This window comes from Primulina tabacum, chromosome 3 (assembly GCF_025594145.1).
Source record: "Primulina tabacum isolate GXHZ01 chromosome 3, ASM2559414v2, whole genome shotgun sequence".
NCBI lineage: Eukaryota > Viridiplantae > Streptophyta > Magnoliopsida > Lamiales > Gesneriaceae > Primulina > Primulina tabacum.
Genome location: NC_134552.1, coordinates 10,652,888 through 10,785,411, shown reverse-complemented (window position 1 = coordinate 10,785,411; position 132,524 = coordinate 10,652,888). Strand labels below are relative to the sequence as shown.

The following is a 132,524-nucleotide window of genomic DNA, read 5'->3' as shown; positions in this document are numbered from 1 at the left end:
ATTTCATATTTCATCTCATTTTTCCCTTTAATTCAATTTTATTTTCGTTTTTAATTTTATTTCCTCCTATTACATCACTTTTCTATTAATTAATCTGAGTTGATATATAGTCTACATGAATTTGTGATACACTTTAACACAAAACATGATACATTATAAGCTAGATTGTAGTACAATGAACACGAACATATGATACACCTTAACATATACAACGACAATATCATCTCATGTATATCATTTGTCGCAAACGTACGATACAATAACACTTATATTAAAAAAAGTTCAAACTAATTTGTACACAACTTCTATTGTATTCATTGGGGAAAAAAATTGATGATAAAAATATTGTACACTTATATTAAAAAAAGTTCAAACTAATTTGTACACAACTTCTATTGTTTTCATTGGGGAAAAAAATTGATGATAAAAATATTTGAATCGTGACAAAAAGATATCAAAAATGATAAAATAGTTACAGAATGTTCGATAATTTAAGATAAGTGATGAAACTAAAACTTATTTTTATATCTTATTTCATATCATTACATTAAGTTTGTATATAATACATGATATAGTTAATGTTTTTTTTAAGAGATATAGTTAATGTTATTTGATAGAATAATTGTATTAGTTAAATCTAAGTTGGTATATAGTTTGCATGAATTTGTAGTACTAGAGCTTCGATAATGTGGTACACTTTGACACAAAACATATACTTTATATAAATAGTGGTACGAAATTTGATTTTTGGTTTAAAATTTTTATTTTTAAAATAAAAAATAGTATTAATTTAGGGAGGTGAAAATAAGATATTATATCATTAGATAATGCAAAATTAAAATATAATTATCAGGGATTAAATTTTAAAAAAAAATTTAACTTTTGGAATTTTTCTCAATTTATCGTAGTTTTACGTACATATAAATACAATAATAATAATAATAAAAAATACTAAGATATACATGCCAACCAGATAAATTTCGTTACATAGTCAGCTACGTGTGTACGGGAAACAGATGACGCAACGTGGCGCTAGAATCGAAGGTATTTGGAACGGGCCCACTCCAAAAATATCCATTTCGCTCCATTTTTCTAACGTTGCCGCTCTCTTTATGTAACCAACCAAACGCCAAAAACCCTAATTACTTCTTTATCCCTTTCAACTTTGTCCCTCCTTACCCTGAATCGACTCTAGATCTGTTTGTGTGCTTTTGAGTCGGTAAGTACGTTTGAAAATGGAAGGTCTGTACACCGAATGATTCTCGTGATTAGATCTGATGGCGTATTTTTGGAAGCATGTGATGGTTTTAATTTGGATTCGAGGTATATTTGATTGACTTTATTAGATTTTGTTGTGTTTTTGGTTTTATTTTTGGTTTGGGTTTGGAATTTGGAGTTTTGGAAATGCTCCGGGGATTTATAGATTATCAAGTGTGTGGACCTTTCGTTTTTCTACCGGGTCTTGTTTCGATTAGCACAACCGCTTTCCATCGGTTTGACACGGTAAAACTGAGATTCTTATGTTTTTCCTTGCCATGTATTTTTAATTCATAAGATCGGAGTGGAGCTGCATGACATTTATTTGAACACTCACGAGCATGTTTTTCCCAATGTGGTATTGTTTAGATTTGATTTCCTTGGGTGAAATATGCCATGTGTCTGATTATTGATTTTTTGATAGTTGTCGCGGGTACTTGTTAATGGACGGAGTGGGAGGCCTGGACTGCGTGACTGGCAACGCAATGGAAATGAACGATCAATTGAGGCTTGTGCCTGTGGATGCTTTTGAAATAGAGTCATGTAGAAAGAATATGGCTGAAGTTCTCGTTGATTCTAAAATGGAACATGTTGCATGCCAAGAGATGGACGTTTGCAATGATTTTGAGCTAGGAACATCTACTGGGAGGGATGAAAGGAACGTGGTTGTGAATATAACTAAAACAGACTGTTCTGTTGCTGGTGAGACAAAACAAATATCAAATAACACTGAATTGTTGCAGTCTTCAGTAATGATTAATGATAGGGATGTTGCAGTTTTGGCCAAATCTAAACCTTGTTCTGAAACACAAGTGCAGGGAGCTATAGGCTGCACTGGTGTTCCGATTAGTAGTCTTCCGGAGCCATGTTATGAAAATCAAAGTATTGAAGGGTCTGATTGCGTGAAAAGTCCAATTGAAGAAGCTTTGAATGGTGAAATATCGGTCCCTGATGAAGTATTGAATGACAGTGCAATGGAGCCCGGTGGTGAGAATCATGCGATTGGAGTACTGGACAGTGGCGACTTGGAGCACTGTCGTGTTACCGTTGAGGTGAAAGAAGCAGCTAATGACTCCATGTCAAATCATCGCCCCAGTGATAAAGCGGAAGAAACCTCCAATGATGATGTATATTCTGAGGTTTTGAATCCAAATCCCTCCCTGAAGCACTTGACTTCGAGTTTAACCTCAAGCAGCCAACCACTTGATGTACTTGCTATTGATCCTGGTGGTTGTGGAGAGATTACATCTGCTTGTTCCCAAACTTCAAGTGATGATGGAAACTCTTGCAAGGAAAAGCATGCTCAGAATTACACATCGGAATCAGTTTCCACATCTTGTGTTGCGATTGAGATTCCCAAAAATATTGACACAACTGTTATTAGAAAGCTCACATTCAAGTTTAGCAAACACAAGGAAGATTATGATAGTAAAATATCTTTTCCTGCCGACCCTCACAAGTGGTCATGGAATACTCATGAAACCATAAACGGGAATGAATATGCAGACACTCCCGGTCCATTGTCATGTGTCCCAAACAGGGAAATGAAGATGTCTAAAAAAATAATCCCAGAAAATTACCCAACAAATGTTAAAAAGCTTTTGTCTACTAAAATTCTGGAAGGAGCCAGGGTGAAGTATTTGTCCATATCCGGGAAGGTGTGTCACATCTCATTATTTTACTTAGTTACAAATCAAATTTGATTATTGGAGGCTTAAGACTATGGCTCTGAACTTTGGTTTTTTTATGGTGATCAGAAAGAGATTCCTGGTATAATTAAAGACTGTGGGTACTTATGTGGTTGTTGTCTTTGCAATTTTTCCAAAGTAAGTTCAACCTAAAAGGTAAATTATTTGTGTCGGCCACTGTATTGTAATTCATTATGATGAATACATGAATCATACTGACAGGTGGTTAGTGCCTATGAGTTTGAACTTCATGCTGGCACCAAGACTCGACACCCCAATAATCAGATTTATTTGGAGAATGGGAAGCCCATTTATAGCATAATTGAGGAAGCTGAGAACCGCCTCTCTTACTTCACTAGATGATGTGCTAAAGGCTGTGGCTGGTTCTTCTGTCAATGTGGAGTACTTCCAGGTCTGGAAAGGTAAATCGGATGCCTATGTTTATCCATTCAGTCATTTTTCTGTTCGAGTTACTCTGAGAATGATTGTAATGAGCATCAGGATCTGTTACATACAACTGGAATTATGATTTATTTGTTACTTCAGTGGTACCAAGGCAGTTACTCTACCATTTGATTTAGCAAATGTTTGGGTTCCCTGGATTGAGGCCAAGAATTGTCCTCTGCTTTTTCTTGAGGAGCTTAGGGCACCCTAGTTACTTGTCTGGACTTTGATTGTACCACTCTCTTGATTTGGATAGTGATTGATCTCAGATTTAATAATCATTTATTCTTTAGAGATTCTGAGTTTTAAATGATATTTTAACAGTGAACTATTTCTTTGGTAAATGCCTAAACCCAGTAGAGTTTTACTTTTCATTGAAATTTACATACATTTAGGTGGACTTCATTTTCATGTTTTTAAAATAATTTTCTTGGAGAGGAAGGTCATTTGGAAACTTAAGGATTGTAGCCTGCTACCTCTATTTGTGCTGCTGCCAAAGTACCTGTAGTGTAAGTTTGAGTTTTTTGGGCGTGATCTATGTTTGTATGGAGCACACAAACGTTATAGCTCTGACATTTTTCTTGAATCATGACAGCAAATCTCCAATATGAAAATACAGTATCTTGTGGAGATGGTCCTTATCTGAGCAAGCCTTTTTACCAGAATGGCTTCATCAATAGGTACAGTATTTTTAGAGATTAATCTTTTCCCGCAATCTCCTTCCCACCACCCATTAAGAGTGCTCCTTTACATGATAGAGTTTTGTAGAAAAATCATAAAACTGGAAGTAATAGAAGATGGTGCATACACTTCAATATGTTCTGCTTGCGCAAGCGGAAAGAACATGTTTCTGTTGACTAATTCTTTGTGAATTGAAGCTGGTGACTTTTGATTGTCCTGTGTCAACTATTAAATTAAGGTGGAATTGAACTTTCTACTCATTTTCTAAATTTTTTTACTGTAACAGTCGGTCAATTGAAGATGGGCCCTGTTCTGATTCAGGCAATTTCCATCATGAAGTTCCCGTAAATCAGCAAAGCTACACAGAGGCACCAGTGGAGCAGAAACGCCTGATTAAAAAGTTTGCTCTCTCTGTTGCTCTATCTTATTCTCTAGTTAATCATTTTTACTTATGCTCATTTGTTTCTTGTGCAGACCAAGAAACAATCAATATTTCTCAGTTTGGGAAAAGAAGAAAGCCACCAAAGGTGGCTCTAAAAAAAGGTTTTCTTCTTTTTCATTATTAAACTTTCTTCTCAGTCTTTTAGCAAGTATTCTTTTTTTAAATTTTTGGTGTTTTTATGGTAATCTACCTTTATGTATCTGTGTGTACACACACACACACAGAGAGAGAGACATATATATGTAATGTGAATAATTGGTGCATCATTTACTTTTTATACCTAATGAACCCCTTATTGGAGTACCTTTGATGTTGTGTGTCTAATGTATGATAGGGACAATGATTTACATAAATTACTTTTCATGCCTAATGGACTGCCTGATGGGACTGATTTGGCTTATTATGCTAAAGGAAAGGTTGGTTTTACTGGTGATGTCCGATTTTCCCAGTTGTTTATTATCTGCCTCTGTTGATAACTATTTAAAGCCTTTTACTTTATAGCGCATTCTCGGGGGCTACAAACAGGGGAATGGTATCATCTGTAGTTGTTGCAACACAGAGGTAATAATTTCCACGTACAAATCTGTTTTTACTTTATTGTTGATGCTTTGCATCTAGTGAAAATACTCATTTTTCTGCCACCTGAATGCATCTTCTATATTTGTTAAGTTCCCATTATTGACAAATTTCCATTTTTTTGCTCAGCTCAGTCCTTCCCAGTTTGAGGCTCATGCTGGATGGTCTGCAAAACGTCAACCGTAAGTAACTACAGAAAGCAAGTTAGCAATTTTTCTGTTTTACGTTTAACTGTTGCTGACATTGTTTTTTGTACATTGCAGCTATCGTCATATTTACACATCCAGTGGCTTGACACTTCATGATATTGCCTTAATGTTGGCAAATGGCCAAAGCCTTGTCACCGGTGGCAGTGATGATATGTGTGCTGTATGCGGAGATGGTGGCAAACTTATTATATGCAATGGATGTCCTCGAGCCTTTCACGCAGGTGATTTTTTGCCCCTCCTACATCTGTTAAATTCTATGCTGGTCATTACAATCTGAATTTTGTTTCTCATACACTTGCAGCTTGTTTGGGTTTGCAGTCCCTTCCTGGCGATGACTGGCACTGTAATTACTGTATCCACAAAGTTGGCCCTGGTAGCAAAACTTCTAGGGAGTCAAAACCTATTATCCTCCGGCTAACAAGAGTCGTCAAAGCACCGGAATTCGAGACTGGTGGTTGTGTTGTCTGCAGGTCTGTTGCAGTAGTTGCATATGATTTATACTGATTCCTGTTCTTATGTGTAAATTTTGTTTGTGAATTCCCTGTTGACTTATTTCTGTTTCTATTTATTGGTTTATTTTTCTTTATTCTCCAGGTCCCAGGACTTGAGTGCTGTTGAGTTTGATGATCTGACAGTCATCCTTTGTGATCAAGTATTACTTGCCTATATTTTTGTATCTATGTCATTCACCCTTATCATGTTGAATTTAATTTAGGTTTTGTGATGTTTTGAGTCTGTTATTTTTGTCAGTTGACATTCTTTTTGGTTCCATTATCTAGTGCGAGAAGGAATACCATGTTGGTTGTCTCCGTGAGCGTGGAATGTGTGATCTGAAAGTAAGTTATTCTTTATATTTAAAAAAATTGATTTTTTTAGCTGCTCTGCTATTCACTGGTGTTACTTGTTGCAGGAACTACCAAAGGGTAAATGGTTTTGTTGTGATGACTGTGACAAGATCTTTAGCACACTTCAGTTGCTGACTTCCAGCAGAGCTGAAGTAATACCAACATCAGTCTCTGCTGCAATATTTAGAAAGCATGCGGCTGTAGGCCTAAACAACATTGCATTGCAATGGCACATTTTGAGCGGAAAAAGTCGCCAACCTGAGCATTTGTTGCTGCTTTCCCAAGCTGCAGCTATCTTTCGTGTAAGTGTGTTCTTTGGATAAGGTGTTGGACGTGGATTGTACATAGTCCTGCGACAGGTGTAATTTCAAACTAAAGGATATTATATAAAAAATACGTGAATGATGTACTGTTAATCATAATTTAAGTGCTTTTGTTGGGTTAAAGTGTTAGACATAGATCGTATTTAGTCTTACAATAATTGCAGTTTCAACTTAGGAATATTAATTATTAGATATGAAATATGTTAATGATCCGCTGTTGATCATAATTTTTTATACTTATACGTTTACTTAATCGAAGAGCTCTTCAATTGTGTCTGCAAGAATCATCACACGTGAAGCCAAGCTGTTGAATCACTTGTGTGCTACTATTTAGTTGTGAATAGTATTCTGTTGTTAGCACTTGTACCAAGTTCTTTAGGAAGATATCTTTGTGCACTTTGTTTATTTAAGAAGGTATTCTTTGTGCACTTTGTTGCTGGGCATTTTTTAATTTTCTATGAATTATTTATTCAGGAATGCTTTGATCCCATTGTTGCCAAATCTGGTCGTGATCTCATCCCTGTCATGGTCTACGGGTGAGTTGTCTCTTCTCCATTATTTTGTTGCCAACAGCCGATTAACTCTGCATGTTAAAAAGTTGGGGGTTTCTTAAAACTTTGTAAAGTATGCTTTATTATTTTTTCGATGAATTGATTTGGTGCACTTGGATATTGATCTTGTAGTTTACTTTCTGATGCCATTGAACACAGAATAATTGGATCGCATTAGTGAAGATTTAAGAGTGTTGCATGTCAAATAGCTAATTATTGAATTTTACGTAAAATCCTTAGAAGTAACCATCTTTTGAATTTTTATGATTATGACTGACATCAGTATCTTTCTTGTGTAGATAGTCCTAAATGACTTTTGATCCATCAGCTGGTAGTTCTGCTTACTAGTTTTGTTATTGAACACTTGCGCGACCATATGTACTTGATTGTTCTAATCCATGAGTGGAGAATACTTATAAGAGAATAATTGCATAAAATGAGATGTCAATTTGTTCATTTTGTGCTTCTTGGGATTATAACAGATGAATCATCTTTACTGTTTTTCTCACTCAATGAAAAAAAATTATTTGTGATGCAGGAGGAATATAGCTGGCCAAGAATTTAGTGGAATGTATTGTGTGGTTTTAATTGTGAAGTAAGTCACACTTTTTTAATCATCATGGTTGATTGCTTTTTGCTTTGTGAATAGGAGGCTACTTATTATATGTTACAAATGAATATTTGAGCTTCCATTTGTGTGCAGTTCTGTTGTCATATCTGCTGCTCTTCTCAGAATATTTGGACGAGAAGCTGCGGAACTGCCTTTAGTGGCTACCAGTAAAAACAATCAAGGAAAGGTAAGGCCATGTTTGGTTTTGGAAAAATGAATATATTTCCCAGATGCAAAAACAAACCATTTTATTTTCATCTCCATTTACTTTCGCAAAATGCTATTACATTCTGTTGGCGGTGCAATTGTTTTTTGAATTAGACTTTGGGTCTACCTAGAATCAATTTACTGATTATTATATTTTATTCAAGCTCGATTAGAATTCGACTTTTCATCTACGTAGAATCAATTTACTGATTATTATATTTTATTCAAACTCAATCAAGTATATTTTCATATTTTTTTATAGGTAACTGAAACAATTAAATTTAAATTATGCAACACATTCTTACATGATGTCCGGTGACATATCTAAGGCAGAAATATAGCTTTCATAAAATATAATCGAGCACTTACTACATTCTACATTTCATTTTCTGAAAATGTTTCATAAAAACTCTCCTTTACCCAAGTCTCTTATCTATTGAAAGTTAATTATTTCCCTCAACCCTTGGTGAGATTTTAGGCCATGTTTGATGTGAAGAATGACCATTATTGAAAGGCTGCTGTTATGGCTTGCACCTTGCCGGAATTTTACAATGATGAATGTTTTTTGTTGAACCATAAAACTTGAGTTGAGATCCTTGTTCTGTATCTTATTTTCCTTTGTTTTGTTTACTGAGTGCAATTGCTGGAAATATTCCTTATTATCAAAATGTCTTTATCTCTAAATCGTTGTTGGGTTTCTTGGTTATCTAAGGAGGTGATTTCCGTTGACCTGCACTGACAACTTATATGTGTAGGGTTTTTTTCTGGCATTATTTTCGTGCATTGAAGGGTTTTTGTATTCAATGAATGTGAAACACATTGTACTCCCTGCTGCTGAGGAGGCTGAACCCATGTGGATGAAGAAGCTCGGCTTCACAAGGACGAGCCAAGAGCAAGTATGCACATTTTGTATTTTTCTTTACTTTTTCGTGGGCCTCACTTTTTCTGTTTGCTCATTTGACATTGAAGCTTTGTAGAAATAGAAGTCAAGTGGTAGTACTAGAAATTGTTCGCTGGCCTTTTATCAATTTGAATTTTGAAATGAAAATGGTTATTTAGTGATTGTTTTTTTATATGCATTTCCTTGTGCTTTTGCCTATCTAACTGTGTGGAACTTTTTTCCTGAGGGACATGTTAACTGGAATTATATTTAAAGAAATCACGTTTCTACAATATTTCAAAGTTTTACTCGTTAATTTACCTGTGTCATTTAAACATGCGCTGTTGGTTGTTCTTAGAATGATCTTTGTTTATGTGTAGTTCCCTGCTTTTTTTGGTATATGTTATTCCCCCTGGTTTGCTTTTAAGCTATGAGCCAGCCTGTGTCAGCTTGTTTGGTTTGATTGACTGATCTCAACTTTTTTTTACATTGTTCTGTTGAGCAGATGCTCAGGTACACGAGGGACCTTCAGCTGACAATCTTCAAGGGGACATCGCTCCTAGAGAAGGAGGTGAAAGTGCAAAGGGGCTAATTGATGTCCGTTGGATTATGAAGGACCTTCTCTTTCTGAAAATAACATTTGATACTAAGAAAGGCGCCCGCCCCTTGATGTCTGTTTTATCATGAAGGACCTTCATACTGGAGACTTGAACAGAGCAGATTACAGAGCATCAGTCTTGTCTCTCAAAAATACATACCGGCTGCAGTTGCTGTTCTTTATAGAATTTCAAAATCAATCATCTGCCAATAATTTTTGGAGAATCAAATCCGAGCAGATCGGATTTCCAGACTCTGAAACGGAAGCAAAACATTCCATTTTCTCAGTTGCTGAAGCACAGAGCTTAGTTTCTTGCGTTTATTTCGAGGGGTTTGCTAGATACGGACGCCTTCAATGGTGTCGGCTTTTGGGCTTACACTGAGTTTGATGTATAGACGAAATGTGGATGTGAATATGGTCTAGAGTAATCCTATAGGCATGCTATTATCCTATTTTTTAGCTTGCACGTTAAGATTTTCTTTCTTCCCCTGTGTCGCTTTATCAGCTGTGTTTTCAGTTATTTTTAATGGGACGTCATTTTCATGAAACATATGAATAAAGCATATCTGCTGGCTTGAGTTTGTTACGCTCGTGGTAATTTTTGTTATGCTTATGGGTTTCATATAAGAAATTAAGTTTGGTGACTATGATCGGGAGAGTCTCATTGGATGATCGAATCGGGACAGTCTCATTGGATGATCGAATGTGTTTCTTGACATGTAATGTGTTCAAATGCTGAGAGTGTTTTTTTACTTTTCTTTTCCTTTTTTCGTAGGAGCATATACTGTTAATGTAATTATTTTTGAGCTAGTTGGCTTATTGTGGCACCTACTCTAACACCCGCTATCACCGTAAGTACTGTTTGGCTGCGAGCAAACAGATGGTTGGGATCTTTTTGTGTGTTTTTGTTGGTGAAGATTTGTGCGAGTATATCAGCGGCTTAAAGATTTCGTGCGTTGGAAGAGGCATTTTGGGATGCCTTGGGAATAAGGTAATTAGATTGTCACTTTTTCACCTATATATCGAGTACCAAACTAAACAAAATAATAATGAAATAAATAATTAATCTTCATAAACATCAAGATATATATACATTTTCTTGTATTTGTTGCTTTCAATTAGCATGACACCTTGCATGGGACGACATTTTGCTTCGCGTGCGCTCACTTGGCATCGGGAGTGAGTATTAGTGTTTCTCTCTTTAGTCCTCAAATGCTTTTCCAGTCACGAGTGACAAAAACAAAAATAGACTTAATTTGGTCAATTTTACGCAATTGAATTTGCCTATTTGATGTGATGTAGCAATATAATTTGGCTAGGGGACTTGAACTATCGTCTTGCATCAATTAGTGAGGATGCATATGAGCTACTCCTAAGGAAAGATTGGCATGCACTGCTTGAGAAAGATCAGGTGTGTTAACTGTCTATCATCAACTTCAATTGTTTTTTTTTTTGCCTTCCGGTTTTTTAAAGTCAATATCACAAAATATCATTTTAAATAAATCAATTCAAAGTGAATATTTCATTTAATTATTTTAATAAATTGCAGTTTATAGAACAAAAGGCTGGTCGAATATTCAATGGACGGAAAGAAGGACAAATATCTTTTGCTCCGACTTACAAATACCTCGTCAACTCCGTCTATTACAACGTGCAAACCGCGTTGTCTAAGCACAAATGTATCTGTTTAACGAACCGATATCGAGTGAGACTCATAAAACATTATAAACCTACATATGAAAAACCAAACTCAAGGTATTCACGGACTGAGCTTGAACTAGATATTGTTTGGTTAGATTTAGTTCGTTTACGTCTTTTTATGTTCTATAAATACCTTTCCACTAACTAAAAAATGTAAATTTAACTCGACTTATAAAATCTGACACTATCAGTCCCATCAAATCCCGAGTGGCCTAAAGACCATAAACCAGCCAATAAGAATCCACCACGTTCCCGGGCCCACGACATCACATTCCCCACCTCCAACAGAGAATCTTCTCATATTCCATAAATTTATTCGTAAGCAAGATTTTTCTCGGCCAAATTCCACTTTCCTTCTTTAGATGGGGACAGAGGGAACGCGTAATGCACCGCTATCTGCGACTCTCCTTTACTCAACTGCTCTCTCTCTCTCTGTGTTTTCCATTTGTTTTTCCTCCATAAATATCTGTATTCGCCTTCCTGCTTTATATTCTGTTCTCTCTTCAAGTTTCTCTTTCAGTTCTGCTCAGCATCCGCTGCTCGTTTTAGGTAAGGTTTATATTTGGATCTATTCATATCATTGTTGTGTATTTTCGGCGGATTTAGGATCATGCGTGTGATGATTTGTGCTCGATTTCTATCCTCGTACGCTTATATATCTTTTCCAATCCATTTCAACCGTTTTTATTCTTACTAATTTTGCGCTATCAGAATATGCACATTTTTTTAAGTGTCTAATGAAAGCTTTGATTTATAATGTTTTTTGGAGCTATTTTTGTTTACATGCTCATTTTGGTTTGTTAGAATTGTTTATGGACTCCTTTGGAACGAGAACGTACTGACGGCATCGAATTCTTAGACATGCATGAAGTTGAGCACTCTCTCTCTGATCCATCCGAAGATTTGAGGCTGATTCTGTTTACAGTTAGGCCTTGTTTTGAGTTTTTTCTCTTTTACCTCAATACCTTGTAGTTGGCGGTAACTTCTGTGCTATTGAGGTATTTATAAAAGTCATATGAAACCAATGCTATTTTGAAATGTTCGAGTATTCATTCAAAATGTTTTGGTTCCTGTCTGTCCAGTTTCTTTACTGTTGAAGTTCGTCTTTGTTTTTAAATTTTACTCTTGATTTCTTATTTACGGTTTCACCCAGTCAAATAAGACGATGGCTAGTGGTTGATACATGATTATTAATGTTCCCTTTTTATTTCGTTCCTCAAACAGCAATATTATGAATGTTCCATGAATTTTGCAACTGCTAATAATTCGTCATTTACATCTGCTTTTTCCCATATATGTTCTCACCACATTATGGTTTGGTTAGGAGCTTATCTTTAACAATGTTCTTTGCAGTCTGCTGCTATGGCTCCACCTATTGAGAAGTCAATCAAATCTGATGCTCAAAAATCATCACGTTCACCCCTTAATGAAAGAATTCTGTCTTCCATATCGAGGAAAGCTGTTGCTGCTCATCCTTGGCATGATCTTGAGATAGGTATGTAAACTTAATGTCTATCCTCATAAAAAAGCATGAAGTTAAATAAATTTGACATTTTTCTTTCTTTTTTCTTATGCAGGACCTGGAGCACCAATTGTTTTCAATTGTGTATGGCCATTGAACTGATATTTTTTCCTGCATTTTCTTACTTGGCCTGATAATTTAGAGCGGAAACCATGTGAAACAGATAGGGTTGCTCCTTTTTTCTTGAATTTTTATGCAAATTGAGTATTCAAGTTTAAAAAGTGTCCTTCACGTTGCGCCTCAAGCATATGTGAACTTCACGTACGTGCAAGAAAGTTGTAAGATTTTAGCATATTGTGGATGTGATTTGAAGATCACAGCTTACAATGTATTTCAACTTTTGATTTTGGGAAATTGGAAATTTCAACTTTTCAATGGTTGAAAAATGGATTACCTTTTTCTGACTGCACCAACCTTGAACACTTCTTACCTTTAGCTTTGTCAACACTTTCCTTTTAGTAGTCCACTTTTCATGGAGAATGGGTCGGTCTTAGTTCACTAGACTTTTCATATTTTTGAAGTTATTATTTTTTGATCCCGGACTTCTATTCATATACTCTCTTTCTCATCTCTTATTTAGAGGGTAGTTTTTTCTCCCATGTTCTCACACTTGCTCTGTTCATGTTCATCTTTTACAACTATACTGCTTTAGATGCCCAATGATCAACATATCACTTTCATTTTTTCAAACTAGGTTTGTATGCACTCTTTTGTCTCCTGCACGACGAATTTGATAAATCGAGGCATTAAGTTTTAGAGTTATTTCAAAGTTCATGTATCTGGATTGAAATCACGCGGAATCGACATCCACCGGTTAAATTGCCGTGGAGTCCATACATTTTTATTTGAATCAGCACTCACTTGGTTAAATTGGATATGAATTTATTTTAACCGTTTTTAAGTTTCAGTAGCTATGCAATATTATTGAGATTGATTCTTAACTTGTGGATCGGTCATTCTATGTGTTTATTGCATATTGTATCAATAATCTGCACTCAAAATCAGCTCAGCTTTATGTTGGAAAATCTTGATTCACATTGCATCACATATGCATGAAACTACCGTGCTTAATCCATGTAGGTGGTTGAGATAAGTAAGGGTAGTAAGGTGAAGTATGAACTCGACAAGAACACAGGTCTTATCAAGGTACTAGGCCTATCTGCATGTACCTCGATTTATGTTGGGTTATTGTTATATATGTTAAGACTCGTTGGCATCTGCAGGTTGATCGTGTTCTTTACTCATCAGTTGTGTACCCCCATAACTATGGCTTTATCCCCCGCACTCTTTGTGAAGATAATGACCCGATGGATGTTTTGGTCATAATGCAGGTATGCAGTTCTCTCCCAAACCTTCAGATACTTTTTGAACGTGTGGATTGTTTGTAATTTTCTAGGAAATATGGGACTTTGTGGCTTAAAAAATGCGCTACCATGAAAGTTGAGTGGTTGTTCGTAAAACAAGTTCCATGATTTGGCTTCTTGCTATCACATGCAACTTGGACGCTCAAGTGTGTGCTTTTGTATATATCAGCGGCAAGCACAGTGATCATATGATTTTCGATATGAGTAGATTTTATCTTGCAATGGTTGCACATGTAGCTCCTCAAATCCCATAGCTTGGACCTTTAAACACTAAGAACGCAGTGGCACGTTTTAAGAAAATTATGCACAAGCACCTTCATTTCCTTTCAAGGATTACATACGAAACAATGTAAATCAAGCGCCTTTGAGCATTTCGAGGTAGAAATGAAGATTAAGACCTATGTTATGTGAAATGGGATTGCACAGGCGTATTTTTTAAAAAAATTCACTGGTTAATTTACTTGCACAGGTTTCACTGGATAATGTACATCTTCTGAGTTTTGCCATCAGCTTTTATAACGTTGAATCTTCAACATGATAATAGAGATGGAAGACAGAATTTCTATTTCCATTTTGGAAGTTGGAATTAATATTTTATCTTTTAATTGTTCTGCAAACATAAAACAGGAACCAGTTCTTCCAGGGTGCTTTCTCAGGGCAAAAGCAATAGGTCTTATGCCCATGATTGATCAGGTACACTAACCAAACTTTTGACAATAATCATACTATTATCTTGAAACAAAAAGGATTAAAACTTGTTCTTGGAAACAGGGGGAGAAAGATGATAAGATAATTGCTGTCTGTGCTGATGATCCTGAATATCGGCATTATACAGACATCAAAGAACTTCCACCGCATCGCTTAGCTGAGATCCGCCGTTTTTTTGAGGATTGTATCCTTCATGATAATCGATATCTGTTGAAGATTTTTCTATTGACCGAATGATTTCTGGTTTTTCACTATATGACTGCAAGATGTGTTCTGTATATTGATGAATACTGGACTCTAGTGCATTTTCTTGTTATCTTAACTATCAATCAGACAAGAAGAACGAGAACAAGGATGTCGCAGTCGATGAATTTCTTCCAGCCTCAAATGCTTACGAAGCTATCCAGGGTTCCATGTAAGTGATCGCGAATGTCTTGTACTGATAATAAAGCAAGATGGTGGAATAGTAATCCATTTTTTGATAAAGCACTTTTCTTAATTCCTAAACTAATCCATCAACTAATTAATACATATTTACTTTTTTCATATTATGCTTAACTTTTAATATTTTAAAATTGTTAAAAAAAAACATTTTAATTTTGTTGGTTAAATATATATATATATATATATATATATATAGTGTTACATGTACATCGTATGCGTTGGCCGCTTGTATCTATTATAACATATATATATATATATATAGTGTTACATGTACATCGTATGCGTTGGCCGCTTGTATCTATTATAATATTATATGTAACACCATATATATTACTATGTGTGTTGGCCACCTGTATCTATAGAGCGCCATCGCAACATATGTGCTAACCCCAATTATTTCCTCAGTTTCTGTGCAATATTTAATTTTTCTTCAAGGTCATGTATTTGGTAAATCATTCAACTCCCTAAAAACTTTTCACCTCCAGGGACTTATACGCAGAGTATATCGTGGAGAACCTACGACGGTAAATTACTTACCACTTCAAAGGGAAGAGTTGTGGATCGTTATATCGAGAACTGATTATTTCAGCGTCTTTCTTTGGTAAGAAAAATCTGTATAAGGCTATTTGTTTTTCAGGTATTATATGATGGCGAAAATTCATCACTTGACAGATTGTTTTAGTAAAATTCTCCATGAAGATGTCACTGTAAACCCTATAAACATAATATTTTTATTTGCTATGCGAGATTTGGATTGACAAATCCATTTTTTTTCTTTCAATTTATGCAATCCGCTGTCTTTAATTAGTCCTGATATCTTACTTTATTTGGTCTTAAAACGTACTATTCCGTAAATTCATTTGAATAACAGAGTTGAATGTCATTTGGGCATTTGCACAACCAAAAATAAATGTGTTTTGGCGTGTGCGCATTTAGTGAACCAGTGTATGTCAAACTTAAGAGTCCCAGATTTGACTATTGTCTTTTTGTAGTGTTTTCGTCCGCAGTTACACGCATCTTGAGAAAACATTCACACACATCTCGTGAAATTTTCAAGAGCCATTCATCTCATAATTGCCTACAATCAAGTATCTTTAATTTCAAAATTCTTATGTGATTTTTTATACGAGTTATATATATAAATTTTTTTAAATATTCGTCAATTGTAGACAATAATAACAATTGGTTATAATAAAGTGATTAATGTAATTTAAATACACATTAAGCCCTTCTAAGCTTCTCCTCTCCAGTGATGTGCATATAATTGGTCTGGTTTGGGTTTTTTTTTTAATCTTTAGTCTCTCAAACCAAAGAGAAGATATCATTATTACTGTATCATGGCCGTTAGTCTTTTGGTGAGATCATATTATATGAATGTGCTAGACCATTGTGGATTTAGTTAAACTTTCCTGTTTCCTCCCTAATTCCACCGAGAACTTTGCGGGAAGTGGCGGTGGAAATTCATGGTTGATTGCTATTAGGTAATGGCTGATTGATTCAACTATAATTAAGGTACGTTGTTTTATGATCATCGACACGATGAAAATGAATATCGTGGTGGCACTTTTCATCCCCATCGACTACTCTTTAGTATAAATGAACATACCTTAATTCTAGTCTTAATTGTAGTAGAGTATCAATCAAGCATTTTCTAATAGTAGAAAATTCCTTAATTGTAGTTGAATATCAATCAATCATTACCTAATGGTAAGCACTTCGCATCTGCCATTCGGTTAATAACACGCTACTCTAATTTTAGAGTATTACACCGGTTGAGTTCGACCTACGAGGAGGATATTATTACGAGATCGACCCAAAACAGTGTAGGTCATGTTGAGGTAATACCTCCAAGGCCTAGGTGGGCATCGGGTCAGGCCTCTAGGTGAATCTTCCGGAAAATGGTGGTGATTATCATTCCTGTGGCAAAAACTCCCCCAAAAATTGGAATTGATGATGACTGGTTGGAGTCTATATTTGCGGCTCTCGGTACAAGTTTTCCGGTTGAAATAATACTTTCATTTATCGTATCTCTGAAGGATAGTTTAGGGCCGTTCGAGGATCTTTTTTCTTTTGCCACCACTTATTGAAATCCACCAGATTCTTGGTTACTCCGGGTGTCCCCTCGAGCTCTCGAAAGTAATCTAGTGAAAATTATGTTTGTCTCCGTTTGCAGGAATTGAGTTCCCAAATTCTGCAAAGAATCTAGAAATACTCAATGTTGTGCTGCTAAACGCAGTCCGGCCAAGAGACGGAACGATCAAACGGTCTAAATGGCTCAAGATTCTATAACTCGGTTGATGAATGGACATGCTCACAATACTTTCACCACCATGTAGGCTCTGATGAATGGACATGATCACAAACCTGCGCGTTATTCGAGTAATTCCACCTACTTGTTGTTCATTTTTGACACATGATTTGAGATTGAATTGAAGAAATCGATGGAGAAATTTGGTTGTACATAATGGAATCTGTTCTTCAAAACAGTATTCTATCTTACAGGATGTTACATTATTCATATAACGTGGAGATAAAAGATCACAACATCTTACCATCTCGATTGTCAAGTCTTGTGGGATCTGCTAATCACCAAAGATTTGCTCATATAGTATCGTCTCCTCCCACTCATCCCAGCTGCTATTGTAATGAAACTCCGGACTTCCCTGGTAGTGAAAATCTTCACCATCATCTTCAAAATCAAAATCACCATACCCAAACCATTGGTTTTCACTGTAATCCTGCTCCATATCATCATTGTTACGGCTGGAAATACCATCCTTCTGTTCTTGATACGAGCTGTCTTCTTGATACCATCCATCCAAATAGGCTTCACCTCCTCCCCAACAGACACCAAAGTAAGATTCATATTCTCCAAACCAATTCCCACTGCCAATTTCAGCATTTCCCATACTTCTAAAATCTTGGTCTGTCGATCTGTCAGCATACAATGATCTTGAAGAGTAATCCTCAGTTTCTTCAAAGTTGGAACCATCATATACTCCTTGAGATGATAAAAGTTGCTCTCCATAGCGAATGGAGTCATACTCACTGTCATACCAAGTGAGGTAATAAGCGAAATCTAGCTTACTGTTCGGTACAAGGCCTAATTCTTGCATTATAGATTGAAGTAACAAAACCTTAAACCTTCCTGATCGTAACTATATCTGCAGCAAACTTCCGAGGACACTGCTTCTTATTCTGAAAAGCTTGACAATGATATTTGCATAGAGTATATGAAATACAACTTCGTAAGAATTCTAATTGTTTTTGGATAAATATTCTCTCTCCCGTTTTAGCACTGCATTGGGAAAAGATGAGTAGTTTAATTTTTATCTATTCCGGAGTTGAATATCTACAAGAGAGAAAAGGTAGAAAGATGTCTGAAAAAGGAGAAGAACAAGAGTATATGCGTCTTCTTCCAATAAAGTTTCACTGCCTGAAGCATCTTATGCCTTTGGGATAAGAAAGCTTCATTGATTCTCAGTACCATGCCTCCGCAAGTCGATCACCTCCAGGAGCCAATTTTACTCATGATCGTGGTGTTAAGAATTTAGTTGGTACTCAGTTAATTGAACTCAATTTGAAATTTCAAACTTAAAAAAATGTTATAAAACTTAACTTGATTTTCTTGTCAACTATGAACATGAAATAAAATAGAATGGTTTCTGTCACAAATATAATTTCTAACATAAATACAAAAAAAAAAATTCTTATCTCATATTTATAAGAATCTGGAGCTCATATTTTTCAGGGAAGACAGTATTATATAATTTTATAAAAAAAATGAATTTGAACATGTATGGTAAAATCATCGTTTTAATTGAAAAATACTCTTTTAATTTTAACAAGAACGTAATTGTATGATTCAGAATCCCATTAAGCTATCCAACTATTTAAATCTAATTAGTCAGGCATGAACTCTGATTTCCGTTCAGGAAAGAAAAAAAGCCATGAACACATTGCTAATTACAAAGTGTGTTTTAGTTGTTTTATGTTCACGATTTAAACTTTACCACGGTCGGGTTCAATTGGCCCCTTCAAATGGGATAATTCTTGCTAAAAAATTAAACGACCCCCAGCACAAGTCATAACACAAACATGCACCGTGTTTGTCAGTTTGGATAAGATAGAGATTGATAAATATTCATCTTTATCTCACGTTTGATATCTTTTTAGAAAGTCTATGATCGTGATAAATAATTTTATACAACGATAAAATATCCCTTTTATGAGATGTGATAATTTTAATCTAATGATAAAAAAACACCACAAATGACTTAATTGCTCTCAATATATAAAAATCCTAAACCCTATCAAATATTTTTATTTATTTTTATATATTATCAAATTAATGGTGTTTTGAACTCGAAATAATTATATTTTTCTTTCAACTTTAATGTAAAATTAAAATCAAATAAATACTTTTATTTATTTTTATATATTATATAATATGATAATTATATAAATGAACTCGAAATAATTATATAAATGATTTTTATAATCTCAATAAAATTATTAGTATCACTTGATTAACCTTAAAAATTGATATTTGACTTGACTCACAAAATCAATGGCTCAATTATCATATTTATATGATATATAAAACTAGGTAAAAATAAATAAATCATACAAGCACTGTCGACGCATAAACAGATAAGATATATGAACTCAAGCAACAACTTTGAAATTATAAAATTTATTCTGATAAGATTAATTTTGTCATTACAATCTAATATATAAATTTAATCACTCTTATTAAAATAATATCAAACATTAAATATAATATCATACATCTTATTTATCATTAACTTATTATTATATTATATATCACATGTTTTTCTTATCATGTGTAACAAACTATGTCTAAAAGTATGTTTTCAGAAATAATTTTCAAACTACCGTAAATAAAATCTAATCGCTCCCTAAAATTTTGATAATATAGATACTAACTTCAGAGGTAGGTCTCATATCGGGGTTCTCGGGTTCGGGTTTTACGTGTCATGTTCAGGTTGGTGTCAGTCAGCGTTCTGGATACCCGTTTGAGTTCGGGTGCAAGCTTCAACCCTTTTCTTCCCTTGAGTTTTATCAAAGCTTCTTCAACTTGGAGTCTGATGATTTTACGGAGGGTCCATTCCAGCTATATTAGGTCAATTTTCAAGGTACATCTCAACAGCCTATTTTCACTTTTTCGTTGAAATGATTTTAGTTTACTTTTATGATCTTTGATGTAACAAATAGTACAACCATGGTTTGCGAGCTGGAATTTTCGAAGCAAGCAAGCTTGTCCGACTTGAATCACTGTGAAGTAGACCACATCATTTTGTTTTTTGTTTCTGGTAAAAAATCAGATTCTTTGAAGGAGTACTCTGAATTTTGTTCTTTATTTATTGTAAATATTTTTTTAACAATTTTACATTAGAGAATAATGTGTGATGCGTGCTTATTGTTCTTTTCATCATTATGTTGATATAGCAAACATGGTAATATCAGTAAATTATTGTTTTGATTGTTATTGAAGTATACTCCAATCGGCAGCCTCTTAGTCAAAGATGTGATGAAAAAGAAAAAGATCCGATTAAGTGTTTATTTGATCTACAGGGCTAGAGAAAAAGAGACTTTTGTTAATGTCCCGGTGGACTAAATGATCTACACTAGAGTTTGACTGATATTTTAGAATAAATACCAAGAAATATAACATTTTTCCCGTTTATTCTGCAGGATATCTTTGTCTTTGCAGGTCATGTAAAAATATTCACTTAACCGAATCTCCACCAATCATTTGAATGAATCAGACAAGTAAATTGTCTGCTGCCGCAAACAGTTTCACCCGCCAAGCCATTCAAGCCCTCCTCCAAAACAATGACAATCCCATTAACTTCACACTTTACGGCCACCTCATCCAACGTTGTACAGACCGCTTCCTGCTTTGCCAAGCTAAGCAGCTGCAAGCCCGCCTCGTTCTCTTGTCTGCCACCGCCGACAACTTCCTCGCTTCTAAATTCATCGCATTCTACTCTAAAACAAATAACCTCTCGCGTGCCCGTCGAGTGTTCGACCTTATTCCTTCAAAAAACACGTTCGCGTTTAACGCCCTCCTCATCGCGTACTGCGCGCACAATCATCATGTTGAAACATTGACACAGTTTTTCTCACTTTTGTCAGAGAAAAATGTTTGTCAAGGTCTGGCCCATGTCGAACCTGATGCCTTTACAATGAGTTGTGTGCTGAAGGCAATGTCGGAAGTGGTAGCGGATGAACCCCTTTTGGCTAGGATGATTCACTGTTATGTCATGAAGAAAGGGTTTTGCTCGGATTTTTTTGTAGGTAATGGGTTGATGACTTATTATTCTAAATCTGATGATCTGTTGTCAGCAAAGGGATTGTTTGATGAAATGCCAGAGAAGGATTTAGTGTCTTGGAATGCAATGATTGCAGGATATTCTCGAGGTGGGTTTTACAAGGAATGCAAGGATTTGTATAAAGTAATGTTGGATTCGGAAGAGTTGAAGCCCGATGCTATTACAGTTATTAGCACTTTGCATGCCTGTGCGCAGTCTAATGATCTCATTTTTGGGATGGAAGTGCATCAATATGTGATTGATAATCGGATTGAAATGGATCTCTCAATTTGTAATGCAATTATAGCAGTGTATGCTAAATGTGGTAGCTTGGACTACGCCAAGGAACTTTTTGGGGAGATGAGTGAAAAGGATGAAATAAGTTATTCCACTATTATATCTGGGTACATGGTTCATGGTCATGTCAACGAAGCTATGATGATTTTTATGAAAATTAGGAACCCAGCTCTGAGTACTTGGAATGCTGTAATTTCAGGTCAAGTTCAGAACAATAAATATGACGAGGTTATGGACCTATTTCGTCAAATGCAAGTTCTCGGTTGTAAGCCTAACAGTGTGACAGTTTCGAGTTTACTTCCAGCTATCCCTTGTGTCTCGCACCTGAAAGGAGGAAAAGAGATACATGCTTACGCTATCAAAATCAGTTGTGATGATAACATATATGTGGTAACTGCCCTCATCGATACATATGCCAAACTGGGTTTTCTCTGTGGAGCACAAAGGGTATTTGATCTTAGTAAAATTAGGAGTGTTATTGTTTGGACATCGATAATCTCTGCATATGCAACCCATGGAGATGCTAACTTGTCACTTAGTCTATTTGATAAGATGTTGATGGGCAACACAAAACCAGACGAGGTCACATTTACTGCTGTATTGGCAGCTTGTGCTCGTGGTGGGCTACTTGATAAAGCTCAGGAAATATTTGATTCATTGCTGCCAAAATATGGGATTCAACCTTTGGTTAACCATTATGCTTGTGTGGTTGTATGTATGAGCCGAGCAGGGAGGCTCTGTCAAGCATTAGAATTTGTCGAGAAGATGCCGATTGAACCTAGTGCCAAGGTATATGGTGCACTGTTTAGTGGTGCTTCAGAATTTGGAGATGTTGAACTCGGAAAGTTTGTGTATGATCATTTAATTGAACTGGAGCCTGATAATCCGAGTAATTACATTATCATGGCAAATTTATATTCAGAAGCTGGTAGGTGGGAAGAGGCTGAGAAGGTCAGAGAGACTTTGAAGAACTTGGGGTTGAAAAAAGTTGCTGGTAGTAGCCGGGTGTAATATATGATGCTTTACAAACTCTCGTTTGAAAATGACTCACTTGGAACCAACTCATCGCAGTCCTCCATTAATGTCCACTAGAATCCTCACACACTCTCTCTCTCATAATCAATTCCTCCAACGGTATGTTGTTGTATTGTACGTCGGATTTCGTTTTTCTTCTTTTTCTACGTATTTTTTAACTATTGAAAGATATGCTCGAGGGGACTAATTTTTTTATTTTTATTTTTGCTGCAGGTGTTTAAATTGAGCTAAGGAGAAGCCAGGTTGCAATGGCGGAGGATTTCGAGGTGCTGTGGAAATCTGGTTTTTGCATTTTCTGTCATGCTTCCCGGAAGCTTCGGCTTTGTTATTTGAAAGGAAAAGGCTTTTTCATTATAAAATTATTTAGATTTTTGTTTCTCTCGCTGTCTGGTTTTTGCTGGAAAGTTTGAAAGGAAAATGGAGAGAGATCGACACAGGAAGTCCAAAAGTACTTCTGGCATAGATGGTATTGTTTCATTCCTTTGCTATTATTCGTTTGAATTTTCCGATCCATTCGCTACCCACTGTGCGATTCATAAGTTTTGCTTTTGGGTCTTTATCTAAAGTTTTAGCTTTCGTGTATGATTTAGGAGGAGGACGAAGTTGAACGGTTTCTCCTTCTTTGTTCTGTTTCGCCCGAAGAAAAACTTGAAAAAAAAAAACGAAAATTTTACTCTCAGTATCCTGATGAAATCAGATGTTGAACATATCCAGGCGTGAATTTAGTGTATGAGATTGGGCTGAAAATTTGTTTTGTCCGTCTAAAACATATTTGGTCTGCGAGAGTTTTGTAGTGGAATCGTCACTCTCGTTTTATCAGCATTTTTTGTTCCCCCATGGAATTCTTTACTAAAAAATAAGTTATAATTGGTGTGCTATGTCTTTCCTCCAGGGAAACTGTACTAAATCTATCGATTGAAGTAAAAAAATAATTCTATCAGGAATTGGTATCTGAACATACAAAAGTCCAACCGAGCAGCTACAATCTAGGGATGTTTATGAGGTCTGGAAGCATCACATGTCGTTAATCAGCGTCGTTCATCAAGTTGGAGTACCCTTGTGAAACCTGAGAAGGTACTCAGCCAGCAGACGTTTGTGGATGCAAAACATCTTTCTGCTGACGAAAAGTTTCAGCATTTGATGGAACCTTAGGTTTGCTAGATTCCAGCAAGACCATGTTACTGAAATTTCTCGAAAAACCAGATTCTTTAGTTGTGAAGAATTTGCATGATCTGCAAGTTGACCATTCCAGTTCTTTTCATGGTCATGTGGCTGTTTTGAAGCCGTCGGGTTATGCACACTATGACAAATGTCAAAGCATGGAAATCAGCCAGAGATATTTCAACTAAATATGACATCTATTATCGTCCAAACCGCAAAGACTGTCTTCTTCTCGACCCACACACTCGCCATACAGCTCATATCTCTTGCAAGTTATCAAAGGTTCGACCAGAGGACAACAATGCGAAAAGGATTCTTCCAACGAGGATTATTGTTCTGAAACCCAATCTCGGGAAGTTGCAGAATGCAGCTGCACCTCTTTCGCCACCTGATCACTTGCATGATCATCTCCCCCATTTTTCAGTAAAATGAACGGATATTCAAGTTTTAATTGTACTGAGCAGTACCATTTGGTAGGAAAGATTCATCTTATATTATGGGATTCCCCAAGATCATGTCAAATGAAGCTTGAGAAAAAGCCTGGGAAATTACAAGACGAATGAATAATGCTTGTGATGCGACTATGGATTTGATGTCTTTTGGGTTCATAGGATATGCAGGAGATGAGAGTTCATACGATTCTTTTGAAAGTGTCTGATAGTGATTCAGAGATGTTTAAGCTGTCGTCTAGAAATTCTTTTGATAGCAGGTGTGGATACCAATCTTCTAATTCTGTTGTGTCCCATTTCAATATAGAGACAAAAAAGAAACTATCTGAGAGGTGGAAGATGGCTCAAAATTATCAAGATGCAGAAATTGTTGCTAAGGAGAGGTGATTAGATGAAATGCTTGCCAAGCGTGATAAAGAAATTAAACCTAAATTTTTGTATGCTAAGACAAGTCTCAACAGTACAAGCTAAGAACTTGGTAGCAATAATGGAATTGCTCAGTTGAATGGACCTCTAGGCATCAGCTCTAGGGATGGTCGAAAGGTTGACATACAAAAGCCAGAGAAGAAGCACATGTCGTGATGCTTTGTCTGCAGCCAAAAATCTGGTACACGTGATCCTGTTAGTAATGGTAGTAGTAAGTTTGTGAAAGCAAATCTACATTTGAAAGAAGGTACTTCGTCCAAAGATTCAAAATCTAGGACTAATAAGCCTCTTCCTTGTCTGAACACACCTATTAACTATCTAGATTCTTCATTAGACAAATTGGAGAACCTAAGGGTGGCGAAGATTGTTAACTCATCCAAAAAACAACCCATGTTTCAGACCTCGTTGGTAGATGAAATCCATGCGATTCAGAAATCTGATGTAACAAAGACTGCAGAAAACGGAAGGTTAAATTTACATCGGAGACATTCTAAGTTGCTTCCAGAGCTAGAATCCTCGTCTGTGGATAAAAACTCTGCTGCCTGAAACCAAGAGGAAACCCTTTTCCAGGTTGGATCTTCGCTTTTCGAACAATATTCATTCTACTTAATTCGTGATTGGAAAATTGTACGAGCATGTCAGCTTGTGTGGCTTGTCTCTGTTGTTCTCTTATCCTCCCGAATTTTTATTGGTGTTGTCCTCTTGAAATTCTTATTTCTTTCTTAATTGCCTTTCACCTAATATGTAGGCGATATAAGTTTTCATTGGATAGAAACATAATCTTGTTGATATGATAGGCAATGAAATTGAAGCGCTACTCGTAGATGAATATATTAGAAGTTTTCTTGTAACTAATGTTAACATTCTTGTGTAGTTTAGTTTGTACAATAGGCAGATGAACGGCTTGGTTGAAGCCTGAAGGGAGACAGAATCACAAATTTGAACTTTATTCATATAAGCTATTTTTTACGCTGACATTCTAAAACAGAAATTGGCGTGTTCAGATTCAATATTTTTCTAAGGAATCCATATTTAGATCAATGCAAATTGTCGTTCAAATGAATTTTTTTTATGAATATTTTCAAATATTCAATAATTAAGGAATGAGTTTTAAACTTGACTTGTGTTTGATGTGTTTGAAATTTACAACAATCACTATTAAAATTACATGACTTGATAATTCATTTTAAATTTGTCCATATTATCAAATCAATAAATCCAAGCACTACTTGAATGTGGATTTTGTATCATTTAATAATTTTTTTTTATAAAAAAAATTACCTTCTACTATGGCAATTGGGGCCGTATTTAGGGATGTAATCGAGTCGAGCCGAACTCTTGAATGTTTGAGCTTGGCTTGTTTATAATCGAGCCGAGCTCGAGTTTTATTTAATAAATATATTCATGACTCACGAGCTTATTCAAGCTTTTATCGAACTTAAACGAGCTAAAATATGAATTATACATTTAAATATTAATTAAATTAAATAAAATATAAATTATATATTTAAAAAAAATATAATATTCTTATTAAAATTTTTCAATTTATTATAATAAATAAATTTAATAGATTTTTCTATATACTTCATAATTAATTTGTTAAATCAATAAATTAAATATCAAAATTATTATTTTTCATCTAAGATATTAGATATGAATTTACTAACGAACATGTTCACAAGTTAACGAACCGTGATACCCCATGGATGGGCCCATTACCCTTGGCCCATCCCTAGCTCAAAAGGAAGACAAGCCCATCAAGGGCCCATGTATTCTCCTATAAATACCAGGTTTGAGTGTTCAGTTATTGGATTCACTATATTATTTTCAGCAGCGCCCTTAGCTGCTCCCCAATATATCCTCAGTCTCTGACTTGAGCGTCGGAGGGGCTACGCCAGGATACCCTCCTGGCCCCCTCCTAACGGTCTTATTTGTGATTTCAGGCCCAGGGTAATTTTGGAGCCCGTGTCTGGATTAGTGACGCTTGCGTGGATCGGACCCTAAATTTCCCGTAAGTATCACTTGGCGCCGTCTGTGGGAACTTTTGAGTTAAGACGTAGAGATGGTAGGGAGGAGAGGGAGTGGAAGAGCCACCTCAGCATCATCGCGTCCTCAGAGGGGACCCGAACCATCTCGCGCTGAGGCGGGACAGGAACAACCGCATCTTGAGACGAGACAAGAACAACCTCGTCAAGAGGCCAGAACTGAGCAGCCCATCCACGAGACGAGGGCCGAGCAAACCCGTCCCAATGAGAATGTGGGAAACTTGACCTTGGAACAGCTGGGCCAATTTATCACCCGAACAGTGGATGAGGCCATGAAGAGGAATCAAGAGTCTATGTTTGTAGAGGAACAAGCCGCCCATCAGGAGCGGGAGGAAAATGTTGAGGTCCATCATAGCAGGGTTGAAGAGACGCAACCCCTCCAGAGTGGGGAGATTAGTGAGATGGGAGAGATGTGGAAAGAGATAAGGAGGTTGAGGGAGCAGGTGGGAAGCAGGGCGCCGGTACCCAAGAGAGGAAGCCCTTTTTCACTAGCCATCTTGGAGGAAGGGCTTCCTCCGAATTTCCGACAATCAAACGTTGGAGAGTATGACGGACATACAGACCCTGAGGAACACTTGGGGAGATTTGAGAATGTGGCTCTGTTGCACCAATATTCGGACGGAGTCAGGTGCAGGGTGTTTCTGGGCACGTTGGTGAGGTCAGCCCAGCAATGGTTTAATACCCTGCAGCCCAACTCCATACAATCGTTCGAGGATTTCTCTGCAGCCTTCTTGCACCGATTTGCCAGCAGCAAGAGGCATCAAAAGAACTATTTGAGTTTGTTTGTGATGAAACAGCAAGAGGCTGAAACGTTGCGGGAGTTTGTCCAGCGCTTCAACACTGCAGCACTATCGGCTACCCCTGACATCATGATAAGTGCCTTTACACAAGGACTAAGGGGAGGAGAGTTTTTTAAGTCGTTGGTCAAGAAGCCTCCGTTGAGCTATGATGATCTGTTGGCTCGAGCTGAGAAATATGTAAACTTGGAAGATGCCCAACGGTACAGAAGGATGGAGAGCCGGCCCGGAGGAAGTAGAGTTGAGGGAGCGGAGAAAGGAGGAAGGAAGAGGGGTGCGGGGGAAAGAGAGGAAGACAGAACTAGTAGTAGAAGACAATTCTCATCCCATGTTCCCCTAGATAGGAGTCGGGACGAGGTGATGGAGGTGAGGGAGCCCGCGGGGAGGTGGAAGAAGTCGCGAAGGGTTGGGTACAGTGCTAGATTATCTTCACGGGATAGACGAGAAGGATCCTCATTAAGGAGTCGACAAAGGTCTCGCTCGCCCCCTAGGCGTGGTCAAGGCCCTCCATGGATAAATCAGAGGATGAGTGAGCAGAGAGGGGAAGGTGGATGTCAAGATGTCCCTCAGGAGCTCGTGGAACCGAGGAGGGGAATGAATGAGGATAACCACCCTACGAGAGGAATGATTCATATGATCTCGGGGGGTGCTACTGATGGAGACTCTGGGCGAGCTCGGAAAGCACATGGGAGAAAATTGGAGAACTTTGAGATATATAGTGGTGCAGACTTACCACAAGACCCCGTCATCAGCTTTGGGCCTGAAGACCTCCGGGGCGTTGTGACTCCACATAACGATGCCTTGGTGGTGATGGCCACCATTGCCAATTATGATGTGGCAAGGATATTTATTGATAATGGAAGCTCCGTGAACGTCTTGTTCAAGAGCACGTTGGATCAAATGAAGATGAGAGGATTTGAGTTTGAGCCGGTATCCACCCCGCTGTATGGGTTTGCAGAACACGTCATCTTGCCTTTGGGTCAGATTGTTCTTCCCCTATCCTTGGGGACTGATCCTCGGCGGGTAACAAAGGTGATAGCCTTCACTGTAGTAGATACCCAGTCAGCGTATAGTGGAATTCTAGGACGACCAGCCCTGAAGGATTTTAGAGCAGTAGCTTCCAGTTATCATCAGAAGCTTAAGTTTCCTGTGGGAAGAGGAGTTGGAGTCCTGTGCGGGGACCAAAAAGTCGCACGTCGTTGTTATGAAAGAATCGTGAAGGAAGAAGAAAAGAGAAGTCACGAGCATTCGCATGGAAGCTTGAGCTCAGTCTTGCAGTTGTAGAGTCATTCGGAGAAGCTTCAAAATGGGTAACTTTGTCCTGTGGAGGTACAAGAGGAGCTGAGAGGAAAGTTGGAGAATGCGCTGGGTAAGGCTCTAAAGAGGCATGGGAACGCTTACCACCTTAGAGAACATCTTTACTTCATTTTGATGTATTTCGTTCCTGAATTTGTCTTACGTTATCAGTTGATATTTAATAAAGCCAAGTTCTTATATTAAGTTCGTGGTTGTTCTTGTATTATGAGGATTATATGAATTTTATTTTACCTGCTTAGGCTGCGCCTAGTAGAGGAGAAGAGTGGGGGGGGAGAAAAGTTAAATTTTTCCTGCTAAGGCATCGCCTAGCAGAGGACTAGAGGCTGAGGTGGAGAATATTTATTTTCCTGCTAAGGCATCGCCTAGCAGAGGAGCAGAGTCGGCGATGAGAGGAGCAGAGTGGAAGAGAAGAATTTTTATTTTCCTGCTAAGGTATCTCCTAGCAGAGGAGTTAGAGGGTGGGGGCGTTGACTTTATTTTCCTGCTAAGGCATCGCCTAGCAGAGGAGTTAGAGGGTGGAGGTGTTGATTATATTTTCCTGCTAAGGCCCGGTTTAGCAGAGGAGTTAGGAGATGATGAGGTGAGAGTTTGATTTTTCCTGCTAAGGCCCGGCTTAGCAGAGGAGTTAGAGGGTGGAGGTGTTGACTTTATTTTCCTGCTAAGGCATCGCCTAGCAGAGGAGTTAGAGGGTGGAGGTGTTGATTCTATTTTCCTGCTAAGGCCCGGTTTAGCAGAGGAGTTAGAAGATGATGAGGTGAGAGTTTGATTTTTCCTGCTAAGGCCCGGCTTAGCAGAGGAGTTAGAGGGTGGAGGTGTTGACTTTATTTTCCTGCTAAGGCATCGCCTAGCAGAGGAGTTAGAGGGTGGAGGTGTTGATTCTATTTTCCTGCTAAGGCCCGGCTTAGCAGAGGAGTTAGGAGATGATGAGGTGAGAGTTTGATTTTTCCTGCTAAGGCCCGGCTTAGCAGAGGAGTTAGAGGGTGGAGGTGTTGACTTTATTTTCCTGCTAAGGCATCGCCTAGCAGAGGAGTTAGAGGGTGGAGGTGTTGATTCTATTTTCCTGCTAAGGCCCGGCTTAGCAGAGGAGTTAGGAGATGATGAGGTGAGAGTTTGATTTTTCCTGCTAAGGCCCGGCTTAGCAGAGGAGTTAGAGGGTGGAGGTGTTGACTTTATTTTCCTGCTAAGGCATCGCCTAGCAGAGGAGTTAGAGGATGGAGGTGTTGATTTTATTTTCCTGATAAGGCCCGGCTTAGCTGGCTTAGCAGAGGAGTTAGAGGATGGAGGTGTTGATTTTATTTTCCTGCTAAGGTATCACCTAGCAGAGGAATTAGATGGAGGAGTTGAATTTTATTTTCCTGCTAGGGCCCGGCCTAGCAGAGGAGTTAGAGGGTGGAGGTGTTGAATTTAAATTTTCCTGCTAAGGTATCACCTAGCAGAGGAGTTAGATGGAGGAGTTGAATTTTATTTTCCTTCTAAGACCCGGCTTAGCAGAGAAGCTAGAGGGTGGGGGTAGTGAATTTTTATTTTCCTGCTAAGGCATCACCTAGCAGAGGAGCGGAGTTTGAGAGGAGAAAAATGTTATTTTCCTGCTAAGGCATCGCCTAGCAGAGGAGAAGAGTGGATGAGGAGAATTAAATTTATTTTTCCTGCTAAGGTGTCACCTAGCAGAGGAGTTAGAGGGTGGAGATGTTGAGTTTTTATTTTCCTGCTAAGACATCGCCTAGCAGAGGAGCAAAGTTTGGGAAGAGAAAAATTTATTTGGTTAGTCGATAACAAAAGATGTTTGCGGGGAGCAGAGTTTACGGGGATCGACCTGCCCGGTCAGAAATCACACAACCATTCGCAAGGGAATATATCAAAATTCTCAACGTACTGGACGAGCGCTCGATGCGTTGGGCGAGCGTGAAGAGGCGAGCGAGTGGCGGCGGGCTGAGCGGGTGTGCGAGGCGAGATGGGGGGCGCTGGACGAGCAGGCGCACTTGGGCGAGGGTGGAGCGGCGTGAGGCGTGCTAGGGGCGCCGGGCGAGCGCTTGGCTGGGCGAGCGTGGCGCTTTGCGGGGGCGAGCGTGGCGCTCGGAGGGGACGAGCGCTTGGCTGGGTGAGCAGGCGTGCTGGGGGCGCCGGGCGAGAGCTTGGCTGGGCGAGCAGGCATGCTGGGGGCGCCGGGCGAGAGCTTGGCTGGGCGAGCGTGGCGCTCGACGAGGGCGAGTGCTTGGCTAGGCGAGCGTGGGCACTCGGCTGGGCGAGCTTAGGCGAGGGGGCGAGGTGGCGAGGGCGAAGCTTGGGCGAGGTGCTGGCAGGAGAGGGGGCGAGGGGCGAGCGTGGCGAGGAGCTGGCGCGTGGGCTTGGGCGAGCTCGGCTGGGCAGGGAGACGGCGAGGCAGGCGAGGCGGGCGTGTGGGCCTGGGCGAGGGGCGAGCGTGGCACCCAGCAGGGCGAGCGGGAGGATGGCGAGGCGCGACGCGCGGGGCTGGGTGCCTGGGCGAGCGAGGGGCTCGGATGGGCGCTCGGCAGGAGACGAGGGGCAGGGGGCTCGGCTGGGCGAGCGGGAGGATGGCGAAGCGCGGCGCACGGGGCTGGGCGCTTGGATGCGTGGGGCTGGGCGAGCTTGAATGGGGTTTCGGCGAGGGTAGCGAGGCGAGGACTCGGGCATGGGGGGGAGAGCTGGTGAACGAATTGAAGAGAAAACTATAACAAGATTGCGATATGATTTAATTTGTTTCCAAATCTTTGGAGACTGACAAACGACCGGAAGAAAATACACAACTCGTACCCGGTGACCCGAGGACAACACATCTAATCGAACTTTGAACCTACGATTCAGTTCGACTCGGGAGGGGAGACTGGTGATACCCCATGGATGGGCCCATTACCCTTGGCCCATCCCTAGCTCAAAAGGAAGACAAGCCCATCAAGGGCCCATGTATTCTCCTATAAATACCAGGTTTGAGTGTTCAGTTATTGGATTCACTATATTATTTTCAGCAGCGCCCTTAGCTGCTCCCCAATATATCCTCAGTCTCTGACTTGAGCGTCGGAGGGGCTACGCCAGGATACCCTCCTGGCCCCCTCCTAACGGTCTTATTTGTGATTTCAGGCCCAGGGTAATTTTGGAGCCCGTGTCTGGATTAGTGACGCTTGCGTGGATCGGACCCTAAATTTCCCGTAAGTATCAAACCGAATATTGTAGAGCTTGAACTTGGTTCGTTTATCTTAACGAGCTCAAACGAATCGAACTTCAAAAAGTTAAAAAACAATTTAATTCATTTATATCTCTGGCTGCATCTGATAAATTGGAGACTCCGGGGTTTTGAAGTTCAATGAAAAATTGTCGACCACGATCACAGAGCGGTAGTCGAACTCACGACCTTTTGATCTGAAATCAGAGGCGTTTAATCCACTGCGCCATGCGGTATTTTAGAAATGTTGTATTAAATATAATACAAATTAATAGGCAGTCGAGCTACACATTATGCATGGAACTTTTTATCTTGTAAATTTTTTAAAAAAAATTGTCCTCCTCCGCCGTTCGCCGCCGCTGCCTCGGGCTTTTCTTTGTTCTCCAGTGAATTAAAACAAATAATTCATTAACTAATAATAATACAGAAAAGAAAAGACGTTTTCGTTCTTGATCATGGGTGGCCTCAACGAAGAAGGTACGCGATTGATTATCTTTTACGCTTATAAAATTTTTTTTGGGCTCCTTATTTTGATTGCCTGATTGTCAATATATTGATTTTCTTAATGCTGTCCTGCTGGGAAGTATGTTTTTTTTTTGTCTTCAAGGATTTTTTTTAATCAATCGTCGCTGTATATTGATGGGAGTTTTTATGGGATGCTGGGTTTCTCGGTGATAAACAAACAGATCCATCTACGATTTGGTCTTGCGTTGAGACTTATTCGTGAATTGATGTTTCTCTTAATCCCGAATGCTCTGCAGCAGAATTTTTACGCAGGTGTCTTGATTATAATCTGATTGTGGTAATTGATAACAGGTGAGAAGGATCTGGAAATGGGTTTAATTCTTGAAACCCAAACGCCTTCGCCTTCCCCACGTTCCCCGGCGATAGTAGTGTCAAACTCCAGCAAATATTTCACGGCGTCGAACTCTGGCAAAGCGCTGGCAGTCTCAAATTCGGGCAAATCTTTGATTGTTTCCAATTCCGGTAAAGCATTGGTTCTTTCAAATTCGGGCAAAAGAATTGACCAATCTGGCAAAAAGAAGTACGTGAAACAAGTCACGGGTCGACACAATGACACAGAGCTTCATCTGGCAGCACAGAAGGGTGACATTGTGGCGGTGAGGGAGATATTAGGCGAGATCAATGAGCAGATGCTTAAAACGTTGAGTGCAGCTGAGTTTGATGCTGAGGTTGCTGAGATAAGGGCTGCTGTTGTTAACGAGGTTAATGAATTGGGGGAAACCGCGCTTTTCAAAGCTGCAGAAAAGGGTTCCATTGATGTGGTGAAAGAATTGCTGCCTTATTCTACTAAAGAAGGAATCAGGATCAAGAATAAGTCGGGTTTTGATACATTGCATGTTGCAGCGAATCAAGGCCATCATGGTGGTTGAATATAAGAATACATGTCTATTAGCTTTTATATTATGTTTTTTTTTAAAATCGTATACGTCTATTCCTTTTGGTTTACATGTTTTTTTTTGGTTGTAAAATCGAGGATGACTTAGAGGATCAAATTTAAAGCTTTACATTCGAAAATAATCTAATACTGCATTGTTGCTTCTATATGTTTACAGATATTGTTCGGATACTGCTGGACCATGATGTAGAGTTAAGCAAAACAGTTGGTCAATCGAATGCAACTCCTCTCATATCTGCTGCTACAAAAGGGCATCTAGCAGTGGTCCAAGAATTGCTTTTAAAGGATTCTAGCTTGCTGGAGATATCGAGATCTAATGGCAAAAATGCATTACACTTTGCCGCCCGACAGGAACATGTAGATATTGTTCAAACTTTACTTGAGAAGGACCCTCAATTGGCTAGAAGAACCGACAAGAAAGGCCAGACTGCCCTGCACATGGCTGTTAAAGGCGTTAACTGTGCAGTCGTGAAGTTGCTTCTGCATGCGGATGCGGCCATTGTGATGCTCCCAGATAAGTCCGGTAACACAGCACTGCATATAGCCACTCGGAAAAAACGAGCTGAGGTTAGTTATCATTCCAAGATTGAATATGCACACTCTTGTCATTTGTTGTCAGGACTTTCGATTTATAGGTGTTGTTTGAACCAAGATATTATTCTGAGTTTACAGTATTGTTGATGCTGTGTATTTGTAGATTGTGAATGAGCTCTTAATGCTCCGTGACACAAATGTAAATGCCTTGACAAGAGACCACAAAACAGCTCTTGACATAGCCGAAGGGCTCCCTCTATCAGAGGAAACGGTGGTAATAAAAGAGTGCTTGACTCAATACGGTGCAGTCAGAGCCAATGAACTAAATCAACCACGTGATGAGCTTCGTGAAACCGTCTCAGAAATCAAGAAAGACGTCCATACTCAGCTTGAACAAGCCCGTAAAACAAACAAAAACGTGAATGGTATAGCAAAGGAACTTAGGAAACTCCATAGAGAAGGAATCAACAATGCTACAAATTCGGTCACCGTCGTGGCTGTTCTCTTTGCCACTGTGGCCTTTGCTGCCATTTTCTCCGTTCCAGGAGGAGATAATGATAATGGCGCGGCAGTGACAGTAAGCAACCCATCGTTCAAAGTCTTCTTTATTTCTAATGCAATTGCCCTTTTTACGTCATTGGCTGTTGTTGTTGTACAAATTACTGTGGTTAGAGGAGAAATAAAATCCGAGAGACGGGTTGTGGGGGTGATAAATAAGTTGATGTGGTTGGCCTCGGTCTGCACGACAGTGGCTTTCATTGCTTCATCTTATATAGTTGTGGGTAGGCATAATAGGTGGGCTGCGATTCTTGTTACCATCACAGGGGGCGTTACGATGGCAGGGGTTCTAAGTGCTATGACTTATTATGTGTTGAAATCAAGAAGGATAAGACGAGTGAGGAAGAAGGAGAAGTATTCGAGGAGTGGAACTAATTCATGGCGACACTCAGATACTGATACAGAAGTCAACCCGATATATGCTATTTGATGCTATGCATGGTTTTTGCAATGGATAATTGTGTTCAATCGACATCAATGAAGGTTTAAAATGATTTAAATGGAACTCATATGAGTTGACACCGGTTGGTTCACCAAGACTCGGATTACACGAGGTTCGCTTCTATATAAAAGAAAGCGCCTAGAGAGCAATGTATTTATTTATTTACTTCGTATGTTTTGTAAAGATGTATAAACCTGGAAGATGTTCTTGGAATTGATCCATTTTGGGTCAAGAATCGAGACCATTCACAATTTATATCAAGGTTTGAACTTAAACATCTTCAAGAGATATATGAACCTTTTTGCCCCATCGTTCCGTATCATAATTTTCCTCAAGAATTACTTTGTGCAATTTGTCTTGATGTTTTGTCATTGTAGCATTGGCTTACTTGAATCTGTGACGTGTGAAAGATTCTGAATTCTTGTTGATTCGAGCTACGTGTACCTCTTCAAGAAGTATGTTCTTTTGTTTGTATATGGAGTTATTGACTATTCCACCCATTTTCAAAACCTCCATAATGCTGAAAATAAAGATGATATTTGCTCAAATTTTTTCAGGGCATATATTTTCTAGAAAATGAAAATGACATCAACCAAAGGGATTATTGAGACTGTTTTGGTCAATACTCAACTTTTGAATGAATCGGGCACTTGCTAATGCATTGAACCGTCTTCGAATCCAACAAAATGTTTCACTCCAACTTTTAATTAGACTATATTCCTTCCTTCCTTCTTGAAAGTATAATATAAACTGTACATTTACTTTTTTTTCTATCTATTATCTTCATTAAAAAACCGCACCATCCATGTTAAGGTAAATAATGGGGAGTTCACAATCCCTTTATTCGAAGATTTTCTTTGTTGCTTTAGTTTGCAATAACTAGTAAACCATAATGCGGTCCCAAAAAAAAATAAAAAATTTGATGGAAAACAACCATTTTATTTACCATGGATTCTGAATTATTAAGAAAAATTATTGAACAAAAAGATTAAATACTGCAAATCCCAGAATCCCTCGTTAGGTTTCTTGAATCTTTGGCCTTTTGAGACCTCTTGCAATGTTCAATAGCTGCCTCAATTGAACTTTCAACTTCGTTGACACTGCTACTCCTCCCAAACAACTGGAACTCGTGAAACCCATTCGAATTCAAAGACGATGAAGACGAACCAGTGGAGGAAGAATTTGATGAAGATAAGGACAAACACTTGGCCGAAGAATTACGCCGTTTAATTAACCCGGAAAACGATTTCCTATTCACATAATCCTCGTTAGTCACTTCCTTATCCAAGTTCTTGATTATATTAGCTATTGTTGGATATGAAGCTCTTACATCCTGTACTCCAACCGACTTTTTCTTGGAAATTTTTAGGTACTGGTTCGAAGTCTCATCAACTTTTGACAGATTATCAGCTTCTTTAGCAGAAGATTGATCGTCGGAGCAAGCAGATTTAGAGAACAAAGATTTCAAATAAGTTGTCGAAGCTTTGAGCTTCTGCCCAAGAACGGAATAACGCTTAATCAGCTTAAATTTCTTGGACCATGAATTTTTTCTCGAGTGATTGCCATTAATGAAACTGCTTAACTCAGCAGACCATTCAAAGAAATAATCATCAGGGTCCATTTCACAGCTTACCCTGCAAGATTCCGATGGAGAAATGTTGCAAGAGCCTAGAAGGGTGTTTGAGTTTGTACAAGATGCCGTGGAGCAAGCAGGCAGGAATGGCATCGTGTAGTAAAAGTCGTCTTCTCCAAAAGCTTCACCGGTATGGAGGAGGTTTTGGACCATCTGCAGCCGCGGAGGGAGGTGGAGAGGGAGGAGCTTGCCCCTTGTAGAAGAGCTCATCAGCTGGAAAAATGGCGGATTCATTCTCGCAGCAGGACGAAGACATTTGGAATTCGAACTCTTTGCTGTGTAGAGACGATTTTGCGGAGCAATGCGGCATAGAATTGAGTTCCATGTCGATGTAATCTTCATCTGTTGCAAAATTCTTGGCCATTTAATTTCATGAAAGTGAAATGAATGGATGGATTCTAATACTATGTGCTGTGTGTTTCAGAGTAGCGATGATGATAATAAGCTTAGCGACAAATTATGGGGGAGAATGGGCAGAGCATCCTCTGGTGGATACTACACGAAGTCAGAAGAAAAGCTTTGAAACTTCAAGTAGAAATATACATTTTGTATTTCTTGGAGAGGAGAAATATGTACTTTTAATTTAGCAATTACCTTTTGTTACTTTGCCCCTCCCATCTATCCACTTTCATGTCTATGAATCAGACGATATTGATCCACTCGATGTATAATTTGGATATTTTTCATCACATCTGATATATAAGTTACACCACATGCGGAGTTAATTTTTGGAATGGATACATTTGCAAAAAATAGTCTACCAAAGAAATAAGGCATCACTTTTGTATTTCTAAAAAATGGCAAATTCCTTAAATGTAGCCAGATTTATCGTTTACCGTCGGACGAAATTGTAATTATTCAAAATTTGAAGTTTTTTTTGCATATAACGTAAAATAGTTTAAATTATTACATCAACATTCATTGGATTTTCAAATTTTAGATTGAATTTCCTTTCCAAACTGTTAATTTGGTTTTCATAGTAAACCATTTACAACAATGTTTTTATCCTCATTTCAAAAAAAAAAAAAACAATGTTTTTATCCTATGGTTCTGTGTGAGTTCACTCAATATAATTAAATTTGAAATTATGGGCCCATTCTTTTTTGAAACCTGGTATGTCATTTAATGGAAATAATTGATTTCTCATAGAATCAATCACACGTTGACTCGATCAGGACATGGGCGTCTTCACACCCTCTTTTTTGTTTTCACGGAGTAGGTCTATTGTGAGACTGTCTTGCAAATTTTTATCCGTAAAACGGGTGATCCTACCGATATTTACAATAAAAAGTAGAAATCTTAGCATAAAAAATGATACTTTTTCATAGATGACTCAAATAAGATATCTCTCTCACAAAATACGACCGTAAGACCGTCTCACACAAATTTTTGACTTTCCAATATTAACCCAAACACTGTAAAATGGAAACTTATTTTTACCCTGAGATCGAAATTTTGTTTGCATAATTACGCGTACATTTATTATCTGCAAATACGTAATTATTTGTTTATTCGCTATGTATGATAAGGAATCTCATGTTTACTGTGTGATTTTAATTAATGTTATTTCTAAATTATAAAATTTACATTAATATCTTTTACTTCTCAATACATGATATATTAAAAACTCATTAAAAAATATAAAACGTGATAAAATAAAATAAAATAATTCAAGATACATTATTTAATGTGATTTATCGTATATCATCAACTTATCATAATTCATTGATTTTTTTACTCAATTTATTATTTTTTAAAAAATATAAAATATTTATATCCAATAGTTTCGTTGAATAAAAATAACTTTCATGTGAAAAATAATAATTTACATTCTTGAATAAAAATCACAAATCTGATTTTACAAAAAAAATAATAATAATAAAAAAATAACTAAAAAAAAGATTATTTATCATGCACAATGGACAAAGTTACAACTAGTTACTTGACCGTAATTTCAATCACAAAATTGATCGGTTCCATCATAATTCAACATCTTATAAAATTATCTTAATAATTCTGATTTGATTTGTTCACGTATAATCTTATGACGCTAAGTAAACGCATCTTATACATGTGAGTTAGTTAAAAGGTGAGATAAAATTTAAGTATTATTTGATTAATGTATGGATATATAGATACTATAAAAAGTTTTTTTTATTTTTTATTTTTTATGCTACACTTGAAATGATTTCTCACCGTATATTATATTGAAATTCGATTTTTAAATCAACAACATATGATGTCAGATTTTATTCATTGGTAAGGAGTTCAATTTTTCTTGTCAACAACTTCTTGGACGAGCCTGTTCAGTTTACCTGGCTAGCGTATTTTGTTAATTCTTGCGTTAATTCGAGATTTATCCATTGCACATCAAAAAATAGTAGAACGTCGTAAAAACACATGAAAGATGAAGGAACACAAAAACAAGTCAATGGAAAACAATAAATGTGTTACATAATGTTGTAATTTCAAATTGTTACTACTTTTTTATATATATAAATTCTGTGTTGTATATAGTGTCGATGATAACTAAATCTTGCTTATAGAGAATATTTTCCTGTATAAAATAATTATTTAATTTATTTTTATTATAACTGTTGCATTAGACCATTTTGCTCGATAATTTAAAAAATATTTGTGAGTCAATTGCGATATTTTTGTTCACAAACAAAACAAGTAAAGGAGGCCTACGCCAGATAACTCACATGACATCTGACAAACTTAAAAAAGTTCATGTTTGCGAGCCTTTTACCGTCCGACGTGGCAAGATCGCATTGGTGCGTTGTATTGTGCAATAAATAAATACTGATTCCTACCTAGCGGATAGACAAACACGCTTTCTGAGGTTTGTCCGGTTTGTTTGCCTGCACGCGCAATGAACGGTCCGGATCACTCCAACCTTCCCTGTAAAAAAAAAAAAAAAAATTGGCTCGAAAAAATCCGAGCCGTTGGATCGACCCCTGCAGACAGTGCCCGCAGGGGTAGGGTCGACCGAACCGGTTTGTCCCGTATGTCAGCATTTCCAAAATCAAGAGGCATTTATCATTCATGGCCATTGCAAGTTTTTGAGTGGATGGTAAATGAGCTTTGCGCCATAATTAAATTATAAAAAATGATTCTTGATATTGACACCAAATTAATGGAACTCCATTTTATACATTTTGAAGAGATTCATATAACTTTAGAACTGCATAGTTCCCCACGAAGAGAAAATATAATAATAATAATTAAAAAAAAAACACCACACATCCCTTTCTAAATTGTACAAACTTACATGTCAATTGTCAGCCACATTCAGTTAATTTAATCAAAACTACTAATTTCATGTTCCTGGAAAATTGATAGAACATATTCTTTCAAGAAACCTCAATGGCGCAGTAGAATCGACAAATAGATTAATGGTGACGTCGTCGGGTTGTTCATCCCTCTTTTAAGGACTTAGGGCTTCTCCAACCCGCAGGATTTCCCCTCCCAGCGCCAAAAATGGCGCTGGGTTTGGGCCTTCTTTTTTTATTTTTTTTAAATTTTTATTGTTTTTTAATCAATATAAATATGTATTAAATATTTTTAATAATATTATTATATAATTGATGAGTAAAATTAAATCGTGTTGATATAAAATATAATTCATAATAAAAATTAAAACACAAAAATATTAATTATAATTATAATAGAAAATTTATAAAAATATTTCTAGTTTTTTTTTTTATTTTTGACATTTTTAACTTTCGTAAATATATAATTGATAAAATATCAGAAAAACCAACAGCAAAATTTTGAAATTAAAATTACAATACCCAATTGAAATACAAATACAAAGATAAATATTAGAGTTAATATATATAAAAATCAAATAAATAAATTTAAGTATTAATAAAAATAAAATTATAATTATAATACTAATATTAACATTAATTATAATTATATTGTTAAATTTATAAATAAATAGTAAACAAAAAGAATATTCTAAGAATATACTTTTTAGTGTAAGATTTGAAGTAAATGAGTTGGAGATGAATGTTATATTTGGTGCAGAAATTGCACCAAAATAGATTTATGGGTTGGAGATGGCCTTAGGATTAAGCGGCAATCATAATATTTATTATATATATTGGCTAAAACATCATGACATACAAATAACCACACGAAATAATCATTGATTTTGGGTGAAACCACACGAAATAACTCTTCGATATATCATTAATATATAAAAACCCATTGGTTGTTTGGTCAAAATTCTCAAGGAGACCAAAATGGCAACATCCTCCTCAATCTAATATCGATCCTTTAACTTGAAACTAGTCCAGTTCGATTACTAAAAGTACTTTAGCATCCGGTGTGGTTCAAATGCTTGCGGACCATCACAGGATGAGAGCTTTGCTGAATTGACATCTCTGGGATGCCCGGGAAGGTGAAATCTTGGCTGTTCTTGGAGCCAGCGGGTGGGAGAAATCAACATTGATTGACTCGTTAGCTAACCGCATATCCCGAGAGAGTCTCAAAGAGACCATATCTTTGAATGGTGAAGTTCTGGAGTCAGACTTCTCAAAGTAATATTAGCTCACGTCATGCAAGATGACCCATTGTTAACAATATTGAGTACGGTAGAAGAAACCCTCGTGTTTTCAGTAGAATTCAGGCTGCCAGAAACCCTGCCCAGGTTTCACAAACGACCCCGAGTTCAAGTCGTGATTGATCAGCTAGGCCTACGCAATGCTGCGAAGACTATAATCGGAGATGAAGGCCACAGGGGAGTTTATGGAGGCGAGCTAGAGACGTCGTGTTTCCATTGGTACTGACATAATTCATGACCCTATTTTGCTGTTTCTTGATGAGCCCACATCAGGACTCAATTATACGAGTGCTACATGGTAGTGAAAGTCTTGCAACGAATAGCACAAAGTGGAAGGATTGTGATAATGTCCATTCATCAACCGAGTTATAGAATCTTGAGCTTCTTAGACCGTTTGATCGAACTGTGTTTAGCGGCTCATCAGGGAGTATTCCTAGATGCATTGCAGAATTTGGGAACCCGACATTTCCAGAATCATAAGTCTTTCTCCTTTCCCTTGCCTTTGTGCTATGGACAATCCTTTTTAAAATGTCCTTTTTTGTTACATTGTTCGCATTTGAATGTTCTGGGTCTGAATTTAGGTTTAGACCTAGATTTGCTCCTTCCACGATCCTTTATTTCTTGTTTCCATTCAGTTTCTTGCAAACAAACTTTCTGTCGAGCCATCATTTTTATTTTTCAATATTTTTCCTTTAATTAATTAAAAAAAACAACTTTTACATCTTTCATATTAAAAGTTTCACTTCCGTACATCATAACATCGATGAAGTTTTCATCAGAGTTCGACAAAGAGCATAGCGAAATAATGGCTTGGCCTTCGTCCTCAATTTTAACATCTATAATTTTTAGATCAAGTATAATTTTGTTAAAATCACCGAGATATTCTTCGATGAACATTTCTCCATGCATTCGAAGAGTGTATAATATCTAACATACATATAAATATACCACTTCAATTGTGAATTTCTTTATATGTCCTTGTTCATTTAAGTTGGCCAATTAAATTATTAGGTTATCTTAAGATGAATTTTGACATTAATACACATTCCTCTTTATTTCTTAAATTTTATGCCAAAAAAATTATTTTTTTACATTTCCTTGTTCATTTAAGTTAGCAAATTAAATCAATATGTCTTTTAAGGGTTTTTTTGTGATTCATTGTCCATCTTAGATAGATTTGGATATTAATTCACATTCTTCTTTATTTTCTAAATTTTATTTAAAAAATTATTTATTTACATTTCTTAGTCAATTTTTGTGATTCATTGTTCATCTTGGATATATTTGGACATTAATACACATTCTTTTTTTTCTAAATTTTAAACTAAATTTATGATATAATCTTTAAAAAAAATTTAATCAATATAATCCTTATAATAAATATGAATTATATTGATAGTTTATTATCATTTGTTATATATTACAATTTTACATATGAAATTTTTTAACTGGTTATTACATATTATTTTATTTATATATGTTTTTTACTATATATATTTCAGTGGTATTATGTTAAAATTTTATTTCTCTTAAATTATTAATCACCAATATTAATTTATAAATGATTGATTCTGATATAAAATTAATTATCTATAATATGTATTCTAAAAAAACATAGAAATTAAATAAAATCCGGAATGTGTTAAAAGTTAGAAAAAGCAAAAGTGATATTTATCTTAATAACAAGTTTAATGATTTTATTTTAACATTATTATGATAATTTAGTAAATTAAGAGAATTTTATTTGACGTTTGTCTATGTGTACTCTATTTAAGTAAATTTTAGTTTTGATTTGGTAAAATTCACTATTCTTTTAATTTTATTTTTATTGTTTTTTTCATTTTGAATGATATTTGAATGAAAAATAATTTTGCTGATTTATCATTTAAGAGAGCTGTATTATGTCGCGGATTGAAAAATATCATATAAATAAGTGAATATATATGATTTATTGTCATGATGTATTTTTATGTATTGTGTTTTGATATATTTAGATTGATAAATACTTAAAAACATGATGTTATTCAAACGACTTTAAACATTATCTAATTCTCGTGATTATATTTTTCATTATTAGTCATCTACGTGCATCGCACGTGTACATTCCTAGTTTTCTTCAAATACATCAATTGGTGAGCGACTTCGTCATATACAAGCTCTCCCTTTTCGACCATAAATTTGCTTATGTATCTTCTTCGGCTGCTTCTCCTAGAACCTCATCATCCAAGTACAACAATATTGCACTATTTATTTATCCACGATCTCATCCTTCTCAAATGCGGAGAGCGATTCCGCCAGCTTTTCTCTACATTCCAAGGGTTTCGCTAAACCTAAATGAACTAGTAGAGCTTTCATTTTCACTCACTCAGATATTTTTCTTATCACACTTTCACTAGAAAATACGAAATAATGTCTTCACTCTATACAAACTATTTTATACACATTAGACCTCTAAAGTCACCATTCAATAGGGGATAAAGACATTACAAATAATCCTTTAAAATCTAAGTTTCTATTATTTTTTAAATAAAGCAATCACCCAAAATTTTCATTATACAGCTTTGATTTTTTTATTTCTTATAAATTTCCTATTCTCCACAAAAACATATATTATCTGTACAAAAGATCACATTATAAATTCATTTTATTGAACAAAAAATCACAATACATTAATTAAATTTATTGTTTGGGTCGATGAGATATATATACACACCTTACAATGGGGGGTTTTAGGTCATTGAACAAATCCGGCCCATATAACTTTGATTCCGGACCCTTGATTTCAGCCAACGCATCCAAACCGTCAACTTACATTAAAAGGCCATGAAATTTCCACAGATGTGGTCGTTACTCGTTAAGTCGACCCTTCCAAAAATTAGGGTTGCATTCGCGGCATTTGGGAATCTCACCTTATAGGTAATCGCGCTCTCTTTTGGGATATTTATTTGTATTCTCGCACTTGTGTGATATATGCACACTCTTTTAAACGTTCATGTGGTGGCAATTTTAGTGATTTTGTTGTCGTGAATCTTTTTGAGACTGCAGATTTGGACTATGATGTTGTAGTATCATGATTGCGTTCTGATAAATTGGTTTCGCGGCTCTTTTTAGTGTAAATGATTTGATTATGATTAGTCTTCTTGTTTTCCAATCGGTGTTTCCTGCTTTGGTGTTTTTGCCCCGAAATTATCCTTAAAAATTTTGCGCTTTTTGTTTATTGTATCATAACTTTTTGGGTTTGTTTGACGGATATGCTAGACCAATTACTATGATATAGTTAAACTTCTCTGTTTCCTCCCTAATTCCACCGATAAATTGGCGGGAAATGGCGGTGAAAAATTTATGGCTGAGATGGAGGTATTTTATCTGAGTGTCAGGGTTCCTGTCCCAATTCTTGTCTGAAGGATGGTTGAATTTTCCATTTTCATACTCGTGTTTATGCATTGCCTTCTTTTGCTCTGTGATAATATTGTTGGCCTTCATTTCATTTTTCATACTTCTAAATTTACAAATATTGATTGGCTTCAGATTGCAATGCCTCGTCGTGATGATCGTGATCGTTATGGCAGCAATGCTCGCCTTTATGTTGGTCACTTGTCTTCAAGGACCCGTTCTCGAGATTTGGAGCATATTTTCAGCAAATATGGAAGGTAATTAATGGGTTTTTACCTCTCACTGGCTTTACACAATGATTTTGGTTCCTTTAAATTTGAAATTCTTATGAATTTCCTGCTTATACTTTCAACTGGTGGCTGCATGAGTTGTTATTGTTCACTATTGTCCTATTAAAGGGAAATCTATATATATTTCCGGTATACATTACCATTGATTCTCTAACTTGTCTCCCCTCTCATTCTTTGCCACCATGATTCAGCTGGGTGTCCTCGAGGTGTACTTCTCTATGGACTATGTAGTTTTACTTTTTAGCTTTCAACATACATTACTCTTGATTCTCTAACTTGTCTCCCTCTCATTCTTCGCCACCCTGGTTCAGCAGGGTGTCCTCGAGGTGTACTTCTCTATGGACTATGAAATTTTAATTTTTAGCTTCTTTTTTAGAATAATGATGATAGTGTTCCCCCAAACACTGCTTCTGTTATGGTTCTTCTGCAGCTTTTCACAATGAATAACTGTTGAACAGAAGGCATAAGATAGCTTGAAAGTTTATGCGAAACTGGACTAGAAACTAGATTATGATGATGTGAAATTATCTTCTACTTTCCACCAAACCTTAATTCAGCTATTAAAAATTGGTTTGTGTAGATATATGAGTAATAATGAGTTTTTTACTTTGTACCCCGTATCTAGCGTAGTTTTTACCTCTATTTGCTTCTATATCCGAGGTTAGCTACCTATGGTTATGGTTTGCTTCTTATCTCAAAGTAAGAAAGCAGTTGTTTCCCACAAGCATTGTTCATACTGGGGAATTTTACGATCATGTTTTTTGATGCAACTATGGGCCCGTAGGTGTCTTTGAATTTAACTTGAGTGATTCTGTTGAAGGTTTCTGAGCGTGTATGCCTCATCTGGTGGTCATTGTTGGGTGGGTGAACTTTACCTGACCTGGTGGTCAATGGTGAGATGGTGGACATGGTGGAATTCACTCATTGTTAGAAGCTTTTGGCGAGTCTTTCTATGTTGTGTTTTGATGTTTTTATGGAATTTGCAACAATCAAATTGGTGTTTAGTTCAAATTGAGGGCCAAGTGTCATGCACCCCAGTCCTTAAGTAAGTTTTGATGGCCTTACTGTTTCTGGCAACCATTTCCGCAGAGTATGCGACGTGGACTTGAAGCGAGACTATGCCTTTGTTGTATGTACCACCACTCTCTTTCTTACTTTTAAATTAAATTTGTTAACCTATATGTTTTTTCATTTCATGCCTGGCTTGATTGGGCATTTTTCAACGGTGCGATATTGGTGTCCTACATTGGTTTTGTGTCCATGCCATATTAAAAGGAATATAGTAATCCTCGGGATGCTGATGATGCAAAGTATCAGTTAGATGGTAGAGATGTTGATGGACGACGGATCACTGTTGAATTTGCTAAGGGGGTAAGAAACCTTTTGCTCTCTTTCGGTTAAGCTCTGATGACTTATTAGACTTTTGCATTCAAACAGCAATGACTGCCTTTTAAAATTTATCAACAGATTCATGAAGCAGATCTTTAATTTTTCGCTGACGCATGTCGAATGTATGAAATTAATTCAATATTTTCATTTGCTATTTCTGTTTATGAAAATTTTAGCTGTGAATTTCAATTTTGGTGGTGCAGGTGCCTCGGGGACCTGGAAGAGTTAGAGAATCTGCTGGCAGGGGTCCCACCCCTGGGTCTGGACGCTGCTTCAACTGTGGTCTCGATGGCCATTGGGCCCAAGATTGCACAGCTGGAGATTGGAAAAATAAGTGTTATCGCTGTGGTGACAGAGGTCATATAGAAAGAAACTGCCAGAACAGTCCCAAAAAGCCGAGGTACTTCTGTTCCTTGGGCTCTAGTTACTCGTTTTATTTTTTGCATTTAATGTTGCTTGCATTAGTTATTTTCACCGCCTCTCTGCTAGTTGTACTTACATTCGACGAGCCGATTGTCTTGCTAATCATTGGTTCCTCAGAAACCGAGCTTGCTAACCGTTGGTTTGTTCCTAATGTGATTTTTGCTCTAGGCGGGAGCATAGTTATTCACGTTCACCCAGGAGGTCACGTTCTCCACGCCGTGGCAGGAGTCGGAGTTTCAGTAAAAGTCGTAGTTACAGGTATAGGTGGTTTCATTAATTTCATTTTGGGAACATATGTCATGGAATATGAAGGAAAACTTCAGCTTAGATTGGATTTTTTTATTGTAACATGCCCAGAAAAATTCTCTAGTGTATGTTATCACTATCTCACTTGAAAAAAAAAAATTGACAGCCGTTCAAGGTCCCCCCATAAAAGAGGTCGTGATGTTGAGTATGATGAAAGGAGATTGACGAGTCCAATTGGCGTTAGCCCTGAACCAAAGAGGCGTGCTTCTCCATCCAAATCTAGGAAACACAGCTCAACCCCTGTTAGAGACAGCCCAAGAGAAAGAGGAAGTCGTTCTCTAAAGAAAGGAGAAGATGAAACTGGTCAAGATGGCTACACTAACAGTCCCGGGGAAAGCCCTTCGCCCAGGAGAGGCAGAAGGGAAAGGGAGGAGGATGGTTATAGTGACAGTCCCAAGGAGACTAGTGGAAGCCCTCTAAGCCCAGCAACTACAAGGTACAGAGCTGTGAATAGTAATAACCGCAGCCCTAGCCAAATTGTGAGGGATGATGGGAGTCCCGTCAATGATGATGACGACGACGATGCACGCCACACTCCTAGAGGTAGCAGGTCTCCTTAAACAAGTGGTGTAAAAGCTGTGAAACTTTGTTTGGTTGTGGTAGGTTCTTGAGACGTTGGTTTTGCCCTCATTTTTCTGCTTCAGGTTAATTGGTACTATTAAATGACAATGTTAAACTGTTTTTATTCAATGGATGCCAACGGGAGAAGTTTATGGTACTTCATGCCGCTAATGCTTTCCAAAAAGAAACTATGACTATTTATTTTTGAGGAGACAGTGATATGCTTGTGGGGTTGAGTTCAACCCACTCTGGCAGTGTTTGCAAGATCTGTGCTTTCAAGCTTCTAGTTAATGAATATTTTGAAATTGTATATGGAAGATGAAAACACTTAAAATAAGATTTCGTTAACATTGTCTTGTGACATCCTTGGGTAATATGCTATACTAAAGTTTGCGTGGCATCTTATTAACAGACTTGTAAATGCGAAGTGATTGCTATTAGGTAAATGGTTGAATGATTCGACAATCAAAATAAGAGATGTTTCTATAGTCATAGACTGGGATGAAAACGAATATTGTGGCAACACTTTTCATCCCCATCAATGACTCTTTAGTATAAATGAACATACCTTATTTGTAGTCTTAATTGTAGTAGAATATTAATCACTATTTATGATATTGTTCCGAAACAGTGTAGGTGATGTAATACATCCAAGCCCTCTGAAGGTACAACTTATATTATCAAAACTTTACGCAGCGTTTGGATTTTATTTATGGTAGTTTGAAATATTATTTCTTGAAACATACTTCAAGGAAATGAACTGAAAAATTCGGTTGTCATTTGTTTAATTTTTTATTTCTTGAAACATACTTCAAGTATGGATTCCAGATTCTTCTAAATATGATATAAAAGTTTCTTATTTAGTATTTTATGTTAGAAACTATCTTTATGTGAAAAAACCATGGTATTTTATTTTTTGTTCATAGTTGACAAGAACATCAAGTTAAAAAGAATAAAGTACTTGTATCGGATGAAGATTTTCAAGTTTTATAACATTTTTTAAAGTAAAATATAAATTTCAAATTGAGTTCGATTAACTGAGCACCAGCTAAATTCATGACACCAAAACTATGAGTAAAATTGGCTGCTGAAGGTGATTTGACTTGCGGAGGAATGGTACCAAGAATCTGGCAGTGGGAATTGTTTTGGAGAATATAAATCTTACTTTGGTGTCTGTTGGGGAGGAGGTGAAGCTTATTTGGATGGATGGTATCAAGAAGACAGCTCGTATCAAGAACAGAAGGATGGTATTTCTAGCAGTAACCATGATGATATGGAGCAGGATTACAGTGAATCTTTTCCCCAATGCATTACTGCACTATTATATCTCGGTACATGGTTCATGGTCGTGTCAACGAAGCTATGATGCTTTTATGAAATAATTTGCTTTGGAAAAGATTTTTACAAGGGATTTGAAATAAAACTCAATATAAGTGTCATTTCAAATCAATCATAATTAACATTGTATCTACATATATTTGCAATGTATTAACATTGTGTCTACATAATTAACAAGCCCAGTCACAAAAAGTCGTCTACTTTAAGGCATCTCAAAAAAATTATGAGCCTATTGAGGATCGAGAACTAGTTTTGGAGTTTTTTGGTTAGCCCAATCACAAAAAATCCTTCAGATATTGAAATTTCGTATGTCTGATAAGAACATGGAAATTCAAGCATCTCTATGCTACAAGTATCAAAATGCCGTATTTGGTTAAGCTGAACTTGAAATAGTTTCCAAAGCAACCTTGAAAATCCCGGTTAGTATGAGAAGCCAGCTTTGAAAGAATTGAATTGAACAAATCTGGTGGTTTTTTGCTTGAACTTGTGACTCGCAATGGCCCGACCTGTTTGTGCCTTGGCATGCTAATGCGATGTGGCGCAAGCGTAACATGAAAATAAATTAAGTAAAAAATTCGAAGTATTTGTGTATGTTGTTATCGTCTGTCATACAAATAACTATTTAGATCGAAAAAACTGAAAAAGAATGAGACAATTGTTCTATGAGCTCTCACCTCTTTTGCGACTATTTCTGCTATCTCTATTACGAATAGCTCGTGACTTATGTCTGTACTTTCTACCATCGGGCGAGCTAAAAATTTGATTAACTTTGAGATGCCACTATTGTTTTCTGTAAGAAGCTAAATCATTTTGCAGTCGTCATTCGATCAAATTCTTGAAAAAAAAAAAAACATAACAAGCACTCTTTTCTTTCTGCATATTGTATGTTAACTTTCTAAAACCAACATGATTAACAAAAAAAAAAGGTAATGATGGCTAGACTTCCTTGGGTATCAAAGAAAACATTGATAGATAAATGTCGATCACTAGTTATTTATTGAGCATTTATCCTCGTCTCATACTATTCTATCCACCAAGTTGTTCGAAGGGGCTAAATTCAGTGTCACTCTTTATTGTGAAAATTGATGATTATTTACAAGTTGGCGGGACCAATCAAGTGAATTTGCAGCTAATAATTAACTTTTTTAGGGTTGTGGGAATTATTAAATGGTGGTAAAATTCACAACGCAAGGCTTAGGTCTGCAGTAAAGTCCAGTATTTTAATATAAATTTTTATATTAAAAAAAATATAATCTCATATTAACTTTTTACAAGGGGAAAATAATATAGAAGAGATCAAGATAACATGATTTTTTTAAAAAAATTTCTAATGCCGGACAGATCAATGATTTAAAATAAAATTGAAGAAAGCTCAGCCAAAACTTTGAATTATCCAAGCTAGTTTAAGGGGGTGTATTGGTTATAGACTTTTAATGACTTTTATGGAGTTTAAAAGTCTAGAGGTATTCAAACTAGACTTTTATATACTCCATAAAAGTTTAGTGTTATTCAAGGTAAACTTTTGTAGAATTTTAAAAAGTCACGTGGTATTCAAACTTAACTTTTAAAAACTCTACAATATTCAAAATATCAATAGACTTTTAATGACTCTATGGAATTCTATTAAGTACAAGAATTATAGCCTAAGGTACAACAATAAAATGTCAACAAAAGTCTTTGATTCAACCTAAAGATTTGGATGTACATTTAATTGAGAAATCTCCAAATTCAATACAAATTTTCATTTTTTTCTCATCTATTTATTTTTCTTTTTATTTGTACTTTTTAAAAACATAATTAAAATTTAATTTTTTTATTAATTATTATATAACATTTTATTTTTAATTATTTTCTTTAATTTTAGTTCATCTATATATTAAATTATTGTATAAGCAAATTCATACCGATACTATACCAAAATTTTCAGTATACCGAACCAAAAAAACATTACATTTTAAAAAAAATTATAATTTATTGTTTTAAAATATTATATATTTTAAAATTTTTGTATATTTTTTCGGTATTTCGGTATATACCAAAATTTTCAAATATCGTTACCGCACCGAAAAATTCGGTATTGTTATCGTACCGTATCGAAATCTTCGATATACTTAAAATTCGGTAAATTCAATATTTTTTTGTTATGGTAATCTCGGTATACCGAAAATTCGGTATTTTTTCCCACCCCTAACAGGACTTGTATTGGCATGTGCTATATTACACAATTTTCTTTGAAAGAAGTGTCAATTTGATGAATTTCAAATTGAACTAGATAATGAAGCTCAATTGTCTTCATCAGCATAAGTTTATGAAGGCGACGACTTTGATCAGTTATTTAATACTCAAAAACAACAACGAGCAAATGCTAATGCATGGAGGGATATCATAGCCAATGGAATGTAGAACGATGTTGATCAAATTGTTAGTAATTATTAGATTTTTTTTATAAAAGACTACTCATTATTTTGAGTGTTCTTTTAATAAAATTTTATTATGAACTTATAAAAATATTATTCATTAATATGTTGAATTGACATAAAGAATTGAAATTTTGATTTCAATAAATTGGATAGTTCATTTTTCATTTTTCACAAATTAAATTGATTTAATTTTTAAGTAAGTAAAATTCATTTACATTCCTAAATAAAAATAATTATTTAAAATTGAAGAGGTTATCTATGTCCAATAATTATTTTAAAAAAATTAATAAAAAATAAATCACAATTATAAACTACAAAATTAACATAATTCTATGAAAAAGTTTACAAAAGTCTACAAAAATCTTGAAAAAAGTCTATAAGAGTCTATGAAATTTGTTTTACAATTCTATGAGATTCCAGAAAAGTCAATAAAAATCTATCAACTCCACAAAAGTACATCATTTAAAAAAAATCATTAAAAATCTTTGAAAGTACAGAATGAATACACCTTAAGTTTCATTGTTCTTGCCATGCAACTTCAATTTGATTATGTTTCACTACATATTACTGAGTTGGATTTGGAGGAAGACGAGTGAGAAGGTTCAAACCAAAAAAAAATATGATTTTTTGTTTTTCATTTGAAAGAATATGGGGCCCTATTTTTAGTGAAATCAGACGAGAAAAATTTGCCTAGAATGGTGGTTTGTTACTCAGTAGGTTAAAAGATGAAATCTTGACCAAGTAAGTTGAGGGAAAAACATACTGGAAACCTACAAGAGAGGAGGGGAAGAGACATTGATGGAGAAAGAGAAGCCAGAAACTATTCAATGATGGTAAATAATAGAAATTGGTTGTTTGAAGTTGAACTGAAAAATTCTCCTCAACCCTTTTCCTATCTACGTTCAACCCCCATAATCATAATCTGTGATCTCAATTCTGACATCAATCTTTAGAGATTTTATTTCGCTAGAAAAATTCCAAGAACCGATTTTTCTTTTTATTATCCGTTTGCCCATTTGATTTCTCTGACCCAGGAACAAATTCTGTCGCCATCAAATCTGATATGGGTTTGTACAGCTAAGGCTGTTGTTGAAAGGTAAAGCAATAAAATGGAAGGTCCACACGTATTCAAACAAGGTTCAAGGTATTAAAAGGCAGAAGAAGCCTTCCATATTCTCTGAACTAACCCGGATTACTGTTTCTCTCTGTTTTTTGGAGACACTTTTTCAGGGTGTGATTTTGCCCATACCCTTTTAGCCCTCTTATTATTATCTATTATTATTATTTTATCTTTCTTTGTCTGTCTGGTGCACATTAATGGTGTCTAGGCCTTGTAGTGCTGGTGGGTATATAGTTTTGAGAATCGGGGTTGTGGGTTTGGAACATAAGCAAAAACTGGAGTTGAGGTTGGGGTTGATGAATATATTGTTTGACGGTTCTTTTGGATAATTTATTTTGTAGGCTTAATTTGATTCTCACACACATGTATTGATGGCGTTGACTACTGTAAGAAACTTGGAGTCGTCCTTAAATATTATGCATGTTGTTTATTAGATCATTTGGACATGTAGCTCATATATTGTAAAATCCCTACTCCAAGTCAAGTGGTTGAATGAAAATGGTGAAGCCTTGTTGGAAACCGTTGGTTGAGGGTGATGGAAGTTGGAGAAGAGGCGACAGGAATCGGCGAGGGGGCGATTTTAATGGCAAGAATGATGGATTGTTGTGGTATAAGGATTTAGGACATCATGTAAATGGAGAATTTTCAATGGCAGTGATTCAAGCCAATGGTTTGATGGAGGATCAAAGCCAGCTTGAATCTGGGCCATTGAGTTCACTTGATTCTGGACCTTATGGTACTTTTATTGGAGTTTATGATGGTCATGGAGGACCAGAGACATCTCGATACGTCAACCAAAGCTTGTTCAAAAATCTCAAGAGTAAGTTTCTTCCCTTCAATTGATAGTTTTATCAGTTTTCAATTTCCCAAATTTTTTGGAATTCATTATATATAGCATTTCTATGCAATTAATATATGATGATGCCTGCTACATTACTGTTATAAGACTCCGTGGCGAAGTCAGCATATTGGTTGAAATCAGAATTCAAAAAATTTAGGGGTAAATCAACTACAAAATATACTGGTCTTGGAGAATTTAGAAAGCATGGCGACCGCACCTGGCGGCTCCTCTGCCCCCATGTCCCATGAGTACAGTTGGCTATTAAACGTTGTTGATATTTGTGGAATATGGTTTACCTTCGAGTCACTTCATATCCACGAACGTAGAAAATTTTAGTGCAGCATCTTTTAATTTTAAAAGGTTCTGGGTTTTCCCTTGAACCAAAAATATTTTTTCATCATCTTGCAATGAAGTTTTTCTTAAAGATTCGAACATGGTAAACATTTGTCATAATCATGTTTGTGACCTTTTCATGAATCAGAGTTTGCTTCAGAGCATCAAGAAATATCTTCAAATGTTATTAAAAAAGCTTTCTTGGAAACCGAGGACGAGTTTCTTGGTCGGGTGAGGGAGCAATGGCTCAATAAACCGCAAATGGCTTCGGTGGGAACATGTTGTTTGGTAGGGATAATATGCAATGGGCTCCTACACATTGCCAATGCTGGAGATTCGCGTGCTGTATTAGGCAGGGCAGATAAGGCCGTTAGAGGGGTGACCGCTGTTCAATTATCAACCGAGCACAATGCTAATCTAGAATATATCAGGGACGAGTTGCGGTCGTTGCATCCTGATGATGCACAAATAGTGGTTCTGAAGCACAAAGTTTGGCGTGTGAAGGGTATCATACAGGTAATATCTTGGATATGTTTCCTTTCTCTTCAGATGAAGTTTGTTTTCGATTCAATGGCGTAGGGAGGGAGTGGCTGGTGGGGCTATAACTGATCCCCCTTTCTTTTAAATTTTCATGATCTAGTATATTCCTTTCATAAACATAGAGGAAAATGTAATTGCATCCACTGCATTTGAAAAAATTTATAGTTTTTAGGAAGTCCCTAGAATCCCTAACCTCACCAGTAGTTTCATTGTCTATCAATAGCACTTATGTCACTTTGCAGCGCACGAGGTGGAGTCCCATAGAATGAGACTTTTCACATAGAGTTCCCCTTGTAACTACTTTTCAACTGTTATTCAATTTGCAGTGATGTAATATTCAAATCTGTAGAGAAATCTACTCTCCATATTTGATAGACAACTTTTTCCACAAATTGACAAGAGCTTTTACGGGTATTTTGTTGTCATACCAGATATCAAGATCCATTGGGGACGCTTATCTCAAGAAGCCAGAGTTCAACAAAGAACACCTATTGGCAAAGTTTAGACTATCCGAGCCCTTCAGCAAACCGATTCTTAATTCAGAGCCATCAATATTTACGCACAAACTCAATCCCAAGGATCAGTTTGTCATACTTGCTTCCGATGGTTTGTGGGAGCAACTTAGCAACCAAGAAGCAGTTGACATTGTCCACAGCCACCCTCATCAGGTTCGAATGTTCTTCTGTTATGCAAAAGGCTAGTTGATTCCTGTTAATTTATTAAAACCATCATTGTGCCACGAGCTTATGGAAAAAAAAAACGGGTTTTTAATAATTCCTATGCTCTCTGCAACTGCCAAATTAAATTTAGCTCCTCTATTTTTGTGAACTTTGTTTGTGACCGTTAAAAGTTTGCTTTCAGGGCGTTGCGAAAAAACTTGTTAAAGCAGCTCTTCGAGTAGCAGCAAAGAAAAGAGAGATGCGATATTCAGACCTAAAGAAAATCGAACGGGGTGTGAGGAGGCATTTCCACGATGATATCACAGTCGTGGTGGTCTTTATTGATCCATCTGCTGTGAATAGAGGAACCTCTTGTGTTAGTTCCAATGTTTCAATAAGAGGAGGGGGCTCCATTACCTCCTCAATTTGTTAAGAATAGCTCAGTCATATACTTCTTGTGAATCTCTTTTTGAAGTGCCATACTAACTGGATGTTGGTCACTTATGTATTCCATGATTCCGAGTATATTTCAGTACGCTTTTAGTCATGGATCAGGTGACGTTTCTCATTCGGTTAGTGTAAGCTTGAATGCCTTGTTCCCTCTCATTTGTTTGTAGATTTTTGTGAGTACTGATTTATTAGCTGCAATTTGTTCTGTTTTCCAATAAAGGGTATCCAAATTTTTGTTTTAGAACGCAGCATGAGCGCTGAACTTTGGTACAGATTGATTTCTTTCTTGACAAACGATTTGTGATATAAAATGTGTTTGGTATTTTAAGAAACAAATGCAACATGTTGTCGACATTATTCATGGGAATCTTAAACGAGACAGTTTGATTAATAATTTTATGAACAAAGATCGATTTGGTAGTGATGTGATGCGTCGGCACGAACGTCTTGGTGTCTCCGAAGGGTTTGACAGCAGAAGAGATTCTTAAAGGTTATACAACAAGGCAGTTTATCTTTTGTTCGAATGATTAATTAAACTATTGAGTATGCATGATATATGGAAGATTGATAATTAATCAATATATATTATGAATAATATAATAATTTAAAATTTCTAATTTTTTGGAAATTTTGACTCGAATATTATTTTTTGTGCCAAAATGTTTTATATATCGACTTTTATTTACATTCGGCCCGATGGAATGTAGGTTTTATAGAAGAATTTTTGTGATCCCAAATACTTAAATTTATTTTTTTATGCTAAAACTTGAACGTAAATAAATAAAAGTTATTATTAAACTAAAATTATTTTATTTGATGGGATGACCGCTCGAACACGTCACTTGAATAATGTTATGTGAGGAAAAATTAATACCTCAGGGGATAGGTTATGCCCACTTTCGATAACCCTTGAGAATTCAGGCCCAATATTCATAGAATTTCGGAAGGTCATTTTAATGACCAGAGCTCATCACATTCACTCGGATCCGTCAGATCATCTGAGGACCCGCCCGAGACTCCATTTATCCAGATCAGTGGGAGGTCATCCGAGAGCTCATCACAGCCGTCCTCCCTGCTTCCGTAATCTCTCGATCAGCAAGAGGTGGCCGACATCCGAAACCGACCTCCCATAATATATTATCGCATCGATTGAGAAGGTTTCGATCGACGCCCCGAGCTGAGCTCCCATAGAAATCTGTGTATTAGACGAGCTCATGCCTCAAGCAGCTCCCACTCAGATGTATTACTGTGTAGCCCGCAGAAATAAAGCTCGTAGAGATTTAATCTAACCTTATATATGATTCTGAGAAGGGTTTTTTTTAAAAATAATTTAAATTTAAAAAATTATTTCAAAATTAATTTAAAAAAATGTTGGACACAAATACCCCAATCCGTGCTCTGAAAGCACAGACGCTGCTAACGTGGAGCAGCGTCCGTGCTTACAGAGCACGGAGCCGCGCCACGGTGGAGCGTCCGCGCTTACAAAGCACGGACCCTGTATATTATATAAATTTTTTTTATCTTTTTCGATTTTTATTGGCTGTTGAGATTATCACCTTCCACATGGCGCTGCTCCATTCGACCGCCTCTTATCTGTTGGATTCCTTCTTCTTTCCTTCTCTTTTCTTTCCCGTATCATTTTTGCATTTTCAGATTCTCCTTTACGCTCTGAAAAATTTTTGAGACGAAGTTGAGAAGATCTACAACATATTTCAGAATGGCGGATAATCGAAATCCAGAAGATCCCAGTGTCCTCTATTTACAAGCGACACATATGTCGTCAAAAGTTTCTTCGTTGACCGTCGATGATATTGTGAAAGTGAAGAGGTCAGACAATTTGATTTGGAAGTTATATACTGATAATTACTTACACAATCGTGTACTGGTATATTTAAATCATATGGGTTTTTATGGAGTTTTAGAATGTGGCTCTCAAGTGTATGATAATCATTTGATTACTGCTCTTGTTGAACGTTGGCGACGCAAAACACACACGTTTCATTTTACATATGGTGAAGCAACAGTCACGTTACAAGATATTTCAATAATTTGGGGGCTAACAATTGATGGAGAAGCAGTAACTGGAGTAGATGTGTCACATAAAGTTGAGGAATGGCAACACATATGTTTGGATATGTTGGGATTTTTGCCAGCATCAAAACATTTGAAAGGTAGTCATCTTTCTATGACTGCACTATACGATAATTGTATGTCTAACATTGTTAATGATGATACTTCAGAAGTAGATGTTGTGAAATTTACCCGTTGTGTTGCGCTAATGATTATTGGAAGAATAATGTTCCCGGAATATCAAGGAGGGTCTGCGAGGTTAATATTTTTGCAACTGCTACGAGATTTTGATAACATGAAGTCTTATAGTTGGGGTAGTGCAGTTTTAGCATTTCTTTACCGTGAATTGTGTAACGCGTCACTTATAGAGAAGACTACAATGGCCGGACCTTTATATATAATGCAAATATCTTTAATGTGATGTGATTATGTAACACAATTTTTTTGTTAAATTTGTTGAACTATTTTTATTATTATAAGCAGATATGGGCATGGAGCAGGATTAAATGTGTTAACCCCGATCGAGATGGGTTAACATTAGTTGTACCTCCCGTTGATCCGGATGCTATTATTTCAGTTTCTCCATATGGTGCACGGTAATATTTAATAATTATTGTGATAATATCATATATATCTTGTTATTGGAAAATAATATTTAAAATGTGTGTATTGAATATTTGAACGTTGAATATTTGAATGTTGAAAATAAGAGTTGTAAATATTGAAAATTAGTGTGTGATGATGTAGGTAATGATGTATTTTATTTTTGGATTATTTGTAAAGATTTCCTATAAATAGATCTCTCATTTGTGAAGAAAATCACAATTGAGTAGAGAGAAAAATATTATAAAGTGTGTAGTTTGGTAAATTTTGAGAGTTTGAAATTTTTACTTTTTACCATAAATTTTTACTTTTTCACAACACGTTATCAGCACGAAGCTCTAAAAGTCCTACATACTTTTCCAAGCTCCAAACAGAAGAAAAAAGTAACAAAAATAATTATATTTATTTTACTGTTATTTATTTATTGTGTATTTATTTAATATACAATATAATGTTATTATTAGAAATAATAAAAATAAATTTTTCATAAACTTGTTATAAATCCTGGGAGGATGTTAAGACGACATCCCACACTCCCGGTAAGGGATACGACAAGTATAAAAGCCTATAAGGTTTTTAAACAAAATAAATTATGATACTCATTATAATATTATGATATGATATACATAATTATTTAAACATGTCTAATATTATATATATCATATTATTACCATAAAATTATACAAATACATACCTTTATTTTTTTTGTACCCCAACGGTCATAAATGGTAAAAAAACGGCTAGTTTTTGCCCTATAAATATGATCTCACAAACACATTCCAGCACTCCAACTTTCTCTTCTTCTCTAAAAATTATTCATCATCAAATTTTTCGAAGAAAAAAGAAGATGGCTTTCTCAAGGATATTTTTAATTATTTTGGTTGTCATACTCACGAGTCTTGTATTTATCGGAGAATATCCTCCTCGTGCGTTTTCTTTATTTTTACAAATACTTGTACTTGTTGTTTATCCGTTACTTTGTATTGCAATAATTATTAACTAATAAAATGCATCGTAATTTTTTTTAGTACCACCATGTCAAATTTAACAAAGCTCGAATTTGTTGCGCTCGACATCACGGGAAAGAATTATATGCCATGGACTCTAGATGTAGAAATGCATCTTGAGTCATTGGGTCTAAGCGAGACCATTAAAGAAAATGGCATATGCACGTCACAAGAAAAGGCAAGAGCCATGATATTTTTGCGTCGACATCTCGACGATGGATTGAAATGTGAATATCTGACTGAAAAAAAAATCTCATGGCTTTGTGGAAGGGATTAAAAGAAAGATTCGAACATATAAGAGAAGTTATACTTCCGACCGCCTGGGATGAATGGAATAAATTGAGATTCCAAGACTTTAAAAAAGTCAGTGATTACAATTCGGCGATGTATAGAATAATCTCGCAATTAAAATTTTGTGGACATGAGGTCACAGAATCGGAAATGCTTGAAAAAACATTTTCCACGTTTCATGCATCAAATATTACTCTACAGCAACAATATAAAGTACGTGGATTCGCGAGATATTCTGAACTCATCGCCTGTCTTCTTGTGGCGGAAAAAAAACAACGAGCTATTAATGAGAAATCATCAGTCCCGACCCACTGGATCAACAACATTTCCAGAAGTAAATGCTGTAAGTAAAAATGAATTTAAACCTGGAAACCAAAATCAAATTCAAAGACAAGGTTTTGGTCGAGGTCGAGGTCGTGGACGTGGAATTGGCCGTGGTCGTGGTCAAGGCCGTGGTTTTGAAAAATCGAGATATTTATTTATATAACTCATCTCAAAAGAACGTCCCAAACCATCCACAGAAAAGGCATCATGAGAATACAAGTGTTAATGAGAAGCACTCAAAAAGATATGAAAGTTCTTGTTACAGATGTGGTACTCCAGGACATTGGTCCAAAGTTTGTCGAGCCCCTGAGCACCTTTGTAAACTTTATTAAGAATCATTAAAGGGGAAAGAAAAGGAGACCAACTTCACTGAACGCAGTGACCGTTTGAGTGATTCAACTCATTTTGATGCTGGTGATTTTATGAATGATTTCTCTGGAAATGATCAATATGTTGGTGGGATAGAAATGAACAATATTGATGCTGCAGATTTTCTCAACGATTTCTCTGAAAATGAACAATATAATGGTAGAATATAAATGTACAATAATCTATTTTTCATGTATTCATAGAATAATGTTTTATTGTATAATTATGATTTGTGTTATATTTAAATATATATTGCAAGTAATTTATTTCATTGCATATTTTTTTGAAGTTCAAATATGGAAAATGCTATGAGCAAAGCTGAAGTTTGCATACCCGATAGTGGTACAACGCACACTTTCCTCCGAGATAAAAGATATTTCTTGGAACTAAAACCAACAAAAACAACGGTGAATACAATATCAGGTCCTGTAGACTTGATTAAAGCATGTGGTAAAGCACAATTTTTGTTACCTAATGGTACAAAATTTTTGATCAATGATGCTTTATATTCACCACAATCGAAAAGAAATTTGTTGAGTTTTAATGATATATATTCCCATGGGTATGATACTCAAACAATGAATGAAGGGAATGAGAAATATATGTGTCTTATCACATATAAATCAGGAAAGAAATATGTGATTGAAAAACTACCAATGCTCCCTACTGGATTGCATTATACACATATAAGTCCCATTGAATCAAACATGGTAGTTGATAATTCTTCGATATTAACCAATTGGCATGATCGATTGGGACATCCTGGTTCAACAATGATGCGAAGAATTATAGAAAATACACATGGTCATCCACTGAAAGACCAGAATATCTTTCAGAATAATAAGTTTCAATGTAAAGCATGTTCTCTTGGAAAACTTATTATAAGACCATCACCAGTCAAAATCCAAACTGAATCACCAATGTTTCTTGAACGTATTCAGGGTGATGTTTGTGGACCAATCCATCCACCATGTGGACCATTCAGATACTTTATGGTATTGATTGATGCCTCCAGCAGATAGTCACATGTATGTTTATTATCAACTCGAAATGTTGCATTTGCAAGATTACTTGCTCAAATAATAAAATTGAGGAATCAATTTCCCGATTATACAATCAAGAAAATTAGACTTGATAATGCTGGTGAATTTACTTCCCAAACTTTCAATGATTATTGTATGTCTATGGGAATCATTGTTGAGCATCATGTTGCTCATGTACATACACAGAATGGATTGGCTGAATCATTGATTAAACGTCTGCAAATGATTGCTAGACCAATGATTATGAAAACAAAGCTCCCTATTTCTATATGGGGACATGCAATTTTACACGCTGCTTCATTAATTCGCATCAGACCAAGTGCATATCATAAATACTCCCCATTGCAGCTTGCATTTGGTAAAGAACCAGACATTTCTCATCTGAGAATTTTTGGATGTATGGTGTATGTGCCTATTGCACCACCGTAACGAAAGAAAATGGGACCTCAAAGAAAGGTTGGAATTTATATCGGTTATGATAGTCCATCAATCATTCGATATCTTGAACCTCAGACAGGCGACGTGTTCACAGCACGTTTTGCTGATTGTCATTTTAATGAGGAAATCTTCCCAATGTTAGGGGGAGAACAGAAACATACCGAAAAGGAAATTACATGGTATGTATCATCATTGTTACATCTGGATCCAAGAACAAAACAATGTGAAAAAGATGTACAACAAATTGTACACTTGCAAAGAATAGCAAATCAAATACCAGATGCATTTGCAGACACAAAAGGGGTAACTAAATCATATATACATGCTGCAAATGCCCCTGCTCGAATTGAAATTCCAAAGAAACAAATGGAAGATACTCATGATGTCATTAAACGCCTGAAGCGTGGAAGGTCAGTCGGTTCCAAGGATAAAAATCCTCGAAAAAGAAAATTCATAGAAAAACACGATGATCACAAAATAAAGAATGACGTTTCTGAAGAAACACATGATGATCACAAAATAGAGAATGTTGTTCCTGAAGAAACACATGATGATGAAAATGTTCTGTCAGAACCACAAACTGACGAGAATCATGAAATCTCTATCAATTATATTAATACTGGAAAAATATGGAACCGAAAAGATATAGATGAAATTGATGATATATTTTCTTATAATGTGGCAATCGACATCATAAATGATAACGAAGATCATGAACCAAAATATTTTGGTGAATGTAAAAATCGGCAGGATTGGATAAAATGGAAAGATGCCATCCAGGTTGAATTAAATTCGCTAAATAAACGTAATGTTTTTGGACCTATAGTCCTTACACCTGAAGGTGTAAAACCTGTTGGATACAAATGGGTTTTTATTCGAAAGCGAAATGAGAAAAATGAAATAGTAAGATATAAAGCTCGACTTGTTGCACAAGGTTTTTCTCAAAGGCCTGGAATTGATTATGAAGAAACGTAGTCTCCTGTGATGGATGCAATTACGTTTCGGTATTTGATTAGCTTGGCGGTATCTGAAAATTTAGAAATGCGTCTTATGGATGTTGTTACAGCTTACTTATATGGATCACTTGATAGTAATATATATATGAAAATCCCTGAAGGATTTAAGATGCCTGAAGCACAAAGTTCAAAACCCATGGAATGTTATTCTGTGAAATTACAAAGATCATTATATGGGTTAAAGCAATCAGGTCGAATGTGGTATAATCGACTAAGTGATCACTTGATGAAAAATGGATATGTAAATAATTCGATATGCCCTTGTGTTTTCATTAAGAAAACAACATACGGATGCGTAATTATTGCTGTATATGTTGATGATTTAAACATCATTGGAACGAATAAAGAAATTCAAGAAGTTGTGTCATACTTGAAGGAAGAATTTGAAATGAAGGATCTTGGAAAAACCAAGTATTGTCTGGGTTTACAAATTGAACAAAAAGAATGTGGAATGTTTGTTCACCATACAAATTATATAGAAAAGATTCTTAAACGTTTTAATATGGATAAAGCAAATCCTTTAAGTACTCCAATGGTTGTTAGATCATTAAACATAGAAAAGGATCCATTTCGTCCATGTGAAGATGATGAAGATATTCTTGGTCCAGAAGTACCATATCTAAGTGCCATCGGTGCCCTTATGTACCTTACAAATTGTACAAGGCCTGATATATCTTTTGCTGTGACTCTGTTGGCAAGATTTAGCACATATCCAACAAAGAGACACTGGAACGGAATTAAACATATGTTCCGTTATCTACGATGAACGACAGACTTGGGACTTTTGTATTCAAAAGATGCTAATCCAAGTATAATTGGTTATGCTGATGCTGGATACTTATCTGATCCACACAAGGCACGTTCCCAAACTGGATATGTATTTACTCGTGGAGGCACTGCAATATCTTGGCGTTCTCAGAAACAAACGCTCGTAACAACTTCATCAAATCATGCCGAGATTATTGCACTACATGAAGCAAGTCGTGAATGTGTGTGGTTAAAATCAATGACCCAACATATCCAAATTTCATGCGGATTATCATCTGATGAGAAGCCTGTGATACTATATGAAGATAATGCTGCATGTGTTGCTCAAATAAAAGAAGGATACATAAAAAGCGACAGAACTAAACATATTCCTCCTAAGTTCTTCGCATTCACCAAGGAGCTTGAGAAGAATAGATGTATTGATGTTCGTCACATTCAATCAAGTGAAAACTCATCAGATCTCTTCACAAAGGCACTTCCTACGTCAATATTCAGAAAGCACATATATAATATTGGGATGCGCAATCTACGAAATTTGTGAAGAATTGTTCATGTCAACATCAGGGAGAGTTTACGTGACTGCACTCTTTTTCCCTTACTATGGTTTTTATCCCAATGGGTTTTTCCAAGTAAGGTTTTTAACGAGGCAGTACAAAAACACGTAATGAAGACATCATCGTATCATGATCATCATCACAAGGGGGAGTATTGGAAAATAATATTTAAAATGTGTGTATTGAATATTTGAATGTTGAATATTTGAATGTTGAAAATAAGAGTTGTAAATATTGAAAATTAGTGTGTGATGATGTATTTTATTTTTGGATTATTTGTAAAGATTTCCTATAAATAGATCTCTCATTTGTGAAGAAAATCACAATTGAGTAGAGAAAAAAATATTATAAAGTGTGTAGTTTGGTAAATTTTGAGAGTTTGAGATTTTTACTTTTTACCATAAATTTTTACTTTTTCACAACACTTGTATATTATATTGATATGTAATTTTTTTTTATAAATGTAGGTGGAAAGTTGGATTTAATTACACACATTCGCCAACACATTCTGTAAGAATTATAAGAGATTCTCTAGATCGTATGAATAATAATGAGGTATTATAGAATTTCAATATTTAATAGTGATTAAATGAAGAAAATTTGAAAGAAAATTTATGAGAAAATTGATAACTCATTCGTTGCATTTCTTATCAATTATATAGGAGTAAAAAAGCGAAAATTATTCACATCTACATTATTGTACTTCACGTGAAAATTCATATTTTAAGCTTTCACATGAAATGTCGGAGATAAGATAAAGAAAGCTGAAATAGTAAGAGATAATGTCAAAAAAAAATTATATAATATACAGGGTCTGTGCTTTGTAAGCACGGACCCTGCATACATGGACCAACGTCCGCGCTTTGTAAGCGCGGACGCTGGTCCACGTAGGAGCGTCCGCGCTCCACCGTGGCGCGTCTCCGTGCTCTGAAAGCACGGACGCTGCTAACGTGGAGCAGCGTCCGTGCTTTCAGAGCACGGATTGGGTTATTTGTGTCCAACATTTTTTTTAAAATTAATTTTGAAATAATCTTTTAAATTTAAATTATTTTTAAAAAAAAACCCTTCTGAGAATCCAGAGTCGTGCATAATTAGGACTCTACGAATACCAGAGTTTTAGTCGTCGAAGAATTATAGTCGCATAACAACTCTTCTCCTATTAATATCAAGTTCTTGTCATTGTTAATGCATTCATACATTCACTTGTTCTACACACACATGATTCTCCCTGTTTTCTATTTTCTGACTTGAACTATTTGGAATAAAAAAAAAGTAACTAACTAGATACTAAATTATCATTATACTGAGTTAGAGTATTATAATAGTTCTAGTTAGAAATTTGAACATTTGTTCAGTAAATTTTCATTATTATAAATAATAATTTTAATCCGGAAGGCTACGCCGGAACAATATTCCGGCCGGCTTTCTTCTAACGTTCATGTCTGTGTTTCCAGATTCCGAAGGTTCAGCCCGAACTTCCAAGGTGAGATCCGACCTCCCAATTATCCTCGTGATTTTCATCAACATGAATTGTTATTATTAAAATAAAATTATTTTATTTGATGGGATGATCGATCGAATACGCCACTTGGACAATGTTGTGAGAGGAATGATACACACCAAATCTAATTAGGATAATTCCGAATTACAAAAAAGTATTTGCATTATGTCATCTCATTACAAAATCCATAATTATTATGTAAATCTTCACTTCAATTTTCCCAAAAAAATGAAAATTAAATAATTAGTTAACATGAAATATTATATACCGTTAACAACAATATCTATCTTTAGTATATCCGACCAATCCTTCTCGAAAAAGGCCCAGCGAAGGGAACGAAAAAACAACTCAAGCCCAAAAGCCTAATCAAATGTTTGTTTGAAAAACTAACTTGGTTACGGCCCATCAGACTAAAAGAGCCCAATTTAACAAGAGCTTGAACAATATAAACTGCACTCCACTGAAACCCTATCTCTCATTCACCAAAACCCTCCAGTTGAATCGCGCTTTTCCTCGAGAAAAACAAAAAATGGCCGCCGCCGCCGCCGTTCGCCCGCTCGTCACCGTTCAAACCCTGGACAACGACATGGTCACCGAAGGTGGAAATTTCTTGCCACTTCCCGACGTTATGAAGGCGTCGATCCGTCCTGACATTGTGACATTTGTTCACGGTCAAATCTCAAATAACGCACGCCAGCCTTATGCTGTGTCGAAACGTGCCGGACACCAAACCTCAGCTGAGTCGTGGGGAACCGGTCGCGCTGTTTCGCGAATTCCCCGCGTTCCAGGTGGAGGAACGCATCGGGCTGGTCAGGGTGCCTTCGGAAACATGTGCCGTGGTGGAAGGATGTTTGCTCCGACGAAGATCTGGCGCCGCTGGCATAGAGCTGTGAATGTGAATCAGAAGAGACACGCTATCGCTTCCGCGATCGCCGCTTCTGCTGTTACTTCTCTTGTGCTGGCGAGAGGGCACAAGATTGAGGAAGTGCCGGAGCTTCCTCTTGTTGTGTCAGACACTATTGAAGGTGTTGAGAAGACTAACGCTGCTATCAAAATTCTGAAGCAAATCGGAGCTTTTCCTGATGCTGAGAAGGCCAAGGAGAGCCACGCTATTCGTCCTGGGAAGGGGAAAATGCGTAACCGTAGGTATATCTCGAGGAAGGGTCCTCTTATTGTCTATGGTACTGAAGGAGCTAAACTGAAAACTGCATTCCGCAACATCCCAGGTGTCGAGATTGCACATGTTTCGCGTCTAAATCTACTGAAGCTCGCTCCTGGTGGTCATCTTGGGAGGTTTATTGTCTGGACTAAGTCTGCTTTTGAGAAGTTGGATGAGGTTTACGGAACTTTTGATAAACCATCTGAGAAGAAGAAGGGCTTCGTGTTACCTCGGGCTAAGATGATCAATGCTGATTTGGCAAGAATTATCAACTCTGATGAGGTGCAATCTGTGGTGAAACCAATCAAAAAGGACATCAAGAGGGCTACTTTAAAGAAGAACCCGTTGAAGAATCTGAACGTGATGTTGAAGCTTAATCCGTATGCAAAGACTGCTCGGCGGATGGCCCTCTTGGCTGAGGCAGATCGTGTCAAGGCTAAGCAGGAGAAGCTTGATAAGAAGAGAAAGCAGATCACAAAGGTACTGCCTTTACCGCTTTTACTTTGTTGATTTTACCTCATCTCCTTTACTTGCTTGTTTTATTCTAATTTTTGGTGATCTCTGTTATCTAGTCGAACGATATTATGCAGTAATTTCTTTGTATGATGTCAAATGTTGCGTGGCTCAATTTTATGGGTGATTGTTATAATTGATTGTTCGTATTGTTTTGTGCTACATTTGCAGGTCTGGTTCCAATAGTTTTGTTTGTTAGTTTGAAAGCATCGATAATTGTAGGATTGCTATTTGTGTGTGTCTACTTCATGTTATCTTAGTCTCCCAGATTACTCTCTTAAAATCTAGGTACACAGGTGATAAATATTTTATTGCAACAATTTAGCCTAAGTTTGTTGTACTTTGATATTATGATTTGAGACATGAATTTAAATGACTCAAAAAAAGGGTGAATGATTTAGATTAAGGATTTGAAATCATTTCTTCAATCCAAACATTTCCTAGTCATTTAGTTTATGATGGAAGTTGTACATCAATTCAAAGACTTTGCTTTAAATAATCAGATTGGAACTCATGATTATAATAGATTTAGTGTAGTTCAATTTTCATGAAATAGTAAATGCTTGTCAAGCTTGTGTCTTTGTTTTCTGTTTGTTGTATGCTTATGTCTGTCTTTAGACATTCATATTTTACGTAGTTGCATGATGCCCAAAAGCCAAACTATTGGCAATAGTTTGCAATCTTGTATGCTATGTACGAATTCCTACTGTTGATACATATGTTAAAACATTTTATTACAATGATTTTAAGATTATCAGAGATGTTCTCCATGCATTGGTAATTAATCATTTATTTGTTCCATCCAAATTGCTTTTATTGCATCTTCTGTTTCAAGTTTTTTTGTTACCAAAACTCAACTTAAAAACTGTTTGTATGGACAATGTTCATAACTATAGAGGATTGTCCTCAATCGTTCCTTTCCTGAGAGTATAAATATTCTCCATATCCTCATTCTTAGCTTCCATGACTTCTAATTTTGTTGCCCTTTTCTCGCTTCTTTCTTTACATAGGAGGAGGCATCAGCGATCAAATCTGCTAGCAAGAATTGGTACAAGACGATGATCTCTGACAGCGACTACACAGAATTTGAAAACTTTACGAAGTGGTTGGGTGTGTCTCAGTAATTGAGCTGTCTCTATTACGGATTTCTTTTAGAACCTAAATTGCCGTTTTATTTTGTTCACTGTTTTTGGATTTGAAACACATCGATCAGATGAAGTGTGATGGGGATGACATTAACTTTTTTTTGGTAGTATGTGTGTACTCTGGAAGTTTTTGGTTTAGACATTTGTTTCGAGGAATTTACAGTTTATACATTATTATATTTTCCGTTGATGCACAATGAAATATAACACCACCCGAATTATTTTTCCACGGCAGTTTGCATTCAACTTTTTTGTGAATATAACTTCCTGCCCATGCTTTTAAAAAACCCTACTTCATAATATTATGTGTGTGTTTAATACTCTGGTGATATGTGTAATTCACATGTTCCTTGAAAGTTGGAAACAAAAGTTGTCTTTAAAATCACGTAACATATGTTTTTTTGGTAATAATTTTTACAACATAGTGTTTAAATAAATAAAATTATAATATAACAATTTCACAAAAAATATATATCTTACTAGTTTTTAGAACATAACGATTAAATAAATAAAAATAAAAATACCACAAATTCAAAAAATGAAACTAAAATAAAATAATGTGATTTATATTTATTGGATAGTTTTTTATATGGAAAAGAAACTGTCCAGGAATGCGTTCCGAGTTCATCGGTTTCGTCACAAGCGAGTATGGTTCTTGGGCTTTGATAATTATCATCTATGTAGTTGTCTTTGCGAATGAGCTTATGTGCATCTTTGGGGAGTTGGCAGTTTCAGCTGCGCGATTGTACCTTCCATTGAAAAGGGAAAAAAAATCATTTTTTTATGGACAATTCTTCAAAAGTGTATGTTTTGCCCCAAAACAAAATAAAAATCATTTTTTACGGACAATTTTTCAAATGTGTAAGTTTTTGCCCCCAAACAAACTTGAGTATGCGTATCAGTCTATGGTGGAGCGTACCAGCATGTCATTGCCCGAAATTTTGTCAGGTTTTTGTTTGCGATTTCACTAAAAACATGTAGTTATTCTGATTATATGTAGTCCTTGTCTCAGTATTTTGTATGAGTATATTCAGAGAATTGTTTCGGTGGCTTTTTCAAGTGACAGTGATGGAATATCTATGTTCATAGTTCTCTCTGTGAATGTGGGTATACTTCTGAGCTACGTTAATGAAAACACAGCTAACTCATTTTTGGATGGTCTAATTTCAAGGGCAAGTAAGTGCCAAAGAGAAGAAAGAAAGACAATTAACGGGGATGATTTGCTGTGGGCTATGGCAACACTGGGCTTTGAAGATTACATTGATCCACTGAAGATGTACCTGGCCTAGGTACAGAGAGGTAATTATTTCTGTCTATAGGTTTTCTTGATTTTTTTTTACTCTCTTTTGCTCGAAGTAAATTAGTCATTGTTTCATTACATTCTGCAACTGATAGTTTCCCTTTTTACTTTTGTTTTGGTGCTCATGGTTGTGTAGCAGATGGAGTTGAGTGAAATAATACAATTCCTCTGCAGCTTGTTTTTCTTTTTGTATTCTTTTCTCTGACAACTTGCGGAATTTTTTTATCGCTCCTCAACAGGGTGACACCAAAGGATCTGCTAAGAGTGCTGACGGACAGTATTAAATTGCTATTTCTGTTAATTTTACGGATTGTCAACCAGGGTTCATTCTCACAAGGCATAAATTATGGTCACTTTCAGGTACACTTTATGCCTATCGGTGTCGCTTTGTAGCCAGTATCACTGTGTCTGATTACTATGTCCTGTACTTGTATATCAAGTTATTTATTATGTATGTGTTACTCGTGCATGTAAGTATTTTGTCTAGGAGCTTTTTAAACACTTCATCATCTGATTGATGGAATTGACCAAACAATTATCTGTTGTTGAAACATGAGATATGAGCACTTTTTGGAGAAAGTTCATAAGTGCTTTAAATTGGTTTTTTCTTGTCGGGTCAATTAAAGTAATCGATAATGTAAGGAATGAAGTTGAATTTGCGACTTACAAATCATGAAGATGTATTCTTGTACTTTCAAACTAGAAATTTTTAGAGTAGTGACACTGAAGAAAGTTCAGGAAAAATGCTTCTACACATTTCACCTTGATGTAGGAAGCCAGTACATAATGTGGAGACATTAATGTGTTTTTTTCATTTGTTTGCTGCCAATATATTCTGATCTCCATTGCATTTTATGTTGCTCTAATTTGGTGTGGCTCAATCCCAAGAGCTATATTTGTCGAAACCGATGGTTTAAAAACGTGTCTGCTGGATTGATTAGATGGGTATCACTTCCCTATTGTGTTCCATATAGCATCGTTTTTTTCTTTTGATTGAATCAAGTTAGTTCGGTCATTTTTGGCTCATTATATTGAGGACTTGGCTGCTGGATAGATTATAGGAATATCTCTTCCCTAGTTGTACTCCACTTCTGAAATCAAATGTTGAAAACTCCCACATAATTCATTATTAAATATAAGCTTTTTTTTAGAAATTTGTATTTCAGCAGGTTTTGTTTTGTGATTTACAGTCACAAGCTCAGCACATGATGATTCCAATGCATGAAATGGATTAGATGTTGCTTACCCATCTCTGGTCAAGGTCACCATTTCATCCTCTGGTAGGGAATATTTTGATCTGTAAAAAATTGTGACCCGTAAAATAAACGTGTGGAAAATTTGTACACGGCAGCCTCAAATTTTGAAAATTGAGATGCGTATACAAATTTGATTTGAATCTCGAGCTCCCAAAACACTCGGTGATGGTATGAGTGTGCCTATAAATACCGAAGGCATTGAGGTCCCTAAACACACAATCTCATACAGAAAATACACTATCTAAAGGAGTGTTGAAGTGTTTAGAAGGCTTCAATCGAAAGGAAATCAGAAAGCTTCAACAAATTTTCAATGGCCGGAGGTAATACTCGATCTATTTCCGCATATTGATTATCATGTTCATGTGTGTTGAATAAGATTTTAACTTATATATTTATCTTTTTATAATGAATTATTATCATAATAATTCATTCGTTTTGGTCGTTTTTTCATTCATTATGAAGTATAGAAATAATAGAATCACCATGAAATTGAACTGTCGATTCCATGTTCAAATTTACCAAATTGAATTGATAATATCATATTCAAGTTCGAGTTTCTTTAAATGGCTGGAAATACTGTTTCCGGAATCAAAGTTGGACTAGCTCCATTTTGTAGTATTGTTATTATTATAACTAAATTGAGAGTGTAGATCCAAAAGTAATAAACGTGCGTATAGAATATGAAAATAAAGCAATATGACTTAGCTACGAAGTAGTTAATATAAAAAAAAATTCACTTAAAGCCCCATAAAATCCTTTAAATATCCAACAAAAATAACAATTTTTTTGGTCATAATGCATATTTTATTTTGTCATTTTGGTCATAATATATATATTATATATAAATTAAAACTATTATTAAATTTTGTTCCCGAAGGTTTCTTCTTGGTTATATACATACATGTACACGACAAAATTAAAACCTTCTTGTCGATTATTATATATAATCACAGTTTTTTTTTTTATTACATATATAATCACAGTTTTTCATGTTATCTTTTCAATTGTTACTGCAGTGTTAGGTACCGATGTTTAGTTGAACATAATTTTTTTGCTATATTGGCAATTTTCTTGGTACTCATAATTTTGATGGTTCAAACCTGAAATACGCGCGAAAGAACTATGAGGAAGGAGGAGATAATCCGTGCGCAATGTTTTCTCCCAACAACGTTGTATCATCGATGCGCAGTCTGCTGTGCAAATACCTCAACACAACTTTCAGTTCACTCACCAGAGCGTCTCTGTCCTCTAGCTCAATCCCACTTCAGAACACTCTTACTGTATCTTACCAACAAAAACAAACGCAATTTGATACTGACAATCACAATCAACTTCCCCAATCTTCTTTGGGAGTATCTTTTTCTGAAAAGTATGAGTCTTTGATTGAAAGATTCCGATTATCCTGCTCCCATTTTGAAGCTGAGCAGTTCCATTCAGAAGTAATAAAATATGGGTACGTCAACGACTTGTTTACGGCCAATAATCTCATCAATTTTTATGCCTGGAATGCCGATTTAGTCTCTGCTAACAATGTGTTCGATGAAATGTCTGAAAAGAATACGGTCACTTGGGCTTGTTTGATTTCTGGGTGCTCTCACAATGATATGCCTGCAAGTGCAATTGCTCTTTTTGGAAGGATGTTGTCTGAAGGGTTTATCGCCAATCATTATGCTATTGGGAGTGTAATAAGGGCGTGCCAGATGTTAGGGACTGATGGATCGAGATATGGGTTGCAGATTCATGGTCTAATTTTGAAAACTCCGTATTCGGTTGATGTGGTTGTCTGCAATGTTCTGATCTCGATGTATGGGAGTTGTTTTATTGGTTCTGTTGGTTCCGACTATGCTCGGCATGTTTTTGATGAGATAGATTGTAAGAATTCAATTTCGTGGAATTCTATCATCTCGGTTTACTCTCAGAGGGGAGATGCAAATTTGGCTGTTGGGTTTTTCTCTGGTATGCAAATGGAACATGTTGGGCTTGGTTTTAGGCCTAGCGAGTATACATTTGCTAGTCTAATATCTGCTGCAGCTGAATGTGCATGTGTTGATAATGGTTTATTACTGCTCAAGCAACTGCTGGCAAAAATTGAGATGTCTGGGTTTGTACGAGATCTGTATGTTGGTAGTGCTTTGGTGAATTTATTTGCGAGGTTTGGTTTAATTGAAACTGCAAAGGATATATTTCAGCATATGGGTACGAGAAATGCAGTGTCGGTAAATGGATTGATGGTTGGATTGGTGAAGCTCAAGCATGGTGAAGAAGCAGTTGAGCTTTTCATGGAGATGAAGCGCCTTGTTAGATTGAACCTTGATACTTATGGGAATCTTTTGAGCGCCATTGGTGAGTTCTCGTGTTTGCAAGATGTGAAAAAGAAAGGAAAAGAGGTCCATGGGTATATCACACGAACAGGAATACTTGATGACAGGATTGCTGTTGGGAACAGTTTGATTAATATGTATGCTAAATGTGGTTCAATAGAAGATGCTTGTGCTGTTTTCAGGTTGATGTTGGATAAAGATTTGGTGTCATGGAGTTCCATTATCTCCGCTCTTGACCAAAATGAGTATTTCGAAGATGCGGTGTTGAGTTTTTGCGCCATGAAGAGAGTAGGACTAATGCCTTCAAATTTCACACTGATCAGCTCTTTGAGTTCTTGTGGCAGTATAGGCTGGATCAGGATGGGAGAGCAAATACATTGCGAAGGGGTCAAGTTGGGACTCGATTGTGATGTTTCAGTATCCAATTCTCTTCTTTCCCTATATGCTGATACTAGACGTATTACTGAATCCAGGAAAGTGTTTCACTTCATGCCTGAACATGACAATGTATCATGGAATTCTGTCATCAGGGCATTTAGTGATTCTGAGACGTCCGTTATTGAAGCCATAAATTATTTCATAGAGATGATGCGAGCTGGAGTGAATCTAAATAATATCACTTTTATAAACATCCTCACAGCAGCAGCGTCTCTTTCTCATGTTGAACTTGCACATCAAATTCATTCGCTGGTGTTAAAATTCCAGCTCATGAGTGATAGTGCCATTCAGAACTCACTTCTAGCTTGCTATGGCAAGTGTGGAGAGATGAATGATTGTGAGACTATATTTGCAAGAATGTCTGAAAGGGACGATGTGAGTTGGAATTCCATTATCTCCGGATACATACATAATGAGCATTTGGTTAAAGCCATGGATGCCGTATGGTTTATGCTGCATAGTGGTCAAAGACTAGACTGTTACACCTTTGCCACTGTTCTCAGTGCTTGTGCTTCTCTTGCAACTTTGGTACACGGCATGGAAGTTCATGCTTGTTCAACTAGAGCTTGTTTGGATGCTGATGTGGTTATCGGTAGTGCTTTGATAGACATGTATGCAAAATGTGGAAGGATAGAGTATGCTTCAAGGGTTTTCAATTTAATGCCTCATCGGAACATATACTCTTGGAACTCCATGATATCCAGCTATGCTCGACATGGTGATGGACACAAAGCTTTGGAGATGTTCACACAGATGAAACTTGAAAACCAGCAACCCGATCACGTTACCTATGTTGGGGTCTTATCGGCTTGTAGTCATGTAGGATTGGTCAGTCAAGGATACGAACACTTTGAATCCATGACCAATGTATACGGCCTGACACCAAGAATGGAGCACTTCTCGTGTATGGTGGATCTCCTTAGCAGAGCCGCTGAATTTGACAAGTTAGAAGACTTCATGGCTCGAATACCTGTAATCCCGAATGCCCTTATCTGGAGAACCGTTCTTGGAGCATGTAGTCGAGCTAATGGCCGCCTGATGGATTTAGGTGAGAGGGCTGCCAAAATGATCATTGAGTTGGAACCTCAAAACGCGGTTAATTATGTCCTCCTGGCTAATATGTATGCCTCAGGTGGAGATTGGGAGCACGTTACAGAAGCCCGACTTGCAATGAGGGATGCCGAAGCAAGGAAAGAAGCCGGGTGCAGTTGGGTCACCATGAAAGACTCGGTACATGTCTTTGTATCTGGTTATAAATCACATCCTGATACAGAATCCATATACAAAAAACTTGCAGAATTGCATTGGAAAATGAGGGAAATGGGGTACGTTCCGGAGACAAGATTCGCATTATATGACCTTGAAATGGAGAACAAGGAAGAAGTCTTGAGCTATCACAGTGAGAGGCTTGCAGTTGCTTTTGTTCTTACAAGGAAATCTGAACTGCCGATAAGGATAATGAAAAATCTGAGAGTCTGTGGGGACTGTCACTCTGCGTTTAAATACATATCTGAGATTGTCGGTAGGCAGATAGTGTTGCGGGATTCTAACAGATTTCATCATTTCTTGGATGGTAAATGTTCGTGTAATGATTATTGGTAATTTTTCTTGTCCAACACAGAATGCATCACTATGGTAATTTTAAGGAAAATTGCAATTAAGTTTGCTTATTTTGTATTTTAGTTATGCATCTTGTTAAATATGATTATCGTCCACTAAACTCATCGAATATTATTTATTTGACATTAATTTCATGTTACACGACTCATATGATAAATAATGCCCATAATTTGCTCGTCTCTGATGGCATATTTCCGGTTTCACCAAACATGTCAAATTTGTTTGCACAATTTTTGTAGCTACGGACGTGTCACGTGTTTCAAACACCAATTTGAGTGAAAAAAATACTAAAAATCCAACTAAAAATTCAAGCGAAATACATATTAAATTTGATAGTTCTTCATGATTTTCTAAACTAATATGCATTAAAACAAACAATTGAGTTGTATTATTTGTTTCTATGTCTTCTTTTTCTTCAGATTTTGAACAATTTTTGAACTCCCATACGGTCTCTACCATAGTAAGACATCTTATTTATTCAAACATCTGAATTGGTGAATTCTTTATCAGATCTTGTAGCTTTCTACATGCTTCTTGGGCTTTGGCTCAACCAATTTGAGCCTCACTAAAATTTAACTCTACCAATAATATTAATAATATACTGTAGATATAATTTTCATATTAATTCTTATTATGATTTATTTTATTTGTAGATAATTGTAATTATTATCAGCCAAGCAATGAAAAAAATTAAAATTGTTTCATTTTAATTAATTATTTTTTTTAAAAAAATTATGCTTGATATTTATTCCAATTTCAATGACCATGCTTCCGCAATTCAGACGAATATTTTAAAATTAAAATATAATTAGTTTCATATAGTTATATTTTTAGATTAAAGTCTTGGAATTTAATTATATAAGGAAATATGAAATATTATAATAATGATTAAGTCTCTTTTTGATACTTATACTGAGATAAATCGAGTTGGTTAAAATAATATTTTTTATATAAAAATTTATGTTTTTTTATAATTTAGATTATTATTTTTATATAATTAAAGTTTTGTGATAATAATATATATATATTTTTAAAAATATTATAATAATATATATAAAACCTTCTAAATTTATAATTCAGAAAAACCGCCTGTTAGGCAGTTCAAAAAATTTCCCCTTTGCGCTCTGGCTTCAATCTACTTGTACTTTTTCCCATTGTACTCTCCTATCAAACCCTACGAGTTAACGATCGCAGTACTAGGATTTGTAGTTTCTGATCTATTTCGAAAATGGAGATGGATTTGCCTGAGAATCCTGATTTCGAAGCCATAGACATCAGTCTCGTCGATCTTTCTTCTCAAAACGATTTTCAGTTTTCAGGTATTTTTCGTGATTCCTGCAATTTTTATGTTTCTTTTTATTGGGACGGTGAAGTTGATGATCGTCCACGTGTGTGTTGGTTGTACGTCCTGGGTTGTGTATGTAAAAGTACACGGTACTAGGATCCCACAAATGTGTTTGGAATTGGACTATTTAGTTTTTTTTTTTCACGGGTATGTAGTTTTACCGTATTGAAGTACGATTACCTCGTCATATGGCTGAACAAAGTGTTTTTTTGTTGCTGAATTCAGTATCGATGACCTATTAATATCATGTGTAGGCCCTGCCATATAAAGATATCAGTGATTATTTCTCAGTTTGCTAATGGTACATAGTGTTTTTTTTTTTTGACAGAACACGACTCTCGTAATTTGCCAGGAGATGCAAGTGCTGAAGAAAGACCTGGCACTTATTGTGCCATCGAGCAATTTCCCATACTTCATGAAACAATGGAACCCGAAATAATCCCCAGGAAAGGGAAGTATAACTTGCGTAAAAGTCTAGCCTGGGACAGTGCCTTCTTTACTAGTGCAGGTACTAAGTTGTCAACTGAAGCTCAAGTGAATAATGTTTGTGGAACTGTCCGATCCACTACTTGCAGTCTTGCAGCTAAGATATTTTGCAATGTTTAGGTGTTCTAGATCCAGAAGAATTATCCACCATGCTCAAAGGACCAGAAAAAAGAGAGAATCAATTATTGACTAGAATTGAAGAAGATATTTCAGGGTCAAATGAATCCATATCCTCTTTTGAAACTGATCTTTTGACTGTAGATAGTCTCGAAAATGAGTTGTTTGGTGACATTAGAGCTTCAATCCAGAGATCCAATAAAAAGACGTCCAACTCAACGAACTCTAGCATGAAGATAGAAACTATGGAGACAGATAGCACTGCCATTTCATGTGAGTTTACAGTTATATAATCTTAGTTTTTTAATATCCTTCTGTATTATAAGGATTTTTCTTCGGATCACTAGGTGCTTGATTGGGATGTTTCGGATTTTCCTGTAATGATATGCACTTTAATGATTGGTTGTCTTTAAGTTAATTAATCAGTTGGGAGAAACTAACTTTAGGACTAGTATCTTTTATGTCACTTATTATGAGTATGGCATCTCTTTTAGTTTCCGCTATTGCTGTTTAGTTTTGGAGGTTTACACACCAAGTATGTGCAAGATTTTGAATCCTATAGGTAGACACTGTTAGAGAGAGTACAATATTAAATTCAATATGTTTACGTGGTGCTATGTTTAGTTTTGTCATGAGCTATTATTTTAAATAATATTGGTAATTTAAGTTTCTTTTACGAACATACCATGGACATGCAGGAGCCGAGGTTATATAATACATTTTTATTTTTAAAAAATAGAAAAAATGTGTATTTCCTAGTTTAGTTCATTTGTCCAGATGTTTAGATCAATGCACTAAACTAGGAAATACACGTTTTGGAGGCTTAGATCAAAGTCGTGGTGAAAAAATACGTGTTGCCTGAAGTGCACATTTTACTGATTTGTGTCCCAAGTCCCAACTCAATATTGGTTTCCATAACTTTGAAATTTTGCCATTCCTTGGTTTTTGTCTGAAGGAAACTATTTACATTCTTTTAGAACTGCAGTTGACCAGTTTTGCTTAATGTTTATCATGTGTGAACCTACCTTGCTTATTAAATTATTCTTCAACTAATATAATTTCATGCAACCTACTGGTGGTCTTCTTGTTTATCTCGCATGTTAAAATATTTTTGAACTGCTACAATTACGATAAACAGCTCTGCAAAAGGACAACCTTGCTTCTGAAACTAAGGTGAGCCTGGTATTTCAGTCTGAAAAGATATCTATTGACAATAGCTATTCCGGTTCTGATGATTGGGTACTATGGCAATGCAACAGAATCCAGAACCAACTTCAAAGAAAAACAGTGGTCTGCAAACTACTAGGCTCTCAAAAAGTCAGCCAAAACAGAATATGTTAAAGTTAGGGTCTGCGAAAGCTGTCAAGCAGGATGGTGGTCATTCACAGGTGGCACAGGTAAGTTTTTGACTTGAAACTTGATTGCATTGAAACATCTGATCTAAAATTATGTCGAATCAAAGAAATGAACTTTGGGTGCTACCAGTCCACCATCCCATGATCACAAACTAATATGAACATAACTGACAAGTTTATATTTGAAACCTATTTTTGCTTATCCTTATTTTGATATACTATAAAAGAATATTGTTTTGACAATTGCTTCTCATGTTCCAAATAACATGATGATATTTTGCTTCGTCATTGTGTAATTAGACCTGAGATGCCAATTATGTTGAAAATTTTGTGTTCTTTCGGATCTATCGCCTTCATTTATTTAATTTCCCCATCTTTTATTGAGATGGTTGAAATGTTACTATTATTATTTTATTAATTTCATAGACAACAGAACTTGTTCTCATTCATGACTGACACCAACAGTTTCTTTAATCGATGAAGTCTACAGCTAAAAATGGTGAATCAAATTCATTACCTAAGCCACCCAAGGCTGTCAGCAGGTCAATTTTGGATTCGACAGAAGCGATAAAGCAGGATACATTGGGGAGAAATCGTGCCAAATCCGAATGTGGAAGCTCAAAACTTGGTACCGGAAATGAACAGAAGTCATTTACTTTTGGAACATGATTAATATATAATTAAATCGATTAATAGTGTTTACGTTAGTAATCATCTTGATATTGACAGTTTCAGAGAAGGCGGCTCACCCACCAAAACCTTCCATCTTAAATGGTTCTCAAAGGCCTTTGCCAAAGCCTGCATTGATATCCAAATCATCTTCATTGCGTTCTTCGATTACCAGCAGGGTGCAATCTACAAGGTCCCACACTTCAAGTAATAGTTACCATAGTATGTCCTCCAATGCCCCTGCAAAATCTTCACTAGCGGCAGTGAGAAGAAATCCAGTCAAGAGCAGCAGCTCCTTTTCAGCTTCATCCAGTCCTATCCCCAAAGTTCCATCTAGAGGGACATTGAGAAACAAACCATCACCATCTACTCTTTCGGCTTATGTGAAGCCAACTAAGATTTCCTCTGGTGTCTCACCAGCTAGTTCAATCAGTGAATGGTCTTCAGTATCATCTTCTTGTTCCGTAATTAACCAAAGATCTAGTAACTCAAGGACCAGTCTAGAGATGGATTCTTGTAGATCGTTAAGCAGTGACACTATTCTTCGAGATCCAAGGAATCATTCTGCTAATCAACTAGCAGATGGACAAGGAAATCATGAGCTTGGTCAGCCTGTTAACAGTTCAACAAAATCCTCAGCGCGTGTGAGTGCCCTTCAGGCTCCTGTGAAACCATCAGGATTACGAATGCCATCCCCTAAAATTGGGTACTTCGACGGGGTTAGTATCAGTCTCTCTCTTATTACTTTTTAATTGTAAATCCTCAACAATGGATGATTCTTGTGCTTATGAATGAAAATGAACTCAAACATTCGTTTAAAACAGGAATTGTTAAAGTGATTTGTGAAAGTGCATCTAATATACATTTGCAAAAAAATAGAATTTATTTCTAAAGTTCCTATTTCTTGGCAATGTTGGGAGTCCAATTTATCTTCCCTTTGCAGGTGAAATCATCAGTTTGTACCCCTAAAAGAACATTGCAATCTCCATCTAGCTTGCATACTGTGATTCCCAAGAGCGGATCTGCTGCCTGCAGTCCAAATCGAGGCTCAAACATCAAGCTGAAAAGTTACAAGACTTCAACAGCTAGAACAGTTAGTGCTGGGGCAAATATTAAGCCTAATTCTCCAAAAGCCGTGATTACAACATCCTTCCATACTTGTGTTCTGACGGATGAAAAAGATTCTCCTATCTGGTCTATTAAAGGTAAAGATTATAAAACGGGTGAAAGTTGCTCGGAAGCACAGAAACAAGCTGTTGATGCTGGTGCAGGTTCAGGTGCAGTTGTCAATGGGAATTTAGCTGGCTTGAATAATGAAACTGGCTTCAATGCGAATAAAAATATGGAATTTGAGGGTGTCAAAATCCCTCTAGTTGAAGGTATCAATCCTTCAGGTTGTATTGGTTGGAGAGTGGGTGAAGGTGTAAGGGTCGAGCAGAATCACCCCGAGAATAAACCACATCAAACTTGCAATATTGGTGACAAGGAAAATCATCATGCTAAAGATCCAGGAGAGATGTTAAAAGGACTTACTCTAGATGTAAATCCCTATATACCTAGCTCAATGGCTGAAATTTTAAAGGAAATATCGGATTATGCTTCAATCTCACCTAAAACTGCCACTGAGTCCTGCAGTTCCCAGATCCCCATTTGCTCCCAAGAATGGTTTCTGTGATAATGAATTAGTTCATGCATCTAAGGAATCTGCCGTCATGGATGCAGACATAACAGCTTTTCTATTGCCTTCGGTCGAACACAACAGCTAATAATTGAAGTCAGCTGGATTATTCCTTAGGGTACGATAAGTACTAATGATTCTTGCAAAAATCAATAACATGAAATTGACTGTTCGATGTTATTTCACAATATCTACTTTTAATGCCATCTTGTGAACTGTAATTGATGGCCATCATGCTTTGTTATGCATATGTAAACAAATTATCCTCATCTAGAAAATCATGTTCAAAGTGTCATCTTCATGCATGAAACACCATTTTATCGAAAGATCTCGACTGCTCACCAATCCCGTAAAGAATACAAGAAACAAAATGAGTTAAATCTTATGAACCATATGAATTGCGTTTGAAAGTAGCTCCACTTTTGTGTCTTATGAATTGGCTTTTTTTTAAAAAAAATTCTTTTGAAAGATGAAAAATAATTTTTAGCTACTATTGCAAACAAAAATCGATATGTTATACCTGACTTTATCTATGCTATTCTCAGGGAGTGTTTTTTTAAAAATGTATTTTTTAAAATATTACGAACACTACCTTAAAAAATGTTTTATCCATAAGATGAATTCCTGAAAATATAGGAGGTCCACGGAAAGAAATACTCCTAATATATGCAAGTAAAGAAACTATTAAGATTCATGTGCCAGAGCATTACTCAGATTTTCAGTGGGCAAAACTTGAATCTGTCAACATATTACTCATAAAATTATATTGTTTCTCTGTTTGGAATTTACGAAGTCTGTGCATTTCTCCTGGGATCACAAGAATTTCCAACGCTTTTACCCTGTTGCGCCTCTAAATGCCTGTGAGCTCGTTTTACTTAAGTTTGAAACCATTTCAAATCTTATAAATTGCTTAAACTTTCTTGAGTTTCCAAGGGAGATGGAGCTGATGCATAATCAAAAAAGAATCCAAGTATAGTTTTTGCATGTGATGATGATCCATTCAGCAACAACAAAAGCAAATCTTAACATGATTCAACCAATTCCTAGTAAAACAAAGGAGAGTTGTCATAGCTCGGACGAAAAATCCGCACAATATGCACAAGAACTTAGCACCAGATAACTTTTACAGCAGCAGACATTACCAGAGAAATGAAGGCACAAGGAAGTTGAAAATTTAAAAGCCATCATTCTTTCATATTTTCATTTTCCAGCCAAAGTTCAAATAGCCAACACGGGAGATTCACAGTGCGTCAAAATGATTTACCTAACTTCAATAGCAGAAAATGGCTCGTTAATTGGTCGGACTTTTCTTCAGAAGCTTCGAGAAATTTGGCCATCTCACAATGGTGGTAACCTTGACAATGCCCAATCTGGTGTCCTGTTTAACCACAACACTTCTCCCGTCTCTTTGTGCTTGAAGTCAGGAGCTTTTGGATTCTTCTTGTTTGATCGGTTATCCCACCATTTATCTGGATTCTCCACCAAGTTCTTCCAAGAATCATCCCCCCTTTCCTCCCTTTTTCTTTCATCAGACGTTGGACCTGCTGGTTGTTTCTTAGCATAGACAGGTTTCACATCAAACTCCAATTTTCCAAGTCCAGCCAACACCCATTCTGGAGCCCCATTGATCCAAAGACTCTCACCAGTTGCCTTATGTTTAAAATCTGGGAATTTTTCTTTAACCAATCCATTAGATTTGTGCCCACGATAATCCCACCACTGCAAGGGATTTATAACAAGATCCCTCCAAGAATCCCCATCTTTATGTTTGCTAGCAGTCTCTCCACTCATCTCCTTTCCTGTATCCAGTTTAGAATTAGCTTTGAAGACCATTTCGCCTTTCTTTCCACCTTGCAAATATTGAACGGGTGTTGCTGCCTCGGAATCATCAAAAACTGGTGGTTTAACAAAATCCTGAGCATATTTCCCAGAACCCCGTTCATTTTTCCACCCCAAACTCTTCATCTTCGAGTGTTCCAACGAGTCCCTCCACCCCGAATTTAGAGACGCGTCACTATCACCCCCATCATCACCACTTTCAGAAGAAATGTACACCTCTAACTTTTTAGCCTCGGGACTAAAAGGCTTATCAATTTCTACATCAGAAGTTGAGACTTCTTTGTTCTTCCTCGCATGATTCGAAATAGTCATTTTCAACCCCTCCACAAAGTTGAGATTTTCTGCCACAACATGGAACTTCCCAAGACTCTCGCTCAACACCAATCGCATTGGATCCACACTCAGCTGTCCAGAAACAAAAACACAATCATTCTCCTTCACATGACGAGCCACAACATGAGCCAAATCACCCTCAAACACAACAGGAATCAACAAAGAGTTCTTATCTTGCGAAATGACCGTAGCAGCCCAGTGTTTTCCATCAGAAGAGGACTCGAACTTCACAGGAATCTTCACACGACCAATTATATTAACCAAATTCGCAACCTTTGCTTGGTATGGAATATCTCTCGGCCGAGCCCAGAGAGTTAGCTCCTCCACTTGTTTCTTGACTCTCTGGGAAAAACTCGACGCTGGTTCAGAAGTTTTCTGCGTTTTAGGCTTGCTAGATTGCTGTGTTTTCTGGGTGCTATCAGCAGTGTTGGTGGAATAGAGATTGGATTGTTGAATGGAAGTAATAATGTTGGTGAAAAAGAGAGACTTTCTTGGTGAAGGAGAAGGAATATAAAGATAAGACGATGCTTTTGCTCTAGTTAAGAGATTCATGGCGAGAAGAAACTGTGGAGTAGGCAAAAACTCTGAGAAATGCTACGGAAAATTTTGAAGGGATTGCTTGGTTAGGGTTTTGGGTTTGGGGGGGAAGGGAGAGCTGAAGCCCAGTGGTTCAAACCCGCTTTTATGTAAATTTTTAACTAAAGTCGTGTTTCATTGCTTTCTAGTATTGACGATTTTACCAAAAATAACAGAGTCAGCCAGGTGTTTCCTCTGCCCGACACTAAAAAAGCTAGCTGTTTGATCTCACCCGGCACCAAGATCCGACCTTTAGTCTTTCTCGTCCATCCCGATAAATGTGCTACAATTCCCACAAAAGCCTAAACCACCATTGAAAGTAGTATCCCTAACCCATGTAGATATCTAAGGATGGATCGATGAGGCCACTTCTTGGCACGGATTTCTCTAACCCCCGTCTTCATCAAAGTCCCTGGTTTTGTTTCCCATTTCATCTTCTGCCGCGAGCTTCAAGCATGTTTTTTGCTTTGCCCTCTTGATTTGAAAATCAATTGACGAAGAAATCAGTTCAGCAGGAGCCATTCGTAGCGCATGTTTTTTTCCTTGTGCTGTAACCTTTGGCGACACTAACCTTGTATTCGAGGGTTTATTTGGGGTACCTTTCCGTAGCGCAGGTGTTTCTTGGTGCCGCTTGTTTTATGTGAGGATATTTCAATTGTGCTCAAGTTTGAAAACGAAAATGCAAGAGACGCTACGAAACAGACGTCTTACAAGTCACAAGCTAGCGCTTGGATTGATGTGTTGGCCCTGAAACAAAAAAATTGCATGGAAATACATTCAATATTAGGAAGACTTCTCGATGATTTCCATTTTAATTAAAAAAAAATGTGTTCAATCTGTTTATATTTGCATAAAGACACCATCAACTACTGTTCACATAGCTAAGTTCGCCATAATGGCTGATGCCCATAAGTTGGGATGGAGGTTCAAAATTTTAAATTGTAATTAGCGTTGTTTCGAGAATCATGTATTCAAGTATCCCATCTCCTTTTCCCTTTGCTTGCTTTCAAAAATGGTAGCAATAACAAATTAGACTGACATGTTCAGAGGCTCTTTTTGTGTTGTAGTTTTCTCATTCTCTGTAGCGTGACTCTTTCGTTTTGATGTGGGGTTTGTTGGTTGGAGAGTTGATACAGCATGAACACTTTGTTTTTCCTTAAAAAATGTATTCATGTCTTATTGTTGCTTGTCGAGATTTAAGAGGACGGGAAATGAAAGCCAATTCTTTGAAAAATCACATTGAGGAGACAATCCTGGAAGAATTTTTGGCGTGAAATTTTTGCAAATATCATAATGTTTTTTAACAACGTAAATTTATCGTATGGAAAGCTTTTTGGCAATGGAAGTACTGCATTAGTATTGGAGAATTTTTTTTGATGCAAATGTATGATTATCTGTTATAAATGATACAAATAAAGACTACTACAAACGTAACCAAACTGGACTGTAATAGCACAAAAAATGACAGGAAGCATATATAATTTTCTAGGTGAAACATCTAAACCAATTTTTTAGCTATGAATTAATTTTGAAGTTTAACATAAAATTATTTATTACATAATATTTTATTGAATATAGACTAATTTAAAATCGAATCATTTATTTAAAAAATATTTGGATCACCTTTTTTTTAGGTCTGTGTATTTATATTAGTTTATTCGACACTGACTATGAGGCGTCATTAACGTCATATATAAAAAATTAACAAAGTAACAAAAACTAAAATGCAAGAAAAAGCCTACCCCTTCAATCTCAATCCCCTCCTCCCACAGTCCCACACCAGAACAAACCACGGATGGCACACGCATAAAACACAATACATAGGCATAGTAAGGCAAACCCAAGAATCAATTCTATGCATTGGAAACTGCAGATTTCTGTGAATTCCATGCATTTTTAGTGTAAAGATGAAACCTTTGTCGATGGCAGTCTCGAGTCCAAGCAGGGCGGGGGCGGAAAACTTTCCTCCGCCATTGATGAGGTTCTTGAAAAGCGATTTAAGAAGTAGAAGCAGCGTCAGGCCACGTACAAACCCGATGCTAATAGGCAAAAAGAACGCGGTTGGTGTGATTGAAACTACACAAGAGCCATCTTCTCCTAAAGTAACTTGTTTTGGCCAAGTTTCTGCTCGCCGCTCCGCCGCCAATGCGAAGGCCAAGACCACCGCAAGCCACCGTTCCTGGTGGCGGCACAAGGAAACCTTATCTTGCAGCGAAGTTAGTTCAAGATTTGGCAGCTGGTTTTTGTTCTGTAAGTCTGGGTATTGCAAGAAAGTGGATGCAAGAGAGGATTCTTTCAAGACTAATTCCAATCAGAAATGGCAAAAGAATGAGAATGGTGCTTCCACTGATAAAAGTGGTAACAATAGTTGTAGGAGCGAGAGTGAGGTTGACGGTGTAAAGTGTGAAAGCCTTGGAGTTGGGATTCGAGAAAGTAAAGAAGATTTCGTTTTTTGCCCACCCTGCACTAATCTTGACTAGATGCAGATCTGCTCCTTACAGATATTCATCTTTGGCAGCAAGAATCTGGGGGTCACCATTTGAACCTACTGGAATACAAGCGGTCAAAACTGAAATCGAGGCAAAAACAGAGCAAGAATCTCATTCCTGTCCAGAGAATGCGGCGGAGGAATCAAGAATTAGCCCCGAAAACAGGATGAAGTTGGAAATTGAAAATGCAAATACAGAAAGTAATAATCAAGATTCCAAGACAACTGAAGGAGGTGAAGGGGTTCATCCTTTACTACTGACGAGATGTAAATCAGAACCAGCAAGAACAGGTGAGAGGCTTAATCCAGAGAGCAGTTTTGGTTGACATGATAACTTTGAGTAATTAATAAATGGTTGGTTCTGCTTCTTTCCAAAAGAAAATAATGTAAATTGATGTTGTATCTAATAATTTTTGCTCCATTTTTGGTTGAAGCACGGTCGCCAAGTCCTTGCTTCAAACACTATAGCATTTACTAAGGATACACGACACAATAAGGCCTAACATGTCTGAGTAATGTGCAATGAAACAACTTTTTCATTTTAATTTTTGCAGAAAATTTAAGCAAAGATCGAATGAAAACTGGAAGACTTATACCGTGAAGTCGTTCCATACCTGAAAGTTTACATTCAGGTTGTGAAATGATCATGTTCATCATCTTAAAATTTCATCTTGTTTTTCCATTTGTATTTAATTTTTTGTGCTGGTTCTTTTTGAAAACGTGTCTCAATCACATTTACAAGACGACAAGCTATTTATTTTTTTTAATATTCGAGAATTCATTTAATCTTATATGATCTCTAAAAAATATAAAAATAAATTATTAAAAAAAATACCCTCTCATCTGGGAAACCTAAGAGGCTGACTAATAATCAAGATAGAGGTGAGTTACTTTTTGCCATGATGGTGACACCTTTTTTTCTGGTTGAATAAATTAAGTTCAAAGGTTGATTCTTAAATTAAGTTCAAACCAGTTTTCAGATAACTTCATCGCAGTAGGGCACGTACAAATTACGTTCCAATCACTGTAAAAAAATAATAGCTTGAATTTGACTCCTTATTTTCTTAAATAAATTTACGGTATCTTAGGATTCACAAGTTTTTGCCCCACTTACAAATGCATAAATCTCTCAAAATTATAATTCTGAACAACAATTTTATTTTTACTTCCTTATATTGTACAAGGATATTAAAATGTATATGTTTTATGATAGTTATATAACGATATTTTCCACTCAAATTACGTAAAAATCATGCAATTTGATTATTATATTTTAAACATGCACCACATAAATTTTTATGGATGAGAGAATTTTAGCTCCAAATCTGAAAATAGATGAGAGCTCAACTCATTGATATTTATAGAGCGAGTTCAGCTTACCCCGATGATCATAGGTCATTCGGCATTATGAAAATATGAACCTTTTTAAAGTTTCATTGGAATAGTGACTTAGAATTGGAGTAGTAATTTATCCATCCATAGAAGAGGAAGTCGTAGCACAGGTCTCTAGAGGAGAGGCAAAAGCTAAGATAAATCAATCTGTCCCTTGTGAGTTTGTACAGTGTGTGCGCGCACATGCCTAACGTAGTTCGGTCTCCCAACATAATTAAAACTCAAAATTCGAAAGAGAGGCAACAAGATGAACAAACGCAAACAACCTTCTTCCTTCTCAATCAATATGCAAAGCCGAGAGTCTAATTCTAATCTCAAGTGAAGTTCTTTCCATGCTGGATGACATCGAAGGTCCTAAAACGATGCAATGATTTTTTGACAAAGTTTTTAACGTTAGAAGTCTAAAGAACAACTTGACTTCCTATGGGGTCCTCCCATGTTACCTCAATCTATTCTCCTGGAGCCGATACTCCTTGCTTCAGCCTTTCCTTCTTCATCTTCTTTTTTGAAACAGGCTTCTTTTTCTTCTGAGGGAGGTTTTTCTGGGCGTATGTGTAGAGAGCATAGTTTCCAATAAGGAATGCTAAGAGCAGCCCACCTACGACAAGCAGGACAATTAAGCCTGGGTTGAATCCCTTGGCTTCAATGTCCTGGGCAATATTTTTCTGTTGAATCGTAGAATGAGAAATAAAGAGCAATAAATAAAAACCAAAATTTTGATATCATATAACTGCCAAGTTTACATTAAAATAAATGCAATGTGTGATTCAAGCAGAATCATGTTACAAGATTCCATGCTAATAGATATATTACATAACTGTGTTTAAATGAGCTTTAAGGAAGTGATGAGCACGATATGCAGATGCCACAACTACCAGGAAACTCTAGCAAGAGGTCTCAGTGCTCAAGTACTTTAAAAGACCACATAGATGGTAATCATTCTCATCTGCTCACTTCCTGAGCCCAAAACAAATTGGACCATAATATTGTCAGCGTAGAAGATATATATTCATGTGGATGCTTTATGCATTACATTATTTATCTCAACGATATCAGCTGAGTCTGCCATCAGTAAAATAAAACCTAATAGTTGAATGCTGCAGCATGAAATAAAAGGAGGAAATCGTTCTAGGTGTGACCATCAGTTTAAATTCAGCCACCTATCAGGTGATGGGGAGTAAGGACTGACAGACCACAAGTCAACAAAACAATAAATGAATGGTTTAATATATGTAAAATTTTAAAGCATCCACCTTGAAGGCATCGATAAATGAAGTGGAGGCTTCCTAATCTCCTAAAAAAATTTGAAGATAGCTTTTATTTAATGCCAAAAAATCTACTTCCCTATCAAATGCAAGGGGTGAAGTTAGACAAAATCGAGAAGGAGAAGCAATGAGGAAAATAACAGTTAGCCTCAAAAATGCAAAACAAGATCATTCAAGCGTACAAGGATGAACTTAAAATCAGATTTAAACTGAATCTGCAAAGCAAGTCACAGTGTCAGCCCGTCAGGATTTGATCGGTGCCAAGGAAACAGATTCTAAAACATTGTTTTCTGCATATATAAAAGGATATCCAGGAATAATATTCAGAGTCGCCAGACACAGGCTAATTATGTATGTTACATGCATGCTGGGCTGCTAGCAGTCGCAGTCAATCACACACATATTATAGACTTGAATAAATCCCACTGGACCAACAAAGCCATGTCAATAAAACATGGGATATGAATATCAAACAAGCCATGCCAATGTCAGGAATGTGCACTGGATAAATTTAATATGAGTGTTTAATCTGAAGGATGGCAGCAGAATGTTTATTTTACCGCCCATGACTCCAGAGTACCATAAACCATCCAGACCCCATTCGTTACCAGATATAATGTTCGATTAAAAAACGATTCTTTCTATATGTTCACAGGATGAGCCCAAGCATCTGTCGTTGAATTCTAGTCGATTCTTCAATGAGAACAAACTTTTTTCCTTCGGCAAACCAAAAACATGCAACAGCAATCTCACCTACCCATCAATTTCGACAGCAAATCCGAAGAACCGAAATAATTCAAGCAAATCAACCCAATAGCAGATATTTATATAAATAAATGTATATAAATACATACGATATCCAATCCAACGATAATCCACAGATCTTCGATCAAATCAACTCAATCAATTCCAAGAATAACAGATCTAGAAAGATGAGCAAAAATTTAGATGAATTTTGACCCCAGAAAAGGTACCATTCGATCAAAAGACGGAGGCACGCGATCGTCAAAATCTGGTTCGTAATCCATGGCCCTCTACGTTGACACTAACACGTATCAAAGAAAAATAAGAGAAATAGATAAGATCGGACGGGAAATACAGGAGAAACAATTGCCGATGGGTCTTCAACTAAGCGCGTATTTCGGTATTTTCTACGGCAGAGTTTTTCTTCCAAGTCCTCTACTTTTTAATATTTATGAAATGATCCACATGATATTAGCCCAAAACGAAAATTGACTTGTAAGCCCGATCTCAATACCAAGACAAAGCCCAATAATATTGGGCCTAGCTAGCTCGCTTTAAAATCGGAAGACCCATAACAGGTACGCTTTAGTGCCTGCCTTTAAAGATCTTGACATGGACGAATGATTTGAAGCCATGTTATCAAATTCTTTTCGATTACCTGTCACGTAGATTTATGTACGAAGAATTTCATATCCAACCTTTTGTTGATTTACATATATCTAATAATGATTACGATGGATTTCAAATAATTTCGAGAAGATTGTCATTTCAAAAGGGTCGTCAAATAAGTGAGTTGAGCTCCCAATTTTCCAGTCTGTATAATATAGCTAAAAATATGTTAGGTCGATCTCGTCAAATAGATACGTTGGATTGATGATTTTTCAACATGTTTAAATGACTAATCAACCCACTATATTTTGATGGCTCTACTTATAATCCAATAAGCAACTCAAATCATTTTATGTATTTATCCATAACATGCACACTCGTATTTCAATATATATTAATATTTCATCCGCACGATGTATATGTTATTTTATATTTAAATTTATTGTTATAATGTAATGGATATATTTAAATTTTAATAAATTATTATAGAGAAAATATTTAAGTGATTTGAGATCATGTTTAAACGATGATAACATTTTTTGTCGTTGAATCGATTCATTTATCATTGCATTCGATATTTTTCTTAAGTGAAACTGTATATATATATATAGTTTTGATATGTCGTACACCTATGTGAGCACCGATGAGGTGTCACTCACCCATTGGATGTGATGAATTATAGAAAAATTGCGCATCCAGTGGGTGAGTGACACCTCATCGGTGCTCACATAGCTGTGCACGGTAGGTGTGCAGTATATCAAAATCAGAGCAACATTCTTACCTTAAATTTGGGAAATGTTTTTAAAAAGTTTAAATTTTATTTAATATTTTAGAGAATGATGAAAACTAAATATATAAAAATAATACAAAATTAAAAAATATAATTAAAATTACATGAAATGATATAATCAATGAATACATTTAAATGTGTTGTTTCATTTTCAAAAGATAACATATTCAAATTTAAATTTCTGAAAAATATTGAAAAGACTTCAAATTTAATTTATATTTATTTACAAATTATTTTCAAATATTTTAATGTGATGGGTATAAATATTGAATACATTAATTAACACTGATAATCATTTCTCTCGTTCCTTGTACTTCTTAGCTGCTTGGTGGGTATCTAAAAAGACCACCAGTGATAAGCTGGAAGAAGGTAAGGAGATCTTTCTTGTCCAACCCTAGACACTCAAAGATACTAAAAACTTTGTTGTATATATATATAAAAAGTTTTTATATATTATACATTTACTGTGAACACTTATGTAAATACGATAATGTGTCATTCACATGTTGGATCTGATGATATATATAAAAATTGTATCATAATTCTTACCCTCGATTCATCATCACACCATGTCTCCAAAATTATAGATCATGACAACACAAAAGGTTTTATTAAACAATTATACGAATCAAATTTTATAAAATTTGTTATTCGATATGATCCATAAATATATATTAATTTTTATACCAAAATATTACATTTTATTGTAAATATGAGATGACAAAATTCGTGTAACACATATAGATCGGTTGAACGATCTTACAAAATAATTTTGAGAGACACATTTCTTCTTCGACCAAATCCATAAAAAATTGTATAAGAAATATTAAATTTCAGTATATATATGAATCAATTCCATCATTCTTACTCACAAATTTTCCTAAATCATCTCACATGATTAGTACCCAAATAAATAAAGTATACAAAAGAATATCAGGCGAAATTCCATCGATTTTCTTGGCCTATACCCCAATAAAGTCGATTGACGTAGAGAAATCTGTATTTAATTCTCAAAATTTACAATTTGCATAACAAAACAAGAAAACAAACCCTTGATCCACAAAAACATTTGCAAGAAGGCAGTCACGGATTTTCATCAACAGCAGAATTTGCGTAGACCCGAAAGAAAAACCCATTCGGATTATATGATCTCTGTATAGTTTTGACATTAGTGGTAGCAACGAATTTTTTTGGTGGTGGGGGGTCTCGAGAGATGATGAACTCTGCGACGAGTAATAATATGATGTCTTCAGCATCCGCGTCTGGGAACAACGCACAGTCGCCGGGTTTGAAGACTTATTTCAAGACCCCAGAAGGCAAATACAAGCTTCAGTATGAGAAGACCCACCCAGCGATTGGTCAACAGTATTCCCAAGGAAAAACTGTCGTTCAGGTTTGTCGATTTCTGGTTCTTTAGGGTTTCAATTTAGTATTTCCTTGTAAATTCTAAATTGTAAGCTTTATCAGTTTAGTATAGATTCTGGAATGATTTAAGTAGTCCATATCCGTATTCATCCTTTGAGTCTTCAAACGGTTGTACGTAAGATGCATACGTTGTGGGTGGAGATATGTATGATTGCTGTTATAATTCAAGTATTTTCCGATTAAGGTGTCCTAAAGTTCGATGCTTTTGACTTTTGGCTTGCGCGCAAGGTTAAAAAGTAAAGGCGTTACTGATATGATGCTCGATGCTACTAGATTACTTACTTTTTTATGAATGTGACGTGTAGGAAGTTTGAAACTGCTGAACGAATATTTTCTCAAGGTTGTTGGTCAGGTTACGCTGGCTCACCTCAAGGATAAGCCAATGCAGACACCATCACAGTTATCCTCAAGTTTGGGTGTTAGCAGTGGCGTGAGGTCAGCGGCAACAAGGTTATGGAGTGGTGGAAATGGAAGTAAGGCCCTTAGTTTTGTCGGAGCAAATGGAGGTAAGTCTGGCAGTGGCACTAGTAGTAGAATAGGATCATTAGGTGCGTCAAGTTCGAATAATGTGGTTGGGAATTCAAACTTCGATGGTAAGGGGACTTACTTGGTGTTCAACGCCGGTGATTCAGTTTTCATCAGCGACTTAAATTCGCAGGATAAGGTAATTTGATGGTTTTCTGGTTTTTACTTTCAAGATCGTAATGGTGTTAATTTTTCAGAGGTCTATTATTTTTTCACAGGATCCTATAAAGTGTATGCAGTTTAATAACGTATATCCGGTTTGTCATGCATATGACCCTAATGCAAAAGACGGGCATGATTTGCTTATTGGTTTAAGCACTGGAGATGGTGCGCGTTCTTCTCTCAGAACTTCTAATGGACTATAACTAATAGCACACTTTTCATTGAATCAGATTTTTGTTTCAATGTTTTGTAGTCTATTCAGTGTCACTAAGAGAACAACTACAAGATGTTGGGAAGAAGCTTGTTGGGGCTCAACATTATAATAAAGATGGTTCTGTTAATAACAGGCAAGAACTTTGCTCTTGTTTTGATTCCCTTCTTTAGTTATACCTACGCATTAAATCTCTTTCTGTGATTCTTGGAACAAATGTGGTTTTCACCTTGAGTTCATTTAATTTTTATGTTTTGAGATGTCACTTTCAGTTTATCATCCTCTACGGGAACATGCTTCATCCAAATTTCTTATTAATGGGTTTCCTAAATCTTATTGTATTGGTCACATTATTAACTTGAACTAACGCAGGTTTTATTCCAATTGCTTGTCGTGGATTGAATCTACTTTGTATGTTCCATATGGCCATCTGAGCGTGTGTTTGGGAATTTCCGAAATCCTGATCTTATCTGATTTTTTTTCAGTTTTCATTGTGGAATATAATGTGTAGGGCATATGTTGAAGTCTTGGAGATTTTCAGCTGATCTATTACTCCTCCTCTTTTTAACAGTCGTTGCACATGTGCTGCATGGATTCCCAACAGTGATGGATCATTTGTAGTTGCTCACGCAGATGGAAATATGTATGTTTATGAAAAGGCAAGTTTTTAAATGAATAAAGTTCATTCTCTAAGTGGTTGCTGTGTGGAAATTTAAATATCCCGTTGTCCTTTTCAGAACAAAGATAGTTCTGGCGATCCTTCATTCCACGTGATCAAGGACCCGGCTCAATTTTCTGTCTCACATGCACGCTACAGTAAGGTATTGGCTATTATTAATCATGTTCTGTACTCGTTTTTTTTTTTTCATTTCCACCTACTACCTACACTGATTTTCCAAGTTTTTCTGAATTTATTCATCCATTTAATGGGTAAAATGTGAAAAAGAAGTTGTTTTTACGCCTTCTGTCAGAGGTTATCAATCTTATAATTCTTCATTAGTTTTTGGAGTGGTTTAGTTTATTGTTTCATAAAACCCTCATTAGCCTCTTTATATTTTTAGGTGGGTCCTAGGGATCAGTGAATAGCACAAATTTAGTCAAAATATTTTTTGGATAGTTTTTTTTTTTTTTGGGGGGGTGGGGGGTGGAGGCGGTTTGCCAATGTCTTCATAGAAGTCTCCCTTCGCAGAGTTATACTCTCCCGGTTTAGAGATATGCTTATGTTCTTGTTAATTGATGACAGGATGGCCATCTATAAAGAAAAGGCTCACTATTTGGTTGTAAATAGAGGATTTGACAAATGCCTATAAAGCATAATTTTCAGGACTTAGGTTTTCATTATTGTTATGGAAAGGCAGTCTTAACTGTAACTGCTTATATGGTTCACTGCAGAATCCTGTTGCTAGATGGCATATATCCCATTGTTCAATAAATGGCATTGCTTTTTCAAGTGATGGATCTTATATAGCAACCGTCGGAAGGGATGGTACTGTCATTTTCTTACTTTGTTTGGATATTCCGAATTTTCAAGTGTGAAAATATGTCTCCAACCACTTGTCGAGTTTCTCCTTCATTTATAGGCTAAGTAAATTTAATGGTTGCAGGTTATCTTCGAGTCTTTGACTACAAAAATGAACAACTTATATGTGGTGGAAAAAGCTATTATGGTGCTTTACTATGTTGTGCTTGGAGGTGTGCATTGTTTCTAGTTTGAATTGTTATTCTTCGATTCCCTACAACACTGCTTCTGCAAGTATTCTATGTGGTCAATATTAAAAGAAAATGAAGTTACTAATGGCAAATGAAACAACAGTATGGATGGAAAATACATTTTGACCGGAGGTGAAGATGACCTAGTTCAAGTTTGGAGCATGGAAGATCGGAAGATTGTGGCATGGGGCGAGGGACACAACTCATGGGTGAGGGTTCTATGATTAACTATCCATTAAATAGTTATCTCCAGTTTACTTAAATAAATGATTTGCAATTTGTTCTGTTAAAATTTTGAACGGTGCTGAAAGCCATATTTAATGTTGACTAAAAAAGTAATATTTATTGTGTTATTAAGATTCCAGATTATTATTTCTGCCGGAATAAACACTTGCAATCTTGCATACCCTTTGAAACAACTAGACTCGAAGTAGTAGACCAAAAGAGCTGCTCAATTAGCCAGCACAGGAGTACAAATAGCATAGATGAGTAGTTTTTTTTATAGAAACTATGTTAACACCTGGATCAGGATGTAGATGAGTTGTTATGAGCATAATTTCTTGTGGATGTTGATGACCTTTTTAACATATGCTCTCGGCAATGGCAGGTTAGCGGTGTGTCATTTGATTCATATTGGTTGGCACCAAATTCTGATGGTGTAGCTGAAAATGTTGTATACCGTTTTGGCTCAGTTGGTCAGGTATCAAAGTTGAAATATTGCTTTGAGCATAATTAGTCAATTTGTGAATTAATGAATCGCGCATTCTTTGGTAACTTTCTCATCATACAACTGATGTGTTATAACCATGGTCCCTGTTCACCTTAATACTACAACAGAAGAACTTCAAAAAACCCCTCAAATGGTCAAAATGTCATCATATTCCTGGATTACTGGCTGTTATTGAATATTGATCTTACAACCACTTGTTCTTGCTTAAATTTCTATTTCTTCCGAACTATAATTTTGCATCTGCCGAGGAATGTCGGAAATCTAACATGGATAAGGAACCAGTTGATTAGATTCCTGGACTAGTATTCTGATCTGACTTCCTTTTGTCTTTTTTTTTGTACGTTCATCCTCGAAATCAAGAGATCACGTGATATATTAATATTTTATTCCACTGCTTGCAAGGTTAAGTAAATGCACCTCTGTGTAGTTTATGAGCTACAAACCAGATAGTTTACAGGTTTTTATTAATTTAACCAAATTCTAGTCCCATCAAGTTACCTTTTAGAAACAGATCAAGAGGATGCTATCTAATAGATCCGAAACCTTGAGGCTTTTCATTTCCATATTTTATTCCTTGAACGTTCTTTATTTATGTAAAGGATCATTTATGTGGGGTAGTGAAGAAGAAGAATCTTCTTTTGACAGATTTATTTGTCTCTCATGCACGTGATTACTTGCCATCTGTTTCTTCCCTCTCACCATCTCTCTTTGTAACATATGAAAAACTTAATTTTTGTGCAGGACACACAATTACTTCTATGGGATCTTGAAATGGATGAACTTGTGGTACCAGTGCGGCGTCCCCCTGGTGGGTCCCCCACTTTCGGTACCGGAAGCCAGTCAGCTCACTGGGATGGTGCTTACCCTGTTGGCACCTTGCGACCTGCTCCAAGCATGAGAGACATCCCAAAACTCTCTCCACTAGTCGCTCATCGTGTTCACACAGAACCCCTTTCTGGTTTGATATTCACTCAAGAATCTGTTCTTACTTGTAGCCGGGATGGACACATAAAAATTTGGACGAGACCTGGTTCCCCTGAGAGCCAATCGAACAACTCTGATTCCATCTTAACTGCAAGCTTGAAAGAAAAGCCGTCAATATCATCGGGGAATGTGGTAAGTCCTCATTTCAAACAATGACGATAATGATCAATCAATTTACAAAAAGGAAAGCAACCTGTGTGACGCTAACTGGATTGAGGAATGCGGCTGTTAGGATTCTTTGTAGAGTTCTTTTGTGGATTGACTGAGCATATGCTTTACTCATGTATGCTCTCAATAAAAACTAACAGATAATTATGAGCCAACCAATTAGCCCTGTAGTGGAGTAGCTGGTTTGAGTTAGGTTTTGGGTTCGAGTCTACCGGTGCATGAGATGATCATTGTATATGGGCTAAAATATTATTGGATTTTGTTTGAGATTGAGATAGAAAACACAAGCCTTTTGTAAGTATGAAAGGGATGACCAAGAAACATTATCGATGAAAAATAATCGAGTTATGCCTCTTTGAAATTTTACCCTTTTTGTCCCTGCACTCTGATTTGCTCTTGCCTCAGAACAGCTGTTGGTGATCCAGTTTTTTTCCTTTTATTATTTTTTTTAATGTTTTATGCGACCAACAAGGATTCTGAAACCGAGTTTCAGGAATTAATTTTGTCTTTTTTCACAGTTTATGCTTGCGTAAAGTTATGGATTACTGGTGTTATTCTAAAAGCTGTAGGTTCTTAGTATTTTTAGAGGAAGCATATTCTGGGAGTTTATCGACCATTAGTTTTTCCCTCTGTTTCATTTTCAATTTTTGTAATTAAATATGTAAAGATTTTCGTCATCGAAGCATTTTTGAACAATCACACATCTATTGTCCGAAATGCTAATGATTTATAAATGATGATTGATGTATTGTATTGGAACCTCCAAGCTTGGGCTTACTCATTCCATGATAGACTCGATTTAGGTATCTCTTTGGACTGGGATAGTAAGGATTCGCTCAACAAATGACAAGCAGATATCCCTTATTAATTATTTTTTTAAAAAAAATCAAATTTTGTATTATTTTTCTCTATTAAATAGAAAAAACTGAACGTTGTATCATTTGTATCATAAAATTAAACACATTTCATGATTTTGCTCTCTGATGGAGTCAATAAAGAGCATGGCGATTAATGGCATAAAACTCAAAGTTCAATCAAATGCAAAAATCCTGCTGAATATTGAGATGATTACACATTAATTTATTTACGGATTTGAGTCCAACATAGATTATCTTAGTGTACCCTTTAACCTCAAATAAGCATGAAGTTTGTTTCATGTCGGTCTGAATTCGAGAGCAAACCAATTCTGGAACCATCAGCATATACAGGAGGAGCAGGTTCGGGAGCAAGAAAATGTGTAGGGAGTCAACAACTTTCAAAGTCCGAAGGCCTCTCTCTGTACACAATCAGGGCTCATTGTGCTGGGCAACCGAAGCAGCCCGGTAATTTGTAGTTCGGCACCGCCCTGCAGAATTCAGCTCTATACAATATGCAATTAAGGATAATATTGTGTCAATCTGCTGGCATGATTAACCAAAAATGCGCCATGGATTTCAAATGAATAATACAGAAAAGAAGGCGAGGATGCTGAATTGAAGCATCATTCTGGTGTTCGGGTTCCTTGGAAGTTGTTCTCTTTTTAGGTGATGGGGATGACTTTAACCTCTTCTTGGCTTGTGAACATGGAGGGGAAACGAAGGCTCTAAAAGAGTTGAACCATTCATGAATATTTTATGTTATCGTCATGTTCTTGAGCCAGATGGTACCTATACAAGAAAATGAAATTACTTCAGGGAATTACAATTGAAATGCCAGCATACCACCCAACATTTTTTTGTTTTTAATTGCTGTCACTCCGAAGCCTTGTATCAACACACCAACAGAGTTCAAAATTTCAACATTCCAGTGGAACATTAATGTTGAAGAGGTAGATATGTACTACTTACATTATCGACGTATCAACATCCATTCTTGCAGCAAGAACACTTGAGGAAATTCCGGGACTCTAAAAGGTCAGTCTGTATTCTTCTTCTAGGATCTCCTATCATAGCCTAACGTGATGAAAACAAAATACACCAGGTATACTATATCAGCATACAAATATCTATTAGAATATCTACCACCTTATCCGATGCATAATTTTGCTAAATGTTTTACCAGGAAACTTATATTCCATAATATATCAACTCTGCCAAACAAAAACAAATGGATACATATACGGGTTTTTTTATTATTAATTTAAAAATTTAAAAAAAAAATTCAAAAAAAAATTTATTTTGCAAAAATACCTCAATCCGCGCCTTGTAGGCTCGGACGCTCCACGTGGGACGCTCGTCCACGTAATATTATATTATTATTATTATTATTATTATTATTTATTATAGTTTTTAATAATTAATTTAATTCGAATAAAAAATATAATATTTAAGTTTTTTTATTATTATTATTATTTATAATTTTGAATAATTAATTTAATTCGAATGAAAAATATAAATATATATAATATATGTTAATTTTTGGGGAAGTTGGTGAAAAATCCTCAATCAAAATATTTCTTTGGGTTCACTCCCTACCCACAAAATTGTGGTACTATGTCATACAAAATGTAGTACATTTCATGTGGAAATGTGATACACTTTATGTGGAAATGTGGTACTAAAAAAGTACCCAGAGACTAAACACAAAAAAAACACAAAAAAAATCGACGGCTGGGGACTGAAAGCCAATTTCCTGTTAATTTTTAAATATTTTGTATTATTTGGTTGAGTGATTGAAAAATTAGAGATATGAGAGGATTGAAGGAAAAACATACATAAAATTAACATTTTAAAAATATGAGATGATTGAAAAAATATTTATTGTTCCATTTTAAATTACTTGCGCCTCAGGCTCCAGAGCCCTTGTGCGCCTCGGTGCGCCTCGCGCCCTTGACAACTATGACTTTAAAAAAATAGTACTAAAATTAATTCAAAAAATTTTAAAAATATGAATGAACCAAAAACTAAATACAAAAGTACAAAAAGACCATAGCATAATTTCCGAGGATGACATTTTCGTAATTTATGCCATCCTCCAAAACAGAAAATGAAAATGGAGGTGGGGATGGAGCGAGCATGTTCCCTCCTCTCCTCTATTTTGGGATAATCCTCCTAAGACCAAGATCCAGCAAGAGAGACAACCATCGGCGGTACAAAGGTATGTGGAGGAGAGCACAAGTAAAAGTACTTGCTCATTCTGGTAACGAAATATTGCAAAAACCAAACCATGAAAATGGTTTATTCGTGTATAGCATAGCATAGTAAATATATATAATCCACGTTGTTGGTACAAAAACAGTAACATGCATCTGAATATAAGAAAACGAATACCATTCATTTGACAATTGATCGATTTCATACACCAAGTCGTAAGAAAACTTGGAACCCATAAAAATTGGCTACGATATACAGGTATGTAACAGAAATTTATTTTAAAAAAGCAATGAAAAAGGATGCAATGATTATTGATTTCAGAACCATAACGAGCGCAAAAAAGAAATTTGCAATCCAACAAAGTCAACCAATTCATTCGTTCCAGTAGCTGCAAGGCACAGTTGCAGTAAGATTTCGCAATTCAACGCAGCAAATCAATCTACACATACAAACCATTCGAACGCTTAAACCCTGGCAACAACTAATCAAAGCTTGAACAGAAGATAATGAGAACCATTAATCCAATATCGAGAATAAACACAAATTCCATTTAATCTAAGCAGCTTTAGACGAGCTAACAATCGTTTTTAACACATACTAAATTGAAAAGGAAAAAAAATAAATGATACAAAATCAAGAGTAACGAACCCCGTATAGGTTCAGCTCCGAATGACAAAATCTCCCCGCACCTCAATCCAGTGGAATCTCGACATCCCCATCGGAAATCTCCTGCTGAAGATCCTTAGGATCCTTTCCATCCACCGTACATCCAACGGAAACACATGTCCCGAGTATCTCCTTTACTGTGCCACTCAAATCCTTAGCCATCGAGCGTGACCTCATTACTTTGGCAATCTCGATGACGTCATCGAGAGAGATGTTGCCGTTGTGCTTGATGTTCTTCGTCTTCTTGCGATCGCGTTCCGGTTCCTTGAGCGCCTTGATGACGAGTGCGGCGGCGGATGGGACGACGGTAACCTTTGCCTGTCGATTCTGGACAGTGAGCTTAACGGTAACGCGAAGGCCCTTCCAGTCTTTGGCAGTTTCCTTCGCGATATCCTCACCGATCTTCTTGGGAGAGAGACCGAGGGGACCTATCTTAGGTGCGAGGGAGCTGGCCGCCCCGACCTCACCGCCGGTAACCCGGACAAACACGTCCACTACCTGGCTCGGGTCGAACTTCGGCGGCATATTGGGGGATCCCGTAAATCAGAGTTCGAGTACGGGGGAATGAAAATGGTAGCTTATAATTCCCCTAGGGCTTTGTGGGGCAGACAGAAAATGAGCAATTTATAGCGTGGGCCTGTTTTGTATTGTTGGTGTAGTGGGTTGGGCTTTAGCTTTTATACCGAAAAACGAAAATGATATACAGTTACATATGTCGTCTCTCTTCAATGTCTTACTAATTTATATTTAGTAAGCACGAATATTCTCGTTAAATTGTCTTGGCATATTAATTTTATAAAATAGATCGTATTTTCGATTCGACATATGAAAAATATGATTTTATATGCTAAAAGTATTAATATCTATTTTATATATCGATTGAATCTATTCGTCTTACGACTATTTTCTAACAATTAGGGATGGACATTGAGTTGAATACCTCATGTTTGGTTTTTGCAGGTGGGGTACCTAGAAATTTGGGTAATTCTTTTTACTACCCGAATTAGACCCGGGAAAAAATACCCGAAAAAAGTCAAGTAGTCCAAATTTCAGGCTTTTTTAGCTAAAAAAAGTTGAAATTTTGTTTTTTTCATTTTTTTAAAGCAAACAAAGTTCAATGTTTTGTCATGCCTACCTACTGCCACCATGAACCACTTTAAATAATAATCTATCATTCATCCATTTTCTGGAAATTGAAATTATTTTGTCAAATTGTCATTCAATTTATGCATATTCATATTTATATATAATATTTGCTCAATATTATTTTACTATCCACAAAGTAGAATTAAAAAGAAATTAAATCTAAATTTCACAATCTTCAATTCATCCTTAATTGATTAATTATCATATTAGATCTTAAAAGCAATTAGGACCCATATGTCGGGTACTCAAACCCGATTGGGTAACCAACGCACTGTCGATACATACCCAAGTAACATACTATCGGGTTCGGGTGTAAAATATTAGTGGGTTCAGGTACCCGAACCCGACATTTTCAAAAATTGCTCGATCCAGTTGGGTTGGGTCGGGTACGGGAACCCAATTCTCACCCTGACCAACAATATTCAACTACCGTTTCATTTTTCAGATAGTTTTATTAACAAGTAATTTGCATTTACGTTTTTTTACACTTTTATATTCGACACTTATAATTCTTATAATTTTCACTAATGTCAAATGCTACGGCATTTCTAAAATTCTATATTATGTAAATTGACAAAATCCAAAACTTTAATTCTAATATCATCTATTTGTGCTAAAAATATTTGGGATCGCTAAAATAAATAAATTGATCGGCTTGCAATACACAAAAATATATATTTTTAATCTTTTATATTTTTTTAAGTGCTAAGGTGACCTAATATGTTAATTAATTGATACCTATAATAATTTCAAGAATAAGTCTCAGTAATTTATGCAGACAGTCTCACTGATTTATATTCATAAAACAGATCGATATATCTTATATTTACAATAAAAATAATTTTTTATAAGTCGGATAAAAAAAATTACAAAAATGATCAATAAAATCATGTAATAAACTTACGGTAAATTTTCAAAAAATACCTATGTCAATGTTTCAATTAAAATTCAGTACCTAGTCATAATTTTTTAGAAATCAGTACCTGACAAATCTATATATTTAGTTTTAACTACCCATAAAGCAAACTTTACATTTTTTACCCTTTATTATTTAAATAAATATATTATTTTATCCACAAAAATTATATTATTTTTCTCTATTTAAAATATAATTTTAACAAAATATTGTTTCTCAATTATCATAGAATAAAAGTAAATACTTATTTTGACATACAAAGTCCCTATTATGAGGTTTCAGATACTTGATTTTGCTCTTTGAATACACCAAATATATAAGAAAATACTATATTTTCGAGCATTCACTATAAATTCAGTCATTGTTGGTCTTTTCATGAAAAATACATTATGATGACTTATTCATGTCAATTTTATTTAAAAAAAAAACATAGGTCATCACTCATCGTGAAATAAGATTAAGTATTTATTTTGACCAACAAAATGCTTATTTTGGAGTTCGAAATGCTTGATTTTACTCTTTAAATACTCCAAATGTGTAAGAAAATACTGGATTTTCGAGCTATCACAATAAATTCAATAATTGTTGGTATTTTCATTGAAAATACATTAAGATGACTTATATAGTCATCTAATTTTTTAAAAACACAGTTTCTCAATCATTGTTGAATTAGAAAAATTACTTATTTTGATCGATAAAATACCTATTTTCGGTTTCCAAATATTTGATTTGGCTATTTGAATACTTCAAATGTGTAAGAAAATACTTAAGTTTCAAGTAATATTAAGTGACTTTTGATTGTGTCATTTGTGAAGTTAAAATGTGATACTTAAATTGGTACAAAGACTATCTAATTAAAGTATATAAATACATGATTTTACCCCGTAAATACTCATATCCAATTATTTGAGGATGCCAAAATATAATTTGAAGTTAATATTAAGTTACACTGATGATGATATTCGTGAAGCAAAAATGTGATACAATAATTAATACAAATAATACATAATTCGAGTTCACAAACACTTGATTTTACCTTTTAAATACTCGAATTCGATTGAGTATGTCAAAATATATAATTTGAATATAATATTGAATATTTTTTATGATGAGATTTGTGAATTAAAAACGTGTTACCTAAATTGGTACAAATAGTATCTAATTTGATTTCACATATACTTGATTTTACCCTTTCAAGACTCAATTTTGATTATTTTGGGATATAAAAAAATATAGTTTCAAGTAATATTGAGTGACTTTTGATGTGTCATTTGTGAAGTTAAAATGTGATATCTAAATTAGTACAAAAAATATCTAATTCGAGTCTACCAATACTTAATATTTTAATTTGAGTTTGCAAATACTTGATTTCGTAAATGAGATACTCACAATATGTATTAAAATACTAGATATTCGAATAAGCAACGTAAGTTCATCAAGTGTTGGTATTTTTATAGAAGATACATTTAGATGACATATTCATCTCATTTAATAATTAAAAAAACAAATTATCAACTAAGCATGAAAATTTTAAAGTACTTAGTTTTACTTGAGCATTACCTAATTTGAGTTTGCAAATACTTGATTTCGTAAATCAAATACCCACAATATGTATTAAAATATTAGATATTCGAATAGGCAACGTAAGTTCACCAACTATTGATATTTCCATTGAATAAGCATTTGGATGACATATTCATATCATTTAATATTTTTTCTGTAAAAGAAAAAACAAATTTCCAACTAAGCATAAAAATTTTAAAGTATTTGTTTTTATTTGTGAAGTACCTAATTTGATATTGTAAATATTTAATTTGTTACATGAGATACTCATAATATGTAATAGAATATTGGATATTCGAATACGCATCGTAAGCTCACCAAGTGTTTATTTTTCCTTGGAATATGCATTTAGATGACATATTAATCTAATTTAATATTTTTTTGTAAAAAAAAAAAACAAATTCTCAACTAAGTATTGAATTTTAAAATACTTATTTTTACTTGAGAAGTATCTAATGTGATACCTAAATTAATACAAATAATGCCTAATACAAGTTCACAAATACTTGATTTTGCCATTTAAATACTCAAATTCGATTATTTGATGGTGTCAATATTGAGCTTTGAAGATGATAAGTAAGTCTGAGTGCTCAAATCGACGTTCGTATATAGGAGAATGTAAACTTTGTTTCGGTAACCTATAAACGTCGTTGATCTTGTGTATTTATAGAAGTCTTGAATCCAACGTCTATAAATAAAACGGCTTCTTTGACTTCTGATATGATCAGCTTTATTACCTAAAAAGGTTCCTGCAAAAAGCTTCAGAACAACCAGTCTTGTTTCATATCACATTTGGTAAAACGTACTAAATGACTTTGTGTAGCATTAATGATGCATTTAATACTCGTACTTGGTAAAGTAACGGTAACATTTTATATATGACCGATAGGTTCTTATTTAGTAAAAGTCAAGTTCTGCTTCTGTTTTTCTAAGCTAATAAGTACACGAAGAGTACTGCTTTGTTAAGGCAATACGAGAACTTCTGTTTTTTTACTATCTTCTGGTTTACTAACAATATCTACTGGTTTTGACTATCATCACCACAATTAAATTAAGTCCATCAGAGAATTTGTTTTTTCCTTTTATAAAAAAAATATTAAATGAGACGAATATGTCATCCAAGTGTATCTTCCATAGAAAGACCAACACTTTGTGAACTTACGTTGCATATTCGAATATCCAGTATTCTATTACATATTATGAGTATCTCATGTACCAAATCAAGTATTTGCAATATGAAATTATGTACTTCTCAAGTAAAACTAAGTACTTTAAAATTTTCATGCTTATTTAGGAATTTTTTTGTTTGGTTTGTTTTTTTTTACAAAAAATATATTACATGAGATAAATATGTCGTCCAAACGAATCTTCCATAGAAAGCCAACACTTGATGAACTTACGTTGCATATTCGAATATCCAGTATTCTATTACATATTATGAGTATTTGCAAACTCAAATTAAGTACTTATCATCCAAATGCATATTCCATGGAAATACCAACACCTGGAGAATTTATGTTGCCTATTCGAATATCCAATATTTAATACATATTGTGATGATCTCATTTACGAAATCAAGTATTTTCCAACTCAAATTAGGTATTTCTCAAGTAAAATTAAGTACTTTAAAATTTTCATGCTTATTTGGGAATTTTTATTCTTACAAAAAATATATTAAATGAGATGAATATGTCATTCAAATGCATCTTCCATGAAAAGCCAACACTTGGTGAACTTACGTTTCATATTTGAATATTCAGTATTCTATTACATATTATGAGTGTCCTCTATATCAAATCAAGTATTTACGAATTCAAATTAGGTACTTATCATCCAGATGCATATTCCATGTAAATACCAACACTTGGACTCTTGGAGAATTTATGTTGCTTATTCGAATATCCAATATTTTAACACATATTGTGAGTATCTCATTTACGAAATCAAGTATTTGTCAACTCAAATTAGGTACTTCTAAAGTAAAGCTAAGTACTTTAAAATTTTCATATTTATTTGATACTTTTTTTTACAAAAAAAATATTAATTTAGATGAATATGTCATCCAAATGCATTTTCCATTGAAATACCAATACTTGGTGAATTTACGTTGTCTATTCGAATATCCAGTATTTTAATACATATTGTGAGTATCTCATTTACGAAATCAAGTATTTGCAAACTCAAAATAGATATTTCTCAAGTAAAATTAAATACTTTAAAATTTACATGCTTAGTTTGGAATTTGATTTTTTTTTACAAAAAAATATTAAATGAGATGAATATGTCATCCAAATACACCTTTCATGAAAAGACAAATAATGAATGAATTTGTGGTGATCGTTCGAAGATCCAGTATTTTCTTACACATTTGGAGTATTTAAAGAGCCAAATCAAGTATCTGAAACTTCAAAATATATACTTTATATATCAAAATAAGTATTTAATCTTATTTCATGATGAGTGAAGAACTATATTTTTTTAAAAATAAAATGATATGAATAATTCATCATAATGAATTTTTAATGAAAAACCAATAATGATTGAATTTAAGGTGATTTTTCAAAAATATAGTATTTTTTTACACATTTGGCGTATTCAAATAACACAATCAAGTATCTGAAACCCCATAATAGGTACTAATACTTTGGTAGTAAAACTAATTTATAGTGTGTGTCAAGTACTGATTTGTAAAAAAAATCATCAAAGTACTGAATTTTAAAGTAAATATGTACGGATGTATTTTTTTCCAATTTACCCGTAAACTTACGTGTAATGTCAATCACAACTACCGAGAAATTTTGATAGAATAACAAATAAACTCATGCTCCGCTCATACTATATAAAGCGGTTCCGTCGTGTGTCACACATTTAAACTTCTCCATTCAATCATTTTCCTCCCCAATGGCAGCTGAGAGGAGCCACCGCTATCTTGGCAGCGGCGCCGATCAGCTCAACCCTGCATCGGGCGGAGATCAATTCGAATTCGACGAAGCTGACATCTGGAACGTCGGAGAAATCATTCTATCCGAAGGCGGCAAAACTGTACTTTCAAGCTCGCGTACACTTCGAATACCGGCGAGGAGGCGTGTTGATGTGGATCGGTTGCCCGTAGGATCGAAATCTCTGCCAGTAAATATCCCGAACTGGTTCAAAATCGTCCATAGCGAGTGTGGAACCCGCGCCAGTGATCGGGGAGGAGATCGCGAAGGCGACGAGGAGGGCGGAAACGATCACAAAATACCTCCACACGAGTATTTGGCAAGGACAAGAGTCGCTTCCATGTCCGTGCACGAGGGGGTAGGCAGGACGTTGAAAGGGAGGGATTTGAGTAACTTGCGAAACGCGGTTCTGAAGAAAACCGGCATCGAAGACTAAGGTGAGTGGTGGTGAACAAATGATTGAATCTTGGGCTAACCTTCATTTCAAGATTTTAATTTAATATATAAACAGTTTCATCAACTTGTTTTGTATAATTAGATACCGAAATAAGTACCATTGTAAAATGAGATTGATTACGTTTCTTGTTATGGCCATAGCATATAGAAGTCAACTTCAGATTGGTAGATTGGTCTTAAAAAAAAGAAATAGAAAATCTTTTCGAGGATAAAATAATGGTAAAAATAATTATCTTATTTGCACTCTTGGATTGCTCATTTGTCCATTTAGAAACTTTAAATAAATTTAAAGTTTGATGAATAAAAATTAAACCTAAAATACACAAAAAATTTTAAGTAATAACAATTAGATCCAAACCCAAAAACATATAAAATCTTGAAATTTGATTTCTAAGTTATGAAGCTTAGAATTTATAAAGTTATGCTTACCCAATTTTGTTTGGAGGAGCCTTTGACTACTGAGATTGAACTACATCATTATCATTTTTTCCCCTCTAATTTAATTCTACAAGTTGATTTTGCAAAGCTCTTGCTTAAAATCCAAATTTACAAATTATAAAGTTTTGAGTTTGGATTTTTTAAGTTGTGCGCTTAAAATTCGAATTTCGCAAGTCTTGAGTTTGGATTTATAAATTTTAACGCTTATATTCAGATTAATAGTGTTCTAAAAATTTCAAATTTTGCGTGACTTCAAAATGTCAGAATATTCTATAAATAATTCGAAGTTTGGGGTGCCTCATTTAAGGTAGAAATATCATGTTGAAACATGACACGAATCTAAATGAATTATGGTATATCTGAACGTGCACGACAAATGAAGAATACCATATTAAACTTAATCTCCAATTATGTTATCATTTTGATTGAGTGAATTTATAAAATAACTTAATGGATATGTCGTAAAAGGCATTGGATGAAGATCAGGTATATAGTTTGTCAAAAAGAATGAGTTTAAAATCTATATAATAAAGTTATCGCAACGGTAACATAACCATGTTGATCGGAGATCTCAATATCTTTGTTCAATGTGACAAAAAATTTGTTAGAACTTGAGCTAACACTCAGTGAATTATTCTTTTCTCATTCCTAGGATGGTAAGTGTTACAAACCCACCAATGTAATTAACGATTTTTTTACCTGTAAAAGGCGAAGTATGATAGGATATATGTAAAGATAAATGTTCGTCAAGGATAACATCTTATTAGTCAACGATGATGTGTTCATTTTTCTCGTTTGTTTTCGACATGAATCTTCACGCCTGAAGTTAATTTGGTATTAAAATTTACTGTTTTGGGATGTTTAATAAGAGATGTATGGGGATATCGATATAAGGATCACTTGTTTTTTGAAAAAAAAAACATATATTTTTACTAAAAAAAGAAACGAAATTATGGTTTCAATTATTTCGGGAATAAAAAGTAAAAATGAATGAGAAAATCAAAATCGGTTCTGATTCAACTAGATTAGCAATGCGGAAATAGAACTAAAATTTGGAAAGTATGATTTTGATGGCGTTTTAAGGTAAAATCAGTGAAAATGGCGAAGGTGGTTCTTAAGTTTGGAAACGAAAATGAGAGGATAATATAAAATATATCAACACTTGTTTTTATTACTCAAGAATTATATCCTTGTAAATAAATTCCACCAAGCAACAAATTTGTCAATGGAGTGCAAAACTAACCAAAATTATTAATTAGCGATTAATGATATTAATTATTCTTCTCGCACTCATATTTCATATGTATTTTTTGGTTCATTCAATTAAATGTTGTTATAAAAACATATTTTAATAAATTTATTATTCACTTGTAACTATCATTTTCCATATTTATTTTTCCTAAACAGATTTATAATGAAATATAACATAGATTATTTATGCATGCTCATTTTGGTATGCATTGATTATTAATAATTATAAATCATTAGATGTAATATGAGAGTGGAATATATGATAAGTTGATAACTTATGCTATTTATATAAGAGCAATTTTTATTTATTTATTTTCTTTTGAAAAGATGTTAAAAGTAATTTTATTTCGTCAAAAGTTTATCATTGTTAATTTTATAACTATATTTGTGAGATGGATGAACTAAATTAATGTTTTTTTAAAAAATAATATTTTTTATAACTCGAATGGAATCGAATAACAATTTACAAAATTGAATGATAACATAATTTCATAAAAAAATTTATGAAATTATTGAGTGAAAATCCACACGTATGTATGACGCTTGAAAATTTCGAACTCTCAAAAAATAAATTTTGTGAGACGGATCTCTTATGTAGGTCATCCATAAAAAATATTATTTTTTATGCTAATGGTATTATTTTTTATTGTGAATATCGATAAGGTTGTCCAGCCATATACATGTTCAATAAATAAATAACATAAAAGAAGCCAGCTCCATCCCAAGCGTGCCAGTGCCACCGCACAAGAATCGGAGTTTGGTTTGGGCCATATTGTTGTGGGAAAAATTATAGTGAAAAAAAAGTTTGAGCAAATGGGGAGAGCACAGAGGAGACAAATTTTAAAAACTTTAGGGTTCGTAATGCTTTTGGGAATTGCCGTTTACTTCATGCTTTGGACTGTCGATTATCGTAACTCCTCTGGTGATACTGAATTACTGAGGTATGTGATATTTCCTTCTTAATCGGTGACTAGTTTTCGAGTTAATTATCACTTATATTTCATATTAATTTGCTATTTGGATTGTCGATTTGATGGACTGATTGATTATTTTATAGAATTGATGCAAATATTTCGTGCGGGAAATTGATATACCTGTTTGGACAATCGAGCACAATGAACAGAGTTGTATTGATTATTAATCTAAGCAGAAGATCGAAGTTTATTTACCTGAAAAAATGGGACACTTAATTCAGCTCTCGTTTTTTTTTTTTGTTTGTTTTTTTTTTCCCCGGAATGGGTCAGTAGGAAGAAGTTCTTTTTTCTTTGAGGCATTTTTATATACAAACTGTGAAATAATAATGGTGGTATGGTATTGATTGGTAAGACATGATTTCTAGTATCAAAAGTGTTTCCTCATAAAAGTACCCATTTAATTTTGTTAGGAGACAATTTGATCTTGCTAACAGAGAAGCGATGGATGAATCTGCAGAGTGGAGACGGAGATATGATGCTGAGGTAGAGAAGGCCGGTAGGTGTTCCAAGAAGCTGAATGAAGTAAGTGCCCTTGTTATTGTTTCTGTCTCGGAGTAAATGTTAGTTTCAAAGTTGGAGTTGCTCTAGGAGACAGTTAACAGTTATATTTATTTGTGAAAGTGGCGATAGCAACACCTTCTCCTTCGTTGCCATGTTTAGGATGGCTGATAATTTGTTCACACTGTATTATTCGATTGACCTTTGAGTTTTATCTTCACGACACATTAATTCTATTTTTGTGTTTGTAAAGCTTCAAAGTTCTACTGGAGAATCGGGTGAAGTATCCAGAACTCTGAAGAAGAAAATGGAGTTTCTGCAAAAGGTGTGTTACATAAAAATATCATCGTGACATTTACTTTTTAGCTGATGATCACAAGTTCAATTGCTTTGTGTTATTAGGAAAACATGGATTTACTTGAACGGGTCGAGTTAATGAAACAAGAGCTTGAAGCTGAGAAATTGAGATGTAGCGTGCAATAGAGATGATGTTGTCTGTTGCATGGTGGACATATTAGTAGCAGCTGATTTCGGATATGGATCACAACAGACATGGCATGAAACCTCAGACGATACACTATGTTTAGTGATGAATTCCGAGGAGAGGCCCTCCAACTAAAAAACTTTCGTTCTTTAATCTTTCTTTGAATTGATTGAGAATTGGATTTAGTCTCCGACTTGTGAATTGTATACTTGCCGATCAGAATTCTGGGTTATGGACCAGAACAACAAACTAGCTAAGGGAATATACACGTTGGATCAGTCGTTTATATTTCTTGGAAAAAAAAAAACTTAAAGAAAAGATTATTGTTTTATTGATCAACGTAAACAGACATATAATAAAAAAACTTCCTTTATGTGTTACTATAAATTTTACACTTGAAAACGAGTCAAGTATTTGATTAAATCCAATGATTATAGAGAGGTGAATACAAAAATATCGTTATGATAATTGATCGATCAGTAAATTTGATCAAGATATAGAGTTTTATTTTATGTGAGACAAGATCTTGTTCAACAATACCCACTTCAATCGAAAATTTGAACATTAAATACTACTTATCTATGTTAAGTTAACAATTTCTCGGTTCGCCTACCCCACTAAATGGCGAGTTGTTCGGTTGTTTTTTCCAATAAAACTGTCGGACCGACTGTAAATTTCAGTTGGAGCACCATTGATAAGTCGCTGTCGTGATTAATACATTTGTTTCGTGTTATGCTATCGGGCCCTTACCATCTGTCTTTGTCTCCGAATCTCTGTCTCTTCGGTTAATCTCTGTCTCTTCGGTTCCATTACTCTACAGACATTTTATTATATTAATTAAAAATACTTCATTCTTATGTTCTTATTCAAGAAGTTGTTCGCGTAAACATCTCAATTAAAAAAAAAACATGAGAACTACATCAATATATCTTTTTTAGGCGCAAACATACGAAAAAAAGACAGAAGAGTATTTCATCCGAGGTAACATAAAATCTCCCGGTTACAAACACTAAAAACAATCGGTAACGTTGTCCTTGCTAGCCCCACCAAATATATTATCTAGTAATTATGTTTTTTTTGCCGTTTATGGTAGTTTTTGTAATGTTTTTTGTAAGCAGATAAGCGGGACCATTACTTTTTTAACTTTGATGAACATCAACCAACAATTACTCTTCCACCAGATTGATTAAATTGCTTTTCACCCAATTCTACTTACTTTGGTGAAACAATGGCATCTACTATGGGTCAAAAATAGAAATCACATTCAGGAAATGGCTTTCTTATAACTAATTAAATTTGGTTGGTTGATTGAAAATTTGAGGATGGAGGGGGTTGAAAATTAAGGAAGATGGAAACCATAAGTTTTATCAACACATCACTGTGTTAAATTTTAATATACAATACAGATTTATAAATCGCAAAGAATTTTATCAATGTTGTCCTCAAGTAAGTATCTGAATTGGTAGAGTAGACAGAATATTGCAAAATGATCAAATTTCGATACGGTTTATTAAGTTGGCCTGATTTATATGCTCTTGCGTTAACTCAGCTACCTTCTCCTAAAACGTCTTGGGCTTCATCTTTGTCATCAGGCCGAAGGATCCTCTTCTTTCTTTTAATAAATAAGTAATTCTTGTACATGCTACAATAAAATCAATAGCTTGCTTTATCTCTTACAGAAATGAATTTAATATTTTCCTTTTTATTTGACAAAAGGGGGCTATCGCAATCAACCTAAAGCTTTCTCCAAAATGGCGAGGCAAAGTGTGAAGAAGTGGCCTTTTTTACATTCGACTCTCGAAACCGTATCCTAAAATTTAAAACCATACAAAAATGCAAGAAACTTGGAACTTATTTTTTTACAAGAAAACAATTAAAGAGGAATCCTCCCAATAGATGTGATATGACATAGCTCGAAAGGTCGATTTGTCACTTGGGTCCAGTCCCCCATGATCCAGGAATGACTCTTCTTGAGTTGTTGTTAAGAGGTAAGCTTGAAGTTATTCATGGTTAGACTGGGAGTTTCCATTTGTATGGTCACAAGTCCACACTCCTGCGTTCTGGCTACGTGAATTTCGTTAAAATCCTCAACCTTTTAGCGGCCATCTTGAAGTTACTGCAACATTGACAGAGCAAAGTACCAAATACATGATTTGAAGTAGAAAATGACAAAAGAAAGCACATGAATTCAACTAATATTTATGAGATGACCGACCTAAATGGTTCTTCACTGAGTTGCTTGACTGCACCTTTGGCGTCCCAATACAGGACGTCAATCAGTGGATCTGAAATTTGGACCCCAAACATATCTTCCAGATTTCTATAAAGTTCGTCATATGAACTGAGCAAAGAAAGGTCCATGGTGCGACCCATATCCTCAGATTCAAAGAAAACATTGCACTGACCGGTTTCAAGATTCAGACCATCACATGAAGTGTGTTCCGGTGCATCATTCTGATTCGAAGCAGATCCATCTGAATTATTTCCTGTTTTATCAGCAGGGCTAGTAGAACCGTTACCCGCACGGATTGAAGAAACAGTGTCACTACCACAACTAGTACACATCTGCTTCTCTGTTAGTATTGGTTGACCAAAAAGCACAAAAGGGGTTGCCTTCAAAACATCAGATTGCTTTGAACCCTGTGTCGAATTTCCCATGGTCAGTGAGCAAGAAATGTTCTCAATATTGCCAGGCTTGGTGGCTATGTAGGGAATCGGGGTTCCGGTAGGTACAACAGCTTGATTGAAGCCGACTGGAAACAAATCTGGTTGCAGTTTACTGAGATGGAAATCTGATAATAATCCATATCGAGCATGCCTGGCTCCCTGCATGCCAGCAGGAGTGTTGTCTTGACGACAACCAAAGGGGATGCTGGACCCAAGTAGGAGATTGTTGCCTGAAAGAAATGGGAACGTAAGTTGGGAGTCAAGTGGGAGATCTGATTGATGAGGTAGTCTTAATTTCTTTCGAGGAGTTGAAAAAGGCGAGAGATGAACGCCCGACATGTTTGATACTAACTCTACTAGCCATGGGCTGACACGTTTCACATTTTGGAGTAGGTCAGGTTCATCCCACGTCACCTGCATCGATTCGGCGTAATTAAGTCGCATGAATCATAGTAGATTTTATCATAAGGTCCTCAACAATTATAAGAGTTTTTTCCTGCAAACTTTAATGCACACTACAATTAGGGGCAAGTTTTTTGATCCGACTATTCCCACAGTTCAAGGTACGAAATGAAAACGAATAAGAATATTTGCAATCAAAGTATGATGCATATATGCCCAAGATTTGATCAGCACGAAATACAGGGAATAGGACAGCAGGCATTTTTCACTGATGCAAACCATGGCAATTGGTGCTCGTGCAGAAAGTGCAGTATAAATACACTATTACTTATGTTCATTGAAGTTTTGAGTCTATTACAATAAGGTGGTAACTATATCATGTAATGTACGAATATATGTTGATAAATATATCATAAAGAAAATGAAAGATCAAGGTGTAATCATGATCACGTAGATAGGGATCATGTACCAAGTTAAAACACAACATTCAACATAAAATATATTACCTGCAGAAGCCTCCAAGGAGAATCAGGCCAGCGAATTGGGTCAGCAACCTGGACTGACATTATGGTTCCCATAAACCAACTTATACGCGATGAATCTTCTGTTTCAAATGCCATCTTGAACCTGATACCCGAGCTCCAACGTATTTGCAATGCGACCTTTACAAGAGAAGCTTTAACACAGAACTCGGGCGTGCTAGCTCGAGGGTAGTAAATAACCTCAAAGGGTTGTCCACTGGCGGCAAGAGTAGCAGCTTCAATTACCGTTTCTACATTCACTCGTTCTCTACCAATCAAACTTCCATTCCCAACCCCATTACCAATTCTTGCCAACTTATTATCATCATCCCTCAAGAAAGTCGAAAACCCTCCACAAGGCATGGTAGAATCCCCCCCAGCTGGATTCCATCCTGATGGAATCTCAATTCCCCCACCAATTCTCCTCTTTCCACGCCTAATCCCAATGCAAAGATCGCCGTTCTCCGCCCTCAGAAACACTATGGAATCGCCAGCCACTAACTTCTTATGGTTCACAAAAGTACTCCACCCCGTGGTCAAGAGATGTCGCCTAGGTGTCCCTCTGTAAATATGCCTGAATTTCCAAGTTTCACCATGAACATCCTTGGCAAGAATTGTCTGAACCGGAGGATCCGCCGTGTAATCCAGCCTAGGGAAAATTGTCTCAGCGCAGTACCTAGGAACCGAAAAGCCCCCACCGTTGTTGGCATCAGATTGTGTTAATGTCTTGGCAAACGAAGTGGGTTTTTCTTGATTCTCAGGCCCATTAATCCCTAAAACCCCTTTATCATCAAAATCAACATCATCGCTAATAGGAACCAGAAGAATTTTCGAAAAAACCTCATCTGTTTCGAGATCTGCCATGAATTTGATTGCAGAAATTGTACACGGTACGTAAGCAGGAATCCTAGGAAAATTCCTGTAATCGACATTTCCAGAAGCGTGCTCAGCATGTCCCTGAGGAAAGTAAAACACTTTCGAGTTAACCGGCGGCATTTGCACCATGCTACCGGCACAAGCATGCCATAACCGAGAGTCCAAACATTTCTCAGTTTCTTTCACCATTTCCTTCGATTCCATAAAGGTAATCATTGCAGTTTTAGCAATAACTATCGCAAAATCTAACCCAAACTTTAGATCACGGGAAGCCCTTCAACAATTTAACAGGCGTCATACAGTGATGGCACTGCCACAAAAGAAAACGCAGAACATTTAGAAATCAAGAAAACTAAATTGAACCCAGGGAATTTTCAGTTTCTTACCTCTCTTATCTTCAGTAGGCAAGCATACCCATCTGCAGAAACATCTAAACAAACTCAAATATTAATTTTACTGAAAAAGAGGAAAAAAATTTAGAAATTGAATCCCAGAAAATCGCAGTCTCATCAATTTCGCCATCCAACATCTCAAGACTACCCGAGAAGATTTGAGTAACTTTTGGTATACAAAACAATAAACACAAAAAGATCGAAACAAAAGCAAAATCAAACAATCCTGAAAGAACCAAAAAAATCTGATTAAAGACGCAAAGATCGCAGTGAAATAGGAACAGATGAAAACCCCTTCGGCTTTTCTTTACTTCAACTCTCTGTTTCTTTCTCCTACATTTACACTCAACCCCATTCACACAAATAAGCCAATCTCTCTCCAACACTCTCTCTTATATATATAATATATACATACATGTATGTCCGTTAAGTCTTAACACGTACACAAAGCGTCTTTCAAGTAAGTCCTTTCTTTTTCCATTCACCTGACGAGTAAAATAATTGTTTCTTCTCTGGGGAAAAAAATGGTTTTCTCGCAGAACTATTATATAAATTCCCCACCTTTTTCTTCGGATCTGAAGATCTTTCCGATGTACCTTCAACATAACAACAAAGATCTTTAAAAAGCAAGCTTTATCTGTTTTTATTATAAAACTATTATATTTATTCTGTCGCTTATGGATATGAGATTAGCGGGGGATAATTTGCTCTGTTTTAAAGATATAAATATACGAGAGGGTATCACAAAATAATTACTTTTAATTACAAAAACTCATATGATACAGTATTATCGGATAATTTTGTGAAACGAATTTCTAATCCGACTCATGAAGAAATTTTTATTTTTGATGTAAAAAATATTGTTTTTCTTTACAAATTTTGATTGAATCAACTATCCGTGAGAGTCTAGTGATGTAAACGAACAACCGCTCGCGAGTTATTCAAAGATAGGCTCAGTAAAAAGCTCGTTTGAATTCATTTGTTAATCATATCAAGCCAAGCCGACCTCATTTAATCAAACCAAACTCAAGCCTAAAGATATTCGGCTTCTGAACTCGCAAACATGTTATTAGTATGCTCGTGAGCTCGAGCTCAGCTTTTTAAAGTTGTTCGTAAGCTCGATCTTGACTCATTTGTTAAATTGAAAAATAAACATATTTGTTGAAATAAAGACGAATTCACACCACTTAGCCATAATTACATTTATAATCTTAATTGAATATAATTGTACAAAAATGTTCTTTAAGACACAATAAATAAAATAAAATTACTAGAAATACACCGATTTATTCTTTTTATGGCGATGTTATTTAGATGTTAGATATAGTATTTTGGGATGTTCAATAATATACCGAGTTTATTTTTTTTTAGGGAGAGTCCATGTCTTTTTAGTTTTTATGTTTGTCGTTTTGGTTATTTATGAATGAAATTTACACTTTTATGTCAGATTTAAAATTAGTTCATAGACATATTTAATTTTTAACTGTTAAAATTGAAACTTGGATCTAACTCAACCCCAAAAGCTAGCTCAATGGGGGAGGATTGTCCAAGCCCATATTTACAACTCTCATGTTATTTATTCAACCGATGTGGAACAATTAACACACCCCTCTCACGTCCATGAATGAACATTTGGAGCGTGGATTTACAAATGACCCAATTATGGGCAGAACGGGTGGCCTAATTATAGGCATTCCAAAACATAACGGTGGAAACCGGGCTCTGATACCATGATAAAATTGGAACTTGGATCTAACTAAACCCCAAAAGCTAGCTCAAGGGGGGAGGATTGTCCAAGCCCATATATACAACTCTCAGGTTATTTATCCAACCGATGTGGGACAATTAACATTAACAAGCTCAAATCAAGATTAAATCAAGCTCAATTGTATTCTTTACGAGTTAAAAAACGAGCCGAGCTCAAGCCATATTTGTTATACATGATAAACGAGCTATTAATGAACCAAGCTCGAGTTCGACTAGATTAGCATGATAATCGAGTCGAGATCAAACTTTTCGCGAGATTAGTAATGTCAAGACAAGTCGAGCTCAAGTATGATGATAAAAGTTCGAATCGATCTCGAGCCTCTATCAATTTTAAACGAATCAAACTCAAGCTTGATTGAAACGTGAGTGTTCGAGTGGATTCCTAGTTTGCACTCAAAAAAATGCATGTATATATATAGTATTTACACATTTCAATCATATTTGATCAATTTCGATGATTGAAATGTGTAAATACAAAATCATACATTAATAAGCAGGAACAAGGACGATAAATTTGGATTAAAGCAACAACTTTTTTTTTAAGTTTTGGTAGCATGAAATTGTTTTCAAACACAACCGCACTGCCCTGCTTTTTCTCCAAGAATCAATCTTGTTTTACGTTTTCATCAAATTATATTATATTATATTATTGATATACAAATGAATAATAATTGTATGAGTAATAAAAAATAATAAAAATAAAAAAAAAATAGAGTATGGAAGGGCTTAAATGGGCACACGCTAAATTGACAGCTACGAGACAACAAACCGTGGGCAGAGGGAAGCTTTGGTGTTGTTGGAGCATGACGTTGACTGCTACACGTGTTCACATATGATTGGATGCTGACGTATGGTGTTTGTCCCTCGTGTGCACCCGACCACCAACCGAATCTCTGTCGGTTTTTTAATCCGGAAACACAAATAAATAAATATATAAATATATTCGATATGCATTGAAATTGTATATTTAATGCTAAAAACGATAGATTGTAATTGAATGGTATTTTTTGTGATAAATTTATGGCCAAGAAAAAATAATTTTCGTCGTTTATATATAGGTTGGTTGGTCCCTTTAATACATGAAAAAGAATAATAGAATGTCTCTTTCGAACATACATTATTTCTTCAAAGTGTAAATGTATTAAATTAATGAAAGAGGATTATATATCTAATCTAAATGATAACAAAAATGTCAAAGAAACAACAGTGAATTTAATTAATTTATTTATTCACACGCAGAAAATGACCAATTGGTTTGATGTCCAATTCATTGTTGGACAAGAAAGATATATATCCTAAGATTTTCAGATCGGACACAATTTGGCCCAAAACCATAACTAAACGGGCTTCTTCTCTTTTGACGCAGATTGCTTTGAAATATAAAATCACATGCAAACATTATCACATCTTTAATGTAAATAATAATAATAATAATAATAATAATAATAATAATAATAATTGAAGGTAATTTTGTTTTATTTTTTAAATCTAGCATCTTCTATCTTCTATTACTATGAAGTCTTGCACCCCTAGACCGAGATAAGACGGAATGACCAAGCAAGTTACCGAATGGCAGTCTAGCCCTTGAGTAATTTTTATAATTATCATATTATCTTAATTTAATATAAAATCATCCGCAATTAGTTGTCTAAGATACACTTGATCGATTTCCTATCAAGACTTTTCAAAAGAGTCTGTCCTTCAGTGGTTTGGTTTACTCGACTAATGTGATTTGTAAAACTACTACGTTAGTTCGAAAATTAACGTATGTGAGTTTCCGACATTATAAAAAAAACTAATGAAATATGTGGTGTCTCTAAAGGTAGAGAGAGTGAGTGAGTTGACACATGTTTTTAACAAAAATGGTCCCTCCTCATCTCTTATTCCTTCATAGTGGAACGCTACAATTGCCCCATTCCTGGCATTCATTCAAATCCTGCAACCCTTCAAATTTTCTCATAATGATAACAAACCACTACCATCCAACACTCAACCACTCCCATTTCATCCAGGATGAACATTCTAATTTTACATCATACCATCACATATATACTTTTCAATATTGTGCATGCTTTCTTTCTTTCATTTCTTTAAAGATAAAACCAAGGGGATAAATTTTCTCTATTTTAATGACATAACTTGGGGGTAGTAACTTCTGTGTTGCTATTTTTCATGCTTTTTCGTGGGCGTTTATCGCTTTTTTTTATTAAAAAATAAAAAAATAAAAAAAAAGATAAAGATAAGATGATGACAATGGGCTCCTACACAACTTTCACAAGGGAAACATGATAATGGCAGTGCCCTCCATTCATCTCACAGGGCACGATCTGACCTGCACTTTATTTCCAAGTCAAAGCAGACAAAAATATGAGCATCTTCTAGAGGAATGGAATCTTGAAACAAGAAAGAACAGACTTGACATGACAAAAGATCATTGGAGTCATTAGTTGCGGGGAATGGGATTAATATTGATGCATTCAGTATGGCAGACCAGTTACAACTTGCAAATTGAGGAAACGAAGTCTCCATGTGAAGCTGAAATAATAAGCTATCACATGGTCATGGTCAGGTCCTTCATTTTTCAAGCCAAAAAATTTACAATATGAGATTTCCCCCACTACAAAAATTTTAAATAGCCCAGTCAGCTCCTTTTAGTCGCAATTCACATGCTCTAATGGAGCCATCATATGCAGATAATCCGTTGTCTTCACCTCGAAAGATCGTATATAGGGGAATAACCCAGCTGCTCCATTTCCCAGCTATGTTTTGAAGCCACTCTTTCATGTCGAGGTATATAATCCTGTGAAAAGGGTAAAGACATCCTCGTATCAGTTTAAATGAAATGTGCATCAGTTTATGAATTATGCTGGATTTATCGAGGAAAATAGTTTATTACCTCCAATTTTTTGACAAGCTCCTTTGCGTTCGGTGCCGAGACAATGATATGGCGTGCACTTGGGCTAATGAATCCTTCCTCCACGGCTTTGTCGATGAAAGACAGTAAAGAGTTGTAGTATCCATCCACATTTAGCAATCCTACCTGCAAAAATACAAAAGCACTTTTAATTTCTCGTTATGGGTTTTGTTAAAGTTCTTATTCCTGTTATTTTCTTTAACCATATGAAGTTCCTAATATCTGAACAACATAGAGATCAATGAATCCATGGCATATCAAGAAATAAAGTACCGGTTTATCATGGATTCCCAGTTGAGCCCATGTGATCACTTCAAGCAATTCCTCAAGAGTTCCATAGCCACCTGTATACATCAAATCAGTCATTTATTGCATATGTTAAATTCCTTAACCAAGTTCTTGATATTCCGAATAGCCAAAAATTACGATTTCAACAAAGAAAAACATTTATAAAGGCATGATTGTCTGGAAGCCATCATTAATTATTTCAATTTATCCCACATACAGATGAAAATATATAATCCAGTCTGTTTTTGAAGCATCTTACTCTCCTAGTACTCATTGATTGAGAAGCTGAGGTTTGAGCAAAGGATGAGATGTAGGAAGCAAAACAAGAGTTTTCTGTGACAAAGAAAACTACAATTTTATGCATGCTAGCAAATTTGACACACATATTTTTGTGTGTGAAAGTTATTTTGTATTTAAACAAATGTTTTTTCGGGGAAAATATCAAATATAATAAACACAATACATAGAATCTAACTCAAAATGAGAGATATCGGTAATCAATACGAGTTTCTTGTGCTCGTTCTAAACATTCAGTTATACTTTCTAGCTTGTTACATTTATGTTACACAGAGCAACTGTTTGTGTAAAACTTTATAATTGAATGGAAGTTGGCGACTGTCCTGCACTTCTCTGGTCCTATGTTTAAGCAAAGATTTTGTAGATGAAAACAGCAATTGAGAAGAACCCAACTACATTTACTGCATTGGCTACTATTATAATGCATTAAAGGAAAGAAATGACGCCATTTAGCAGCTATTGCATAAACTATTAAGACCAAGAAATGAGAGAAATGGCAAACTTCGAACTAAGGAATTAGCGCTAGTGAAGGATTTTTACACCAACCTGGCAAGGCAATAAAAGCATCAGAATGCCTAGCCATTTCTGCTTTCCTTTGGTGCATATCTGCAACAGCCTTCACTTCTCCCACTGTCACACCAGTTAACTGCAAAAGGATACTCATTCCCATTATAACCAAAACTGTTCATAAAGCTGAAAAAGGAAAGGGAGAGTTTTCTTGCATGTTGAACGCCGTGCATTTTTTTTGCAGTCGAGCAATAATTGGGTGGTTTTGCAGGGGAAATAAAATTCAAAGTCAGCAACGGTAAAATTGAATCACCGAAAAGGCCATGGAAGAAAAATACAAGATCCCGCAGGTAACATAGCAGAACAATCAGATATGTGTAAATTAAAGAACATATTTGGAGTCCGAATGTAGTCATATATTGTAATGAAACAACGTCCACTTAAATCTTTATCCTCGTGGATAACGTTGCAACGACCAACGAAGAAACAAATGGCTTGCATTTGGCAGGAATCAAGGAACATAAATCAATAGCAGATGAAAGAAATGCAGAGCAAACAGACTCATATTTATCAAGATTCAACACAGAATGAGCTTATAGCCGTATAGTCTATGGATCAGGAAAAGCGTTGCCATCCAAGAGAAACATGAAAAAACAGAAAAGAAAATCACTGTATCAACTCCATCAGTGTTATTATTAGTATGCATTCAAACTAATAAAAAGTTGTATACAAATTATTTAAACCGGAAAAAGCCCAAGACATTTTAACCGTAGCAGACAAACCTCTCGAGGCATGAGCGTCTTGGGAATCACCCTGCAGAGGGAGACAATAATATGACAAAAAAAATTAGTTAAGTGAAGAATTACGCAGAAACTTCTGCCATTAATAACTTATTGAAAGAAGCTTACCCCATGACATGCCGACCACCATCATGAACAGCTTGTGAAACCAAACCCATAAGTCCTATGCTGCCTCCTCCATACACCAAATCAATGTTCCTAGAAACCTAAGAACACATGGACCGCATTAGACCAGAGTTCCAAGAATCGTGCAAAATGAAGTATGTCTTCTTTCAAGCGAACTTTGACCGAGTTGGATTTTTTGTACAGTAGCCGCCCCCCACCCTCTCTAAAAATTGCACATTTATCACGCCTTCGACATTGTGAAAAGGAGAAAAAACTATTCTCTACCAGACATGGGGGCTAATACAGTAAGGAGGAGTACTTCACATAGCACAGCCGTATGTTGGGGTTCTTATCCATTTGAGGAAGAAAGCAAGATTTTCATTGGAAAAAAATTGAGAGAGACCTGTAGATGAAAGTAACATGACATATGGAGCGTCTAAACTAAAAGCACAAAGATCTAATCTTCCCCTTCTCATTCTAGAGCAGATGGCCTCAAAATATCGAGTTCCGAGTCATTTATACCAGCCGGCGAGGTGAAAATTAGGAGTCGTAAACGCTAAACGCCATGAATTTTTTTGAGAGCAGAGACACAGCATTCAGAAACTATGGATACAATTTCTTGCAGAATCCCATGTCAAAAACAGTAAGTAAAACAATGAAAGACGCAAAGCCAAGAATCTGAACAAACTTTCACTCAAATACACACAAACACAACATTTTCCTAAATAAAGAAAGAAACGCATTTCAATGGGGAAAAGAAAGCGAGGACAAAGAAAATGCATGTACCAAGACTTTGCCCAGCTCAACGGCGGATTCTTGATAGCTAGTCTTCTTTCCTTGGCTACTCCCACAGAACACACAAATCCTCTTGAATTTGGACGCCTTCACTTCGCTCTCTCTCTCCATTTTTTTTCCCTTTTGTCTCCAAATTTAAGTGGCACCTTTGAATAAAAGAACAATCTTTCTTACAACAGTCCCCTGAATACACCCGACATGGCTACTATCTGTGCAGATATAAAGCCTCCTTTATAGTAAAAATAGCATGTTTTTATTTATATTTATCAGTAAAGAAGCGAGAGAGAATGGAAGACTACACGCATCAACAGGGAGATGAGGAGATCAAATATCTGCGCTTACTATCAAATATCTGCGCTTACTATATGAGTTTGGGTTGGGTTTTTATTTATACAGTGGGAAGGAAACTTGGCATGCGTGACTGGCACGTGTGGACCACTTCATTTGTTAAGTTTTTCTTTTTTATTCATTCCTTCAACTTAATTAATTTTGTGCATCAAAATGTCGTATTTGGCTTAAATTGTGTTTTATTTTGTATTCAACCTAATAATCTTATTATCAACTCTACCGATATTCACAATAAAAAATAATACTCTGAGTATAAAAAGTATTAATTTTTCATGAATGACTCAAATAAGATATATGACTCACAAAATATGACCCGTAAGCAGGGGCGGAGCAAAAGGCTCCTATATATACCCGGGCTGACCCAATTTTTTTTAAAAAAATTATATGTAAATTTTATATAATTTTAGAATAATATAATATTAGCCCGGGTAGATCAATTTAATATATTAAAAAATGATAGATTTTAAAAATTTAGTCCGGACGGAGCCATATTTGTGGCTCCACCACAGCCCGTGAGACCGTCTCACACAAATTTTTGTCTCATATTATACATATAACGTGCATGCATATGCCACTAAGTATATATAATAAATTACACATTCTTCTTTTGAAAATTGATTTTATTATTTATTTAAATGTATTTTTAGAGTAAAGAATGAAACTTGGAGCAATCCCAAATTTTATCCATTCTCCTTTTTTCTTTCTTTCTTTGTTTGCCATTAAAAAAAATGAAGTGGTGGAAAGTGCATGTTTGTTCCGATTTTAGAATGTAATATCTTTATGAGTCGTGGTGATTTGGAAGTCCACGTAATTTAAAATTCATTTTTTTCTGGAGACAGCAAAATCAAAATCCCTTCCCTTAATTTTAATTACAAAATTTTCTATTTTATTTATAAAAGTTAAATTAAAAATGCATTCATTATATTTCTATAAGACTGAAAAAAAAAATTATGCCAAGAATGACAACAAATTGCACATGTTTAGGGGTTAAATTGTTAAAAAGGAATGGTTTGAATCTATTATTATTATTATTTTTTTTATTATCTATTATTATTATTATAAAGCAGGAGCACCACATCAAAACTATTTTTAATGTTATAAAAAGATTTCCGAGTTGATGTAATAAGCATAACGCTTCTGAAGGAAATTAAGCCCTCGACGAATCTAAAAAAAAAAAATAGAACCTCTTGCCTTAACTTAAAATGTCATATATATAAATTGAGAAACAATAATTGAATATCGTAATCAAAATAAGCCAAAACATAAAATCGAAAACTAGACATTAGGAAGAATGTTTTACATAATTTTTCGAAATAACTTATTCTAAAATAAATATTGCTTAATGCACTGTTCTCGTGTTTTTTTAAGCATAATCATCAATTAATATATGAGTAGGTCTCTTGTGAGACGGACTCACGAATCTTCATTTGTGAGACGGGTCAACCCTACCGATATTTACAATAAAAAATAATACTCTTAGCATAACAAATAATATTTTTTCACATATAACCCAAATAAGATATTTGTCTCACAAATATGACTCAACCGTCTCACACAAGTTTTTACCTTAATATATAGTCATATGAGTCATGAGATATCATCCAATATATCTTTTCCGTGTAAAAGATAGTCAACATATTCGATCTCTCTTGACTCACTGTATTTCTCAAATAAGATTTCAATTATTTAAAAAAACACGTTGTTGGGTGGACAATCTTTCTTGTTTTTGGAATATTTTTGCCTTGGTCCGTTTTGGAACTTTCTGCTTTGACTTATCGTTAATTTGCACACGTGATTGATCTTGTTAGAAATATTCTAGAATAAAATTGGTAGTAAGATATATGGTATCTTCTGAATTATTCTAAATTTTTTTTTAATGTTTTCTTAATTCTATATTCGTCGGAAGTATATATTCTGAGTATAGGGCAAGTGTGTTTAATTGGTAGCATATCGTGATATATTATGATATGTATAATGAGCAATATGCAGGAAGAATGTGTGCAGATTCGTTCGATGAAATTGCCATGTATATATGGTTCGTTTGTGATTGTGTGATCAGAGTTTAAATGTTAAAATTAGAACTTGAATCTAACTCAACCTCAAAAGCTAGAGGAAGGATTGTTCAAGTCTATATATGCAACTCTCATTGATTTTTTCTAACCTATGTGGAACAACTAACACACCATCCTCACATCCAGGAATGAACATTTGGAACGTGAAGTTTACAAATGACCCAGCTGTGGACAGTCCAACACATAAGGTGGGACATGAGCTCTGATATCATATTAAGATTGGAATTTGGACCTAACTCAACCCAAAAGCTAGCTCAAATGGGAGGATTATTCAAGTCCATATATGCAACTCGCAGGTATATTATACAACCGACGTGGGACAACTAACAGTAAAAAGTGTGTTAGATATTCTGTTGCCACATTCTGTGCAACAGAGTCCTACCACGATCCACATTATTTATTTTGTGAGTTTGAAACACATACAACTATGGTACCCAACTGTTTTGGAGCGTCTTAGTTCATTCTTTTGGGGAGGAAGGTGTTGCTCTCATTAGAGAAGAGTCCATGTATCGAATAGAGTTCAAGAAAACGGATTAAAAGTTAAGTGGTGCTCGCCCTACAAAATCTAAAAGGGTTTAGTAACTGAAGGTGTCAATAGCTAAAAGAGAGTCTTTTATGTGAATAAGTACTTATATTATTATTTTATTTTTTACTTGGTGGATTTGTTTGATCTCTAGGTGTGATCTTATAGATAAAAGTTTTTTGACTGAACTACGTTAAAATTTGAGCTAGCTTTTGAGTTGAAGTCAGTTCAAATCCGTAATATTAAGATGATATCAATTTCTGGTTCACTTTTATGTCTTATAAACTCCCCTTCATACTCTAGTTGTCAAAAGGTACAAAATCTTTTGGTCACAGAATTTCTGTGATTCTTTTTCTTTTCCCTCGTACAGACAAAAAAAAATTTTGAGAACGAAATAAATGGGGTGCAATTTTTGTGCAGTCGACACGCATACCTAGGAAGTGACAATGGGATAAGAAATTATTCGATGCCTATCACCAACAATTGTCTCGGGACACCTATTTAGGGAAAGGAACTAGCTTTCAAATCGGGTCCGGTATGCCAAACCTCATCTTCAGACACTCCAACAATCCAAGTCATTTGCACGTACTCTTTTCTCCCTCTCAAATATATAGATGATATATTTTTTTCTGATCATCCACGAATATGTAATCCAATTTCTATTATTATTATAACATCTTCTTATTATTTTTAATGAAATGAAACCCGCAATCGCTATCGTTCATCCTTTTTCTTTGCACTTATTTGTTAAGATTGGAACTTGGAACTAACTCAACCCCAAAAGTTAGCTCAAAGGACGAAGATTGTCCAAGACACCATATATACAGCTCTCAGGTATTTTATCCAACCGACGTGGAATAACTAACACTACTCACTTCTTCCACAGGGATCAAAGCATTGGGATTGTCTCCTAAACTTGAAAATATTACCACCTTTTGATCATATCTGCGGTAAAAAGCTTAAAATAGACAGTGTGACATGGGTCACTTTCAGTTTTTATATACGGAAGAGCATGCGTGACAAAATTGATTTAAACTATACATGGTCCGGAGACATGCATGTGTATTGGATAAATAAATATTAATTTACCATATATGGAGCACTGTGTGATATATAATTTGGAGATTTAATAAAAAAAACACTGGGTGGGTGCCCTCGCCACATTCCATTAAGAGACAACCTTGTTGTTTTCTTGGGAAACTTATCGTGTCCTTAGAACGAGTTTCTTAATTTCCCCATAGACATGATTTCTTCGACCATGCTGTCCCCAACCCTTATCTCATTTCTCCCCATCGGCCATTATGAATATACTCGCGAAATCATGCAAATTCACTCACAAACGATATACCCTTTGGGTAAATGGAGCTTATGTTGAGATGAAAGACAATTATTGGGGTTAAAAAATTGAAGTGTACCTGGAATGTGGGAACTGAGACATTTACGTAATTAAAAATCCCAGATCCCTATGGAGTCTGTCTGCTTACGCCAACATTCAGTACTTTTTTAGCACATATAATGAGATTAAATAATAATAATAATAATAATAATAACAAAAGATGTACTTTCATTAGTGGGGGAGTGATCCAGAATTTTTATACTTAAATAAATAAACTATGTGCATTCTCCTGCTCATGCCCGCACGCCTTTAGCGCATGGCTTTATGTGAGTATGGGCTGTATCTGTTAGTTCTGAGATCCCAATTTCAGCTCAATACTATTTCGTTTCTTTCGCGACTGTGAAATATTATATTTTTTGGGTAGATCGAGATGGTCTCATTAATATTTATTTATTAGAGTTTATGCATGTATAATATACGAGTGACGACATGACATCGGGTTGGGAGTGATGAGAGAGACTTAAGTTAAGTAGCATCATTAAACGTGGGTTGTTAAGTAAGTTCCAAGAAAGGGATCGGTTAGTGGAAAATATTGGTGATTTAAATTAAAACCTATGTATAGAGTAGGAGCTAAAAGTTTCCTGCAGCCGCAACTCTTTGAGAAGATGAACCAGACAAGTTTTATTAATATATTTGACTCCCTATTTTTTTTTTAAAAAAAAATTATAAACGTAATGATTAATATAAATTATTATTTTATTATTTTTAAAATTTTAACTTTCGGTTATTATTCTTATTATTGACCGTTGAATTGGAATGGATATGGAAATCATTTTATTTTGTCAAAAAATCAGCGCAAATCCGAGGCCAAAAGCAAGAAAAGGTATATACATGAAGACAAAAAAAACTTTCCTCTCTCAAATTTCATAAAACGTTGAAATATTGGCTATTTATTTAATTTACATGTTTCGCTGGGAGTAGCCGAGTAGCTAGTAATTCGATTACATTGTCCCTGAAATTATAGAAATCTCATATTTTAGGGCTGATGTATACAGTTATCACATAGAATAGGTTTCGTGTGAGACGGTCTCACAAACCTCTATCTGTGAGACGGGTCAACCCTATCGATATTCACAATAAAAAGTAATACTCTTAACATAAAAAGTAATGCTTTTTCATTGATGACTCAAATAAGATAGCTTCCTCACAAAATACGACGTGTAAGACTGTCTCACACGAGTTTTTGCTGTGTAACATAAGCATTTTTTATAATTAAAAAAAAATGACTAAAATTCCAAATATTGAAAGACATATAACTAAAACTGAAATTTGACAACAAACAAACTAAAATCTCAAAAGGAGTAAACACATATGACCAAAAAATTCTGTTTTCCCATAATTTAAGTGCAACATAAATTCAGTCCCTAGATCGATCAATTAGCTTGCTGTTCTCGATCGGTCTAACTTTTGTCATAACTTTAAATTAAAAATGTTTGTTTAGGTTAGCCGATTGAAAAATAGAATTCAAAAATGGAGAATCTCGTTGGTGGTTCATACCGTTACACTACTAAAAAGTCGTTTTACCATTTTTAATATTCCAAATATTTCCATATCAGGAAAATGACACGAAGTTGTATTTGGACGAAAAGATTTAAGCGATTCTTATTTCAAGTCCCACGTCTCCTATTCATTAATTAGCTCGAAATTAGAATATACGATTCAGAATCTCTTGCATTATATATCTATCGTGACTCGTTTTCAAATCAAATATTTCTCCATCCAACTCAGTCATTTGAAATCGCATACGTATCCGAAATCTCCATCTGAAACCACAAATATCCAGTCTTTCTACTGAAATGCTTTTGCATTTAAATTAAGAAGCGTGCATGAAATTAATATTAACGTGATCATTAGGTTCGAATGAAGTCCAAAATGGAGGCTTTCATGCGTATCAAACTTTGGATAGTAAATCGTAAATCAAAACCAATTTCTATTTGACTTTAATAAAATATATGGCCTGCCACATTCTTTTAATTATATAATTATCGACTTTTTAATTCTTGATCGAAATACACACACACACACACACACATATATATACATACATATATATACATACATATATATATATATATGTATGTATATGTAAATGCTATCAACTGAAAATAATTAGTCCAATTTATTTATATAATTACATTTAAATAAAAATCATTTAGATTTAAATAAAAACCCATAAAAATATGTTGGATTTATATTTAGATAAAAAAAATTATTAGAAAATTTATTTTGATTAATACAGCTAAAAATAAAATTCTCATAATTATATAAAATAAGTTCAATATTTTTTTATGTAATAAAATGAGGACAGTAAAAATTAATTTAGATTTAGATTTAAAAAAAAAAACTTGATTACAAAAAATGTTATGAGTAATGTAGTTAAAAATATAATTAAAAATACACTTTTATTATATAAAAACATAAATAAATTATATTTATATAAAATTAATAATACATAAATATATATATATATGTGTGTGTAATATGTGAATATAAATATATATTCATTCGTATATAATATAGGAAGCCAAAAAAATTATTTGCATTTTGCTGCCCGGCCTATTGCAGGGGCTGGCACCGTGACGTAAATATTTTCAAAAATTTATCATTTATTTTTATCATAATTTGAAAAATTATCAAAAAATATTTCTTTATTATGTTGAAAAACCTCGAGATGCATGCTGAATCACTGGTTAGCAATTCAAAAGAAGCAAAAAGTTTGACTATCTAACACAGTTTCAATAAATTCACCACCGAAAGGCCCTCTAAGCAGAAATATATATGGAATTTTGTGTATTAAAGTTGTATTTAGATTGATGGATTTCAAATTCATTAATTTCAAATATATTTTCTTTGAGATAAATAAAGTCATAAATTTCAAATTTACCTTTTATATCACATTTCATTTTAACTATGATGGATAACAATATTATTTGAAATTCATTATATTTTTTATTATTAATTTGTAAACAAGTAAGATATGAATTTAACATTTTATCTATTTTTTTATTCAATAAAACTATAACCGAAATTCATAGATTTCAAATTCATTCATCCAAATACAACATAAAAGTTTACTTGAACCTCTTTAAAAAAAATTTCACATGGAACACGAAAACTTACGCTTTCGCACTACATATAAATATATTTACTTACAATATGTTTTTAATTTAAACTAGTAATTTTATATATATATTTGGGGGGGCGGGGGGGAGGTGTAAGACAATGGGTGGGCCATCTTGGTTTCGGAGTCCCCTAATGTTGTTTCTCTTTTGGAAGAAAATAATGTCCGCCTTATCCAAAGTTCTCTCTTTCAGTCATGCGCACAATATTTTGGGTCAATTGGGTAGCATTTCAATTTTTGACAAAAATTTTTATGAGATGGTCTCACGGGTCGTATTTTGTAAGATTGATCTCTTATTTGGGTCATCCATTAAAAAAATAACTTTTTATGCTAAGAATATTACTTTTTATTGTGAATATCGGTAGGGTTGACCCGTCTCATAGATAAAAATTCGTAAGACTGTCTCACAAGAGATCTACTATCAATTTTTTTGTTTTTTAAATTTTGGATACAGTAGTGCAAAATAAATTTACGGAAAATTTGTTATGCATTTCAATTTTTATTTTTAAAATATCAATTTTATGAAATAAATTCGAGTATCACCCTTATAATTTTAAAGTTTATTTAAAATTAGAAATGAATGAATGGATGCGTGTATTTAATTAATACAATCAAAGTGTTTGTTTCCTAGATGGGGTAAATATTTTGGTCAAAAGTAGGGTTTGAGGTAAACTCATTAGTTTGCTTAAAAGTAGGAAACCAAATAAGGAATGAATTTTTTTTTCTTTTTTTTTTTTTTTTGTGGTAAAAAAGATAAGGAGGATATAATTTTATGGTTAGACAAAGCATGTTACTCGGTATTATTTGGAAAGAAAAGGCCTAAAATCATGCAAAATTCTGGTTTATCAATAATGTTGTTAATTTATTTATTATCATTTGTATTAACATTATATTGTTATTATCATCAAATATTTATCAAGAAAAAAATATTGCATTATTAAATGCGTTTATTTTAAATATTTTCGGATGGTGACTCTAGTTTGACTAATTTATAATAATTTATTGAGATGAGAAAACGAGTATTTTATGATTATTATAACTTATAAAAGACTATATCGTTTAAAAATATATAAATAAATCAAATACTCAAGAAGAATTAAGGTGCAGTGTAAGCTGTTTAGAACTGAACAAAAGCAAAAACGTGTGTGAGACGGTCTCACGTATCGTATTTTGTGAAACAAATCTTTTATTTGGGTAATCCATGAAAAAAAATATTATTTTTTATGCTAAGATTATTACTTTTTATTGTGAATATCGGTAGGGTTGACATGTCTCACAGATAAAGATTCGTGAGACCGTCTCACAAGAGACCTACTCCTGGATAAAATTCTGAATCACGCGCGTAAATTGCATCTACCATTGACTGAACAACAGTTGGAGCAATCTCAGAAGTAACACTTGCTTGCATGCATACATGAGTCCTCCTTAGCACTTGGAAGGTAAAAGACAACAAAAAGAGACATGATAGCTAGGAGAAAATTTTGCCATCGTGGATCTAATATATTGTTATTCACCGTCTCATAGTCTTCCGAGAAAACTCTGGATAGTTTCTTGTCATGAAACAGTCTGCTAGCTGCCTGAATATCAGGGTTCTTGAGGTGATGTGTGGCTGTTTCTTTACCCTTCTGGATTGAGATGAAGGGCGGAGAGTCATCGCATTTCGGTGGAGAACACTTTG

The 132,524-nt window shown here is 35.4% G+C and overlaps 16 protein-coding genes, 2 long non-coding RNA genes and 2 pseudogenes across 26 annotated transcripts; 12 read left to right on the top strand and 8 right to left on the bottom strand.

Annotated features, from left to right (window-relative positions):
• The first annotated feature begins 1,078 nt into the window (after positions 1–1,078).
• LOC142540199 (uncharacterized) lies at positions 1,079–9,897 on the top strand. Its single transcript, XM_075646174.1, is given in 21 exon segments — positions 1,079–1,323; positions 1,682–2,915; positions 3,015–3,083; positions 3,168–3,275; positions 3,277–3,367; positions 3,985–4,069; positions 4,357–4,470; positions 4,545–4,613; positions 4,847–4,928; positions 5,014–5,073; positions 5,218–5,270; positions 5,352–5,518; positions 5,599–5,767; positions 5,892–5,949; positions 6,077–6,133; positions 6,208–6,444; positions 6,940–7,001; positions 7,555–7,611; positions 7,720–7,813; positions 8,589–8,729; positions 9,219–9,897. Coding segments are annotated over 21 exon segments (3,162 nt in total). The 5' UTR covers positions 1,079–1,255; the 3' UTR covers positions 9,306–9,897.
• LOC142540202 (uncharacterized) lies at positions 9,487–10,490 on the bottom strand. Its single transcript, XR_012819052.1, has 2 exons — positions 10,190–10,490; positions 9,487–10,046 (listed from the first exon to the last, which is right to left on the bottom strand). It is a non-coding gene; the product is annotated as an uncharacterized LOC142540202 (long non-coding RNA).
• Positions 10,491–11,392: 902 nt separating this feature from the next.
• Positions 11,393–15,831, top strand: LOC142540201 (soluble inorganic pyrophosphatase 4-like). Of its 3 annotated transcripts, none has more exons than XM_075646175.1 (10): positions 11,399–11,561; positions 11,817–11,936; positions 12,366–12,507; positions 12,590–12,618; positions 13,615–13,680; positions 13,758–13,865; positions 14,526–14,591; positions 14,670–14,790; positions 14,940–15,021; positions 15,536–15,831. In XM_075646175.1, the coding sequence occupies exons 2-10, from the start codon at positions 11,874–11,876 to the stop codon at positions 15,576–15,578; spliced, it is 720 nt and encodes a 239-aa protein (XP_075502290.1). In that variant the 5' UTR covers positions 11,399–11,561; positions 11,817–11,873; the 3' UTR covers positions 15,579–15,831. The 3 variants fall into 3 exon arrangements, with proteins under 3 accessions (XP_075502292.1, XP_075502290.1, XP_075502291.1); XM_075646176.1 differs by having other exon boundaries at positions 11,415–11,561; positions 11,817–12,010; XM_075646177.1 differs by lacking the exon at positions 11,817–11,936 and having other exon boundaries at positions 11,393–11,561.
• A 4,220-nt stretch (positions 15,832–20,051) lies between these two features.
• LOC142540198 (pentatricopeptide repeat-containing protein At2g37310) lies at positions 20,052–24,138 on the top strand. 2 transcript variants are annotated; one of them, XM_075646172.1, is made up of 4 exons: positions 20,052–20,209; positions 20,769–22,819; positions 22,934–23,186; positions 23,613–24,138. In XM_075646172.1, exon 2 carries the CDS (start codon positions 20,834–20,836, stop codon positions 22,694–22,696), a length of 1,863 nt encoding a protein of 620 aa, XP_075502287.1. In that variant the 5' UTR covers positions 20,052–20,209; positions 20,769–20,833; the 3' UTR covers positions 22,697–22,819; positions 22,934–23,186; positions 23,613–24,138. The 2 variants fall into 2 exon arrangements, with proteins under 2 accessions (XP_075502287.1, XP_075502288.1); XM_075646173.1 differs by lacking the exon at positions 23,613–24,138 and adding an exon at positions 23,311–23,596.
• Positions 24,139–32,398: 8,260 nt separating this feature from the next.
• Positions 32,399–35,335, top strand: LOC142540197 (ankyrin repeat-containing protein ITN1-like). Its single transcript, XM_075646171.1, has 4 exons — positions 32,399–32,570; positions 32,910–33,479; positions 33,671–34,080; positions 34,211–35,335. The coding sequence occupies exons 1-4, from the start codon at positions 32,549–32,551 to the stop codon at positions 35,033–35,035; spliced, it is 1,827 nt and encodes a 608-aa protein (XP_075502286.1). The 5' UTR covers positions 32,399–32,548; the 3' UTR covers positions 35,036–35,335.
• A 655-nt stretch (positions 35,336–35,990) lies between these two features.
• On the bottom strand, positions 35,991–37,251 carry LOC142538966 (putative membrane-associated kinase regulator 4; annotated as a pseudogene).
• Positions 37,252–44,067: 6,816 nt separating this feature from the next.
• Positions 44,068–47,772, top strand: LOC142540196 (uncharacterized). The gene is made up of 7 exons (XM_075646170.1): positions 44,068–44,169; positions 44,782–44,903; positions 46,026–46,065; positions 46,212–46,307; positions 46,529–46,725; positions 46,917–47,006; positions 47,161–47,772. The coding sequence occupies exons 2-7, from the start codon at positions 44,788–44,790 to the stop codon at positions 47,612–47,614; spliced, it is 993 nt and encodes a 330-aa protein (XP_075502285.1). The 5' UTR covers positions 44,068–44,169; positions 44,782–44,787; the 3' UTR covers positions 47,615–47,772.
• A 4,269-nt stretch (positions 47,773–52,041) lies between these two features.
• LOC142540195 (putative protein phosphatase 2C 38) lies at positions 52,042–55,546 on the top strand (annotated as a pseudogene).
• Positions 55,547–65,771: 10,225 nt separating this feature from the next.
• Positions 65,772–68,273, top strand: LOC142540194 (large ribosomal subunit protein uL4z-like). Its single transcript, XM_075646169.1, has 2 exons — positions 65,772–66,939; positions 67,983–68,273. Exons 1-2 carry the CDS (start codon positions 65,830–65,832, stop codon positions 68,094–68,096), a joined length of 1,224 nt encoding a protein of 407 aa, XP_075502284.1. The 5' UTR covers positions 65,772–65,829; the 3' UTR covers positions 68,097–68,273.
• Positions 68,274–71,642: 3,369 nt separating this feature from the next.
• On the top strand, positions 71,643–75,113 carry LOC142540193 (putative pentatricopeptide repeat-containing protein At5g09950). The gene has a single exon (XM_075646167.1). It carries the CDS (start codon positions 71,825–71,827, stop codon positions 75,032–75,034), a length of 3,210 nt encoding a protein of 1,069 aa, XP_075502282.1. The 5' UTR covers positions 71,643–71,824; the 3' UTR covers positions 75,035–75,113.
• A 1,031-nt stretch (positions 75,114–76,144) lies between these two features.
• Positions 76,145–80,997, top strand: LOC142540192 (uncharacterized). 2 transcript variants are annotated; one of them, XM_075646165.1, is made up of 8 exons: positions 76,145–76,371; positions 76,726–76,905; positions 77,004–77,273; positions 78,139–78,173; positions 78,260–78,397; positions 78,839–78,983; positions 79,085–79,743; positions 79,968–80,997. In XM_075646165.1, exons 1-8 carry the CDS (start codon positions 76,281–76,283, stop codon positions 80,697–80,699), a joined length of 2,250 nt encoding a protein of 749 aa, XP_075502280.1. In that variant the 5' UTR covers positions 76,145–76,280; the 3' UTR covers positions 80,700–80,997. The 2 variants fall into 2 exon arrangements, with proteins under 2 accessions (XP_075502280.1, XP_075502281.1); XM_075646166.1 differs by having other exon boundaries at positions 78,260–78,401; positions 78,846–78,983.
• A 752-nt stretch (positions 80,998–81,749) lies between these two features.
• LOC142540190 (protein OSB2, chloroplastic-like) lies at positions 81,750–84,048 on the bottom strand. The gene has a single exon (XM_075646164.1). The coding sequence runs from the start codon at positions 83,424–83,426 to the stop codon at positions 82,041–82,043; it is 1,386 nt and encodes a 461-aa protein (XP_075502279.1). The 5' UTR covers positions 83,427–84,048; the 3' UTR covers positions 81,750–82,040.
• Positions 84,049–87,578: 3,530 nt separating this feature from the next.
• LOC142540189 (DNA-binding protein S1FA-like) lies at positions 87,579–89,769 on the bottom strand. Of its 2 annotated transcripts, none has more exons than XM_075646163.1 (2): positions 89,570–89,767; positions 87,579–87,995 (listed from the first exon to the last, which is right to left on the bottom strand). In XM_075646163.1, exons 1-2 carry the CDS (start codon positions 89,621–89,623, stop codon positions 87,780–87,782), a joined length of 270 nt encoding a protein of 89 aa, XP_075502278.1. In that variant the 5' UTR covers positions 89,624–89,767; the 3' UTR covers positions 87,579–87,779. The 2 variants fall into 2 exon arrangements, 1 of the variants encoding a protein (XP_075502278.1); XR_012819051.1 differs by having other exon boundaries at positions 87,782–87,995; positions 89,450–89,769.
• A 1,848-nt stretch (positions 89,770–91,617) lies between these two features.
• LOC142540187 (putative catabolite repression protein creC) lies at positions 91,618–97,019 on the top strand. 2 transcript variants are annotated; one of them, XM_075646162.1, is made up of 11 exons: positions 91,618–92,131; positions 92,516–92,827; positions 92,907–93,015; positions 93,104–93,197; positions 93,633–93,720; positions 93,799–93,882; positions 94,454–94,547; positions 94,666–94,753; positions 94,875–94,980; positions 95,379–95,471; positions 96,243–97,019. In XM_075646162.1, the coding sequence occupies exons 1-11, from the start codon at positions 91,952–91,954 to the stop codon at positions 96,639–96,641; spliced, it is 1,647 nt and encodes a 548-aa protein (XP_075502277.1). In that variant the 5' UTR covers positions 91,618–91,951; the 3' UTR covers positions 96,642–97,019. The 2 variants fall into 2 exon arrangements, with proteins under 2 accessions (XP_075502277.1, XP_075502276.1); XM_075646161.1 differs by having other exon boundaries at positions 91,619–92,131; positions 92,504–92,827.
• LOC142540188 (uncharacterized) lies at positions 96,785–98,656 on the bottom strand. The gene is made up of 2 exons (XR_012819050.1): positions 98,480–98,656; positions 96,785–98,299 (listed from the first exon to the last, which is right to left on the bottom strand). It is a non-coding gene; the product is annotated as an uncharacterized LOC142540188 (long non-coding RNA).
• A 1,230-nt stretch (positions 98,657–99,886) lies between these two features.
• On the bottom strand, positions 99,887–101,005 carry LOC142540186 (large ribosomal subunit protein uL11-like). 2 transcript variants are annotated; one of them, XM_075646159.1, is made up of 2 exons: positions 100,373–101,005; positions 99,887–100,163 (listed from the first exon to the last, which is right to left on the bottom strand). In XM_075646159.1, exon 1 carries the CDS (start codon positions 100,913–100,915, stop codon positions 100,415–100,417), a length of 501 nt encoding a protein of 166 aa, XP_075502274.1. In that variant the 5' UTR covers positions 100,916–101,005; the 3' UTR covers positions 99,887–100,163; positions 100,373–100,414. The 2 variants fall into 2 exon arrangements, with proteins under 2 accessions (XP_075502274.1, XP_075502275.1); XM_075646160.1 differs by having other exon boundaries at positions 99,887–100,112.
• A 5,911-nt stretch (positions 101,006–106,916) lies between these two features.
• On the top strand, positions 106,917–107,390 carry LOC142538397 (protein S40-4-like). Its single transcript, XM_075643723.1, has one exon. The coding sequence runs from the start codon at positions 106,917–106,919 to the stop codon at positions 107,388–107,390; it is 474 nt and encodes a 157-aa protein (XP_075499838.1).
• Positions 107,391–109,805: 2,415 nt separating this feature from the next.
• Positions 109,806–111,309, top strand: LOC142538965 (uncharacterized). Its single transcript, XM_075644261.1, has 4 exons — positions 109,806–110,040; positions 110,484–110,595; positions 110,825–110,896; positions 110,974–111,309. Exons 1-4 carry the CDS (start codon positions 109,913–109,915, stop codon positions 111,052–111,054), a joined length of 393 nt encoding a protein of 130 aa, XP_075500376.1. The 5' UTR covers positions 109,806–109,912; the 3' UTR covers positions 111,055–111,309.
• Positions 111,310–112,822: 1,513 nt separating this feature from the next.
• On the bottom strand, positions 112,823–116,530 carry LOC142540185 (auxin response factor 18-like). 2 transcript variants are annotated; one of them, XM_075646158.1, is made up of 4 exons: positions 115,908–116,530; positions 114,631–115,795; positions 113,271–114,136; positions 112,823–113,171 (listed from the first exon to the last, which is right to left on the bottom strand). In XM_075646158.1, exons 2-4 carry the CDS (start codon positions 115,735–115,737, stop codon positions 113,120–113,122), a joined length of 2,025 nt encoding a protein of 674 aa, XP_075502273.1. In that variant the 5' UTR covers positions 115,738–115,795; positions 115,908–116,530; the 3' UTR covers positions 112,823–113,119. The 2 variants fall into 2 exon arrangements, with proteins under 2 accessions (XP_075502273.1, XP_075502271.1); XM_075646156.1 differs by having other exon boundaries at positions 114,631–115,831; positions 115,908–116,529.
• A 3,593-nt stretch (positions 116,531–120,123) lies between these two features.
• LOC142540184 (cytokinin riboside 5'-monophosphate phosphoribohydrolase LOG1-like) lies at positions 120,124–123,730 on the bottom strand. Its single transcript, XM_075646155.1, has 7 exons — positions 123,378–123,730; positions 122,595–122,692; positions 122,469–122,499; positions 121,726–121,825; positions 120,868–120,938; positions 120,577–120,720; positions 120,124–120,480 (listed from the first exon to the last, which is right to left on the bottom strand). The coding sequence occupies exons 1-7, from the start codon at positions 123,495–123,497 to the stop codon at positions 120,388–120,390; spliced, it is 657 nt and encodes a 218-aa protein (XP_075502270.1). The 5' UTR covers positions 123,498–123,730; the 3' UTR covers positions 120,124–120,387.
• Positions 123,731–132,524: the final 8,794 nt, after the last annotated feature.

Bases quoted from the DNA above. Each gene is read 5' to 3' on its own strand.
- LOC142540197 (XM_075646171.1), top strand. From the start codon at position 32,549: ATGGGTGGCCTCAACGAAGAAG. The intron at 32,571-32,909 runs GTACGCGATTGA...AATTGATAACAG, and splicing joins GGGTGGCCTCAACGAAGAAG to GTGAGAAGGATCTGGAAATG. The intron at 34,081-34,210 runs GTTAGTTATCAT...GTGTATTTGTAG, and splicing joins CTCGGAAAAAACGAGCTGAG to ATTGTGAATGAGCTCTTAAT.
- LOC142540184 (XM_075646155.1), bottom strand. From the start codon at position 123,497: ATGGAGAGAGAGAGCGAAGTGAAGGCGTCCAAATTCAAGAGGATTTGT. The intron at 122,500-122,594 runs GTAAGCTTCTTT...CTCCCTCTGCAG, and splicing joins GGTGGTCGGCATGTCATGGG to GGTGATTCCCAAGACGCTCA. The intron at 120,939-121,725 runs GTTGGTGTAAAA...TGATGTATACAG, and splicing joins TGCTTTTATTGCCTTGCCAG to GTGGCTATGGAACTCTTGAG.
- LOC142540189 (XM_075646163.1), bottom strand. From the start codon at position 89,623: ATGGATTACGAACCAGATTTTGACGATCGCGTGCCTCCGTCTTTTGAT. The intron at 87,996-89,569 runs GTACCTTTTCTG...ACGATTCAACAG, and splicing joins CTCCGTCTTTTGATCGAATG to AAAAATATTGCCCAGGACAT.
- LOC142540193 (XM_075646167.1), top strand. From the start codon at position 71,825: ATGTTTTCTCCCAACAACGTTGTATCATCGATGCGCAGTCTGCTGTGC.
- LOC142540186 (XM_075646159.1), bottom strand. From the start codon at position 100,915: ATGCCGCCGAAGTTCGACCCGAGCCAGGTAGTGGACGTGTTTGTCCGG.
- LOC142540190 (XM_075646164.1), bottom strand. From the start codon at position 83,426: ATGAATCTCTTAACTAGAGCAAAAGCATCGTCTTATCTTTATATTCCT.
- LOC142540196 (XM_075646170.1), top strand. From the start codon at position 44,788: ATGCCTCGTCGTGATGATCGTGATCGTTATGGCAGCAATGCTCGCCTT. The intron at 46,726-46,916 runs GTACTTCTGTTC...TTTTTGCTCTAG, and splicing joins AACAGTCCCAAAAAGCCGAG to GCGGGAGCATAGTTATTCAC. The intron at 47,007-47,160 runs GTATAGGTGGTT...AAAAATTGACAG, and splicing joins AGTAAAAGTCGTAGTTACAG to CCGTTCAAGGTCCCCCCATA.
- LOC142538965 (XM_075644261.1), top strand. From the start codon at position 109,913: ATGGGGAGAGCACAGAGGAGACAAATTTTAAAAACTTTAGGGTTCGTA. The intron at 110,041-110,483 runs GTATGTGATATT...TAATTTTGTTAG, and splicing joins GGTGATACTGAATTACTGAG to GAGACAATTTGATCTTGCTA. The intron at 110,897-110,973 runs GTGTGTTACATA...TTGTGTTATTAG, and splicing joins AAATGGAGTTTCTGCAAAAG to GAAAACATGGATTTACTTGA.
- LOC142540185 (XM_075646158.1), bottom strand. From the start codon at position 115,737: ATGATTACCTTTATGGAATCGAAGGAAATGGTGAAAGAAACTGAGAAA. The intron at 114,137-114,630 runs GTAATATATTTT...GAATCGATGCAG, and splicing joins CTCCTTGGAGGCTTCTGCAG to GTGACGTGGGATGAACCTGA. The intron at 113,172-113,270 runs GTCGGTCATCTC...TCAATGTTGCAG, and splicing joins CTCAGTGAAGAACCATTTAG to TAACTTCAAGATGGCCGCTA.
- LOC142540192 (XM_075646165.1), top strand. From the start codon at position 76,281: ATGGAGATGGATTTGCCTGAGAATCCTGATTTCGAAGCCATAGACATC. The intron at 77,274-78,138 runs GTGAGTTTACAG...TACGATAAACAG, and splicing joins AGATAGCACTGCCATTTCAT to CTCTGCAAAAGGACAACCTT. The intron at 78,174-78,259 runs GTGAGCCTGGTA...GCAATGCAACAG, and splicing joins ACCTTGCTTCTGAAACTAAG to AATCCAGAACCAACTTCAAA.
- LOC142540198 (XM_075646172.1), top strand. From the start codon at position 20,834: ATGAATCAGACAAGTAAATTGTCTGCTGCCGCAAACAGTTTCACCCGC.
- LOC142540194 (XM_075646169.1), top strand. From the start codon at position 65,830: ATGGCCGCCGCCGCCGCCGTTCGCCCGCTCGTCACCGTTCAAACCCTG. The intron at 66,940-67,982 runs GTACTGCCTTTA...TTCTTTACATAG, and splicing joins AGAGAAAGCAGATCACAAAG to GAGGAGGCATCAGCGATCAA.
- LOC142540201 (XM_075646175.1), top strand. From the start codon at position 11,874: ATGCATGAAGTTGAGCACTCTCTCTCTGATCCATCCGAAGATTTGAGG. The intron at 12,508-12,589 runs GTATGTAAACTT...TTTCTTATGCAG, and splicing joins TTGGCATGATCTTGAGATAG to GACCTGGAGCACCAATTGTT. The intron at 15,022-15,535 runs GTAAGTGATCGC...TTTCACCTCCAG, and splicing joins GAAGCTATCCAGGGTTCCAT to GGACTTATACGCAGAGTATA.
- LOC142540187 (XM_075646161.1), top strand. From the start codon at position 91,952: ATGATGAACTCTGCGACGAGTAATAATATGATGTCTTCAGCATCCGCG. The intron at 93,016-93,103 runs GTGCGCGTTCTT...AATGTTTTGTAG, and splicing joins TGGTTTAAGCACTGGAGATG to TCTATTCAGTGTCACTAAGA. The intron at 93,721-93,798 runs GCAAGTTTTTAA...TGTCCTTTTCAG, and splicing joins ATATGTATGTTTATGAAAAG to AACAAAGATAGTTCTGGCGA.
- LOC142538397 (XM_075643723.1), top strand. From the start codon at position 106,917: ATGGCAGCTGAGAGGAGCCACCGCTATCTTGGCAGCGGCGCCGATCAG.